We start from the raw sequence: 137,447 nt of genomic DNA, 5'->3' as shown, positions 1-137,447 counted from the left end.
CATGTAGTAGAGGGAGAGTCCACCCTCCAAAAGTTGTGCTCTGCCCCTCATGTGTGTGCCATGTCATAACACACGTAAATAAATGGGGTTTCAAAATTACAGTGTGTGGGTGTGGGTGTGTGGAATCATAAAATTATTAAGTCAGCCAGAGAAATCATTGCATATTACCATAATTATTACTGCATCTTTTGATCACAAAAAGATGCTTAGTTATGGCTGAGTCAACCAACTCACTCCTGTAAAGCAAATCAGAATTCCAGTAAAGGGGCTGGAGAGATGGCTCAGCGGTTAAGAGCACCGACTGCTCTTCCAAAGGTCCTGAGTTCAAATCCCAGCAACCACATGGTGGCTCACAACCATCCGTAACAAAAATCTGATTCCCTCTTCTGGAGTGTCTGAAGACAGCTACAGTGTACACACATATAATAAATAAATCTTTAAAAAAAAAAAGAATTCCAGTAAAATGTACAAATCGTCAGATGCAGAAACCTTCAGCCCCCTCTGGTAGGGTTGATTGTTGCCTGAGACTCAGCACAGTAGCTGAGCAGAGTACTCTTGCCCCACCCCCACCCCCGCCCCCATCCCCGCCCCCACCTCCACCCCCAGCGTCTGCTTGGAGTTGTACCTCACTTTGTTACCAGTTTTCATCCAAATCCACTGGGAACTGACACAATGTCCTTTTGTTTCTCTGGCAGGGACGACTTGACTCTGAAATGTGTCTCACACATTTATATATTTATCACAATGGCAGGCAAGAGCCAAAGGACTGGGGTTTGTTCTTTTGTTTTTTTTTTTTTTTTTTTTTAAGGTTTATTTTATGTATGTTAGTACATTGTTGCTGTCTTCAGACACACCAGAAGAGGACCCCATTATGCATCAGATCCCATTAAGGATGGTTGTGAGCAACCATGTGGTTGCTGGGAATTGAACTCAGAAAGAGCAGCCAGTGCTCTTAATCAAGGAGCCATCTCTCCAGCCCAAAGGAAACAGTTGTAACAATTCTGAGAGCTATTTGGAACTAACTTCTTGAGGTCACTGAAGGTTCTCTAAGACCTTAGTTCTATTTAAAAAACAAAACAAAACAAACAAACAAACCTCAATGGCTTATAACAAATAATATGATTGCATTCCACCAATTTTTAAAGTTTGTTTTTTGAAAATATTTTTATTTATATACATGAGTGCACACGTACCCACGGAGACCAGAAGAGGGCATGGTATCTATCCCTTTAAGCTGGAGTTACCTCTGGACATGAATACTGCCACCTTTTCCGCAAGAGTTCTTTTTTGTTTGTTTTGCTTGGTTTTTTGAGATGGTTTCTCCCTGTAGCCCTGGGTGTCCTGGGACTCTCTCTGTAGACCAGACTGGCCTCCAATTCACAGAGATCTGCCTGCCTCTGCTTCCCACATGCTGTGATTAAAGGTGTACATCACCACTGTCAGGAATGTAGCAAGTGTTCTTAACTGCTAAGCCCCCTCTCTAGGACCCTAGGCCCCATCCGTTCCGCTGGGAAGGTGGGGAGGTTTCTACTGAAGGCTGGCTACCCAACATACTCAAGGCCCTGGATTCTACCCCCAACTCTGCCTCTACTCAGAAAAATGTTTGGTACAAAATAACATTACCTGATTTGGAAAGGTTTTATAATCCAGTCATTATATTAGAGATGACTTGTGAGGTACATAGTGGAGTTTGTCAAGATTCTCAAGATAATAATAATTATAACTCTTGACTTAAAGATGGCTTGTACAATCCAATATGCTGTCGATGCTTTGGGAAATGGAAACAATATTCTAGTGCTGGCTGGTCTTCTGTCAACTTGACCCAAGGTCGAGTCCCCAGAAGAGGGGGCTTCAATTGAGAAAATGCTTCTATAAAATCAGGCTGTAGGCAAACTTGTGGACTTTCTTAATTAGTAATTGATGTGGAAGGGCCCAGCCCATTGTGGGTGGTGCTACTCCTGGCCTAGAGATCCTGGCTTAGCAAGTCATGGAGAGCAAGCCAGTAAGCCGCACCCACCCCACCTCCACCTCCATGGCTTCTGCATCAGCTCCTGCCTCCAGGTTTCCACCCTGCTTGAGTTCCTGTCTTGACTTCCTTTTTGACGATAAACTGTGAAGTGGAAGGGTAAGCCAAATAAACCCTTTCCTCCCTGACTTGCTCCGGTCATGGTGTCTCACCACAGCAACAGTAATCCTCACAAAATTATGCATTACATCTTTGAAACTTGATTATGGAAAAATATGAATGTACAAGAAGGAACCATTTAATGAATTCCCACATGTCCACCACCTGGCCTCAAACGCTGTCAGTACCTGGTCACGTCAAACTAGTTTCAGGTAGCCCCTTCCCCATGGTGATTTTGGCAGTCGTGATATATAAATATTTAGGATGTGTCTCTGACACAGATTCTCAACAGGAGCAGTCTTACTTTCCAGCAGATATTTGACAAATCTGGCTGTCTACGAGGAGTGTTCCTGGCATCTCGTGGGCAGAGCCCCAGGGTGCTGCTCACCACCTTGGACTTCATCAGGACAACTCCCCACAGCAAGCTATCAGCAGCTCTTACTGATAAGGAAGAGACTGAACAAAATTAAGCAAGAATCCCTACAGCATCATCAGACCTAGAGTAACGAACACTAGACATGGTCTGAGGAGATGGCCCAGCTGGTAGGGTGCCTGCCAAGCAAGCACGAGCATTGGGTTCAGATCCCTGGACCCAGGCATGGCAGGATGTGCCCGTAAACCCAGACAATTAGCTGAATCAATGAACTGAAAAGTTCAGTGAGAGACTGTCTCAAAGAATAAAAGGTGGAGAGCAAATGAGGGGAGACCACCTTATGTTGACTTCTGGTCTCCATGGGTATGTGCATACACCCACCCTAACAAATACATACACCACACACACACACACACACACACACACACACACACACTAACAAATACATACAATACATACTCACTAACAAATACATACAACATATACATACTAACAAATATATACAACATACAAATACATACAACACACACACAGGGCATATGTACACACCCACACTAACAAATACATGCAACACACACCAATAAATACAGCACACACACACACTAACAAATACATACAACATACACACACACACACACACACACGGTCATATGTACATACCCACACTAACAAATGCATACAACACACACACAGTGTTTAAACTTCCCCGCTCTCATTTATTTTATAATATCTATGTACTTGTATATTTGCCAAAATAGATCCCCCTCACATCTAATTCCATAAGCTTCTGAAGTTCCCCCTCTCTATGAATTCTGTGATTAGGTTCTTTTCTTCACACATATCTGATGGTGGGTGGACCTCGACATAGAATCCCATCATGGGTCTTTTATAGCACCTCTGTGTGCCACTCAGTTTCAACCTTCTGGCAAGAATCTTTGAGAATTCCCCTGGGCACACCAGAGCTTATCTTCTGGTAACAGAAACACTGGGCGTTGGATTCGGGTGTTGCCAGCTTGACTCAGTCGTCATGAAGTTTCCCAGGAGAGTTGCAGCCTTGTGGACGTCAGTGGAAGAGCAGCCACTTACCCCTGTGAGGCCCTGGGTGTGATCCATGGCACAGTGAGAGAAGAGCTCCACAGGAGGACAGAGCAGCCACGAAGACTGAGCAGCCACAAGTCTGAGCAGCCACTAGGACTGGCTCCATTTTTTCACATCATCTCAGCCAAAAGACCAAGAAGTGATTGACTGCATAGATTTCTGTTTAGTTGGGTTTTGTTCTTGTTTTGTTTTAAGACAGGGTCTTACTATGTAGCCCTGCATGTCCTGGCACTCACTTTGTAGACCAGGCTGTCCTTGAACTCACAGAGATCTGCCTGCCTCTGCCTCCTAAGTGCTGGGTTAAAGGTGTGTGCCAAGGGGGCTGGTGAGATGGCTCAGTGGGTAAGAGCACCCAACTGCTCTTCCGAAGGTCCGGAGTTCAAATCCCAGCAACCACATGGTAGCTCACAACCATCCGTAAGGAGATCTGACTCCCCTTCTGGAGTGTCTGAAGACAGCTACAGTGTACTTACATATAATAAATAAATAAATCTAAAAAAAAGGGGGGGGCGGCTGGTGAGATGGCTCAGTGGGTAAGAGCACCCGACTGCTCTTCCAAAGGTGTCCAGAGTTCAAATCCCAGCAACCACATGGTGGCTCACAACCATCTGTAATAAGATCTGACGCCCTCTTCTGGATTGTCTGAAGTCAGCTACAGTGTACTTACATATAATAAATAAATAAATCGTAAAAAAAAAAAAAAAGGTGTGTGCCAAGACACTGGCTAGATTTCTTATTAGGAGTTAACAATATCAGTTAACATTTTTTCCCCTCGTGGTGGTGGTGTTACTGTGCTACCCTGGCTGGCTTGGTCTTGAACTCAGAGATCACCTGCCTCTGCCACCTTGGCCTTCCCTGGCTTTTTATTTTTATTTATGTACCTGTGCCTGTGCCTGTGTGTGTAAGTGTATGCACACATGTGCAAGGCACACACACTGGAGGATGCTTGAGGAGGCCAGGAGAGTCCATTAGCTCTCCTGGAGATGCTGGACTCAGAGATGGTTGTGAGTCACTGATATGGATTACAGGAGCCAAACTCTGGTCCTCTGGAAGAAAAGCAAAGGCTCTTAATCACTGAGCCAACTCTCTAGACCTTCCCCCATCAGCATCTTTTAAAAGTAACTAATGAGAAGATTTGATGCCTCTCTGTCCTCCTCAGGTACCATCACACTTGTACATACACATGTGCGCGCATACACATGTGTGTACAAACACACAGAGTGACTAATGAGCTTTTTTAGTAAAATCAAATCATTATGAACGGGCTGGAATGTATCTCATTTGGTACAGTGCTTCCTAGCATGTGTATAGCCCTCAGAACTGCATAAACCAGACACCATAGCACATATCTGTGATCATAGCATGTGGGAAGAGGAGGCAGGAAAACTGGAAGGTTAAAATAAAGGCTTTCAAGATGGCCAGGTGTGTAAAGGTGCCTGCTACCACCCTGATAATGAGTTTGACACTCGGTACCCACCTGGTAGAAAGAGGGGCCTAACTCCCCTGACTTTCACACATGTGCTATGACACTTGAGTGTTCTCTACACTTGTCTATATGAACAGTTTGAAAAATGTATGTATGAGGGCTAGGGCATGTAAGGCCTTGTCTTAAAAGCAGAACAACAATAAATCATCATGAACATATCTGAATACAGCAGCGCACTATCATAAGCCTGTCCTCAGTTCTAGGAGTCTAGGAGACTGATGCGAGGATCAGGCTAATAAGACCCTGTCTAAATTCCAAAGTATCCTTATAAACTCCTAGAATATCTGGAATATATAAACACACACACACATATATATATTTACACATATATATGTGTATATATATATATATATATTTGGGGCAGGGGCAGGTGGGGGTAAGATGCTCCCTTGTAGCCTTGGCTGGCCAGGGACTCACTACATATTGGGGGATGACCTTGAATTCCTAGTCTTCCTCAGGCTCCAGCAGCAGGATTACAGGCATGAGCCAGCACACCCAGTCCTAAGCTTTTCCAATAGGGGGAACAACTTTAAGAAGAAAAACACTTTGTGAGTTCATCAAAAACATTTTTATATAGATGTAGCTCAAGAAAGAAAAAAAGGGAACCTTGACCAGGAAGCAGCATCTGTAGGTTTGGTCGGGGTGGGGTTGGGGGTGGGGGGTTTACACCTCTGAGAAGTACAGCTCCCGCTGACCTTCATGTCACCTAGCTTTCACCAGCCATCTCTGCCTCCGCAGTCCCATCTCTCCCGAGACTCTCCTGAACCTTCCCTGTAGCTGGTTCCCTTGGGTGGCCAACTCTGTCCGCTGGTGAGCAAATGCAGAGTTGGAAGACAAATCTCTCCAGAGCTAGTGCTGCACACGGAGTCCCTTCTGAGGGTGATGGGGAGCAACGAGGAGTTCAAGGCACAGAAAAAGCTGAGACTGATTTTAGTGGGGGAGGGGGGAGGGGATGCAGGTTGGGAAGTTAGATTGGAGAGCGGTTGTTCCAGGTTATCTGTAGTTCCAGGATCCAGATCCCAACCTCCCCTCTCTTGTGCCTTGGGAAGCCACCCTCGCAGGCTGTACTTGGACACCCACCACTTTCCCCCTGGAGCTTCTGAGCTTGGCCAATGGGACACGTTGCGGAGAGGACAGAATTTGTCCTGACGGGTCACATTGAACTGGCTCCTCTTTCTATCCAGGGCGCCTATCAGGCAGCTTTTCCAATCACTAACTTCTCCCCAGGGCAGTAAACAATCTCTCCCAAGGACCCTTGGGCTCAGCTGCTTGCTGTAACTAGCCCCCGGGGGAGCTATGGTATCTCTGAGCTCCTCCTTGCCTCCTAATTGACTTCTCGTTTGAGTAAGGCACCTGTTTCCTGAAGGATACACAAGTGGACCAATTAAGGTCTCAGTTAGGGAGAGGTTTGATGGCCTGCACTGGGCGCTGGGATGGAAAGAGTTTGGGTGCTAGGCATGTTTGGGAATTAGAACTATTGCTGGCCCTTGTAGGAGGAACAATAGGCCTGGATTCTTGCGCAAGCTAGCATTTCTCCCATCTATTGCAAAGCAGGCTGGGAAGCACAATGCTCCACCACTCTACACAGAAGTTGAATGCATAAGAGGTTCTGATATTTTTAGGAAGACCTTTTTTTTATCCTTAACTATGTGTATGCATGTGCATCTGTGGGCAGGGGCAGGAGGAGTGGTGGCGGGATGTATGTGTGTGTGTTCAGTTGCCTGAGGATGTCAGAAGAGAGCATGGGATCCTCTGGAGCTGGAGTGACAGGCAGGTGTCTGACCTGGGGCCTGCGAACTGAACTATCACCCTCTGCAAGGGCAGAGCACGATCTGGACTGAGCCATCCCTCTAGTTCCCAAACTTTGCTCTCTCTCCCCCCTCCCCCCCCCCGCCCCTCTCTCCCTTTTTCTTCTTTGAATACCTGCCCAAATCCTTACCAATCCTGTTGCACTCTAGGCTTTCTCAGTTTCTCCAAAGACCACCCTATTGCTTCCCAGCAGCTGCTCACTGGCCTCCATTGATAACCTACCTGCTTTCTTTGCCACTAACTCTCTTCCTCTTTTCCACACCCTTCCTCCCAACAGCTGCCCACATTTACAGCACGCAGACCCTACTGGTTTCCCTCCAACTTTAATAAAATTGTCCTCTAGCTAAGGTAACTAAATAAGGAATAAACCCAACAACAATTAAAATGGGAGGGAAGCTGAGCTCAAACTGTCCTGAGGCCCACTGCACCCGTGTAGCTCGGCATTCCTTGGACTTCTCTGTCCCCACAGTTCTAGCTTTCTAACTCTTTCCAAAACCTCATGAGCTGTCAGCAGGATAAATGAGACCCTGTCTCAAATAAACCGTAAAATAGCGTTTGGGAGATTGGAGAGATGGCTTAGTGGTTAGGAACATTTTGCTCTTGTGAAAGAACAGAATTCAGTTTCCTATACTTATATTGGGCAGCTCCACAACCCCCTGTCACTTCAGCCACAGGGATCTGATGCCCTCTTCTGGCCTCCCCAAACACGTACATGCACAAACACATACAGAGATACACATCATCATATCATCATCATTATCATATCATCACCATCATCAAAACAATAAGTATAGCCTTTGTTCTTGAATTTTGTCTTTTGCTTCCTAGAAAATAAGTTTGATATGAAAATATAAAATATATATATTTGTGGTAGAGTGTTGACCTACCACAGACAAGGCCCTAGCCTTGCAATCCCCAGCCCTGGGGGAAAAGAAAGCTTGCTTGATAAACTTACTCAACCGCCCTTTGTTGCAGGAGAAAACCACATTGTTACAGATACACATTGTTACAGATACACACTGTTACAGATACAAATTGTTACAGATATACACATAGCTGGATGGTGGCAGCCAGCTCCAGAGGCAATGGCAGACTCACGGAGAGGGCAGCCTGATGCGAATTAAATAATAGCATCTATAAAAGGCCAACTCTGCATCTGCAGCTCTCAAGAAATCAGAACGTGGCCACACACCTTCACTGCCAGAGACGACATTCTGTTAGTGGGAAGGGGACAGAGGAGGGAGGCAGCTCACTGGTGGCAGCTGTTCTTTTCGGAGGAACAGATGAGGAAGGCAGATGGCACAGCTGGGACTGCTCCCCTCCTGGACTGAGACTTCCAGAGGGAGGTGGGGATTTCTCAGAGAACTGAACTGTGGGAAAGTGACCTTCCCTTAACCTGAAGTTACTTTAATTTTTTTTTTTTTTTTAATTTAGTGTATGTGCAGGATGTGCCTTTGGAGCTAAGAGCTCAACTTGGGAAAGTCAGGTCTCTCCTTCTGCCTTGTGGGTCCCAGGGATTACACTCAGGTTGTCAAGCTCGGTGGCTGTGCCTTTACCCACTGGGCTATCTTGCCTGACTGAAGTCTATGTGTAAGATCTGAGGATCTGGACCAAAAGTAGAGAGATGCAGATGTTAAAGAGACAGCTTGGTCCATTAAGTGCTTGAAGCACAAGCAAGAGGACCTGGCCTCAATCCCCAGTACCCTTGTTCAACAGCATCAGAGCAGCGTGTACCAACCTGTGCTTCTACTACCAGCTCTGGAGCTGGAAGCAGAGACAGCCAGATCCCTGAGCCTAATCAGAAAGTTCCAGGTCTCAGTGGGAGATCCCATCTGAGACAACAAGATTTTTAGATTAAAAGATGGTTGTGTTTTTTTGTTTTTTGCTTTTTTTGGGGGGGGGGTGGTTGAGACAGGGTTTCTCTGTGTAGCCCTGGCTGATCTGGAACTCACTTTGTAGACCAGACTGGCCTCGAACTCAGAAATCCACCTGCCTTTGTCTCCCAAGTGCTGGGATTAAAGGCGTGAGTCACCACCTCCTGGCTAAAAGATGTTTTTAAGTACACAAGCTCCTTAAATTTAAGTTTCTCTAAATACTAAGATCCGAGTCTTGGCAAACAGTAACAAAACTGCAAAGTAACCAAAGGAAGATAAGATCGTTGAAAGAGAAACAACTATCAAAAGCGGAGGTGGGGGGAGGGCAGAGAGGTTGGGCGTGAAGCTCAGTTGATAGTGTTTATCTGGTAAGAAAACACTGGGTGACCTCTGACCTCCACAGGCCCACACACTTGTACACCCACATATACAGGAGCAACCATGCATGTGTACACATGCAAGGAAAAAAAAAAAAGGAAGGGGGCTGGAGAGATGGTTCAGCAGTTGGGAGCACTGGCTACTCTGGATTTGATTCCCAGCACCTAGGAACTGTCTAAATCCAGTCCCAGGAATTCTCTTTTTTTTTTTTTTTTCTGAGACAGGGTTTCTCTGTATAGCCCTGGCTGTCCTGGAACTCACTTTGTAGGCCAGGCTGGCCTCGAATTCAGAAATTCGCCTGCCTCTGCCTCCCAAGTGCTGGGATTAAAGGTGTGTACCACCACCACCCAGCTCAGTCCCAGGAATTCTAAGACCCTCTTCTGGACTCTGCAGGCACAGCATGCTGGCAGTATGATACATAAAAGGAGGGGGAAAATTTACACACATTAAATAAATAAACGAGTAAGTAAGTAAGTGAGCAAAAAAAAAAAAAATCTAAGGTGCAAGCAGGAGGAAAGAGGAAGGAGGGGGAGGGGAGAGGAGGAAGTGGAGACAGGGTATGGTGTTGGGAGTCAGGATAACAAATGTGGTAAGATTAATGACTTATTCCAAAGATGGTTTTGCTAGAGAGAAGACATTTTAAGATTAAACAAAAACCAAAGTATGATTTAGTTGAAAGATATCTGTTATCCCTGTACCAAAGAGAAGATACAGATTATTTACAAAGTAACAACCATCAAAGAAGGAGGAGAAAAGGACCCAGAGCACTGAGGTTGTAGCCCAGTTGGCATTGTGCTTGCCTGGCATACAGAAGGCGCTGGGTTGTGCCCCCAGCACCACAAAAACTGGGTGTGTCTGCTCACCTGTAAACCCAGCATTTGGGAGGCGGGCGGAGGCAGTAACATCAGTTCAGATCATCCTTGGCTACATAATGAGATGAGTTGGGAGGCCAGCCTCAGATACTCGAGTCTCTGCCTCAAAAAGCCAATAATAGGTGTAGAGAAAAATCTCTTCAATGCTGTATGGAAGCATCACCTGTCAATAAAGATGCCTGTGGCCAAAGAGCTGAGGCAGGATTAGAAGACGGGCACATCCAGGGAAAGAGAGGAATTCTGGGAAAGAGTCAGGTGGGAGATCTGCCCCGGAAAGCCGACGATGAAGATGCTCACATGAAGCTGAGGAGAGGTAACCAGCTATGTGGAAGATAAATGTTAACAGCGAGTTGGGGAACAAGCCAAAGTGTGTGGCCTAAGCAGTTATTAATAAACGACTAGTTTCAGAGTCATTATTCTGGGAAGAGAGGCCAGGTGAGAGGCTGTGCAGTTACAAATGGGGCTGTGGGATGATGGCTCAGTGAGTGAAGGGGCTTGCTGCCAAACCTGCCAAGCAGAGTTCAATCCCCGGGACATGCATGGTAGAAGGAGAGAAGTGGCTTCCACAAGGTGTGGGATGACTTCCATACGCGCCTTGGCATTCCCCATACTGGCCCCCAACAATAGTTACATAAACTTAATAATATTAAGGAAAAATAACAATAAACAAGTAAAAAAATACCTAAAGTCCAGCCATGAGAAGGGGGGAGGAATATAGTACGCGATAGACTTGAGAGAACCTGTCTTTCTGAAACCCATCACTAGGTACAGATGCATGCACGATGTGTCAAAAGATGAAGTGCAAGTGTAGTGGTGCACGGCTGTAACACCGGTACCCAGAGGTGGAGGGAGGAGGGTCAGATGCTCGGGGAAATCCTGGGCCACAGAGCCTGGGCTACATTAGACCTTATTTCAAAAAATAAAATGTAGATATCTTAGAAATGTGTAAAGCAGAAGATAAAATTTCCCAGGAGTCTTACACGCACACACACACACACACACACACACACACACACACACACACACCTCTTTAGCTACCAAGCCCTGGTTCAGTACCTGATCTGTTTAACAAAGGTTAGCATTAGAGGGCTTTAGAGTAGTGGTCCTGAAGCTGCCAAGGGTTCACATGTGGTTCCCTGGTGCTAGGAGCCAGGCCTCTCTGCTTGCTGTCTGTTCTCTGTCATCCTCGAATCAACCCTTTCACCCATTGGTCCAAGACAGCTGCCTCCATTCTTATTGGCAAGTCCCCATTCCAGACAGTAAGAAGAGAGGAAGAAGGAGAGAGGAAGAGAGGAGACAGAAGAGTCTCATTTTTCGGCTTGGACAGAACACAGTCTTGTGAGCATGCCTGTTTTTAAGGGAGACTCGGTGTGTGTGTGTGTGTGTGTGTGTGTGTGTGTGTGTGTGTGTTGGTTGAGGTTTGTTTTTTTGTTTGTTTTTTTGTTTTTATTTTTGTTTTTGAGGCAGTGTCTCACTTGTAGCCCTGACTGTCCTAGAACTCCAATGTAGTTGAGGATGTCCTTGAACTTTTGATCTTCTTACATCCTTAGTGCTGGGATTACAGACCTGAGCCACCACAAGCGGTTTTATGCAGTGCTGGGGATTGAACCCAGGGTTTTATGCCTGCCAGTCAAGCACTTTACCTACTGAGCTACACCCTGGCTAAGGGGGCATTTTTTTTTCTTGTGAGATAAAAAGTTAATTAATTAATAATATGTTAATATATTAATAAAATGAGTACAGTTCCTGATTATATGTCTATGTACCACTTGAGGCCAGCAGAGGGTGTCAGATGCCCTGGGATGCCTGGGACTGGCTTACAGATGATTGTAAGCCTCCTGTGGGTGCTGGGAATTGAACCCTGGTCCTCTGAAAGAGCAGCGACTGCTCTTAACCCCTGAGCCGACTCTCCATCCCCCATGTATATTTTCTTACATTTATTTATTTGTGTGTGTGCCTCAGCACTTGTGCAGGGTTAGACTTAGGTTGTAAGGCTCACTGGGAAGCCCCTCAGGAGGCAAATTTTTAGTTCCTTCCCCACCTTTATACCAAAGTAAAACCATAGTATACTCTTTAAACACTTAATACTGATTTATTAAATGTGACAATTCAGTTGCATTGGAAAAATGGAAGCAGAGAAAACCTTTAAAAATTGGGCCTACAGCAGTGAAGCATCTTTTTCAATAAGAAAATGAACAGTTTGTGAGGTCAAGCCTGACATAGACAGCAAGGTTACAGGGTCATCTTCAGCAGAAATGACTTTCTAAAATTATAAACCTCAAGCTGGAGAGATGGCTCAGCGGTTAAGAGCACTGACTGCTCTTCCAGAGGTCCTGAGTTCAATTCCCAGCAACCACATGGTGGCTCACAACCATCTGTAATTGGATCTGATGCCCTCTTCTGGTGTGTATGGATTCAGCTACAGTGTACTCATTCATATATAAAATAAATAATTCTTTAAAAAATGTTAACCTCTATACTTACTCCAAGTAATTTCACACAATTTATTTACTGGATTAAGATTTAAGGTGGCATGGCTGAGTGGTAGAGACTTGGGTCTCACATGCAAGATGCTGCATTCACTAAAGAAAATTATGCAAGTTAACTATGAGAAGACTGGAAATAGAGCGAGTGCACTTTAAGTATTTGACAGCCGCTGGTGCTGTGCTCAGGCTGATGGGGACAGTTCATTTAGGACCTATCCCAGTGCCCTTCAAGATGGCAAAAGCTGAAAAGTTAGAATTATGTTTCCTAGACGAACTTGCAGCTAGGATTCTGGGCACAATTTTGCTTCTTCTCATTATTATTATTATTATTACTTTTTATCGTACAAGATCAGTAAATTGGAGGTTGGAAAGATGACTTAGTGATTAAAAGCACTTGCTGCTCTTCCAGAGGACCAGAGTTCAATTCCCAGCACTTACAGTCAGGCAGCTGAGCTGCCTATAAGTTGAGTTTCCAAGGATCCAATATCCTTTCCTTGTGCTTTGTGCATGGTGGTGGAGTCGGAGTTCTCCCTGGGCTCTCGCCATGACCAGGCAGGAGTTGCTCCCCTATGGCAGGATGGCTGCATGAACTTCAGGCAGAACTGAGTCCTCATCATATGCTCGCCTTTACCATTGATATCTCAGCTCTTAGCAGCTTCAGCAACTCCTCCCCGAGTTTAAGAACTTCTGCCTTTTCACTTTAAAAAGAAAACCCAAAAAGGGCACAGCACTTCGTGACTTGTGTTCAGTGCATCTGATCTGCCAGCATCACAGCGCCTGGGCTTTCTCTTTGTCCCTACCCCCTCCCCAGAGACAGGGTCTCCTGTAGTCCACCTGCTCTCAAGCTGGCCAGGCACTTTAGGCCGGCCTTGGACTTCTGCATCCCACCTCCCAAACGCTGAGATTAAAGATGTGTACCACCTGGGCCGGCCAGGGCTTATTCCCTGTTTTTAAACTATGCATGTGGGTATGAACTTGTGAGTACAGACACCTGGCAGCGCCAGCGGCCTTGATCTCCTTGAGCTGGATATAGCCAGTTTCTAGCCACCTGACTTGGGCGCTGGGAACTAAACTTGGGGTCCTCTACAAGAGCAGAAGTCCTTAACCACTGAGCCATCTCTCGAGTCCTCAGGGTTTTATCCCTAAGTCTCATCATATTTATCGTGCTCACATGGACATTGTCAGAGATCATCTTTTAGGAGCCGGTTAGTTCTGCAGATGTCACGCTTGCACAGTAAAAGTTTCATCCACTGGTTTATGTTGCAGGCACCCAGCTGGCCTTATTTCTTATTATTTGAACACTGTTATTTAGTGTGTGCCTGTGCATGTGTGTGCTTGTGTGTATGTGTACGTAAAGTGCTTGTGTGTGAAGGTCAGAGGACAACTTTTTGTTTTGTTTTGTTTTGGTTTTTCGAGACAGGGTTTCTCTGTATAGCCCTGGCTGTCCTGGAACTCACTTTGTAGACCAGGCTGGCCTCGAACTCAGAGATCCACCTGCCTCTGCCTCCCGAGTACCGAGTGCTGGGATTAAAGGCGTGCACCACCATGCCCGCTCAGAGGACAACTCTTAAGAGTTGGGTCTGTCTTTTTTTTTTTTTTTTAACACTAAAGCAGTTACTCCCTACTTAGCTTAAGGGACCCACTTTTTTTGTGGGGGGGTGGTTAAGATTTATTTATTTATTTATTATATGTAAGTACACTGTAGCTGTCCTCAGACACTCCAGAAGAGGGAGTCAGATCTCGTTACGGATGGTTGTGAGCCACCATGTGGTTGCTGGGATTTGAACTCCTGACCTTCGGAAGAGCAGTCGGGTGCTCTTACCCACTGAGCCATCTCACCAGCCCTTTTTTTGTTTTTTGAGACAGGGTTTCTCTGTGAAGCCCTGGCTGTCCTGGAACTCTCTCTGTAAACCAGGCTGGCCTTGAACTCAGAAATCTGCCTGCCTCTACCTCTCAAGTGCTGTGATTAAAGGCATGCGCCACCACCACTGCCCAACGGGTCTGTCCTTCTTGCATGTGGATCCTGGGGATCAGACTCAGGATGTTAGGCCTGGTGGCAGTGCCTTTACTCACTGAGCCACCTTGCTGGTCCCTGGTTGAGGCTTTTTTTTTTTTTAATTAGGTGAAATAAAGGTGAAGAAAGTACATTATTTTGATAGTTGATCTACTACCAGAGACCTTACTAAGTGACCACACAGGCAGGCGGTCTGTAGGGCACGGTATGCTTGGTTAGTGGATCCCTCCCACCCATTGTGAGACGACACAATGTTTCATCATGCTGCTCAGATTGGCAAGCAATGTAAAAACTCATGAATTATGAATTTTTTGGAAATGTCCCACTTAATATTTTTAGACTACGGTTGATGGAGTATAATTGAAGCCTTGGAAATGAAACTGTGGGTGGGGAACAGTCTCCTCCTGTGTGTTTTCTGAGCCTCTGCTTGGAGCTCAGTGTAGTGACAGCTTTCCCAGCTGGCTTCCAATCTCAAGAGAGGGAATGGTTCCTTTGCTGCCTCTTGTCTGCAGCCTGGCGCTCCATCAGCGTCTGCTCTCAGCCCTCCAAACAGGCATCTCAGCAACCCCTTTATTACCCGAACTAGCCAGAAAGTCCTACTTTATTTGGTTTTGTTTGTTTGTTTGTTAAGGTGGTGGGGAAGGAGGGCTGACTCACTCTGTAGACCAGGCTGGCCTCCAACTCACAGAGACCCAACGGCAGCCTTTGCTTCCTAAGTACTGTTATTAAATGGTGTGTGCCACCATGCCCAGATTTTTCTTTTGTTTTCTTCTTTTTTTAAAGATTTATTTTGATTGCATTTAATCATGTGTCTATGTGCCTCTGTGTGGCATGCATACTTGGGTGCAGGTGCCTGTGGAAGCAAAGTTATCATAGTCCCTGGAGAGAGAGTGACAGGTGGCTGTGAATGCCCAATTTGGGTGTTGGGTACCAACCTCAGGTTCTCTGAAAGAGTAACACATTTGCTTTTTTTTTTTTTTTTTTTTTTTGAGACAGAGTGGCCCAGAATGACCCTTAACTTGCAGTCTTCCTGCCTCCACCCTCCAGGTAGTGAGATCTCAGATGTATGACACCATGTCCAGCCTGGCTCATCTGTGTGAAAATGAACTCAGTATGGCATAAAAGCAGAAGGCAACACGTAAAGAAAAAGCATGGATGGACTGGAGGGATGGCTCAGTGGTTAGGAGTGCCTACTGCTCTTGCAAAGGGTCAAGGTTCAGTTCCCGGCACCCACATGGTACAGATGGTAGCTCACAAGCAACCGTCTGTAACTCCAGCTCCAGGGGACTAAGGCCACCTTCTGGCTACCAAGGATCCCTATACATAGATGCTGCACATAATTGCATGCAAGCATACACACATACATATAAAAATCAAGAAATATAAAATAAGAAAAAAAAGCATGGTGGGTAGGACAATACAACAGACACATAAGCCTAATTATAACAAAACAATCTAGGGACTAGTGAGCTCCCTAAGTCGGTAAATGTGCCTGCCACCAACCTGAGTTATTGGCGGATGTGAGTACACACACACACACACACACACACACACAAAATGAATAATGAATGAATGTAAAAAACCAACACATATAAAAACAGTTGCAGGAAATACAAAAGTTGCACATCATGTCTATAAATTCTTTTTGGTTTTGTTTTTGAGACAAGGTCATCATACAGTCTGGACTGGCTTTCTTCTCATTATGTAGCCAAGGAGGACCTTGAACTACTGATCCTGCTGCCTCTAACTCCTGACTGCTAGGATTACAGGCACTTGCCATAATGCCCAGCCTCATTTTTGTATAAATTTTAAACATAAAACTTCCTATCCCACATAGAGTAACTGGATTAATAAATCATACACAATAAAAGGAAGAACAGAATAATAAGTATATGTTAATTTTGAAAAAATGAACAGTAGTGTTAGACATCACTACCAACATAGTTACTTTTTATGGAGACAAAGAATGAGGTGGGGTTCTTTTTTTTTTTTTTTTAAATAAACTCCAAGCATATGAAGCAAAACGATTTTTAAAAAGTCTTATTGTGTATGTGTGTCTAGGTATGTGCTTGCTACAGCCTGAGTGTGGAGGCCAAAGGACAAGTCTCAGGAGTCAGTTATCTCCTTCCACATGAGTCATTTAGCTGGCCCCAAAATGCCTTTTAAATTTTATTTGCAGTGTTGGAATCAAACCCAAGGCCTAGGGCTTGTCACACAAGCGCTCTACAGCTGAACACCGTCCCCAGGCTCTGCAAAAATGTTTTGATGGTTTAATCATGAGGTGCGTGGGCGTTGTTGTTATTTTCCGTATTTCTCCTCATGTCGCTAATACGTCCTAATTCACAGAACACAGTCATGCTCAACACTCTCCAGGACATCTTGGTGTACAATTATGTTGGAAGCAGCTTCTGGGCTAAAAAGGGGGAAGCCTGACGAGGCCACTTGCTGTTTTACCAGCGAAGTTGAACGGATGGGAGAGATGGCTCAGTTAAGAGTACAAACAGCTCTTACAGAGGCAAAGACCCGTGTTTGGTTCCTAGATTAGTGTGATCTCCGTGGGTGCCTGCATGCACATATACATATGTACACATCCACACTGGGCAGTGGTACCCAGCGGCTCTCACACATTGGTGCAGCTTAACTTTACAGACGTGATATAGGTGTGAGAAGTCCCGAAGCAGGCTGGGGACCGTGGGCTCAGCCCTCGGTCGGCTCGCCGGAGGTCGAGCTCCCCGGCTGGGAGGCCGGGCTTCGGGGCCCGGAGGCCGGGCGGGCCGCGCCGAGGGCGGAGCCGCCGCGCGGGGGCGGACCTCGGCGCGCTCCCGGCCGCTCGCTGGCTCTGGGGCCGCGGCGGCTCCTCTGCCGGGTCGCGCCGGAGGACAGGTTTCGGGCGGCGGCTTGGGCGGCCTGCGGACAGACCGGGTGGGCCGAGCAGCGGAACCCCGCGCCTGCCGTGTGCCTAGCCCGCTAGCGCCGGGCGCGCGCCATGGCCGCCTCGCCCGGTTCGGGCAGCGCCAACCCGCGGAAGTTCAGTGAGAAGATCGCCCTGCACACGCAGCGGCAGGCCGAGGAGACGCGGGCCTTCGAGCAGCTCATGACCGACCTCACCCTGTCCCGGGTGAGCTCCGGGGCCGGCGCGAGCGGTGCGGGCGGGTCCGCGCGGCGGGGAAGAGGTCGCCGGGCCGAGGCGGCGGCGGCGGAGCCGGGCGGGGGCCGCGGGTGGGGAGTGGGGCCGGGGCGGCCGCGGCCTCGGCTCTGGCCGGCCTGGCGACACCGAATGCGGCTTGCTATCTCGGTGGACGGGCCTCGGTGCGTTGAGCTGGAAACGGCCGAGCCCGGGGAGGCGGGCAGCGGGGCCGGGCGGCCTAAGCGGGAGGATGACCCCGAGAGGAAATCGCACGCAGCTGCAGCTCAGAGGCCGGACCGAGGCACGCCTGGTTCGGGCGGTGCGGCTTCTCCGTGGACACCCACGGCCAGCGAGCCCTTGACTGTCGGCGTAGAAGGCCTCGGGGGCCGGAGGGTCGCACATCCTCCCCGAGGGGAAGACTTGGTGCACGCACAAGCGAATCGACGGCTGGCCCCTGAGTGGCAGGGGGCCTTGGTACCACGTTGAGATTCCGTGGCTTTCCCTCCTTCGCCTCTTGGAGGTGCTTTCCGTGGTCCGGTGCATTTGCTCAGCATCAGATATTTAGTGAGAACTGACAGGGTGCCTAGCGCAGATGGTGACTGCGGAGGGACCCAGAGGAATGAGTAAGAGCGAGTCGGAACAAACACCTGGGAGGCTAGACAACTGGAGCGGACGGCAGGGGATGGAGACGGCAGGAGTGTCTGTGTAGACTGCAGAGGGTCAACGTGAGTGGGCAGCCTTGAGGATTCTGAGTGCTGGCCTTGAAGGCACATTGTCAGATGGGGGAGGCTAGGAAGATGCTGGGGGTGGACAGCTGGAAGCAGACGTGTGAGCAGATTGCAAGCTGGTTGTTTCCCTGCTTCCCAAGGTGCAAGCGTATTCTATTTTGGCCACCATAGTGTTTGGGATTGAAAAACAAAAACAAGAAAACTAAAATCTGTTGCTAGGGTTTAAATTGGGAGTTTTTTCTTTTAACATAAATTTAACATAAACTAAACTAACATAAATGTATAGCATAAACTAAACGGACTTACTTTAAAATTAAGAGACTTGGAAACAATCTTGAGTGTTACTTCCCTCAAGTGGAGTGTGAACTCTTTCTTGCTATAATACACTTTACACGGCTCACTGTTACAGCCCCCTACACCGAGACCACTCATCAGTAAGGGCAAAGTGGACTGCTTTCTGAACTTCCATTCTCCATGCACTGAAGGAAGAAGAAGAAAAAAAGGAATATATGAGAGATAAGAGATAGATACAGGATACAGATAGATACAGCCTTCTGTATAGAAGGCTGAAAATTTCAAGGAAAAAAATGTCCTTATGCCCTGAGCAGTTATACTGCTTACAGGTTGGCATCTAAGGCCTTGACATTTTGTGACCTTGATTAGACTGAGCCTGACAAGCTTCGGATGTATTGAAGAGGTGTGGGTAAAAGCCATGGATTAGTGTAAGGCCTGTGTTGATGTTACAAGGCAGACTTTATGCACACATACATGTGCTCTATGTGTCTGTATAGCTAGAGTTGGTCCAGTCGCTCATGCGATTTTGAGGCCCCCTTTAAATCATCCTTTGTGCTGAGGTCATGAGTGATATACAGATTATTTTTAAATGTTTTTTTAAAGATTTATTTATTATTATATGTAAGTACACTGTGGCTGTCTTTAGAAGAGACATACCAGAAGAGGGTGTCAGATCTCTATCACAGATGGTTGTGAGCCATGTGGTTGCTGGGATTTGAACTCAGGACCTCTGGAAGAACAGTCAGTGCTCCTACCCTCTGAGCCATCTCTCCAGCCCCCAGATTATTTTTGTGCTCTGTAGCTCGGCTGGCTTCTAGCTCGACATCCCTTTTCCTTAGTTCATTAATGCTGGGATCACAGACATGCACCATCAGATCTGGGTCAGATTTTTAAAAACAGGTCCTCCTAGATCCTTAGTGTTCATATAGTTTTGATTTTACTCATGTGTGTTTGCACATAATCTTGTGTATATAGTTCACTAGGTAGAGCGTCTATACACTCATAGACCAAAACATTTATGTGTGCAATAACTCAAGGTTACAAATTCATAAATCCAAGTCAAATTTCATGTAGTATGAGAAATGCTATTCTGATGCACTGAACTTGGGGTCTCTATGTGATATGTTGAATTTAATGAACCTGATCAACTGTGGCTTATAGGCTAATCCAGTTGCTATTTCTGCTAATTACTACAAATTACTACAAACTTATGCCATTTTGCCCTGTACCTGGGCCAGGGAGTCATTTGCATGTTAGTTCAGCCTGTGTTTTCTCCTTGACCAATGGGTCCCATTGTGTTTGAACAGACACTTGTGACAGCCCTGAGTGTGCCCAGGGAATTTTTGCTTATTTAGGTTTTTTTTCTTAATTTATTTATGTATATGAGTACACTTTAGCTCTCTTCAGACGCAACAGAAGAGGGCATCGGATCTCATTACAGATGGCTGTGAGCCACCATGTGGTTGCTGGGATTTGAACTCAGGACCTCTGGAAGAGCAGCCAGTGCTCTTAACCGCTGAGCCATCTCTCCAGCCCTGCTCCTTTAGTATTTTAAAGGCTTATTTCCCCACAGAAGTCACAGAATGAAACACTTCTCATAAAGAACTCCTGGGTCCTCAAGTGTTTGTGCACTCTCATTTGGAGAATCGTCCATGTAGTTGGCAGAGGGTGATTGGGTGACCAGTGTACTGACTTTGCTTACTGCTTACAGCAGGCATGTTAACTGATGGGCAGGCACTGCAGTGATCTAGATAACATTTCTTCTTAGCCTGTGTGGAGCTTCAGCTGCTCACGTTATCACGGCCAGTCACTGGGACTGACTTGAACACTACTGAGGGTCTAGATTAGCGGTTCTCAACCTGTGGGTCAGGAGTCCCACAGACGTGGCTGATCAGAGTTTTGCACTACAATTCACAACAGTGGCACAATTACAGTTAGGAAGTAGCAATGAAGTACTCTTACGGTTTGGGGTTACCACAATATAAGGAGTTTTATTAAAAGGTTGCTGTATTAGGAAGGTTGAGAACCACGGCCCTAGATTTTGGAGAATTTTTTTTTCCAGGTTGCTTGCTTCAGCTTCCTCAGAAACAGTGTGAAAGGTTTTGTTTGTTTGGTTTGGCTTGGTTTTTTTCAAGACAGGGTTTCTCTGGCTGTCCTGGAATTTTCTCTGTAGACAAGGCTGGCCTCGAACTCAGAGATTTTCCTACCTCTGCCTCCTGAGTGTTAAGAGTACAGGTGTGCACCACCATGCCCAGCTAGCAGAGAGGCAGTCTGGAGAAGGAGTACCTGCCCATTGTGGTACCTAGCTGGGATCTCCCGGTAAGGAGAGGGAGGAGAGCGGAGGCAGGTCAGCCTGGGAACTGCTGCTGGGTTTTGAATGATTTCTGTGCTGTTGGTAAGTTGGATGCTTCCAGTACAGTTAATGGACTGTTTATGCGAGGTATGTGATGGGGGCTTGACAGTCTTCTTAGTGTGCTCACTAGTACTGTGTCTGTAGTGTGTGCCTGGGGCTCCTGTGGTTGCTTGGGATGTTGTATGAGCAAGCAACAGTGCAGACTGATGGGCGTTAAGATCTAGTGAGGAAGATATTTAAGAAGTAAGGACCCATCTTGGTGAATGTTATAAAAAGGAAGTAGCTGGAGCTCTGGGCGTGGGTAGCTCGAAGTCTTTGCCATTATCTGAATGTCTAAGGGATCTGTGGGAATGGGGAGAGAATTTTGGGATAGATGTGGAAAGGCAATGAGCTTCTGGCAGAGTCTACGGTCCAGCAGGATGACTGGGAGAGAGATTTGAGGTGCTGGGGATGCCACAAGGGTCAGGTTGTAGATGTGGGATTTGGGACCCGATCCTACAGCAATAGTAGGCCATTGGAGAGGTTGATCCCGGGGGGATCTGTATCTTCAAAGGATCCTTCTAGCGAGAATCTAAGAGGAGGCCATGGTGGAGAAGGTGTTCTGAGACTGTACAGCAAGCTCTGGCAGGGCTGGGTGGCATTGATAGTTCGAACAGGTTGATGCTTACAAAGTGTAAGGAGCTTTGGAAACGCCAGCAAGGTGAGAGGGAGAACTGAAAATGATCCCAGGCTTCAGGCATGTCAGGGTCCTGGAGGGGCAACACTCTGAAATAGCAGGGTGGGGCTGTGAAGAGAGGCTGAGTTTGAGGCTTCTAAGCCGTAGGAAGCATGTTCTAGCAGGCTGTTGTCTCTAGGGACTTGCGCCTCAGGAGGGGAGGCTAGGTCTCCCTCCTGTTTGGAGCTCTTTGGAGTTTAGCCACAGGAGATTTGATGCTTAGGGAGAGTTTTGAGACCACATACTACAGGTAGGGGAGTGTAGTTCAGTTGGTAGGGTACCTGAATCGAGTGCTCCAAGTCCTGAGTTTGATCCCCTGCATACGTGTTAGTGGCTCATACCGGCAGTCCTAGCACTTGGGAAGTTGAGGCAGGAGGATGAGAAATGTAAGGTCATTCTCAGCTACACAGGATATTTGAGGTCAGCTACCCTATTTAAAACAAATGACCCTTCAGCCCCACAAACTACAAACTGACTGGTGACCTTCACCCTATTTTTGGCTCTCTGACATATTTTTATTTTGTTTTCCCAAAACATGTGTATGTGTATGTGTGTCTGTGTGTGTCTGTTTTCTATGCCAGTGTGTACCTGTGTCTGTGTGTGTGTGTGTATCAGTGTTTATGTCCCTGTATGTGTGTGTCTGTGTTTATGTCCCTGTATGTGTGTGTCTGTGTCTATGTTTCTGTATGTGTATCTGGGTCTATGTCTATGTGTGTCTGTGTTCTTACATCTGTTTAATAAGGGCCAGTAATGACCATTAGTATTGTACATTAAATGAGATCTTTTAGCAACGTCTGCCTCACATTTCTTTCCTTTTTGATTAAAAAATTTATGTTTTTATTTTATGAGTGCTTTGCCTGCATGTATGAAAGTGTACTACGTGGGTATCTGGCGCTCACACAGGCCAGAAGAGGGTGCTGGAGAACCTGGAACTGGAGTTAGGGCTAGCTTGTGAGCTGCCATGGTGGTGCAGGGAACCAAACCTGGGTCCTCTGCAAACGCAGGAAGGGCTCTTGACTTTTCTCTGTCCGTGTGGTGTGTGTGTGTGTGTATGTGTGTGTGTGTGTGTGTGTGTGTATGTGTGTGTGTGTGTATGTGTGTGTGTGAGTGTGTGTATGTGTGTGAGGCCTGGACTGCAAAGCATCTTTCCTTGCTGAGTCATCATTTGCCACAGATTCCCGCCATCCCTATGTCATGCCTCATGATGCTCCAGATTGCTTTAGTGACTTAGCTCCCCTATATCTACTTGACTTTGTCCCCCTGCTGTAAAGTGAAGTGTGAATAGGGTCCCGGAAGCCAAAGAGCCCCTGCCATTTCAAGGGAAGGTAGTGGGAGGCGAGGTGCAGTCACAGAAGGCTGAAGAGCAATTAGAACAGCAGGAGAGAAGCCAGGAGCCCAGTGAAGAGGAGGGGCGCCCACCACTGAGCCAGCACTGCTAACATCAGTTACCACTGCGTGTGCAGGGTGCTGGGTGCAAGGTGGGCTGTGAGGCCTGGGGAGAGGCCTGGGAAGAGAGGGAGAGTGTGGGAAACTTGAGGGTACTATGCAGTCAACAGTGACCTTGACCCCAGATGCTCCTCCTCCCTCTAGAAAGCTAGGATCACAGGTGTGTCCCCATCACTGGCTTAGACAGCACTGAGGACTGGACTCCAGGCCTCATGTGTGTAGGCAAGCCCTCTCCCAGCTGAGCCACACCCCCAGCCCACACCATTTGCTGATTTTCTGTTAAAACAAACAATGGTGTGCTGTAGATGGGTGAAGCCTTTGAGCCAAGAGTAGAGGGAGGCCTGGGAAGGCCAGGCTCAGGTTAAACCTGACGGCTCTCTGTGCCAGGCATGCTCTCTCTTCTCTTGTTATCTCAGGCAGTCTTCAAAGTGACCTCGTGCTTTATCTGTCTGGATTTTCTAGCATTGGGGGGGGGGGGTGAGTAAACCCAGGCTTAGAGAAGAATCTTTACAAGGCTGCTAAGGGCAGGGCTAGGACTTGACTCCGGGTGTCACATTGGCTATCTGTATAGTCCCTAGTAAAGGTGTGTGTGTATGTGTGTGTGTGTATCTGTTTATTTTTGTTCGTTCGTTCTCTCTATCACACTTACTAATCTTTTCTCCTCCTCCACCTCCTGGGACTGAAGCTAAGAATTCTTACATGCCAGACAATGCCCTACCTCTCAGCCACTCCCTCCCCCTAAGTCCTTCCACAGTAGCACATTGGATGACTATAGCTTTATACAAGATCTTAAAGCTAATAAGTCTTGTAAATTAGTCCTTCTTAAAAATTACTTTGAAGGTCTGATATATTGCATATGCCAGCAAGATTTTGCTGAAGGGACCCTGATATGGCTGTCTCGTATGAGGCTATGCCAGTGCCTGGCAAATACAGAAGTGGATGCTCACAGTCATCTATAGGATAGGATACAGGGCCCCAGATGGAGAAGCTAGAGAAAGTACCCAAGGAGCTGAAGGGGTCTACAACAACCCTATAGGAGGGGCAACAATATGAACTAACCAGTAACCCCAGAGCTCATGTCTCTAGCTGCATATGTAGCAGAAGATGGCCTAGTCGGCCATCACTGGGAAGAGAGGTCCCTTGGTATTGCAAACTTTATATGCCCCAGTACAGGGGAACGCCAGGGCCAAGAAGTGGAAGTGGGTGGGTAGGAGAGCCTGGTGGGTGGGGGGGAGGGTATAGGAAACTTTCGGGATAGCATTTGAAATATAAATAAAGAAAATATCTAATAAAAAAATTACTCCTAGAGAGATGGCTCAGTGGCTAAGTGTGTGTCCTGCTCTTGCAGAGGACCCAACTTTGGTTCCCAGCATCCGTGGCTAATAACTGGCCATCACTCCAGCTCCAGGGGACCCGGGGATCTTTTGGACTTTGTAGGCACCTGCACTCATGGGTATATATTCCCCTAGACAGATATACACATATGTACATATTTCAAAATAAAATAAACATTTAAAAACTTTCTCCTGACAAGTTGGGTCATTTGCACTTACATAAATTTTAGAATTATTTTGCTCTTGTCAATTTATAAAAGCAAGCCTGGGGATTTTTATAGCTGTTGTCTTTTTCTGTTGCTGGAGCTTGAGTCCAGGGCTGTGGAATGCTAAGCTGGACTCGGCCACTGAGCTACACCCCCAGCTCCCTGATGCGGTTTTGATTAGGACTGTGTTGACCACTGTGAGACTTTTCCAGAAAGGAATTAGTGTGGCTTCTATCCCATTTATACAGTCATTAGAAGAAATTTTACTGAAGTATGTGACCTTATGTCAAATTTTGCTACTGACTACTTCAGGGTGAGGTAAATAAGGAAGATGAATACTGGAAGGGCCAGCAATAGATGGCAAATGGTAGCTAGTTCTTACCATAGTGGTGGATAGCAGGGTGTAGCGAGGCCTGGGGCAAGCAGGACAATTTAGGCCGACGGTATGGTCATGCAGGAATATGAATTTAGGGCTAATAAAATGGCTCTGCCGTTAAAGGTGCTGTGAGCCTCCTGTCTGGAATCCATTCCTCAGGACTCATGTGGGAGGGAGATAAGCAACTTTCATAAATCGCTTTCTGACTTCTTTTCACACACACACACACACACACACACACACACACACACATACACACACACATACATACACACATACATACATACACACACACACACACACACACACACATACATACATACACACACACACATACACACACACACACACACACACACACACGAATGGGTTTAATGTGGTTTGCTCTTTCAGATAAGAAAGTTAGAAATCTGGATTTTACGTAGTCTCTCAAGTTCTAAAGTTGAAATTGAAAACACTGCCCGAGTGAGAGATCCCTGAGGGCTGTCAGCCTGTGACCTCTGCCTTAACCTGCTTGTATTTTAGTCTTCATTTTCATCATGTGTAAACATGGAGGTGTTAAATTCAGGCTCAAGTTTCTTTCTAGTTTAATGATTCAGATTTTCAAAAGAGGAAAGTGTCAAAATAACCGAGAGGTTTTAGAGGCAGCAGAGAAATCGTAGCCAGGCTCGTGCAGGTCTCCGTGCTTCACAGAACACCACCCAGTCTTTCTCTTCATCCTTCTATCTGCTGTGACTTAGCTAACCACAGGAGAGCTAGCTCTGGGTCACGTGGCGGTCTCTGAGAACTCTGAGGCTAGGCTCCTCCAGAGGGCGGGTGGGCTGCCGTGAGTGGTGGGGTCCTTGGAGAGGGAGGGGCTGGCGTTCAGTTGAAGGCATTTCCCTAGCTAGCTTTATTTTCCCTAGCCAGGCTGATGGGGTCAAGGCTTTTGGTAAGGGTTGAAGCCTGTGTGGGAACTCTCAGAAGAGAGAAACTTTGGCACACGTGTATCTTTGTAAGCTTGTGTCTGGCTGGCATGGTATGTAACTCGCGATTAAGATTTTATAAATGAATAGGTGGGCTGAGAGATTCATTGAAGAAGGAAAGAAAGGCTTTAGATCAAGGACATGTCTGAGCACTTCAAGGACTGCAAGTTCGATGCTTCCTTCTAGTAAGTGCATTTAGAATCTTAAAAGGGAAGCTGACTTGACTCTTAAACTTGGCTCATAGGCAGAAATAGCATACTGAGTCTTCAAGTTTAACTCTGAGGTCTGAGTTTGATGAATATATGATAACATATAATTAATGTGTCTCCCTATACAGCATGCTTGAGAGATCAAGTGTTGTGCTTATAACGACGTTAAAGACGCTCAAGGGCTTTAAAACTTACAAACAAACACGTGCACTTACTTTTCGAATATGCATATTAGATTAAGGAATATTGTCATATCTGAGATTTCTCTCTGGGTGCCAAGGGTGTGGAGGAGGCAGTGAACTAGGCTTAGTCTCAGTTGGTAATCACAGAGGCTGAGAATAGATGGACGATGGGTCTTATCTCAGTCATCTCTAGTTTTTGTGTATCTGAAAGCTTTCATAGTAAATAGTAGCAAATCAGAGACTAATGGGGTCCACAATGTATCTGTCTTTCAGAATGTCAATAGCTTGGTCATTGAATTTTTTCTTGTCATAATTTTATTACCATACTTTCATAGTATTTACGTTGTATTAGATACATTTTAGTAATTACTTTTAAAATTTTATGTGTATGTGTGCCTTTGTGAGTTTATGTACACTATGTGTGGGCAAGTACTCTTGGAGGCCCGAGAACTGAAATCATAGGATGGTTGTGAGCTGCCTGATGTAGGTGCTGGGAACCGAACCTGGATCCTCTGGAAGAGCAATCCACTTTCTTAACTGCTGAGTCTTCACTCTAGCGCCTACATTGTATTAGATATTTTGAACAATAATAGCACTTCCCTGCATGATTGTGGGGAAAGCTAGGGCTGAAGTGAACCAAGTATCTGTGGACAATGCCTGGTCTACCCTAAGGGATCAGGTCTGATATATTTTTTAATTATTACTTTAAATTTATTATTTAATTATTTTTTAATTAGAGAAGGACAGAGTAATGGAAGGGTAAAAGTCTGTCTCAGGGATCTCTATGGCCTTTCTTCCTTGTATGAACTATAAAGTACCCAGTTTATATAAATACACAGTTAACATTATTTTAGAAGGATAACTCAAGAAGGTCAGGCTGGGTTGCTGTATGGCGTTTAAGAACTATAGCCAGCTGACTGGCCTCTGAAGAGTAAAGAACAAAGGCTGTTAATTCTGTGGGATACTGTGGATACCTGGTGGCTTGGCCTCCTTTATTAAATATTTTTATTACAAATTCATGTTTGTGTGTGCGTACGTGCGTGCGTGCGTGTGCATGTGTGTGTGTGTGTGTGTGTGTGTGTGTGTGTGTGTCTGTGGGTGCGTGCATGCTCGCGTGCACTCTTGCACAAGGGCGTGTATGGAGGTCAGAGGACACCTTGCTAGAGTTGGTTCCACCCTGTGATCCTGGGGACCAAACTCAGGTCATCGTGTCTTGGTGGCAAGTTCTCCACTCCATTAAGTCATCTCATCAGCTGGCTGTAGTCTCACTTAATAAGCCCGTATCTAAGATTTAATAATCATTCCTTAGAATAAGTTATAATGATTTCAGGAAAAGAAATGTTTTACAACCATTAAAAACAACCATTCGTGTGTGTGTGTGTGTGTGTGTGTGTGTGTGTGTGTGTGAATATCATGTAAGATAAGGCTCATGATGTGACCCCCTTGTACATAGTTATGACACATAAGTATTCATGGAGATAGTGAAGCCTGTGGAGAAGAAAGGAAAACAGTGACTTTGGTTTTTAGATAGGAGCTTAATTTTCTTTAAGAAAGTCTTTTATTGTTAAAGATTGTGTCTGCATGCCTACATATCATGGTGTACAGGACATTTGGAATATTCATAAATTCTTTCTAAAACTAGTAAATTAAAAAACCAGAAAGAAGATAGGTGGTGCGTGTGTGTCACCTCAGCACTTAGGTGTTAGACAGAAGGATCAGGGTCCCTAGCTACACAGTGAGGTTGGGGCCATCCTGGGTTGTTCAAAACCATATCTCAAAACCAAACCCAAACGAAACAGAACCCAGAAAGCTCTGGAAACCTGAAGGTTGTGGGCACTTAAGTAGAAAAAGAAATCAAAACCAAGAGTTTTGTTTTGTTTTGTTTTGTTTTGTTTTGTTTGGAAAGACAAATGTGAATCATTTTTATCAGTAATGCATACATCAAAGTATATCTGGGGATGTGTTCTGATACCCAGATTGAGAGGATTCGGCAGTTACGCCGTCCTGGCTTACTGTTAACCTATATCATGTTTATTCACAAGACAATATATTTAACTTATACCGAATATACATTCTAGAACTCATGTCTTTTAAAGCAGCACATCTATTAACATACGTTTTCCAGACTTGTTTCACAAAATTCTCCTTCTTTTTCTTATTTAGTTTAATTTTTTTATTTATTCACTTTATATCTCCCTCACTGTCCCTCTCCTGGTCACCCCCTCCCGCAGCCCTCCCCCTGCCCGAGATGTTTGTTTTGCAGCTTTCTGTAAGACACTGTCTGTCTGTACTGGGATGCCTCTTTGAGATGTTGCTGAACATTCTCGACCTCCTTCTGTTTCCAGGTTCAGTTTCAGAAGCTTCAGCAGCTGCGCCTTACCCAGTACCACGGGGGATCCTTACCCAACGTGAGCCAGCTGCGGAACAGCGCGCCAGAGTTCCAGGTACTCCCCTTGCTGGTTTGCGCGATGCTGCATGGGGTGTAAGGTGATAAGCCCTGCACAGATTAGTTAGAAGAATAGCCTGGGTCTGAACGCAGTTCAGACTTCTGGGAAGTCCCTCAGTGGAGTCTTTCATGGTGTCCGCCCATGCAGGTGATGTTACTCCACAAGGAGTCAGAGGCTGAACATCCAGTTGCAATGTGTGGAGAGAACTTGCCTCCCATGTATGAGACTCTGGGCTCCTTCGTCAGATCCCCAGAAATCAAAACACAGAACACCCCAAACTGTAACGTGAACCACATGTTTACGTTAGAGTTTTTTTACTAGTCACACTAAAGAAAAAAAAAAACTGGTGAAATTAAAATGTAATATAATTTAAACAAAAGGAATTTATTTTAAAACATATTATTACTGTATGGAAGCATATGATGTATGTCTGTGGGTATGCTTGTACCTTGGCATGTGTGTGGAGGTCAGAGGACAGCTTTCTACTTCACTCCTGAGACAGGGTTTCTCTGTATAGCCCTGGCTATCCTGGAGCTCACTATGTAGACCAGGCTGGCCTCAAACTCAGAAATCCGCTTGCCTCTGCCTCCTGAACACTGGGATAAAGGGAGAGTGTCACATGCCCAGCTTCAGAGGACATCTTTGAAGAGTCATTTGTCTCCTACTGTGGGTTCTGGCACTGGAACTCAGGCCTCAGGCTTTCACCAGTGCTCCTGCCTGTCAAGGTCCTGCTGGCCCTTGTTTAGCTTGTTGGAGATAGAATCTTGCTAGACAGCCCTGGCTACTCTGGAACTTGCTGTAAAGACCAGAGTGGCTTCAGACTTGGCGAGCTCCCCTGGCTGTACCCCTGCTGGGTGCTGAGACGACACTGTCCACAGTGTCTGGCTTGTTTGCAGACACGGTCTCCCTGTGTCTCAGGCTAGTCTTGAGCAGCTAAGCTACATAGCTGAGGATAGCTTTGAACTTCTTGCCCTCCTGCCTCTGTCTCCAGAGTGCTGGGATTATTTGAGGTTCTGGGGATGGGACCTAGGGCTTTCGTATATGCTATATTAGGCAAACACTACAGCTGAGTTATATCTCCAGCCTCTTCTTAAGATCTTCATTTTTCTCCTGTAGCTCTCTAAATCCTGGGATTACAGGCTTGTGTCAGCGTGCCCAGCTTCATTTAAGTAATTTGAATACTTATTGAACCCAAGATATACCATAATACCATTTCAACATGTATTCAACATAGAAAACATACATCAGTTCCCATGTTGTTTTTGTGCTGAGTCTTTGTAGTCTGTTGTGTATTTTAACTTAAAGCACATCGTAGTCTTAACTCCCCATGTCACTAGATCCATGTGGCTAATGATGGCCTCACCGGGCAGGTGGGTCAGAGGAATAGATAATAGTCTCGCTGCCCCGAGATTAGTGCTGGCTCATAGCTGTAATCATTTACCAGAAAAGCCTTATTTAAAACAATGTGGAATTAGTGTTTCAGACAATAGTGCCGGCTGCTGCAGTTAAGGTCTGAGTTAGACCTACTCTGTTGTCCTAGCCACAGAAAGGGTAGAAGCCTGCTATTTCTTTTTAATTTCTTTTGATTTTATGTGCATTGGTGTTTTGCCTGCATGTATGTCTGTGTGAGGGCATCAGATCTTGTAGTTACAGACAGTTGTAAGTTGCCATGTGGGCACTGGGAATTGAACCTGGGACCTCTGGAAGAGTAGTCAGTGCTCCCAGTCACTGAGCCATCTCTCCAGCCCTGAAGCCTACCATTTCCAATTAAATACGTTAGGATTTGATGTTAGAGCTGAGATGTGGACTTTGTGATAAAGCACCATAACTTATGCTTTTGGATACTCTTCCATTTTATTTTTGGGATGTGACTGTGTGTGTGTGTGTGTGTGTGTGTGTGTGTGTGTGTGTGATGGTCATGGGCACACAGAGGTGTTCTCAGCTCAGGGCTTATGCTTGCTTGCACTGTCTTCTTATCCCCTGGGCTGCCCTTCTAGCCACGCCTCCCCCGAGTTTTAAAGGTAGATCTTCTTTGTTGAGGAAACTGGGGTCACTGTTTTTATAATATCCAAAATATTGTGGAGCATTTTGGACTTCTTTTTGTGGATCTGTGTGTGGAGGTGTGCACCTGTGGTGTCTGTTTGCATTTGGATGTTAGCATGTGCACAGCATGCCACAGCAAGGCACACGTGAGGAAGTCAGAGGGCAGCCTGGGTTGTTAGTCTTCTGACATTTTTGGCAATTCCATGCCAATTATTTTATAGAGTAACCCCAGTTGTTCCAGTTGCCTTTGACACCTTCTGGTGCTTGAGATTGAACCTAGGGCCTCACACACAGCAGGCAAGCATTCTCCAGCAGCCGCTGCTGGCTTTGGTACACCCCCCACCCCGCACCCCAACCTCCAACACTGGGGCTTACGTCTGTCTTTGTGATGAGATTCAGATGATGGATCTGTGGCAGGAATAGCTCAGAAGTGATGGTTGGATCCTATTAGGCATGTGATTTCAGTTTGTCCTGTGACTGTGGGTGTGCCTTTTATCAACTACAATCGGTCTTTCAGCTCTCCTCTCTGAAGTTGCTCTTTTCTTCTCTGTAGTGAACAACTCTTCCATGCATAGCTACCTTAAACGGTCATAAACTTCTTTAAACTTCGCATTATAGACACACACTCATAAATATTTATATTTATCAATATAGAATACACATAATATAATTCATAATATGTGATTTTATGAATTCCCATTTTGTTCAGTGGTTTATGGTCTGTAACTATTATTTCATTTTGATGATGATATAGTCACTTATTAGGCCATTAGGAAGTCCTCTTCCAAATAGAAAGTTTCTTAATAAATTAATATAAAACAGAGAGTCTTGGAGCACAGGTTTTCTTCTGTTACCTTCTTTGTTGAGGTATAGTTGGCTCTTTTGGGCATACAGCTCTATGCCATGGGACTGGGTCATAGTCACTGAGGTATGAAATGGACCCTTCGCTGCAGAGTGGCTGTCCCTGTCATCATCCTCTGTCCTCCCTGCAGAGTACCCTGTGAGTGGGGTCAGAAGGATGTGGTCCTCTGATTTCTTGTTGCCTTTAACCCATCACAGTGGAGCCTCATTCATGGTGTTGTGTGCCCTCGTTCCCTGTGGCTGCTGGTACCAAGTACCATAGCTTGGCTTAAAATAGCAGAAACTCACTTTCTTACAGTTCCCAGCCCAGGAGTCTGAAATCACGGGATTGGCAGAGCCGAGTTCCCCTGAGTGCTCAGGGAAGTCTTTCCTTAACCTCTCTCTGGTGTTTTCGTTAGTAAAACCCTTGGTTTGTAGCTCTGTTGCTGCCGCCTGCACTTCTGTTGTCATGTGACCTTCCCATGTGTCTGTGATTTCCCTCTTTCCTTGGATGCAGGGCCACAGAATTCTAGTACAAGCACCTTCTAAATTAATGAGTGACATGCAAAGGTCCTGATTTTTCTCTTTCCCTTTTCTTCTCCCTCCACCTCCCCGTCTTCTTCTGAGGCAAGGTTTTATTCTGCAATCCAGGTTGACCTGGAACTCACTGTATGACACAGAGCAGCCTCAAACCTGGGACAGTCCTTCTGCCTCAACCCTGGGGTGCTGGAATCCCAGGCACCACGACGTCCAGCTTCTTGTGCAGTTGTGCGCTCCTGTAAATACCTAGCAGTAGAATTGGTGGACGGTGTGGTGAAAGTGACCTTTATCTCTCTCCCTCTCTTGGTCTGTGTCTGTTGCTAATGCTGGAGCCTGGACTTAGTGTTTAATATGCTAACCAAGCCCTTTACCACTAGTCCATATCCCCCGCCCCCTAGCTTTACCTTTATAGGAGGTTGCCGCCTGGTTTGCAAAGTGACTATAGTTTTCCATTCCACCAGGAAGACATAAGAATCCCACAGCCCTTGTCTTCTCCAGCTCTTGATGTTTCAGGCTTAAACACAAAAAGTCATCTGGGTGTGGCAGCATATGCTTTTAATCCCAGCAGCTGGGATGCACAGGCAAGTCTATCTCTCTGAGCCTGAGGTTAGGTCGGATGGGGAGGTATAGAAAGATGTCTCAAAAAATACATAAAAAAAATTTAAAAAGTAAAAAATAAAAATAAAAAAAAACCAGCCACATATACACACGCGCCTTGCCATCTTAATAATTTTTTTAAGTATATAATTCAGCGGCATTAAACATATTTATATGAGGCAGGGGTAGGTGGATATCTGTGAGGCCAGTCTAATCTACAAAGTGACTCTGGGACATCCAGGACTCAAACAAACAAACAAACCCACCAAAAAAACAAAAAAAGCAACAACAAAACCCTCCCCATTATTAGTTACAAGGAAAATGCAAACTGAGCCCTGCGTTATGGACGAAACACAAAGAACAGCTGCTATAGAAACCAGGCAGCTCCTGGGACTCACATATGATCCAGCAAGCACAGCAGGAAAACCCTGTCTTGAAAAACCAAAACAAACAAAAACTCAACCAACCAAACAAAAACATTCATATGATTGTTCAGTCCATCTCCAGGACTTTTTCACCTTCTAAACTGTAAGTCTGTACTTGTTGAAAAACAATTCTGTTTTCCCTTTCCTGGCCTGGCAGCCACCCTCTGCTCTCTGCTCATGGATGGGGCTGTGCTACGTGCCTCATTTAATCAAACACTGCTTGTCTTCTTGTGACTAAGTTGTTTCACCTCACACGATTTCCTCAAGTTTCATGCATATTGTAACAGGATTTCCTTCCCTTTTAAGGGTGAATAATATTCTATTGTATGTGCATACCACATGTGTTTATCTGTTCATCTGGTGGACACTGCCTTGCTCTGCCTCTTGACTGGTGCATAATCCTGTTGTGAATGTGCTGTGGTAGGCAGCTCTCTCAAGTCTCTATTTCCTGTTTTGTGACAGGGCTCAGGTGTCTAGGCTGGCCTCAAACTAGCTAGTAGCTGAAGATAACAGTGGACTTCTAATCCTCCTGCCTCTACCTCCCTCCGGCTGACACTCACTCTCTCTCTTCCCCAGTTAATAGCCATCCTAATAGATTGGATATTTTAGTAGACAAGGCTTGGGTGTCCCATTTGGTCTTCAGTTTACATTTTCCTGACAACTAATAATGTTGAGGGTCTTTTGTGTTTGTCTTTTGAGAGGTAGCCTTTTGACTGGGCTGGAATTCACTGTGTAGCCCAAGCTAACCCCAAGCTCAGAGATCTGCCTGCTTCTGCCTCCTGAGTGCCGGGAGTGCTCGCCCCAGTTGCAGCATCTTTATTGGACTTGTGCTGTCCCTTGTCCCTTGTCCCTCGTCCCTCTCTTTCCTCCTTTTCCTCCTCCTCCCTCCCTCCTGCTACACTCTCCTTCCTTCTCCCCTTCCTCCTTCTGATAACACCAATAGCAACAGCTATCACTGCTGTTGTTTCATAGACAAGGTCTCACTTTGTAGCCCAGGCTGCCCTTGAACTGCTAGTGATCCCCTTGCCTCAGCCTCCCTAGTGCTGGGATTTCAGGCTGGGGACCAGGGACATCTTAATAATATAGAGTCTTTATTTTTGAGTATGGTTCTATTTCCAAACATTACAGAAACACAGATTTTAGTTGTTTCTTATAATCACTTACTTACAGTTCTCTTTTTAAATATGTTTTCCTCTTGTTATATTTTAATTAACAAAGTATATATTTATAATGTACAGCCTTCCTCTTTTCCTTCTGCCGGGATTGACTTTAGGATGTAAGTTGGTCAGGCACTCTCCCACTGAGCTCCATCCATGCTTTGGTACCTGGGACTGGTATCTCAAGCTAATTAGCTACACTGACTCTCATCTCATCACTCTTCCTGAGACTCTGCTCTTAGACGTTTTTGGTTCTACAATATGTAGTTAGTAATTATAGTCACTAAGAAGTCCAGTAGATCCTTTGGACAGTTCCTCCTAGCCATTCATGTTTATGTTTTGTTTGGGAACAGGGTTGGCTGGCCTACCACTCACTGCGTAGCTTCAGGCTGGCTTGGAATTCTGTTCTCCTGCCTCAGTCTCCTGGGTGCTGGATTAAAGATTGTACCACCACCCAAGCACAGCCTGTGACTTTGTTTGTTTTTGCTATACCATTGGATGTTAAGCAGACTACTATTTTAATATGATTAAGGGCCAGTTCTTTATCCCAGCGGCCGATCTGAAAGCTCTTCTCCTCTAGTGCAGAGGCCCTCAAGGGGATGCGGAGTATCAGTCAAGTAAGCCAAAGCCTGCTGTCCAGGCCTCTTCTGACTTCCTTAGCATGGGCTCCACTGTCAGGTCAAAGTTGTCCACAAATGGGACTGGCACATGCGCACTGCACGCAGTGAGGAGGAAAGGGACAATTCCTGTGAGGGCTAGGGCTGTGCTCTCTGGATAGAAAAGAAGTAATCCTTCCACTGTCATCTTCAGTCTGAGTCACAGCTCGGGCACCTGTTGGTTGTGTGTCCTGCTTATTAGGCAATTACAGAGCAGGAGCCTAAAGGCTTCCCTCTATACTGGGCTCTCTGAGTGTGGAATTTTAGCTTTTTGTAGCCTTCATATAACATACATAGTCCTTTCAGATTGCATCACCAAAGCCAGCTGCGAATTGTATCACCTAAGGCTTCTATGCTACATTATAACAAAGGGTAGAGTGTGCATCATCCTGTTTATAAATGTTTACTAAATTCTGAAGAAGTTAAGAACAATCTGGTAAGCCAGGGAGACAGTGCTCATCACAGGAGGGTCTAAAAGGACGACTTTACCTCGGGCAGTTGGTAGGTTCACTACCAATACATATGGATATAATGAAGCCAGAGTTGGCATCACATGTGTTAGAGAGCCAAGGCTTGAAGCCCCAGGCTTTGACCCTAGGTCAGTCTCAGTGGGCTTTGTTTACTAAGTTTCTGTCCACAGTTTCAGGGGGGTTCTAAGGAAAAGGAAAGCAAAGCAAGAAAGTGGACTGGCAGAGCCTGGCTGGCACCCACAGCTGTGGATACAGGGCTTCCTCTGAGGGCCAGGAACTGGGCAGAATTCTCTCCATATACACTTAGTTTCTACAGAATCCCCTGGAGGTTGGTCTATGGATTTGGTAGTTGTCAAACAGCATAGCAACAAATTGTCCAAAGCAAGAACCCCTAATAAATAATAATGGAATGGTAGCACAGTTGTAGACTTTAAATTCACTGTAATGCCTTGACTCACCACACAAAGATAATGAAAAGGGTACCATTAACAAATTAGAGTCTCTGTTTACCAAAGGATGTGCATTTGTGTGTGTGTATGTGTGTGTGTGTGTACTCGAGATTTATTCTCTAAAAGGAAAATACCTTTTTAGATATTCGTAGAAAAATTTTAAACTATCTTCCTGATTTTACATGTGTGACTTGCTTATTATAGGAGTACGTGGCATCCTTTTTGCATTCTGACTTTCTCAATAGCTAGCATGGCTTCAGTAAGTGCCCTTAACACAGAAGCCCCATAGTGCATGCAGTATTTTGTGCCTCCCGTCCTTCTGTCTCGAACAGTGCCCCATGTCTAAGCAGTCTCCTAAGGAAATGTCCAGTTGCTCATAGACTTTACCACACACACATAGCACAGCTCTCCAGGGTTGGACATGGGGCTGCTCTGCTGCCAGTTCAGCCGGCCCGTGCTTGTGCATGTTGCTGTATGCCTGCTTGGGTTATTTTTACAAGACTAGGAACTTCTCAGGAGAAACTGAACCTAAATGGTATAAAATTATAAACCAAAATTAATTTAAAATCCAACCACTTAAAAGAAATGAAATCCTTAAAAAAATTAGATGTGTTGTTAGAGACTAGTCAGACTGTGACAAAAGGACAGCATTTGAGTAGCACACATACACATACCAAGTGTAGCACATGCATAGCTAGCTACTCGAGTTAACAGACTGTGCTCCTACGTCAGGAAGAACTGTCTGACACCTGGTGGCACACACAGTCGTCCTAACACCTGAGAGTCATGGTCAGCCTGAATGATAAGACTCAATAACAGAACAAGCAAACAAACAAAAACTCAGGATTGTGTGAATAAAAAGTAAACTGTGAGGGATGTGTATATCAGAGCTAGAAGAGACATGTGTGCACATGCAACCGTATTCCCTTCTCTGAAATTATACTTAAAAAAAAAAAAAGGTTTTGGCATAAGGTCTTATTGTGTATCCCTGGCTAGCCTGGAACTCCTATAGACCAAGCTGGCCTTGAACTCACAGAGATCTACCTGTCTCTGTCTCCCAAATGTTGGGATTAAAGATATGCACTACCACACCTAACTTTACAATTTTATTACTACTTTAAAATTATGAATATGTGTGTATCTTTGTGTAGATACGTGCATGTGGGTAGGGGTACCTTTGGAAACCAGAAGAAGGTTTGAAGTCCCTGGAGCTGGAGCTATAGGTGGCTGTGAACTGCCTGATGTACGTGCTGGAAACTGGACTTGGTTTCTCTGGAAGAACAGGAAATGCTCTTAACCTGCTGAGCCATCTCTTTAGCTGCTCCCCACAACCCCCTCCACCCCAACAGCCCTATTTTAAAAAGACAGGGTCTGGCCAGATAGCTTAGACTAGCTTGGAACGCTAATTTCTCCTACTTCAGTGTCTGCCCCAAGTGCTGGAATTATGGATATGTAATCCCTTTGCAAAAATATACTTTTTATTAGGTAAAACTTTAATGTATTCTCATTTTTGTCTATGTTTTTATTCCGTGTCAAGAGCTCTTGGCCTAAAATGATTTACTTTGTAAGTTGTATTAAATGGAAAATATTATCAAAAATGGTGGTGTACACCTGTGATCTCAGCATTCAGAAGGTGGAGTCAGAAGATTGTAAAGCTCATGGCCAGCTTGGCCTACAGGAAAAACAACCCCTAACTACCTTCCCCCAAAGAAAATTATTCTGTAGGTTTTCTGTTTGTTTGTTTGTTTGTTTTTAAACCTGGTTTTCTGGGCTATAAAACATGCCTAAAGGAAAATGGCAGAAGATACTGCAGTGATTCGGTGTTGTGACCAGCAGACAGACAAGTAGTCATTTCAAATACCTGCTTCTCCATCGCCCCATTGACCTCTTTAGCAGCTTTTGAAATCCCTCCCATCCTCATCTGGAAAATCCATTCCTCCCTGCGTGTTTGCATGTCAGCTCTTTAAACCTTTGGGTTTTAAACTTTAGGGTCATAGCATAAGTGGCACGAATGTGGCACCAAGCAGCTGTAGAACACCCTTGCTTTCCAGTTTGGAAGCTAACTTCTCAGTTCTCTGGCCCCTTGGCTTCCAACATTTCCTTTTCTTGAGACAAAGTCTCCCTGTGTAAGCCTGGCTGTCCTGATTATTTCCAGGATGTCGACAGGGCTGGCTCAGCCCAGAGATCCACCTGCCTCTGCCTCCAGAGTGCTGCGATTGAAAGCGTGTGCCACCACCATGCCTGGCATAATCTTTGTTGGTTTTTGTTGGTTTGTCTGTTTGGTACTACTAGGGTACAACCTATAGCCTGTACCACTGAGCTGTGGCCTCATCTGGCAAATGTTTCTTGAATACCTATTGTGTGGCAGGCTCAGTATAGGACCTAGGAAACATGGAAATGAGTAAGACAGCTTCCCCCTCCCCCCTCCCCCTAGTCTCAAGTTCCATTATTTTTGGTTTAAAACCCTTGGCTCTGATTCTCCCCATGAAGAAGGCTCTGCTTCCAGCCACAAATGGCCTTAAAATCTCAGAGGAACATCTGTGGGGACCACCTAGAAGATTTGTTGTTGTTGTTGTTGTTTGTTTGTTTTTAACCATCTCAGAAACCCTTTGCATACCTCTGGGGTCAGCTCCTGCTTCCTCACCTCTCCCGGCAGCTCTCGCTGCTAGCCAGACTTCAGTCTTCTGCAGCTGGACCTCGGCCTTTGCTCTCAGCTGCTGCTCGTCTGGGTACTGCCCCAGATGAACTGTTCTGCGAGGCCCTAGACGGCACTGCCATCTGCGAGCCTGTGCTTTGGGCATGTTCTCAACCTCTTTAAGTCGGTTTGTAGGGTATGATACTGATAATTGTATGTAGGGTAAACCACAGGAAGCACAGGCATTGGCAAGGGGGTTGGGAACTGGTGTGTGTCAAGGGAACGCGCATATAGAGATAAGAGGTTCTTTCCAACGCCACTAGTTAGATTCTGTTTATATATGTTCACCGCTCATAGCTTGTGGCTTTTGTGACAGAGTCGTTTGCTCAAAACTTAAAAGCGAGAGGGAATTTTATTTCCAGGGTCATAAGGCTTAGGAGTCAGCCCTGCTCTTGGGCACTGAGTGCTCTCCTCCAGTCCTGAAACAACAGTCATTCATCCAAGCACAGTTTGAGAGAATGAGAAAGGACAGCGACCTTGTGTCCACATGAGACTTAGAAGACCATTTTACAAGTCATTTTAGCATGAATTATTTCCAGGAAAGACTTCCACTGGTCACTAATATTTGTTTTATGTCGTGTCTTACTTTCTTTTGCAGAAATTGACCTTATTTCTAAGTTCTTTGTGGGAGTCTGTCCCTTGCAGACCAAATGCATTTTGCAACTGGGATTCCTCTCTGGGTGCTTTGCTGCTGTTTGCCTGAGTTTTGCTTTCGGCCGTGTGTTCTCTTCTGCTGAAGGGAGGAGCAAGGAGCACAGAAAGTTAGTGGCTTACTTAATGCTTGTGGAATGCGTATCTGTCCCAGCATAGGACTGTGACCAGGGAGATGGCTGTCATATTTTCATATAAATATGAACCGTGCTTTTCTTCTTCTTCTTTCTTTTTATCTAACCATATGTGATAAATAAGAGACTTGGAGAATAAGAGAGAGAAGTTGACAGCTCATGAATCTCCAGTGGTCTGCAATTAGCCTTTGCTTGAAATTATAGAAGGAGTAAGGGAACACTGGCCCCCAGCACTGAATTAGGAACATCTGTGTCTATGAGAACTTGAGCAACAACACTGAACGACTGGAACTGAGCCATCTGCATCCTGCCCTTCCATGTGGTTCCAGGCGTCCCTGCAATGAGGGGTCAGCAATGGCGCAGATGCCTGAGAGGCTGGGGGTGTAGCTCAATTGGTATAGTGCTTGTCTTACATTCTCAAAGCCCGGGGTTCGATTCCTAGAACTGCATAAATAAGGCAAGATGGCACACACTTGTAATCCAAGCATTCAGAAGGTGGAAGCAGGAAGAGCGTAAGTTCAAGGCCATCCTCAGCTACAGAACAAGTTCAAGGCCAGCTGACACATGGGGTTTTGTTTGTTTGTTTGTTTGTTTGTTTGTTTGAATACTCCAATGTTTTAAAAAGGCAACTGCCACAACAATAGCCACCTGTAGTCCTGACTTCTCGTGAGGCTAAGGCAGGGGGTTCTTCGGCTCAGTTTGTCTACCTTTAACCTGCGGATAATCAGTAATGCCAGTGCCATTGGATTGTTGCTTGACTGGGGGGTATAAATGAGTTCTCATATATAACACTGCTTGAACAGTGCTTGGTACAAGGTGAGCCAGGCAGGCGTTGTCTCAGCATTGTTCTGCTGCCCCTGCCATTACCACAGCAGCAGTTACTGCCAGCATCATGCTCCCTGTGGCACGGTGCACACGCGCAGCAGAGTGCTGCCCCTCAGCAGCTCAGAGTCCTGTGCAGGTCTAGACCATATGTCTGCTGCTAAGACCCACGTCCCAGGACTGTGGTGAGGGTGAAGCCTGCAGTCTGCCTAGCGGTGTGGGTGACTGCAGTGGTGGAAGAAATACTTAACCCTGATGTTACCGATGTGACCACAGCAGTTTCTGACAAAGGAGCTGTTCACACCAGGGTTTTATTCTCCATTGTGAATTGTGCCCCTTGTAAGTCATTTGTTCTTACTAATGAAGTTCTGGTACTTGACAATGAACTTTTAAAGAATGACTAGAGGTGATGGACTCAGCAGTTAGGAGTGGGCTCTGCACTTGCAAAGGACCCAAGTTCTGGTCCCAGCACCCAGACTGGACAGCTCACAGCTGCCTGTAACTTCAGCTCCAGGGTCAGTGTTCTCTTCTCCCCTCTTGAACCTGCAGTCACATGCACATATCTACACACACACACACACACACACACACACACACAGAGAGAGAGAGAGAGAGAGAGAGAGAGACAATTAAAATAAAATAATCCTTAAAAAGAAATTAAAAGGCAGGTGTGGTGTATCTGCCTTTTATCCCAACAGAGACTGATGGGCCTCTGACTTCAAGGCCATTCTGATTAAGTCCAGGACAGCTCTGACTACACAGGGAGACCTTGTCTCAAGAAGCCAAACTAGGAATGAGCAGGACTGCGGCTAGTGGAAGCTGTCCCCACCATCACCTCACTACACTTCCATCTTGAAAAGTAGGTAGACGTTTGGAAGAGAGTCATGCAACCCCCAAGATTGCTAACATGCAGCTACACTTGGAACACCTTGGTACAAGGTTCCTACAGCTGTTGCTGAGTTATTTGTGTGGGCAGAAAACAAGTCTGAGAGTTACAGGTCTTGGGGTGCTGTTGGGATGGTGGGACCCCATCCATCTGCTGCTTCCATGTTCACATTCATCTGTGTGGTTGTCAGGCTAAGGCGCTGTAATCCTCCACAACACAGCTGCACTTATCTTGTCCACACATACTCATGTGCCAGCGAAATACTTCTTCCAGTTATTAAAAAATCACTTTTCTATTACATCAACCAGCTATTGTTTCTAGCCCTGAATTTATTTATTAGTATTATTGAGTACCTGTTATGAATAGATATCCTGGTGCTTATGAAGATAATTCAAACAATATCTGTTCAAAAAGTCTTAGCTGGGCATGATGGCTTATGGCCATAGTCTGCACTTGGGAAGCAGAGGGAGAAGGATTTCCAGGCCAGCCTGGGTTACATAGTCACACCCTGGCTCTAAAGCAGCAATAAAGTCACTTACAATCAAGTCTGACAAACTGACTCTTTGCATAACTCTAGCACAAAACCATTGACTTTAATATACTTTCTCTTTTTTATCTGCCAGCCAGCCCGCCTCCTTCTCTTCCTTCCTTTCTTCCTTCCAAGACGAGATGTGATAGGGTTTCATGTAGCCCAGGCTGGCCTCAGACTTACTAGGCAGTCAAGTCTGACCTTAGACTCCTGATCCTCTGACTCTTCTGCTTCTACCTCCTAAGTAACACCTGACATTATTATTTTTTTAAACTTAAACACACACACACACACACACTACTGTCTTAAATTTTTATGTATATGGGTGTTTTGCCTACTTTATGACTATATACCATGCCCATGCCTGGTGCCCATGGAGGCCAGAAGAGGGTATAAGATTTCCTAAAAGTAGAATTACAGATAATTGTGAACCAACATGTGGATACTGGGACTCTATCTAGTCCAGGTCCTCAGAAGAGCAGCCATCTTTCCAGTCCCCTCATTTTTAAACTTTTCTGTTCACTAAGGGTGTGCTGGTACACATGGGTAATCCTGGAACTTGGGAGGGCAAGGCAGGAGAATCAAGAGTTTGGGATCAGTCAGGGCTACATAGTAAGACTGTCTCCAAAAACAAAAAAAAAAAAAAAAATCTTTCACATTCAGGGAAAATGATAAATATATTGCATTTATGTGGAGCTTGGTTCTTAAGTCTAGGTTTTTAACTATAAAAATAATATATGCTCATAAAATTTAAAAGATATTTAAAATTAAAAAGGAATAAGTTGTGTGTGTGTGTGTGGCACCTGGGAGGCAGAAGTAGGTGGATCTCTGTGAGTTCAAGGCCTGCCTCGTCTATGTAATGAGTTCTAGGCAAGCCAGAACTATATAGAGAGACCTTGTCTCAAAAAGTGGGGAGGGACAGAAAAACTAGTCACACTCACACACACACACACACACACACACACACACACACACACACACATATTTTGCTTTTGAGACAAGGTCTTTTGTAGCCCAGAATACCTGCAATTTGCAATGTAGCTAGAGATGACCTTGAACTTCTGCCCCTCCTATCTGCCTCTCCTGACTACTGGGATTGAAGGTGTGTGCCACAATGCCTAGTTTATAGGTGAAACTCAGGGCTTCAAGCACTTCACCAGCAGAACCACATTTCCAGGCCCCAGCCATCCTGTAGGAACTGGGAAATGTCATTTTAATAATTTCATTTTAGTTCTCCTATGTCTTTTATACAGGTGATGTGATTTTCCCTCCCCGTCTCATGGTTTCTGTCTCCCTTCCTGTGACCCTTACCATACCCCGAGTGTGTGTGTGTGTATGAGTGTGTGTGTGAGTGTGTGTGTGAGTGTGTGTGAGTGTGTGTGTGAGTGTGTGTGTGTGTGTGTGTGTAAGTGTGTGTGTGTGTGTGTGTGTGTGTGTGTGTGTGTGCGCGCGCGAGTGTGTGCATGCGTGTGTGCTGTGCACATGTGTTCCTGGACATTCAATTCAGGCTTTCTGCACTGCAGTCAGATAGTTTGTGGCTGATCCTCCTGCTTCAGCCTCTTTAGCCCTAACTTTCCAAGTTTGTATTCTGGCATTACCTTTTGTTTCAGCTATTATATAATAATTATTTTCCCACGTCATTAACATACTTTGTAAATGCAGTTTTCAAAGCCAAACAATATTTCATCATCTTTGACACATAATCCCCACCCATTCCCAAAATGTCAGACACTGATTTTCTTTTATTAGAAATAATATAGTAGTAAGCAAATTTATGTGACCCATCTATATTTGATTATAAATTTCTGCCAGTAAATCAGTCCAAGGGAACTGTCTGCAAGGGTTGGCTGCATGTGGCCTCACTGCTTTTGGCAATGGTGTTTAGTCTCACAAAAGTCTGGTGCTGACTGGTGTAGATATTTATTATTTAGCTGCAGGAGACCCTCAGCTTTTCTGGAACTCACACTTGAAGTGTTTCATGTTTACTACTCAAAATGATTCCAAAGTCTTATGACATAAAGACATTTTCATATTTATTGAAGCTCACGATTACATGGGCTAAGCAGCTGAGGACGACTAGTACTGCCTAGCAAATGTGTCACTGGGGCCTCCTAGTCCTATGCAGAACCTCTTATACATTGGCTTAAATACTTACCTTTTCTGAGTATAGAGGATGTCTGTGGGGACTGGAGAGGTGGCTCAGAAGTAAAGAGCACCAGCTGCTCTTCCAGAGGGCTCGAGCTCAGTCCCCAGCACCCACATGGCTAGCAGCCCTATGCAACTCTAGTTCCAAATGATCTGATCCCCTCTGTTGGGCTCTGCAGGCACCAGGCATGTGGTGCACAGACATACATGCAGGCAGAACACCTTACCTCATAAAACAAAAATAAATCAACCTTTTTTTAAAAAGAGGACTTCTGTGAAAATTGGGAAGGCTATTAGTTTATGGTATACAGACCTGTAGAAGAGAACTGTATCTGCCACAGAAATGTACTCAAGAGAAAGCTCAGAGGACATTGACACTTCCAGCTGAAGACCTACAAATGCCATCTTGTTTCTACTTGTTAGATTGCATATATTAATCTTTTACTCCTAGCAAATAAAGCTGTCTTTCTTTTTTTATATATAAGGTTTTTTTTTTAAAGATTTATTATTTTACATATGTGAGTACACTGTTGCTCTCTTCAGACACACCAGAAGAGGGCATAGGATCCAATTACAGGTGGTTGTGAGCCACCATGCGGTTTCTGGGAATTGAACTCAGGACCTCTGGAAGAGCAGTCAGTGCTTTTAACTGCTGAGCCATCTCTCCAGCCCCATGGCTTTATTCTTAGTACCAACCAAAGTAATTATTTTCTTTATAAAAAGTCATGTGTACATGCATGTAATTAAACATGAGTGCATCTATGAAGCTGCCATTGTGTTGGGCTACTGAGCATGTTCCTACCACTTACATACTTTAGCTTTAAAGGAGGCTCTTTAGGAAAGAAAATATATGGGAAATAGGTTAATCAGTTTCTGAGAAAAACTAAGCAAGAGGGGCACTGCCTCGGCCAACCGCAAGTGTTACTAGCACATATCTGCTTATTGCAGTCTTTTCTGCGCCAGTGTGTGTGTGCACACTTTAAAGAGAACCACCCATCCCAGCAGTCCCTGCCATCACAGACTTAGAGCGGCTTCCTCCCTTCCCTCTGCTGACTGGGAGCTGTGGTAGCTATAGTCACCTCCTGTCTGGTCCCAGGAATGTTCATAGCTTTTAGTTTATAGTCTCTGGCAAACTTGCACCCCAAGTCCTTCCTTTGAGAGATTTTTCCCATTGAAGATTTTAAACTACACAAAGTAATGCCCCCATCTTGTATTGGACAGCCTCACACTTCTTCCTGTCTGGTCCTTTCATACAAGCTCTGTTCCAGGCATGAGCATTACCTATAATGTGCCAACCCCCAGACTGTTATGGACTAAATGGCATAAAAGGGCTCAGGTCTGATTGGCGTTGGTTTCCATTGTTGCCTTATTCCCCAGCCTCTTGGTCTACTCAACTCCCGACTAGCCTTCAGCTAGGCCATCACTAGGTTCCAGCCAGAACTGAGCCAGAGGGACTCAGGGCGCTGCTGCACATTCTGTAATTTGGCCTCCAGTCCCCATTTTTGGCCGTGTGCCTTAGCTCTGGGCTCTTGTCTGGGTCCTCTGTGCCAGAATCCCATGGTAACCTGCCTCATTTCTCTGTTTCTTGTTTTTATCAGCCTCATTCCCAGGGACTGAAACCCAGGGACCATTGCCCTCCCTCCCTTCTGCCTGCTGTTTGGGGTCACACTCTGGAGCAGTTTCTCCTTGTTTTGGTGCTCACACTCAGGAAGTCTCTGTGCTGGACACTTACCTCACCAGAGGGCAGCTGCACCCTTCCAGTTCTTCAGGCCAGAATTCTGGGGTCATCACTTCCCCTCTTATTCACTCTTATCTAAGCCTGCAGCAAAGCACACTCAGTGCTGGACAGGTAGCTCAGTTGGAAGAATGATTATCTAGGTAGGTAGCATGCACCAAACCCTAGCTCCAGACCCTTGTACTGGATGAGCACGGCATGGCGACACATGCTTGCGTTCCCTGTGTTTGGGAGGTAAAAGCAAGAGAATCAGAAGTGCAAGGTGATCTCCAGCCACATAGTGAGTTAGAGGCTATCCTGGAATACTCGAGACTCTGTACCTCCCCAGAGCTCCCTACAATAAAAGTATAACCTTGTAATCCTAGCACGTGGGAAGTGAAGTTGAGAGGATCATGAATGCAGGGCCATCCTTGGCTAAATAGCTGGTTTGAGGCCAGCCTGGGCTCTATGAGATCATTTCTCAAAATGAGTAAATGAATTTGTAAACAATTGTAAAAACCCTTTAGAATCTTGGCTACTCCGTCTGGCCCACTGTCCTCTCCTCCCTGGATTTTTGCAGTGACCTTCCCACTGGCTTCTGACAGGAGAGTCCTGTCTCTTTCATCGTATTTTCAGAACAGCCTCTGAATGAACATGGCAGGGATGCTCCGCTTTCAGCCTTGCAGTGGCTTCGTGGTGTTCAGTGTGTAGCCAAAGGCAAATGAAGCACCCCAGTGCCCCATATCTCCCGTCACCTCTGCTCCTCCCCGCTCACTGCCTCAGCCTGACATCCTTCCTCACCACGAACACTTGGCCACACTTAGATTCTCTGTCCCTCCAGCCTCCTCTAGTTCTCTGAAGGGGCCATTCCTCCAGCCTTCCAAAAGCTCACCTCACTTTCCTCAGTTCTTCATTCCCATCAGTGGGCTGCCATCTTGAAGTTACAATTCCACCTCAGTCATTGCAGGTCGCTTATCTCCTCAGCCTGCCACTCTCCCATACCTGATCGGGTTCTTCCTTCCTTTCCTTTTTCTCTTCTCTTCTCTTCTCTTCTCTTCTCTTCTCTTCTCTTCTCTTCTCTTCTCTTCTCTTCTCTTCTCTTCTCTTCTTTTCTTTTCTTTTCTTTTCTCAAGACAGGGTTTCTCTGTGTAGCCCTGGCTGTCCTGGAACTCACTTTGTAGACCAGGCTGGCCTGGAACTCAGAAATCTGCCTGCCTCTGCTTCCTGAGTGCTGGGATTAAAGGCGTGCACTACTACTGCCTGGCTACCTGATCGGTTTCTTGTCTGCCATTTATCTTTTATCAGGACACAAACTCCAGAAGGCAAAAGTGCCACAGTCTAGCATAGTCTCATCTCATGAGTAGCAAGCAGTTCATAGTTACTGACTGCTGGGAAGAATGGAAAGTTGAAAGGTTTCTTTACCTGTGTGTTAACACATTTTATGTGTATTATAATACATCTTATATGTATGTACAGTCTCGTGGTGACCTTATATGGGGCTGCTCTTGCGATTCCCACTTTATAGGTAGAAAGCTGAGGTTAACAACCTACCCAAGGTTGTCTGAGCCAACAGGTGGGTGTTCAGATGGGGTGGCAGGGCTGCAGGAGTGTAAGCTTTAGATCGTCAACAACTACATGTGTCCAGTCTCAGCCCTGTCGCAACTGCTGAGTTTAAGCCTCCACAGCTTCAGTTCCCTTACATACAAACTGTGGGCAGTTGACTTTCTCTCGGATTGCATGAAGGCTTATGGGAGATCTTGAGTATGTCATTTTCTTTTCTTTTTTTTTTTAAGATTTATTTATTTATCATATGTAAGTACACTGTAGCTGTCTTCAGACACGCCAGAAGAGGGAGTCAGATCTCATTACGGATGGTTGTGAGCCACCATGTGGTTGCTGGGATTTGAACTCCGGACCTTTGAAAGAGCAGTCGGGTGCTCTTACCCACTGAGCCATCTCACCAGCCCCCCCCCCTTTTTTTTATTGGTGGAGTTGAAATTTTTTAAAAAATATTTTTATTGGCCTTTTGGAATTCTTTTAGATACTTTCTGTTTATAACTTTTTCCAGCTTTCTTTTTGGTTTCTTTCTAATTAACTTGGGAGGAATTCTTTGAATAGTAGAGATCTGTGCTGTTTTACAAATAGTCTTTCTCATACTCCCTCACTGTTTAATGATGTTTTTGTTAATATCTTCTCTTCATGTTGTTAAAGGTCCAGTGTTGGTTGATACTCAAGTCAATGAGAATACAGATTCATTCACTCAGCAAATATTTCCTTAAAGCCGGATCATTTGGGGGTGCCTATTCAGCTAGGACAGCCCTAAACCCTGACTTTCAGTCTGTGCCACTGATAATGGCCCTTCACGCTGGCTTGAGCGGATTCCTGAAAAAGAATGTTTTCTCAGAGGCAAGGAGACCCAAACATTTCCCAGATTTTGGCCACATAATCAGAAATTTCAAAAGAGTTCTGGAATTTATGGGCTGGCCTCCAAGTTATCAGGCATCTGTCGTCTTCTCCGAGGGCAGTTTACTCTGAGCTCAGTCCACCCTCCTCCCTCAGCTGTGCAGAGCAAATGGGGCAGATGAGAAATACTTCAGACGTCCCCGTGGGATGAACTCCAAAGACAGCCTCAGCAGCTAGACGCAGAATTCATATGGCCAGGGTTTGGCAGGCTCTTCTGAGGTACCGTGGCTTCCTATCAGACCACCGGCTCTGCAGCCCTGCCAAGGCCTGGGTGCTGCAGACCTGGGGAGTGAGTGTGGTATCCAGATGCTGCCTCCACTGGCTCAGGTTTGCTTTGAATCTGAACTGAAAGTCTTAGGCCTTCGACTGCTGCCCTGAATGGCCAGAGTGGCCTTCCTGGACCAGGTTGGATTTGTGCAGACATCTTACACAGGACTTCGTATCTTGTAGGTTGAGCCACTTGGTGTTCAGTAAAATGGGTCTCTCAGATACCTTGTTTCATCATTTCACTTTTAATTATGTGAGGGTGGGTATGTACACCTGAGTGCAGGTGCTGATGGAAGCCAGTGGTGTCTCTGGAGCTAGGGTTACAGGCAGTTGTGAGCTGCCCAATGTAGGTTCCAGGGGCCAAATTTGAGTCTTCTGCAAGAGTAGTATGTGCTCTTAACTGCTAGCTCTCCAGCTCCTCAGATATCTTTATTACTATACAAGCCCATCTGTCCCCCACCCCCACCCCTGGGTATGCATCTCTCTGCCTCTCTTTTGTTTATGCCATGCTAGAGATCAAACCCAGCCCTTTTGCGTGTGCTCAGCCACTGCTGGCTGAGCTATGTCCCTAGTGTCCCAAGTGTTTTCTTTCTTAGATTTTTATTTTTATTGGTGTGTGTTTTGTGTGTGTGTGTGTGTGTGTGTGTGTGTGTGTGTGTGTGTGTGTGTATTTCTATGCTTGCAGAGGCCAGAAAGAGGGAGCAGAAGTCACAGATGGCTGTGAGATGCCTGCTGTGGCTGCTGGGGACTGAGCACAGGTTAGGCGCACACTTACTGCAGAGCCAGCCACAGACACCATGGCACACGTCTGTAATCCTAGCACTCAAGACGTCGAAGTACAAAGATCACAAGTTTGAGGCCTACCTAGGCTACCTAGTGAGACTCTGCCTCAAACAAAACAATTAATACTTGTCAGCCATCTGATGCATGAAATATATACAATTTTCATGCCCTGATTTGGCATCTTAGGATGGTTGCTGATCAGAGGTGTTGTCCCTGAAGGCCAACTGGATCTCATTACTAGCTGCTCAGTAACTCACATTGGGACCTTAGGCAAGGTTATTAGCCTCTCTGCACCTAACTTATGCATCAGTGAGCTCTGGTGACTAAGAGTACCTAAGGTAGACTGGAAGGATTAAATTAGCTAATAATACATGAACATCCCAGAATAATGCCCAGTATGTACTTATTGCTTAATGAATATTGCAAAATTCCTGTACCAACTTCTGCTGGGTGAAATGCTAGAAACCGGGCCACCTTGTGTGATTTCAGTAAACGCTGATCCCACCTTTCCTGTCTGTGTGGTATGCTGTCTAGGGCTAGAGAACTAAGTTTTGCTATTTATATAAAGCTTCTTTTGTTTTCATTTTTCAGGTGAGGATTCATGTATCCAAAGCTGCATTAGAGCCCAGATGAGAGTGGCCTAGAACTCTGTGTAGGGTGGGGGAGAGGAGGGAACTCACTATGTACCCCTGGCTGGATTGAAACTAATTTTGTAGATAGACCAGGCTGATGTGGACTTCATAGAAATCCACCTGCCTCTACCTCCCAGGTATTTGGACCAAAGGTGGGTGCTACCATGCCTGACAACCTTCAACTTCTAATTTTTCTGTCTTTGCCTCCCAAGTGGTGGGACCACAGGCATGTGCCACTATAGCCAGTTTATACCATGCTGGGGAATTGAACCCAGGGCTTCACAAGTGTTAGGTAAGCACTCTGCTAATTGTGCCACAGTCTTAACCTCTTCTGTCCCCTGCCCCACAGCCCCCTATCCTTTCAACCAGATCTTACTGTGTAGCCTAGACTGGCCTGGAACTTGTAATCCTGTGTCAGCTTTTCAAGTGCTAGAGTTACAGGCGTGTGCTACCACACCGGCCTTACATAAAGCTCCTTAGAATCTGTGCAGGCTGGTTAACATCTGAGTGTTTCCTCATTGGCTGGATAAAAATAACCTTGCTGAAGTCTTAGCTGCCCTGGCTGGGGTCATCCAGACTGTATGTGAAGGCACTGAGTGCAACTCCAGGAGAGGCAGGGACCTAGGCAGTGGCAGAGCAGGGCAAGGGCGGAAGCTGTTTCTCCAGGTGCCCTTACATTTGGACTCTGAAATTCAGTTCTCATTCCTCTCTCTGGAACCAGGCCCTGATTGTTAGGTCGCTAAAGAGTGGCAGGTGGGAGCCACAAGCAGCACACTGCCTGTCTCTAAATTTTTAAGTCACCACATATTTTGGCTGTAGAATCAGCCAAAGTTTTGTTCCAGTTCCTTACAAAATTTCACAACATTTCAGGCGTTAGAATTGGTCCCTGTGTTGTGAAGCAGCTGGGTTTTATACTTTAGACTTGAAGATGAAGGCTTAGTGGTTGATTATTACGTTGGGTGTTTTCCAAGAGTCAATGCCATCTGTGGAAGTTTCTCTGTTGTCCCTAATGCCAGGTTCTGTAGCAGTTTCTCTGTTCAAAAATACAGCCTGTGTTCAGGACACTCCCTGGGTACAGAAATTGGTTTCCTTGGCAACAGATAGCTGGTGTCTTAGCTCTTTTCTTTCTTTACTCTTGGGGATGTAACTTCAGAAAGCTTTCCCCTCCCATTTTCTCCTGAAAACCCGTTGGAGGCAGTCACAGTAGTAGCTGTTCGATACCCATCTCTCAGTACCAGGGACTGAACGCGGCTTTTGCTAAGTAGGCACTCATATCATTGAGCCGTGTCCTCATCCCTGTTTAAATGGTTTATTTTGGGATAGTGTCTCAGTGAGGTGCCTAGGCTGGCCTCCTCCTTGCTCTGTAACTCAGACAGACTGGGAGCTCTCAGCCTTCCAGCCTTAGGCTTGCCCCAGCAGGTCCAGCTCACACTTCCCATTTTTGAGGGGAGTAGGAGGATCCTAGGAATTGAACCCAGGACTTTATAAGTGCTGGCAAATACACTGCCACTAAGCTAGACTTCCAGAGATTCTAGTTTGTTTATTCTTTGTCTATGTGTCTGTGTGTGCGCACATGTGTGTTTGTAGATATTGGAAGCCACAGGGTATGTGTGGAGGTCAGAGAACAGCTTTCAAGGAGAGTTGGTTCCCTGCTTTCACCATCTGGGTTCTGAGGGTGTCATCGTGTTTTTAACACATGTATTTTTTATTATTGTGTGTGATGTGTGGATGTGTGTGCGTGCGTGCCCGATCCCCACCTAGCGTGTGTTAGTGTATGTTAGAGTTTCTTCTTCTTTCATGGGCTCCAGGGCTGACCTCAGTCTTGGGCAGCAAACACTTAATGCACTGAGTCACCTCACCAGCCCTGGTGTAATTTCCGAGTGCAGAGGGAAACACTTCCCCACAGTGTTAGCCAGGAGGGGCTCATTTGATTGAGACAGCCTACTATCTCGTCCCAACTAGCCTGAAACTCTCAACATAGACCAGGCTGGCCTTGAGCTTGTACTGATTCTCCTGCCTCTGCCTCCTGGATTCCAGGACTCCTGCACCTGCTGGTCTCAGGTTGGCTCTGGTACTGCGGGTTGAACCCACTTCCCTAAGCTACACTCCAGTCTCTAGGCAGGAGTCCGGTGGTGCTCGGAGGACAGAAGTGTTGAGTGTCTGAGCTCTGTCTGTGTGCTCTGCCACTTCATTCTCCTGCTGGAGTGCAGGTTGGCATCTTCATCCCCATTATACTGATGCTTTCACAGTGACATACCAAAGGTCGCACAGTGGCAAGTGACGGTGTCATGACTCTGACCCAGTTTATCTTTCCCAGGCCTTTGCTCTTATTTAGCAAATAAAATAGAATACCCAGAATCAATCATGTGTTTTATTCTTTTCCAGTCTGTATAATTGCTTTACCTTTTTTTTTTTTCCCCTCCTGGACCCTTCAGCTAGTCACGGTGGCGTCACTTTTGCTTGGCTCTTCTCTTAGATTATGTGTTGGTTTTTCATTCCCTCGGCCACCTGAGCAATCTTTTTATTAATCTAAGCCTACCTTCACCCCTCAGCCAACTTTCCCTCCCTCCCTCAGCTTCTAAGGAAGTGTGTCTCTGTGGCGGTCCCACGCTCGTGCACTGAGCATTTCACGCTGGAACCTGGTCAGGAAAGGCCAGAGCTAGCAGTCTGCTCCCTGAAGTGGTCTCTCCACTGGGAGGGGGCAGCCAGGCCAGGGGTATGAGCTACCCAGCAAGAGCAGACATGGCCACTCTGAGCATGGTCTTCCCTCCCCTGAAGTGTCCATGCCCGAACTTATCTCTTCAGTATCTCACCGACATCTTGGCATTCATGAAGTTGCTCAACAGATACATTGGACCAGTCTGTGCCTGTTTAGCTTCTGAGTAGTTTTTGACAGTTGTTTAAAGTTAATTAATCAGGGTAGTCATCTAAAAGTTTTAATACATGCAGTTATTATATGATAATTAAAAAGAAAAAAAAATAAGAGCTTAGAAAAGCTCCAGAGTTAAATGTAACTTAAAACAGAGTGGCGAGCCTGCTAAACAAAGGGCCTGGGAGCGCTTGTGTAGCCTTGACTGGGTTCTGGCAGCAGCAGCGGCCCTCTTTGTCACAGTCCTCTGTCCATTTTGATTACTTGCCCTTGAGGAATAACAAAATTGTAGCGGCAGAGCAGACTGCACTCTTTCAGTACATAGGTGGAAAACTGGAAGCGAGAGAGATCTAGCCGTCAGCCGCAGCTGCTGTTGTCTAGCCGCAGTTGTGCAGCCCAGTCTGAAGCTTTGCAGCCCGGTGCAATTTGCCACGGTATTTGCCTTTGTTTCTCAAGTAGAGAGGAAATTCACTTCTTTCTTCTTTTCTCTTTTTCATTTTTCTTTTTATGTTTTGTGCCTTTGAGACAGTACCTTGCTGTGTAGCTTTGGCTAGTCTGGAACTCACTATGTAGACCAGGCTGGTCTTGAACTCACAGTGATCCTCCTGCCTCTGTTTCTCTGACAGGTGAGCTTCATAATACCTGACTTCCTTCCCTTCTTTCAATCAGGTTTCTACCAGGAATAGTTTGTGCTTCTGCTACATCTGTCTCTACCAATACTGGGCGCATAGAAACGACCACGTAGCATACACGGTGGCTAGGGCTTTGCATATGTTATTTATTTCTTCCAGGAACCCCAGAGTAGGTGCTATTACTGTCCCCAGCTAATGTATGTGGGCAAAGATGGAGGCTAACAAGGCTCAAGGACCTTCCTAGCCCACAGAGCTGTGTACCGGCAGATTAAAGCCAGGCTCTTTTGTTCTAGAGTTTATGCTTGTAACCATAGAGGTCCTGGCAATGGCTTTTCTTCTTTTGTTGGTTTTCTGAAACAGAACTATTTTCTCTGAATGCAGAAGTTGAAACCTGTTAAGGAAATTCAACCAGAGTATTTCTTGAAGAAAAAAAAGGAAACCGTTTCCTGCTTTCTTCATTTGTTAACCCCATGACATCATTGGGGCCGAGGCACTCTGGTCTCCCAGCTTCACACCGAGGAATGAAGTGGACATAATGCCTCAGGAGCTCCAGGAGCTGTGAGGGGCGACACTTGGCACTCTCTGACTGTTTGGTACCCTTTGTTTGATTTTTCTCTGCCTACATTTGGTTCTTGACACTTATAGAACTGTGCATCCAAGTCACGGAGAAAAGGCAAACGAGCCCCTGCCAGGACTGCAGCTTCCCAGCTGTGCTGGGCAAGGGCTCCCCTCGCTGTGCCCCTAGCTGGGCAAGGGCTCCCCTCGCTGTGTCCCTAGCTGGGCAAGGGCTCCCCTTCGCTGTGCCCCTAGTCTCATGATCTTTGGATTCAGCAACCTCTGGCACTTTGAGTTTGTTGTGTTTTCCCATAGGTAGACCATCAGGACGTAGGAAACTAAAGCCATGTAGACATTTGGAAGTGTTTGTTGTCACTGTAATCAGTGAAATGTTGCACCTCCGGTGGGGTGGCAGTTAGGAGTTCCAGAGCCCGGGCCAGACCCTGCCTCTTCTCTTCCTGAGCTTTGCAGCACATGGAGTGCTTGAGCCTCAGTTTCCTCATCTGTTTATTGGGGTAGTACTAGTCCCTCTTCACAGAGTTGCTGTGGGGATTAAATAAGACATTTGTGAAACATTAGCATTGTGTCATGTGCACTCTAAGTGCCAGTTCAGGCTAATTATTATTAGGCTAACAGTTCAGACTTTTTAACCCATTCAGTTAGGAAACAATTTGAGTTAACTCTTTGTTGTTGGTGAGAATACTGAAATTTGTGCCTAGTATAAAGACATTGAAATTTGGTACATGTCTTTTAAAAGCAGTTTAAGATCATGTTTCTCATTAATATAGAGAATATTAAGATTTCAGCTGGGCCGTAGTGGTGCACGCCTTTAATCCCAGCACTTGAGAGGCAGAGGCAGGCTGATTTCTGAGTTTGAAGCCAGCCTGGTCTACATAGAGAGTTCTAGGACATCCAGGACTACACAGAGAAACTGTACCATGAAAAACCAAAACAAAAGATTTCTTCGATTGATTATATAAAGGGAGACTATCATAAGAGAGTAAACCATTATACTCTTATGGAGGGGTTCTCTGTAAACATGAGTAGAGAAGTGGAACAGGCCATGTGGGATCTCCTGTGCTTGTGTGTGCAGCAGGAATGAATGCCCAGGCCCTCTGCATGCTAGACAGATGCTGCACTCCAGCTCTTGATCTCACACTCTGGGCTGCAAGCATATGCAAGGAAACTTGTAATAGTTTCTTAAGTAATACGTATATTATGCTACTGTCCTAATGACACCAAGTAATGACTACTCTAGCTAACCCAGAAGGCTATAATTTAAATCATTATTTTTTAAGTTGTTATTAGGCTAGAGATAGTAGGACATAGCTGTTATTTCAGCTTTTGGGAGACTGAGACAGGAGAATTGTGGCAAGGTTGAGACCAGCCTTGACTACATAGTGAGTTCTAGGCCAGCCAGGGCTATGTAGTGAAACTCTGCTTTAAGCAAGCAAGCAAGTAAACAAACAACTGGGAAGGTTAAGAAACAAGCCAAGTAGGCATGTTTTAAACCCAGAACTTTGGAGGCAGAGACAAAACAATCAGAAGTTCAAGACTGTCCTTGGCTACATGGCAGATCTGAGGCTAGTCCGGACTCCATAAGACCCTGTCTGATAAAACAAACCAAAAAAAAGAAGTGATTTGAAGAAGAACTCAAACTGTGGTTATCATTCTAGCACACCCACCTGAGGTCTCAGCAACACGGTCATTACTGAGGGCAGCATTAGCATCTCCAGCGGTGAGCAAGGCAGCATGTCTACTCTGCATGTACACTGCTCAAAAATAAAACAAAAGTTTTGGTGCAGCAAAGCACTCCCGAACCAGAATGGCCCTGTCACATGCCCAGCTTCGGGGACACTAAGAAAGAACACAGGGAACAAAACCACTGGACACAGCAGCAGCTGTATCTGGATGGAAAGAGCATCATCTGCCTCCCTGTCCTGTGTCCCTAACCTATGTGTAATGTGCTCATGCCACCTGGTAGTTTTGTTCAGTTCATTGTAATTCAGCACTTGGGAGGCTGAGGCAGGAGGATTGTTAAAGTTTGAGGCCTGCCTGGGCAACAAAGTAAACCCTTTCTCAAACACAACAAGCTGTGGAAATGAGAAACCTTCACATATTTTTTGAATACAGTTTATGGTCTAGACACCCTGCTTGATGCTAGAGATATGGTCATGACCCAGACGTGCCAGGTCATTGCTAGGTGGAACTTTAGCCCAGTGGGACAGGAAGATGATCTTACAATTTTTAATACTATGTGATAAACCTGCAATTGAGGAATGCAGAGCTGGAACACCTCAGAGTGCTGCCTAATCCAGACTGCAGCCAAGGAAGCCTTCCTGGAGGAGGAGGAGGAGGAGGAGGTGTTGTACTGTGACCCACAAGAAGTTGGAGCAGAATGTTCTATCGAGAAAAGCTGTGTTTGGCAAATAAATCCAGGAGGTAGAAGAAAGCACGTGCTGTCTGAGCAGCCGAATGTTTGCTAAGTCTGAACCTGCCATCCCTGTGAGGAGGGTCGGGAAGAGCCTAGAGTGAGAAGCAGAACACAGACTTTATTCTTGTCTTCAGGATGTCAAGTCTGTCTTAGGACAGTGCAGGACGACTTTAAGAATGTCTACTTGCAAGCCGGGTGTGGTGGCGCACGCCTTTAATCCAGCACTCGGGAGGCAGAGGTAGGCGGATTTCTGAGTTCGAGGACAGCCAAGGCTACACAAAGAAACCCTGTCTCAAAAAAAAAAACAAAAAAACAAAAAACAAAAAAACAAAAAAACCAACCACAACAAAAAACCAAACCAACCAAACAAACAAGAATGTGTACTTGCTCTCTGCTCGTTTGTTGGCTCCTCCACTTTGTTTAAATACAAAGATAATCTATACTTAAATATAAACAGGACAGCCCGGCCTACATACTGAGACCCTGTCTCAAAGCAAACAGACAGAAAAACAAATAAGAAACCCCAAAAAAGCAAAAGCACCCCAAACTCTCAAATAATATTGAAGCATTGTAAAATGGAAAGCAGAAGCCCGTTCTCTCACTCACTTCATACCCAACTCCAGTCCCCAGCAGGGCTCCTACTGCCAAGTACTGTTCTCCTCTTTCTAGAGGTGTCTGTACACATGCAAGCCTGTCAGCTCGCATAGATGTACTCTCCTTTTACACAACCGTCACTGTGTTACCTAACACACATGCGTGCACACACAGACACACACACATCACACACAGAGACACACATAAACACAGATTGCATGCTTTTCCCCTGAGTTCTCTCCCCAACCCCTTTATATTCATTTTCCATATCCAGTGCCAGGGTCGGCTCCAGGTCCTAGAACATTTTAGGTACGTTGTCGACCACACTAGCTCTCATGTTCAGTTAGTGCAGCACTTAATAGGCTCTGTAGTATGCACCTGTATTCCCACACACTCAGTAGGATGAGGTAGGATGGCTCACCTGAGCCCAAGTTCAAGTCTAACCTAGGCAACATAGTGAGTCTCTCTCTCTCTCTCTCTCTCACACACACACACACACAGAGAGAGAGAGAGAGAGAGAGAGAGAGCAGTATAGTACACTTTTCTATAGTGTTTCATTTGCTAGACCTGCCTCATAAGAGATAAATCTAAATAGCTTGTATTCTTTCATTATTACAAGGCAAAACTGGGGCACTTTCTGTAAACTCAGCATTTGGAAGATGGAGGTAGGTGAATCAAAAATGCAAGGCCTTTCTTAGTTACACAGCAAGTTTGAAGCCAACCTTAGTTACAGGAGACCTTGTCTCAAAAACCAAAACAAGAACCCTAAAGCAAAACTGCGCTGACCATCCTTGATATCATTCACTTTGGATATTTATCTGACTGTGTCTGTAGCACAGGTTCCTGGAGGGAAAGCAATGAGGTAAGGGCTATACAGGCAGGTGCGCCATTTGTCATCCAGTGTGTGGTAGGCTGAGGTACAGGTTAGCCAGTTTGAGACTAGTTGACTTGACAGTGAGCTCTGGCCCTTGGAAAAGGTGTGAGTGTGAGTGTGTGTGTGTGTGTGTGTGTGTGTGTGTGTGTACAGTTTAGTGATGTTATGTGTACTCAATTGTTGGGCAAAATTGATCCCCAGAACCTCTTCATCTTAGAGAATAGGAGGTCTGTACTGATCAAATAACAGCTCCCGTTCCCCCTCCCCGCCTGCTTTCTTCCCCCCTCCTCCTTTCTTCCCCTCCTCCCTCTTCCCCCTCCTCCCTTCTTCCCTCCTCCCTCCTTCCCTTCCTCCCTTCTTCCTCCCCCAGAAGCCATCATTCTTCTCTCTGCATCTGTGATTCTGACTAAGCTTGACCTCATAAATGAAATCATACAAACTTTGCCTTTGTGTGACAGTCTCTCTCATTTAGCATGATGCCCTCAAGGCTCATCTATGCTGTATTGACAGGATTCCCTTCCTTTTAAAGGCTTAGTAATATTACCTTATGTGCATATATCATCCAATTACCTGTTCATCTTATGATGGAGGCTTGAGTTGTTTTCACCCTTTGGCTATTGTACGTCAAGCAGCTATGAGAATGGTTATAAATATGCTCTTGGATGTGTCCCCAGAAGTGGGATTGCTAGACCATAAGGTAGGTCACATGCACATGCTGGCCTGGAACTCCTTGGGGGCTGGGAGCGTAGGAGTGCAAACTGCATCCCCCTTCTCTGGTGTTTCACGCGTTTCTGTGGCACTAGGGATTACACCCAGAGCTTGTGCGTGCTGTGCTCTGCTGCTGAGCAGCCACAGCCGGATCCTAGCCTTACTTTCAGTTTCTGGGCGCTTGCTCTCTAGGCACTTACACCATGTTATAGTTCCTTCCTGCCAACAGTGTCTGCCCTGGTTTCATTCCTCTTGCTGTGATAGGACACTCCAGCTAAAGCAGCCTAAGGAGAGAGGGTTTGACTTAGCCTACTTCTCTGTTTTCTGTTTGGAAGCTTTGAGGTCTTTTATGGTCTATGGCAGTCACTGTAACAGGTGTAAAGTGGTAACTCATGACTTCGTGCTTCCCAGATCGATCGCTAGAGAGGCAGCGTCTGTCTCTTCATGCCATCCCCAGCCATTTAGGTGTCTTCTATGGGGAAAGGCTTATTTAAGTCATATCTGTCATTGTCTTTGCCAAGGGTGTAACAGGCAAAAGCTGGAGAAGGTTTCTCTTTGTTGAAGTCAGCAAGTCTCTTACTATGAGTGAAATTAATTCATTCAACAAATAAAATTGAGTGAGCCTCATGTGTACAGCATTCTGAGATCCTGGGGAGGTGTCACACCTAAGTCAGGCTGATGCCCATTCTATTATTTATTTATTTATTTATTTATTTATTTAGGTTTTTTCGAGACAGGGTTTCTCTCTACAGCCCTGGCTGTTCTGGAACTCACTTTGTAGACCAGGCTGGCCTCGAACTCAGAAATCCACCTGCCTCTGCCTCCCAAGTGCTGGGATTAAAGGCGTGCGCCACCACTGCCCGGCCAGGCTGATGCTGTTTTATGTTTCTGTGGCCAGTAGCAGTTCTGAGTACCTTATCTTTTGGTAGCATATAAAAACACTTTATCTGTGTTGAGCAAATTGGCTTTTTGTGTATTGGTTGTCTGTTGTTACATTTCAGATTGCCTTAAGTGTGGTGGTTAAAGCAGCACACATCTTATCATCTGGAGTTTCTGTGGTGAAGGCCCAGACAAGGCTTACCTGGGTTGTCAGTTTCAGGGGCTCACCAGGTTCAAATCCAATTATGGGCAGAGGCATGGCCTCATCGGGGACTCAACTGGGGATTATCTTCTGTGTTTCCCCAGGGTGGTCAGATTTACTTTGTGCTTAAAGCACTGTGGTAACTGCTTGGGGCAGCAGCTACTCTGAGCTCCTACAGGCCATTTCACACCATGTGGTCTTGTCTAGCATGTCCATCAGCCACACGGCAGCTGACTCCTGTAAGCCGGGAAGGCTTTCCAGTGCTTCTGCTAGTAAAGCAGGAGCGTCATTTTGGGAGTGCTGTCCATCACCGTGACTGTATCCTGTCAGTAGAGCTGTGTGCAGGCCCTGTCCATCACTGTGACTGTATCCTGTCAGTAGAGCTGTGTGCAGGCCCTGTCCATCACCGTGACTGTATCCTGTCAGTAGAGCTGTGTGCAGGCCCTGTCCACAGTTGGGCTGAGGATTGTGCCAAGCAGTAAAGAGGAGGAGAGAGGTGGGGACTGTTGGGGGCCCCTTGCTTTGTTTATTACAGTCTTCTGTATAATCCAAACACTCTCTCCATTCAGAATGTGTCTGGGGGTTTTCTGCTCTGTATATTGAAGACATTGGTATTTGTAATGTTGAGTTTCAACTTTCAGTATGTTTAGAATAGTCTTCACTTTAAGATTTCTCATTCACTCTTTTTAAAAATTCATCTTCTATCCTAATACTATTACTATTTTGGAATTTATTTTCTCCTCCCTCACCCCAGTTTTGAGACAGGGTCTTGCTTTGAAGCTCAGGCTAGCTTCAAAATAAAATATCCACTGAATATTTAATTTTATTATTATATGTGTGTATATAACATGTATTTGTGAGTGTGGACATGCATTTACTACAGTGATATGTGTGGAGGTCAAAGGATAACTTTCAGTAACTAATAGCTTTCACTTAGCATGGCTAACACTTTCACCAGCTGAGCAACAATGTTAGTACATAGCTAATTTATTTTATTTTTAACTATGTGTACTTGTATGTGCCTATGTGTGGTGGCATTGAATGCTAGAAGATGTTATTGGATCTGCTAGAACTGAAGTTACAGGTGATTGTAAGCTGTCTGATGTGAATGCTGGAACCAAACTCAGGTCCTCTGAGAAAAATATGTGATCTTAATTGCTGAGCCATCTTTCTAGCAACCCCTCCCCCCATTTATTTCTTATATAGTTCTTTCTAAGTTTTCTTTTTGTTTTGGTCCATTTCGTAGTTTGCTTTGTATCTGTGTGCTACTGTGGGTTTAAAGTATAGCCTTTGAGTTTAATTTTAGTTTTATGTTTTTAAGTTAAATGAATATATGTCCATATGGTCTGGAGTTAAGGGCATGTGAAAGCAGGTCCAGTCCAGAGTTTCCCTTGAGTCTCTGCTGCAGCTCCTAGGTCCCTTCCCATGGGCAATGAGTGTTTTCACATTTCCTTATTCCTTTAGAGGCATTTTATATATAATGACCAATGGTCCCCTGACTCTGACTCTTTTATCGTCTTTCTTTCGTTTGTTTTTTCTTTCTTTCTCTTTTTGTTTTTTCAAGACACAGTTTCTTTTTGTAGCCTTGGCTGTCCTGGAATTCCTCTGCAGACAACACTGACCCTGAACTCACAGAGGTCCACTTGCCTCTGCCTCCTGAGTACTAGGCTTAAAGGTGTGCACTGCCACTACCACCTGGATTATCTCTAGTTCTTAACCTGACTTTTTTCCACTCAATGTATTAAGTATCATTTTTTTCTAAAGTGTGTTTGATGTGTGAGTCTGTATACATGTGTGTACATGCATGTGTGCATGGATTACGTGTGTGTGTGTGTGTGTGTGTGTGTGTGTGTGTGCGTGCATGTGTGAGTGTGTTCGTGTCTGGATGTGTAGGATGTGCAACCACGTGTATATGGAGATCAGAGGTCACACTCAGGAGTCAGTCTCCACCTTTCTCTTTGAGACAGGGCCTCCTGTTCATGGCTGCATATGCCAGGCTAGCTGGCTCATGGCCCCTAGGGATCCTCTTGTGCCCCACCCTGCCATGTTGCTGTAGGAACACTGGGCTCACAGATGCTTGATACCATGTCCAGTTTCATGGAGGTTCTGGGGCTTTGAACTCAGTTCTTCATACTTGTGCAGCCTGGTGAGCCACCTCCACAGCTCAGCCTACGTTATTTTTTAAGGCAGAGTCTCTCACTGGGGATCCAAATCAGGTTCTTATGCTCAAGTGGCAAACACTTTACCCACTGAGCCATCTCCACAGCCCCTCTTTAAAACAAATCAAATCAAAACAAACCAAAACACAGTCTTCTATTACATGAACATCGCACAATTTATTTTATTATACACATACAGTTTTATACAGACAGGTATAGCTGCAAGAACACTTTCTAGAAGCGAGTTTCTGGAACAGTTGTAATTTTACGTTGTATTTTGTCAGGTCATCCTCTCTAGAATGTCTACCAGTTTATACCCATGTCTGTTCTGTCAGAGAGCCTGGCTACCCAAATCAGGCCCAAGGTTTCGCCAAAATTTGTGATCTTTGCTAATCTTTCTTAAGCTTGTAAAATGCCTGTATGTAGGATGTGTGTCCATGAGAGAGAGAGAGAGAGAGAGAGAGAGAGAGAGAGAGAGAGAGAGAGAGAGATGCTTGTGTGTAGCGATGCTAAGTGTGTGCAGGTGCACAGTTGCATGGAAGCCTAAGGTCACCCGTAGGTGTGGTTTCTCAGGAGCCATCAACCTTGTGTTTTTTAAAAATCTTTTTTTTTTTGAAACATGCACTTGTATGTGTGTGTATTGTGTACGTGCATATGTGTTCAAGTATGTGAGTACAGGTACACCAGTGTGTACTGTATAACAGGGTGAGGTCGGAGACAGCCTTGGAGATCAGTCCTTACCGTGTTTGAGGCAGGGTCTTTGGTTATTTGCAGCTGCGTATACCAGGCCCCCTAGCCCACTGAGCCACCTTGCCAGCCCCTCTGGTTTTGTTCATTTGCCTGTGTGTGTGTGTGTGTGTGTGTGTGTGTGTGTGTGTGTGTGTGTGTGTGTGTGTTTTGAGGCAGGCTCTTTCTCTCTAGAGTGCTAGGCTGGCTAGCCAGCAGATGTCAGGGATCCCCCTGTGTGATTTCCTGAGAGTTGGGGCTGCAGATGCCTACATCATGCCAGCATTGCACGTAGGCGCTGGGGATCTGATCTCTTGTGCTTTGCCCTCTGAGCCATCTCTCCAGATCTTCTGTGTAGTTTTCATTCGCTTTTCTTTTATAAATGCACCTCCCCCCCAACCCCCGCCTGTGGTTTTGTACTATCTTTAGCTGCACGACACATCTTTTACCCTTAATTTTGGTGGTTGAGTTGTTATGTTTTAGAAAATGTGGCCAGTTTTCTGTGATTTGAGTTGCAAGTATTTTCACAGTTTGCTATTTATTAGATTTTTATGATGGGATTTTTTTTCATGCAAATTTAAAAACATGTGGGGTGTGGGACTGTCGCACAGTGGTGCAGTGCTTGAGTTGCAGGCATGGGCCACCCCTGGCTTCCTCTTCGTTGATGTGTCTACCCCTGTACCAGTGCCACACTGTTTGACTAATTACTATAGGTTTATATTACACTTATACATATTGATTTATTTTCATGTGGCTTTTCAGTCCCTAGCTCCCACCCCCAGGCTATTGAATGTTTATTTCCACGATGGTTTTTAAGTTTATCTTATTTTTATTTTAGGCTCATTTGGGGTTTTAGAGGTTTGAATGAGAATGGCCCCCATAGGCTGATGTATTTGAATCCTGGGTCCCCAGTTATTGGAGCAGTTGGAGAGAAGGATTAGATGGCATGGTTTTGTTTAAGGACATTTGCCAATAGGGGCAGACTTGGAGGTTCCAAGAGCCCAGACAATTTACACTTAACTCTCTGCCTCCTACTGTGGCTCTAAATATACTCTTAGTTACTGATCTAGCACCAGGCCTGTCTGCCTGCTGCCGTGCTCCTGGCCAAGATGGGCGTGGAACCGAGCCCTCTGAAACTGAACCACCAGTAAACGCTGTCTTCTTAAGTTGCCTTGGTCTTGGTGTCTTATCACAGCAAGAGAAAAGTAACCAAGACAAAAGTATTTTTAAAAGCAGTGTTGTTAATAACGTTTGCACTGCTAAGCAGTGCCATTAGACTCATGTTTCAGGGGCTTCTTCTGACTGCAGTGTGGAAGCAATGTAGAGGTGACAAGAATAAAGACCAAAAGTCTGTTATAGCTCACCATGGTGTCACACCATGTGGATCCGGTAAGTTTCAGACCAGCCTGGGCTACACAAGTGGGACTTTGACTCAAAACAATCAAAAATAAAACAGCAAATCCCAAGGCTTTTTCAGATACGGAGGGGAAAGTGGATGGAGTTAAGGAGGAAGGGTGTGGGAGACACGGGGTCATCGGGGACACCATAACCAGCATCGCGTATGGCCCAGGGGGAGAGGGGAAAGGGAAAGTGCTCAAGGGGGGCCCCAAACACTGGGCTTAGGCAGCCCCATGGGGCCAGTGCCTGAGGAAGTGCAAAGTGACAAGTTAGTGCCAGGTGAGAGGGTGGCGCACAGTGACCTCCACTGAAGTGCCAGGCACCCAGCCCTTGGGGCGTTGACTGCAGTCGGCAGCTCTGGAGAGATCTGGGCTGTTGGTAGAGTGTGTGACTGACCACTTCCTGGAGAAGTTAGCATTTGAAGGATGGCTCTTGTGTTCAGAAGTCTGCAGAGACAGGAATCATGGAATCATGGAACAGGTTCTAAAATATTACACATAATCCCAGTTTCAGATACTTGAGATATCAGTGACTTAGGTACTGAAAAGTCCATTTGTATTTAGTGACAAGGAAAGGCTGTGGTGCCCTGGGAGTTTCAGTGGAGTGGACAGGGCTGGGAGTTGAGAGCTGAGCAGGGTACTGAGGAGGTGTGGCTGCTCAGACTGCTTGGAGGGAGAATGGTGAATCCTTCTGTCCTGCCCCTCCCCCAGCTTCACGCGTGAGAGCCTTCCTTGGCTGGGCTCATGTGCTCATGGGAAGAGCCAATAGAGGAGAAAGAGGAAGAAGTGTGTGTGTGGGGGGGTGGGGGGTGAGATCCTGGCCCTGTCAAGGGCTTAGAGAAACCGTGGTCTGTGGGGGAAACTACCCCACTGAGGATATGGACAAGTGAAAGATAGCAAAGAAACAGTGTCGCAGTCCCAGCTCTCCAGAGGCTGGAGCAGAAGGATTACTGAAGAAAAAAGAAGACAGGAGGAGGAGCAGCTGTAAACAAAACTGAAGGTGGAATCAGCCCAGGGATTTAGTGAAAGAGTGAGAATGTTTAAAGAGCAAGACCAACAAGGTAGCCCAGCTGTTAAAGGATTGCTGCCATGCCTGATGATTGAGTTCAGTCAGCAGAACACGCATGGTGGAAGGAGAGACCTGAGTCCTGAAAGTGCTCTGACCACTACACGTGGGCTGTGGCATGTGTGCTGCCCTCCACACTACCCTGTCCTACCTTCACATAAAAGTAAATACCTATTTTTAAAAAAGTAACATTAAAAAGCAATTGCTGAGGACATGGACTCAGCTCAGTAGCAGGACCCTGAGTTTAATCCCTAGTATTGAAAAAAAAATTAAAAAATAAAAAGTGGGTTGGAGTAATTCAGTAAACCCAGGAAGACGTGGGTTCAATCCCCGGAACACTCATAAAAGCCAGGTGTGCTGTGCTTGTAATCTGGGCCCTGAAGAGCTGGAGTCACTGGCCAGTCTGCTTAGCAAGTTCCAGAGCAGTGAGAAAGTCTTTCAGAAAAGAGCGGTAATGGACCAGAGGTGCCTCCTCACATGCACACACAGCTGCATCAGTCCATATACATTATAGCCAGCTGTAATGTATACCATGTTACTATCCGTGCTAAAAGAGAAGAGTAGAAGTAAGGTCCGCTCCCACTTGCTGTGCTTACACAGTCGTTCATTGAAGGGCTCATGCAGCCATTACCCTGGCTGTCTATCAGGAAGCAAGAAGGGGAAATGGGATCAGCGGTGTCTCACACTCTCAATCTTTATATTTTTCATTTGTTGAGAGTGTGAATAAATACTTATTTTCTTTTTGAAACAGTGTCTCGTGTAGCTCAGACTGCCTTCAGTTTGCTGTGCAATTGAGGATGACCTTGAACTGTTTTGGGGTCCACCTCCTACCTCTGTGTGCTGGGAGTACAGCTGTGTGACCACCATGCCCTGTTACGGGGTGCTGAGATGGAACCAAGCTTTGTACATGCCAGGCCTGCACTTTACCGCCTGAGCTGTCTTCCCAGCTGTGGACCAGGATTTTCCCAGTTACTCTTGACCCTAAGTGCCCCTGACTTGTCTGTTCAGCAGCTAAGAAACAAACCCTTGCTTTTAGTCTGAGAGAACTTTGCCTTTATTTGACTCTGCCTACTGGGACCAGCATCCTCCGGGAAGCATTTCTGCATCCCTGGGTCAGGGAGGAGGTGTGCATGCCATCTGCTGCACCTGGTCCTCTGCTTCAGCTTCAGCTTCAGCGAATGGGCTTTAAGGTTGGCTTATAGCCCCAGAAAGAAGAGCAAGCCAAGGTTAGCATCCTCATTAAGCTGACACTCACCCTGGCTCTCTCCACAGCCCAGCTATGACACAAACCAGTGACAGTCAGTGCGTCAGCTTGTCACCCCATCACTATTACAAATGATTCCCAGAAACTATAAAACCTCAAATATTCCCCCAAGTAAGCAGAAGTAAGAAACACAGAAAGTCAAAGTGGGGGACAGGGTTCTAGCTTCCTCATTTCATTCCAGTGTTGGAACAAATGGTGAAATGGTTGCACGGATTAGCGCACTTTATATATGTCACACAGGTTAGCACACTTTATATATGTCACACAGGTTAGCACACTTTATATAAGTCACAAGGGTTATAGCACACTTTATATATGTCACAAGGGTTAGCATACTTTATATACGTTACAAGGGTTAGCACACATCATGTTCTTCGTTCCATGCTGATTGTGACTTTCACTTGAAGCATCAGATGAAATAATAATAATAAAATCACCTCAGAGCATTCAGATCCTGGATGAGGGAATAAAGTTCAGGGGCAGAGTCCTTGCCTAAAACTTGTACTGAGACCCTGGTGTCCCCACTGTCACAAAGAAGAGAAAGGAAAACAGCTCATTATATAAACAAAGACATTGAAGTTCCACAAATATACCAGCTCCACTCTCCGCCATTTCTCTGTACCCATTTTCAGTGTAGCAAGCAAAGTAGATGGTCTGCCCCCCGAGGGCTGTGTTAGGGAGGACACCGCGTCAGCACTCAGCTTTCCCTCATGAAAATCCCTGGGTGCTAGATGTTTCAACCCAGACTGGGGGCCTTATACACCACTGTTCTGTGGTCTGGACGGTCACTGCTAGTGAGCCTGTGAGAAGTCAGTGAAGGGTCACTTGTCAGCTTTCCTTACGGTGGCTCAGGAGCTCCTAAAGTCTGTGGGCTGGACTGTGTGACAAGTGAAGCCAGTTGTACTGGGCTCGGTTCTCCCTTCCACGTGGAGGCAGAAGCCGGGGCTTCAGATAGGAGGCAACTCCGTCCAGGTCCTACACGTTTGCCTATTTGGCAAAGATTTCAAACCAATTTAACTCAGCTATAAGTAAGCAACCAGATCCAGTTTTGGTTAAATGGAGAATTCAGGAAAGAGGGAAGGAGGAAAGAAGGAAGGGGAAAAAAAAATTAAAACAGAAACTTACATTCCCAAAAGAATCTGGTTCTCCAGACCTGTTCTCTCTGGGTAGCTTGGTTCCTCGTGGGGACAACTGACTGTAAATCTTTAGCAGCCTGTCATCTGAGCAGATGCCCTCCGGAGACAGGGACTGCTTTGAGGACACTGCAGCTGGGCTAGAAGCTGTTTAACAGAGGACCGCACTCTGAGGATATAGTATATCCTCATGTCCATGGGCCCTGGAGGAGGCAAGATAGCTGATGGTAAGGGTGCTTTGCGTGTGGGTTGGCTGCCCTAAACAGTCATCACAAGTTGTAGTGACTTGTGTGTCTCACGAATCACAAGCAAGCAGCCGGGCGAGGACAGTATCCGATGCTCTTAAACCAAAACAGGATGCGAGGGTTACAGGGTTTTATTTAGCCCAATATCTGTATTTAGAATGATCATGTGCTACATTAGCTGACTGTTCCAGACTGTATTCTTTCCCGACACACGTTTTCTTGGACTTTACTACTTCCTTTGTGAAAGTAAAGACTTGTTTGTTCTTTGTTCATTGTTTTCCCAGTGATGGGATCAAACCCACCGTGCTCGGCGACTGCCCTGCCCATCAGCTGCATATCCTTATTTTGAGTCAGTACTGGGCCAGGGAGGTGGCTCAGTGAGTAAAGGGGCTTCCTGCCAGATCTGACGACCTGAGTTCCATCCCACGAGCCCACGGGGCAGGAGAGAACCTGTTCCCACAAGTTGTCCTCTGCCCTCCACACTCATACTGCAGTGGTGTCCATAGACAAATAAACAGGTTATCTATCGATAGTAAAATAAGGTGGCAATAGATAAAGAAGAAAGGAAACAAAGCATAACAATATACATACTGGTGAGGGCAAGGCAAGTGTTCTTTGTGTAGCCAACTGTATATACTGATAACTAGTTTCAGTATCTTCCAAGGTTTAATTTTTGTTTTTTTCCCCCTTTGCTTGGCATTGAACTTAGGACCTTGTGCATTCTGGGCCAACGGTCTACCACTGAATTGTATCTCCATCCATTTTGTACTTTTAAATTTGAGACAAGGTTTCACTAAGTTGCCCAGGCTGGCTTTGAACTTACTCTGTAGTCCAGGCAGGCCCTGAACTTTTGATCCTCTCTCTTCAGCCTCTTGAGGAGCTGGCATCCCAGGCCTGTGCCACCAGGCCTGTGCCACAGACCTGAGATGGGATCGTCCACATTACTGTCTTCTACAGTTTGCTACTCTTGTTTCATCTATTCACCTATTAGAGGGTTTTTTTTCCTCATTGTAATCTAAATTCTAAATCTCTGTGAAACTCAGTGAAGTGTCTCACCAAGTGTAATCACAGCAGTGAATCTGGTGTGAGTCAGAATGCAGTAGGGCTTAGGAACAGGAGCAGGCCAGCAATGGCTGTCTCCACTACCATCTTCTGTGGTGGGTGCTTTGGTTCTCTTCCTGAAAGCTGGCCTAAAGTATCGGCCTGTTTCTTACACTTAGAGGATCCTTTGGCTGTCCTTAGGCATTTGTCTCATACTGACCCAGCCTCTGGGTCTGGCTCCCTCCCACCCATGGCAGCACCGTGTGGGTGCTGAAGAGAGGAGTTAGAATCCTGAGTGCCTGAGTCCCCTCCTCAGGATGGAAGCCGGGAGCCAGGCCAGAGATGCTGCCTCCCCCTCTTCCTCCTGTCGGTTCGGCTTTGCTGGAGACTGCTTTGGGTGTTGTTCTTCATTGTGCCTTTGTAACTTCTTTCTTTTTTGAGACGGTCTTGCTTTGTATCCTGACTGGCCTGGCACTTAGCTGCTGCCTTGGCTGCCTGAGGGTTAAGGTGACAAACACGTGCCACCATGCCCAGCCTTTCTTGTTTGGACAGATTATTTGGCCTGGCCCTGTGTAATCATACCAGTTGTCTTGATTTTGACCTTAGCTGCCAAAACAAATAACCAAACAATCAAAAACATGTTTCATTTTATATTTTGTAAAGTACTCTTTTAGCTTGGTTTATCTAATTAAGCTTACACATCCCTTTTACGTGGCATTTAAGAGGAAGGACAAGGAAGAGGTAACTCTGGGAGCAAAGCACGGCTCTGAAACAGTTAAGAGCGTGTAAGCGTGTGTGAAATGAGAGCCAGCTCTCTGCTGGGTTACGGTGCTGCAGAGGGCAGAGGCACGCGGGTGCTGCAGTCAGGGAGCCTCGGAGGGCATTGGCACATCTGGCTGTGGGCAGATGGTTTGTCATCACGTGTCCTGCTTGATTTTTGTCAACAGAAACCTAAACATACCTGGGAAGAGGGAGGCTTAATTGAGAAAATGCTTCTGTCTGAGTGACCTGAAGCCGTAAACAGCTTTCCTCCATGGTCTCTGCTTCAGTTCCTTCTTGGCTTCTCCAAGTGACCCAGGATATGCAAGCCAAGTAAACCCTTCCTCCCCAGCTCCTTTGGTCATGGTGTTTATCACAGGAAGATGAGCGCTAAGGCGTCACGAGAACCAAAGGAGTTTCTGTGGGTGGCTGTTATCACGATCTCCTGTTGGGTCCTCAAGAGAGACGCCGTTGATCTTGGTTCCATGTGCCCTTCTAAGAAGGGGCCTGCAGCATCCTTCAGGTTGTAGCCCAAGTATAAACGAAGCCTGCTCAGAGAACTTACCTTCACTCAACCTTTTCTCTTCCTCAGCTGAAGTAGGTTCAATATCAGGAGTCGGTCTTTACAGATTTACCAAAATCTAGAGAAACAAGGTAAAGAACTTCACCATGACAGGCTAAGGGGTCATTCTGTAGGGCTCAGTGATCCACTTAAGTGTGACCTCTGGCCGAGCATTAGCTCACCCTGTCTAGCGTCTTACCTTCTAGCCAGACTTGCCGGCAGACTCCTCACTTACCCTTATCAGGGAAGTAGGGGACAGCTGTGCTGGGCGCAGAGGAATGCAGGGCTGTCCAAGGAGCTCTGTCAGCCTGCAGCAGGAAGTGTGGCCTGACCAGCAAGCAGCTCTAGGGCTTTTAGCCAGCTGATCATTTTGAAATGTTAAGTTGGTTACCTACCTCAAGTGAGGTCATAGATGACTGTCAAGCCATTAGGAATGTTGCATGCACTATAGCATAATCGGGTATCTTATAGCCATTAGGAATGATATGTGCACTGTAGCAAAATCGGGGATCTTACACCAGGCTACTATTGTCACTTGAATTGTAGCTCTGCAGTAGATTTACAAACACAGTAACAGATAAGCGTGTGCGTGTGTGTTGCTGAGGCTTGAATTAATGAACTAAGGGCTTTCTGTAAGTGTGTTCTACTACTGAGCTACAGCCTAAGGGATACAGATCTCCATCTGCCCATCCCCTGGAAACAGAATCTTACTGCACAGACCACGCTGACTTTGAACTCGTGAGCCTTCTGCCTCAGCTCCCCAGTGCTGGGATTTTAGGCAAGTACACCTGGGCAGACGGAGTCTAAATAAAGACTGTATACATCAACTAGAAGTCTCCCAAAATCTCAAAAGCAGGTGATTGTTTACAGAGCATTTGGCAAAGGTGGCCAAGTGATAAGACCAGGAGTAGAGCTCGGGGACTCAGAGGTCAGGGTTACAGACTGCGAGCGTGCTCTCCTGTAATCTCAGCATAGGGAGGCAGAGGTAGGAACCTTGACAACATAGCTTAGGGCCAGCGTGGGCTGTGCGAGAGGCAGTCTCAAAAACAAAAACATATTTTAGCTTTCCTGAGAAAAATCACTCTATCTGTCTGGACCTGGTCTCCATCTCTAGAAGGAAGATCAGCCTCTTGCCCTCTGGGGGAATTCCCTGGTGTCATTTGTCTAGCGCACACTGATGGACCAGCAGCCCCGCTCCCTTTGCTTCCGCTGTTGCAAGCTGAAGAGAAGAGGGCCTCTGTGCGGATGAAGAGAGAATCCCAGGAGCTCTCTTCTTAATGTTCTTTGGCTCCCATCTGCTTCTGTCATTGTCCATTGCTGAGATGGTTGAAGCAGCCACGTAAATGATACTGCATCGTGATATAATGAAGTTTCCGGCCAGCATGGATCACTGGCACAGACGGTGGCTTTCTGTGGCTTTTGCAGTTTTATCTGTTCTTTAATCTGTACTCATCGCTGTGACTATACAGACAGTGAGAGCTGCCTATGGAGATTGGTTCTGCTTGACAGTATCAATTGAGCAATGCTCTGTAAAGATCTGATGTTTTGGCATTATAAGCCAGAATTTTCAAAAGATTCGTTTATGAGCTAAACTCGGTCTTCTGTCACTTTTAAAACAGCGGACTTTAAAGTTCTGTGCTTAAGCAGTTCCCCTGCCTCAGCCTCTGGAGTAGCTAGAGTTATAGGTACATTCCACCAAGGCTAGGTTAATATAAACACCTAGATGTGTATGCATGCTTGCTTGTGTTCTCTCTCTCTCTCTCTCTCTCTCTCTCTCTCTAGGTAGCATTAATTATCAGATTTGGGGTTTCATACATTCTAGACAACCACAGTATATTTTTAAAATGTCAATAGAACTCCTTACATTCGAGAATGTTATTTTGTCATTTGATTAGTGTTTAGACAAAAACAAACAAACAAACAAAGCCTGGCAGTAGTGGTGCCTGCCTTTAGTCTCAGCAGTTGAGAGGCAGAAGCAGGCGCTCTATGAGTTCAAGGCCTGCCTGGGATACACAGAAACCATGTCTTGAAAATGTCTGCCCCTCAAAAGACTAGTACTTAGAAGATCTTATTTTACTTGAAAATGTAATCATATTTTTCTGTTTTTAATAATTTTATATAAAAGTATAACCTTAAGCTGAATTGATATTTCTATTTTGCTGTAGAAATAAAGTATGTCTTGGTTAATTATAATTATAAATAAGTCATATACTATTACCTATGTGTAATTTAAATTTTATCATTACTACTATTATTATCTTTCTGAGGCAGGGTCTTTCTACTTAGCTCTGGCTGTCCTGGAACTTACTATGTAGACCAGGCTGGCCTTGAACTCATAGAAATCCTCCTGCCTCTGCCTCCCAAGCACTAGGATTAAAGGCATGTGTCACTATACCCAGCCATTTGTTTGTTTGTTTGTAAGATTCCTTTCTTTTTATTTTATGCATTTTGCATAAGGGTGTTTTTTTCCATATAATGCATATATGCAGTGCCCTCTAAGGCCAGAAGAGGGTGTGGATTCTCTGTCAGCTGCCATGAGGTTGCTGGAAACTGATGTAGCCCAGGTTACCCTCAAACTTGCTACTTAGCTGGGTGACCAGGAACTCCTGATCCTCTTGCCTTTACCTCGCAAGTGCTGGATTGCAGAACCCAGGTTCTTGGGAAAAGCAGCCAGTGCTCTTAACCGCTGAGGTATCTCACCAGCCCCACACAGACCTATAATAATGATAACACCCTTAAATTAACATATAGCTCTCTGGCTCTCAGACTTCAGCTCATTGAATGACCAAATGGGGCTTAGTCGGAATCCCTGTATGTTTGCCAATAAAGTTTGAAAGATGTGGGATTTCTAATTAACCACAAATGGAATGATATGCCAGCAGTATTGTCAGTGCAAGTATAAGTCACAGTGGTGAGCAGTAGCATCTATGGTACAGGCCGTGTATTCCTCTAGTCACTGGGGGGTGAGGAAACCAGCTGCAACAGCTGTAGATTTCAGAAGTGATCCGATGAGGATGCCCGTGTGATCATGCATGTATGATCACCTGCACACATAAAGAGCCCTCCCGGGCTGGGGATGGAACTCAGTGGTAGACTGCTTGCCTGGTACCTTGGTGGCATGCATCTGCAATCCAGCACTTGTGAGGTGAAGGCAAGAGCATCAGGAGTTCAAGGTCATCCAGCTAAGAAGCAAGTTTGAGGGCAGCCTGGGCTACATCAGAATCTGCTTAAAAACAACATACAAACAAACAAAAGCTAGGGTATCCCTACCTTGGAACCCTCTCACTCAAATTGTTTCTTACTTTTCCCTAATAAATCTCTCTCTGTGTATATATGCCCATGTGCACATGCGTGCACATATGCACACACATAAAGGGGTGGGAGAGATTGATTCCTACCCAGAGTCTAGGGAGAGTGCTCTAAGATTATAATATAGTGAGCTATTAGCTCTAGATTTCCTCAATGAAATTCACAACTCGCAGAGACCTAGTGCTGTAAGCCTATAATTTGGGCCACTGGGGGAGGCTGAGGCAAGAGAATCACAAGTTCAAAAGCCAACCAGAACAACAGTTTAGCAAGACCATATTGGAAAGTTACAAAATGACAACTACCAACAATCCAACCAGGGCTGGGAATATAACTCATGGTAGAATGCCTGCCTAGTACTGAAGGGATGGACAGGAGAGGGTGGGGTGGGACAAGCACGTGAACAGTCACATTCTGGGATTGAGAAGAGTCATCTCAGAAAGGTTCTGCCCTCAGCCACAGCTGTGTCTCCCATACCTTATCCTTCACTGCAAGGCCAAACTAATTCGCCGCCCTGGTAGATGTATATTTCAGAAACATTCAGTTTGCAATCCTGTATGATAAGGAGCCTGTTTGAACGACTTTGAATATCCAAATATCCCCTTTGCTCATAGCTTACTTACCAAAGCAAAGGGAGAAATGGTCTTAGCCGCCTCCTCGGCCACCTGAGTGTTAGCCTCAGCCTGCCCTCACCCCTGGAGCTCCTTGAAATCTTGTTTCTTTTTGGATCAGGCTCTACTCTCAGTCTGCCCTCCCACAGACTAGTGACTTAGGCCCAGAATCCTTCTCCCTTGGTGGCTACCCAGACATTTCCCTGTGCTCACCCTCAATAATTAGGTCATCCTGTAAGACAGAACCCAGCAGGCCAGCCCTCGACTGCTAAGGTCCTTTCTGGCTCCTGGTGTTAACTTGCACTTGCGGGCTGTTGATGTTTTAGGTTGCCACAGTCAGCGTTGTGTGCTACCCTCCTCTTCTGGTGCTCATCAACCAATTGAAGAGCGGTTCTAGCTCCAGACCCCAGGAGATGACTTGGCTAGCCCCCTTTTATTGTTTCAGAAAAAGCTGCCAAATTACCCCAAACAAACAAAAGCCACGGAAGGACAACTGAGTTTGGATTTCTCCCACAATGAATGCTTGGAATTGTTAGAAATTCTTTCAGACAACTTTGCTCCTGTTGCCCATGCTGTGCTTGCAACATGCTGGGCTGCCCTGAGCGGCCCACACGGCACCCCAGATAACTCTGAAATACTGCGTGAGGTCTCCTGCGTCTCAGGTTCTGAATCTTTACAGTGCTCCTGGGAGCTGAGCTGAGGTCCTCCTAACAGTATATATGAACAGTTTGTGGTCTTTGGGCTTTATGGCCCCCCATACCCCCCTGTTCTCCTCAGTGCAGCCCTCCCTGCCATCACTACCACAGCAGAGGGTTTGCCACAGGAAGTCAGCCTAAACCCTGTGGGGCTCTCAGCACACATCCGCTTTTCTCTGGGATTACACAGGTCAATGGCTTCAGGGCAGCCAGGGAAGCTCTCCTGTGTCTTCCTGCAGTCCAGGCAGAAGGAACATCCATCCCAGCTTGGGACTTAGCATTCTCACAGCAGAAAGAAAAGAGTGTGAGAGTTTGTTTGCATCACACATACATCTGTTTGCTCCTAAGTCATTGACCACGGCCACAGCAAGCCGTGTGGTCCACTTACCTCTCTCCAATCCTTCACCCAGACGGTCACTGAAGGCTACAGCTAGCTCTCAGAGAGGTGGTACAGCATGCGCAGCAGGCGGGGCCTCGCAGAGCCTCACAGAGGTCTGGTCTGTTGAGGGGGATGTAGGATGCATATGGTGACCTCTCATGTGCTTCCCAGCATGCCAGATAATATGCACACCTAAACTCGCCTCTAATGCCCACACTCAGATGGGACAGAGCAGTCCACACATAAGGGATCTCATGCTATTGTACTTTGTCTTATTTTTATTACATTTATTTACTTACTCATATTATACCCGTGGAGTTCAGAGAACAATTTATGGGAGTCACTTTTCTCTCTCCACCATGTGGGTTCTGGGGATTAAACTGAAGCATGGGTGGCAAACTAAAACCACTGAGCCATCTTGCTGGTCCTTTATTTCATGTCCTTAACAAGCCTGAGTGGAAGTTATCATCCCCATCTTATACACCAGGAGGACAGAGGAGCTTGTTAGCAAGTGGAAGATGTTGAGGGATTTCATACATTTTTGAACTACAATATAGATTGCTGGTTTTTTGAATACTAGAGATGAAGTACTGTGTGATTTCTGAACTAATAAATAGGTTTTATAACATATTTATGAAATAATGTCACGCATAAAAGCTATATATCAGAAATGTTCACTCTGAGGTGCAACAATATAAAAGTTAATATAAAGTTATATACAGTTATATAATGTAAAGGTTATATACAGTTATATAATGTAAAGGTTATATACAGGTAGGCTTGTTAATATAAAGTTACATACAGTTATATACAGTTATATACAGTTATATAATGTAAAGGTTATATACAGTTATATAATGTAAAGGTTATATACAGGTAGGCTTGAAGAGCAAAAGGAGCATTAAGTACTGTAGGGCAACAGGGTTTGATTTCTTTTTGATATTTATTTTTGGTTTTGTTTATTTGTTTGTTTCACCCTGTGGCCTAGGTTGGCTTTGAAATTGTGATTATTCTGCCTCTACCCTTCAAATTCTGGGATTACTGGTGTGTGGCACCCAGCTCGATATTGCAGTTTTAAACGTGTGTGTGCGTGTGTGTGTGTGTGTCTGTGTGTGTGTGTGTGTGTGTGTGTGTGTCTGTGTATGGGGGCGAGTGCGTCTGGCATTTGTGTAGAGATCCGAGAATAACTTCATAGAGTTGGTTCTTTCCTTCCTTCTGTTTGTGGGATCAGGGGTTGAACTCAGACTCGGGGTTGGTGAGGCAGGCACCTTTACCCACTGACCTATCTTGCTGGCCCAATAAACACATCTTAGAGGAGAATTTTAGAAGAGCAAGAAGAGCTTGAAGTCGTAGTCCCCCGGATTCTCCATTTCCTAATTGTGACAATTTTTGTATAGAATCTGCCTGCTTCCATATTAACACATTAAAGGCTATTTTTGATATATTCTGTAATTATATAGAAACAGAGCCATGTGTGACATTTTATTTACTTTGACGCAAAGCACCAACATGCAATAGTAAAGTTAGAAGCTCCGGCTTTTGTCTGTTACCAGTTGCTCCTGAGGGTGAGTGGCAGTTCATGGTTGAGGCTAACTGTTCTTCTTTCTCTCTGCAGCCATCACTTCATCAAGCCGATAATGTTCGTGGAACCCGCCACCATGGGCTGGTGGAGAGGCCAGCCCGGAACCGCTTCCACCCCCTTCACCGAAGGTCTGGGGACAAGCCAGGGAGACAGATATCCTTTTTCCCTGTCTGAGGAGAGTGTGTTTTGAAATGATTGAGAAATGGCCGGGATTTATCTCCCTGTGGTTCCCCTGTGGCCTCAGAGCTTCATCTGATCTGCAGAGAGGAAGCAATAAAAGTAACAGAGTTTAAAACTGTAAACATCCCTACAGCCAGACTGGGAAGAGCTCGGTCGTTGGTTATGAGAGCGTCGGTAAAGTTCCGTTGACTAGAACAGAACATAAGCATTCAGTTCTGGTGGACAAGGCATCTTTGACGTTTTCTTCAGAAATCAGCAGTATTAAGCTTGACTTTGAATCAACTAGAGAGATGTAGGCTGTCTAGCCAAACCCAGGCAGATCCATGTGTTTGTGTTTTGTTGACCTGATGACCTGCTTTTGGAACTGAAAGAGGAAATCTTACAAGACTGTCTGTCTGTCTAGTCTCAGACTCAGTAAATGACAGGTAAGATGTAAAGTGGGCGTTTAGGAAGCCTCCTAAACAGAGATGTACCAGCGCACTCTGTGTGGCTGAGTAATGAAGAAAGGAGCTGTGAGCCCGACCGGCTGAGCTCAGCACTGTCTGTTGGGAGTCGGACAGGGGCCAGGCTAGGGTGGCTTTCTGAGTGGGGCCAGCACAGTACTGAGGGTTGGGGCAGACAAACCTGAGCCTGCTGGTTAGGACAAGGAGAGGCAGAAGTGAGGAAGCTTCTCTCACTTCACTGAGCTCAGGACAAGCCTGGCGGAGGAAGGAGCAGATGGGCGGGGCGAGTCTCCCTGCAGAGAGCTGATTCCTGGCAGTGATGGCAGAGTTGGCTTCATAAGCTTAGAAACCAGGAAGTGGGGGAGGGCACTCATGTTTACTGAGCACCTACCCATGCCAGACACTGTGCTAGGCAATTTATATGTCATTTAGTCCTCAGAATTCAATGAGTCGTTTGTTTTTTAACCCTCAGTTTTCCCACGAGAAAACTAAGATATCAGAGTAAGTTGCCCAAGAGTCCACTGCTGCGACTCATGTAGCCCAGGCTCGTCCACTCAGTGGCCATGCTAACATATGCAGGAGAATACTCCTGTGAGGAACAGCAGGGATGTAGAGAGGAAGCCCAGCTTTCCTGGCCATCATGGCCTCTAGGTCTCTCTCTGCTGAGAGGTGAGGACAGTGGTTCTGGGGAGTGTTGACTTCTCCCAGCTCTCCCCACTGGACAGATCCAGCCCACAGGGCTGCAGTGACTTCTAGTTCTCTCTGTTACATGGTGTCCGTCAGGGCACATAAGAATGATGTAGGATCGTGGGAATTCCTTCCCACACTTCATGTAGAATGTAGAGGGTAAAGGGAAGCAGTTTATCTAACGAGCACATCTGATGTGGAGTGGCACACCGAGCGATTGTCCAAATGGCTTGGAATCCTCTAGCAAACAACCAGATGTTTCTCTGCCTGATTGAACTGTGCAGGGGCTGGAGTGTGCAGCTCAGTGGTAGGTGCTTGCCTAGCATTCTTGAGGGTTTGGGTTCAAGAAAAAAAATTTCCCTGGTAGCGTGGCTCAGTGGCAGAGCCTTATGGCTTGTGCACAGCCTAGGGTTCATTCTCAGCATGAAGAAGGAAAAGACTGGAAGGAGGGGGAAGGGAAAGAGAGAAAAGGGAAGAAAAGGGGTAGGGGGAGAGAGAGATGGAGAGAGAGAGAGAGAGAGAGAGAGAGAGAGAGAGAGACACGGACGGGAGAGAGAAGGGGATTGAGGCTTAAAGGTTAAGAAAGAAGTAGGGTGTGATGTGTCCACTCACTAAACACACATGGAGACCCTTTCCTGGACCAGGCAATGTCTTAGGCACAGAGCTCAAAGTGATGAAGGGGATATCAACCCTGTATTTTTGAGTTTTACAGTCCTTTGGGAGACGGTGGACAGCTAAGAGGCAAATAGTAATAATTAATTAATTAAGGAAAATAACTTCAGATAGTATCTTAGTTACTTTTCTAGTTCTGTGATAAGACACCATGTCCAAGGAAAATTATAGAAGAAAGAGTTTATTAGGGGCTTAGAGTCCATGACATCATTGTGGGGAGCATGGCAGAAAGCATGCTGGCAGGCATGGCACTGGAGCGATAGCTGGGCACTCACATCCTGAGACACAACCTCAAAGCAGAGACAGCTAACTGGGAATGTCTTCTGAAACCTCAAAGTCCACCCCTACCCAGTGACACCTCCTACAACAAGGCCACGCCTCCTAATCTTTCCTAACTAGTTCTACCAACTAGAGACCAAGTATTCAAACATGAGAGGCTATGAGGGCTGTTCTCATTCAAGTCACCATAGATAGTATATTCAAGAACTTAGCAGTTCCCAGGAAATGTTCTGACATTGGGAATGGAACAGGTAAAGTCCTAGGAAGGACTGTACTGCGTGTTCAGGGAACCTGTCTCATTCTGGGCAATACATCCTAGAGGATGGCCTGGCTCTGAATCAGTTTGTAAGAGCATTAGCAAAGCTTGCCAGCTCCCAGGGAAAGGAAAAACCAAACAGATATGCAGAGAAAGTTGTTGAGCGCAGAGTGTGATCTGATTCACTGATCATGAGCTGTCTCTCTGCGATTGTTTCCTAAGCCCCTAGTTGGGATTCTGGGCCTGGACCTGTGCTGATATACAGAAGTTCGCTAGCCTAGGGGCGTCACTAATGAACTAATAAGTCCTGTGTGAGGAGTCAAAAGGCTGGGCAGCAAGTGACAAGTGACAGGAAGGACAGTTTGACACCTCAGCTGGTGACTTACTCAGAGTTTGCAGGGAGACAGAGGCCTTCTTGGCTTTTCTGGTGTGTATGCTGTTAGCTATGAAACAGCTCACTTTAAACTCCTGCCTTTCATATTTGTCTATGGTACCAGTCTAATTTTTAAGAATTATCTTTTTTTAAGATTTATTTATTTATTATATGTAAGTACACTGTAGCTGTCTTCAGACACTCCAGAGGAGGGCTTCAGATCTCATTACGGAGGGTTGTGAGCCACCATGTGGTTGCTGGGATTTGAACTCAAGACCTTCGGAAGAGCATTCAGTGCTCTTACCTGCTGAGCCATCTCACTAGTCCCAAGAATTATCTTTTATGCATATTGTATTTTGCCTGCATGTTTGTCTGTGCACATATATGTATCTGGTCCCTATAGAAGTTAGAAGATGTGAGATTTCCTGAAACTGTAGTCACAGACAGTTGTGAGCCACCATGTGAAACCAAATTAGGTTCTCTGGAAGACCAGCCAGTGCTCTTAGCCTCTGAGCCATCTCTCCAGCTCACAAGTTTTACCATTTTAAAAGCCAGAAAACTGGTTTGAATCTTTGTTGGTATAAATAGAAGAAAAAAAGATGTATTCAGGATTTTCTTCTTGTGGGTATTGTTTTGGGGTCGGCAGACTTGCTAAGATAAGAGATTGGTCCCAAATAAAATGAGCATTGTCAACAAATACTCCAGCTTCCTGCCAGAGTGGGCAGCCCCGTCCCGCAGGAGATTCCTTCTGCAGTAGGCCGAGTTCTTGGCACGTACGGCTACCACAAAGCCAGGGCTTGCCACAAGGGGACCCTGGTTGACCCCTGCCACATGCAGGCACAGCAGAGGCACCACAAAGGCTATTCCTGGCCTGGGAGCTTAGTCCAGAAGTTAGACCTTTAGGCAGCAGTCCATGCCCTTAGCAGCCACCCTACCCCCACCCCACCTCTACTCCACGCCCTTCTTCTTTGATGGTAGCAAACTTGCTCCAACTCAAACACCATTTTATCGAGTTTCTGAACTATTTCCATACATTGACAGCACGTGACTATTCTCTGGTCTGTAAGTGATGTATTAAAAGAGGACACACTAGCAATGCCATCTTTTAAGAGGTGTGCTGTTTGAAAGGGAGAAACACGTGTTAGGAAAGTTCTCAACAGAGTTGGGCACCCTGGCCTGAGTAGTCTAGAGAATCCTGCCTGTGGCCCTGGGAGTTGGGAGCTGCTCTGCTCTGCAGCGGGCCTTGCTTTGACTGATCTTGTCACACAGGATGGACATTTTACAACATGGGACATTGTTCTTTGAGATCATAACCTGTTAAATCCCCTACCTGCTGTTAGCGTCTTATGGTATATAGGAAGGCTCTGAGAAGCTCTGGAGTTAATAAATGTCTATCTTCATCAGGATTGCAAAACTTGTGCTGCCTTAAAACCCAATTCTTATGTAACATTCCTATCAGAGGCAGAGACACTGGCCCCAACAGGCCTGACGTCATGGTGCCACATGCAGCCTGTGTCCCTTCCACCTGTGTGAAGACTTAGGAAGATGTTGTGCATTTCTTTTAAATTTTGGCTTGAGGGCTGGCAAGGTGATGCAGCTAAAGGGGCTTGTCATGCAAGCTTAGTAGCATGACTTCCACCCCCTCGAACCTACGCCAAGACAGATAGAACTTACTCCAGTAAACTGGCCAGTATGCCTTGGCATTCATGCCCCGCCCCCACACCATGCACACACACACACACATACAATAATATGTTAAAATTTTTGACTTGATATATTCTTTTTATAGGAGCATGTTTGGGCCCAACATGGTGGCTCGCCAGTGCAGTTTCAGCACTCAGAAAGCCAACATAGGAGGATGATTGCAGTTCAAGGCTAACCTGGGCTACACAGCAAATTCAAAGTTGCAGTTCAAGGCTAACCTGGGCTACACAGCAAATTCAAAGCCACTGTAGTGTAGAATGAGATCCTGTCTTAGGAAGAGAAAAGAGAAAAGGAAAGGAAAGGAAACAGAAATCAGAGGACACAGCATAGCCAATGGGAAGGACCCACATAGCATCTTCTCGTAGACAGGGAGGCCTAGCCCCTCCCTCAGTCAGTAAGGATAAACCTAACTAGATGAGATAGAATTAAGAAGAGAGCCCATAAGCCACAGCCTAGCTACTTTGACCCTGAACTTCACAGACATTAAGCCTAATCAGATCGAAGAAAGGTGTCTCTGGAAAATATCTCTGTCTCATCATGTCGGCTCAGAGTCAGATTAAGAAATAAGATAGAGACGTGACAAAGAAAATAAGTATTATCGGAAGACACACTTGCAGCCATAGTGATTTTCTTGGCACAGGAAGTCATTAAGATCCCATTAGTGCCGGGCGGTGGTGGCGCACGCCCTTAATCCCAGCACTCGGGAGACAGAGGCAGGCGGATTTCTGAGTTCGAGGCCAGCCTGGTCTACAGAGTGAGTTCCAGGACAGCCAGGGCTATATAGAGAAACCCTGTCTCGGAAAGAAAAAAAAAAAAAAAGATCCCATTAGTGCCCACATTTCTCTAGTTCCATATTTTGTATTCACATGATGCCCAGCCTGTGCCTCCACAGCAGGCCCCCATTCCATTAAGACCCATTTCTCCTGAGCCCAAGCCTTTCTAGGCTCCATCTTCTTTTGAGGACACCCCAAAGTACATGCTCTCTCTTCTCTGGGGCCCATGGTGCCAGTTCACCACCTCACCAGAGGCGGGAGGGCTTGCTGTAGTCTGAAGCCTTGGAGTGAGTAAATGGTAGGTTTGACCCCAGCCCACCATGCCAGCCGTGGAGGGCAGAGCCTCCGTTTTCTTCAGCTGTGAAGTGGTGATGATGTCATCTGCCGCCTAAGATTTTTAAGATTAAAGGGATGCTGTCAGGTGGTGGTGCACGCTTTAATCCCGGCACTCGGGAGGCAGAGGCAGGCAGACCTCTGTATTTGAGGCCAGCCTGGTCTCCAGAGTTAAATTGCAGGACAGCTATAACTATACCATGAAACCCCATCTCAAAAAAAAATGTTTATTGGGGTAACATGAACTTATTTAACACAAGGGAGACACATAGTAGGGGGTAACATGAACTTATTTAACACAAGGGAGACACATAGTAGGTGCTTATTATCTCCATTTTCCTATTTCTGGTGTCTTCATGTATACTTGCATTTCCTATATTATTATTTCTCCCTTAAAAAAGAAATAAATATTCTTTTTTATTTATTTCTTCAAATATAATACTTCATAAATAATACTTCAGAGCAGTATTGGTGATTGTAAAGTGTGTATTTGATCAGGTCAGTGACAGAAGAGACAAAAAGAGTGGGTGTGGTGATGGTAGGGAGGAGAGAGCCAAGTCATAAGGAGGCCGCATCCACCAGATGGCCCAGGAGAGGAGCCTGGCGGTGCTACTGAAGGCAGAGCCAGGAGAGGCCGGCATGGGGAGTGGGCTGAGAGGAGCCACACTGGGGAGGGATACAGGTATAAGGTCAGCCTTTCAGCAAGAAGAGAATGCTCAACGACCGTTTGGGCTTTGCTTTTGTTTGCTGCTTGTTAGTTTGGTTTAATTTGAGTTTTTTTTAGATTTTATTTACTATCTATTTATTTATTTTTGTGATTTAAGACAGGGTTTCTCTGTGTAGCTTTGGCTGTCCTGGGACTCACTCTGTAGACCAATCTGACCTTGAACTCACACAGACCTGCCTACCTCTACCTCCCCAGTACTGGAACTAAAGGTGTGAGCCACCGCTTCACATCTAAGATGAATTTTTGTTATATTTATTGTAATTTTTGTTTTTTTGGGTTTTTTTTTTTTTTTTTTTTTTTTTTGGTTTTTTGAGACAGGGTTTCTCTGTGTAGCCCTGGCTGTCCTGGAACTCACTCTGTAGACCAGGCTGGCCTCGAACTCAGAGATCTGCCTGCCTCTGCCTCCTGAGTGCTGGGATTAAAGGCGTGCTCCACCATGCCCAGCTTATATTTATTGTAATTTTAATAACTATAATTGTTATCTTTATTGTATTTAACTATGTGAGTGGGGGAAGGGTGTGTGCACATAAGGATAGATTCCTGACTGGCTCCCTTGGAGCTGGCATTACAGGTGGTTGTGAGCTGCCTATTCTTAACTATTCAGCTGTTTCTCTAGTCCCCTTTTTATTTTTTTATTTTTAGTATAGACTAGAGTTTATTCAGGGCATGGGGAGAGGAGTTGAGAGTCTAGTAGAGGCAGAGAAAGGCAGAGAGAGAGAGAGAGAGAGAGAGAGAGAGGGAGAACCAGCCATGAGCATGTAGAGAGAGGGGGAGGAGTGGGGAGGGGAATGGGGAGAGAGGGGGAGAGGGACAAGAAGACAGAGTAAGAGCAAGAAGGCAAGAGAGCTAGTCCCCTTTTAAAATTAATTAGTTGTTCAATTGATTTCTTTCTGAGACAAAGTCTCACTGTGCAGCCCCGGATGGCCTGGAACTTACTATGTAGACCTGGCTGGTCTTGAACAAACAGAAGTAAGCCTTTCGCTGGCTCTCAGTGTTAGGGTCAAAGGCATGTGCTACCATGGCCAGCTTTTAAATGTTTTTTAAAGCAGAATGAGATGATTTTAAATGTTTTGAGACAGTCCGCCCACTGAGTGCAGTTCTCTAAAGCTGTACTGACAGCTCTGCTTCACTCTGTGGAGGCGACGTCCCGTTTGTCTCCATGTATTTGGAGTGGATCTTCAGGTTTGCCCACCCAATAAGCAACCCAGAACCTAGAAAACAAAGCCTTTATACTAGGATTCACATCCTCTTCAGACCTAGTACAGCTCGAGTTTGACTCAGAAGGAACAGGTCCTCACCTGAATTTGGGGAAAGAATTGTCTTTAGACAGATATGGTTGTGCGGTCTGATAATCTCAGCACTCATGAGGCTGAAGTGGAAGGATTGCTGAGTGAGGCCAGCCCAGGCTGCTTAGCAGGAGAGCTCCAAAGCTTCCCCCAAACAAACTCAAACAAGAAGTGTCTCCCCTGGGACTGAGGATTGACCCAGGACCTTACACATACTAGACAAGTGCTCTGCCATTGAGCTGTATGCCCACCACTTCTGGTTTTTACTTTCTTTGAGAGAGATTCTAAGTTGCCAACTCTGCTCTCAAACTTTCCATTTCCCTGCCTCTGCCTCCTGAGGAAAAAAGAACTGGATTGGCTTATGTCACTGGAAACCCAAGGGCAATGGCCAGGAGACCATATGATAACATTAAGACTACGTCTGTGGTGTTGAGTTCTTTCATAGACAAGCATTCTCTAAGGGGAGCCGCCTGACCTCAAACACCTCGCTCCCGCCTGGAAAGTACTCTCCATGGTCCAGTCTTAAACGTATCCCTAAGCCAGTCACGGTTGGCGGGAGAGTGAGATGGGAGATACCGTGACTGAAACTAACTGGGCCTGAGTCCATCCATCCCATGAGAAAGGAGGCCTGCATAGCACGACAGCCTCGCCACTGTCTGTGATGCAAGTCGACAAAGTTCTTGAAAACAGATATTGGACAGGAGACACACGCACACGCATGCACGCAAGCACGCAAGCACTTGCAGAGGGGGAGAGAGGGGGGGAGGGGAAGGGAGGGAAGCTGCAGCAGTAGCTTAGTGGGCAAAGTGCCTACCATGCAAACTCAGAGACCTGAGTTTGACCCCAGAACCCATGTGACAAAACGAGACAGGATGGCACACACCTATAATCCCAGCGCTGGGAAGGCAGAGGCAGGCAGTGCCCCAGGGTTTGCTGGCTACTCAGCCTCCTCTGCTCGCCAAGCTGCAGGCCAAGGAGAAGCTCCATCTCCACAAACAATGAGCCAGCATGTGGCACAAGCCTTTAATCCCAGCGCTCGGATGGCAGGTAGAGCTCCAGTTCGAGAGGCCAGCCTGGCCTACATAGTGAGCTCCTAGATAGCCAGGGCTACATAGGGAGATGCTGTCTTGAAAAAACAAAATCAAGCAACAACTGAAAAAGCAGATGGCTTCTGAGAGTGGCATCCATGAATGACTTCTGACCTCCACAGACAGACACACCTGCAAACACACGTTTACTCACTCACATACACACACACACACACACACACACACACCACAAAAAGCAGAGGAGCCTGCTACAGGAGTGTGGTGAAGGCTCTGGTTAGAAGGTGGAAGCCTGGAACTGACCAGGAGTGAAGAGCCTGTGCCATCAGGTGTGGGATCAGCAGCCGCAGGCTCTCGCTCAGACTCCACTTAGCTTCATAATTCTGCTTCAACACCCATACAGTTTGTTTTCCTTTATTAAAATTTCTACTTTGATGGGAATGCTTTCGCAGCCAGTTATTCTTCACAGCACCTGGATGAGAGCTGGCCACGGTAAGTGAGCTGTATACATGTGATGTGTGTGTTCTGTAGAACTATTTTCACAGATAGGGAGAGCCTCTTTTTAAGATGGTTTTACTTTATTTTAACCATCTTCAATGCTGGTTTAGACTTATTTGTTATTTTAGTTGTTTTTTTTAATAATCAAGACAAAGTCTCTTCTAGCCCAGGCTGGCCTCTAATTTGTGATGTAGCCAAGGATGACCTTGGACTCCAGATTCTCCTGCCTCTACCTCTCTAATGCTGGAATTAGAGACATGTTCTACTATGAATTTTTTGGGGGGGGAGGGGCTGTGTCTCTATGTAGTATAGGCTGTCCTGGAGCTTGCTATGTAGATCAGGCTAGCCTTGAACTCACAGCAATCCTCTCATTTCTATCTCCTAAGACTCTAGCCTAGTTAGATATTTTTAACATCAATTTTGTTTTATCTTCAAATTTTAAATCTTGAGCTGGGGGTGATGGTACATGCCTGCAATCCCAACACTTCAGAAGTAGGAGAGTCACAAGCTTGAGGTTAGCTTGAGTGACATAGTAAACTCCAGGTAGCCTAAGCTAAGAAAGGAATCTCTGTCTCAAATCACAACATCAAAACCCCCTCAACCTTTCTGTGTATAATTCTGAGCTTGTAAGAAAATATAGAACAAAAATTACTTAAGCAAATCTAGATTCAAATAGAAACATATTATGAAACATTTACCAACAAAATGTCTGATTTGGTAGTCTTACAGTAGACATGAAAAAATAAACCCCTTCTCTGGCATTTCTTAGTCAGTTCAGAAAAGAATGGAAGACTCCTGAGCGGACCCTGTGTGCCATGAATTTCGTTTAGTCTCGAGCACGTTGTATCCATATAACGGTGGCCACCGTGGCATTAATGCAGCACTTGCTATGGGCGTGGCATTGTTTTACAGCACCACATCTGACAGAAGAGATTCTTAAAATGTATATATCACCAGGAGTGTGGTCCACACCTGTAATCCCAGAAATTGGGATGCTGAAACAGGAGGATTGCCATGAATTCAAGGTTAGCCTAAGATACAGTATGAGATACTGTCTCAAAATGAATAAATAAATAAATAAATAAATAAATAAATAAATGAAAGACATTTAAAAAAATAAACTATCTGAGTCTCAACTCTGAATTTCCTTATCAATTCTTTGGACAAATACTGGCTGAGCCCTTATCGGGAATAATGTAGTCTGGATCCAAGAAAGGGGATCAAAATGGCCGACAGCAGCCCCACCTCACATAGGCCCTCAGCCTCCTCAGGAGTCCTGAGTTTCAAGTCTGTAAGATAAAAGAATAATATGTTTTAAGTCAGAAAAAGCACATCTCTAGCAGATGAATTTCATCTCTGTAGCCAAGAAAATGACTTTACTTCTCAGAGGCCTGGGATTGGCCAGGTGAATATTTTCATAGGATGGCTAGCAAGTACATTGCATTTCGTGGGCTTCCTCATGAGAAAGCAAAGTGTTTGCATCCAGGATTACCAAAGCGCCTCTGCACACAGACTCAAGGCACATGACGAGGGGTCACTTTTTTGTACCTAGAATAAGACCCACAGTCCCTCTGAGAGGGGTCAGCCTTTCCTTGACCAGTTCCAGTCAGCATTCAAGTGTGCCCAGCTAGCTGATGTTGTGGGATGGATTCCCTTAGTTATCCTGGGAATCAGAGCTGCGGGTCCTGAGAGATCATTCAGTCAGGCCTCCTCTGCACAGTGATGAGAAAAGGGGGCCTGTAGAACTCTTGGCTTATACACTAGGCTAGAGGAGCCAACTGTCAAGCGCTGGCCTAAAGCACTCCGTTGGTCCCATAGCTTAAGTTTCTTTCCTTTTTATGTTGTTCTGGTTTCTAAAGGCAACAGCCTCCTTGGAAAGAAGAGAAGCATCCTGGATTCAGGCTAACATCTGCACTTAACAGGTATGTGAGCTGATTCATGATGGAAGTACATTTTCCAGGAGACAGATTTGATTAGCCAGGTAATCTTTACATATTATTTTGCTCCCCAATCTGTTTATATCACTTGTGTTTATATGAAACAATTAAAAAGAAAAAATTGACTATGTAGGAGATAGTGTAGTCAGTAAGGATATGAGGTCTAGAGGGGACCACAAAAGTTTGCCTCTTAGCATGTGATCCTGGGCAAAGTGATTTCTTTCTCCCTTAGTTTGCACATATGAACGTGGAGGTACTTGTACCCATTATGGGGTGGCTGTAGGGACTATGCATGAAGACACAGAGCACAATAAATATCAACTCTTCTTGAGGTTACTTTGGGCCATACTTTAGGAAGGACCTGGGTCACTTTTCAATCCCAATATGACAAGAATGAGTGTCCTTTTCTGCTTTAAGAGGATAGATGGCTTGCCCCAGAGCCCTTTAGCTAGTATTCAAGGAGGCTGGAATTTGAAAAAAAAAAACAAAACAAAACTAAACCCTTGAATCAGGCAATAATCCCAGTACTCCAGAAGCTGAGGCAGGAGAACTGCAAGTTGAAAATCAGAATGGGCTATAGAGTTGAACCTTGGGGAAAAATTAAAAAATTAAAAATGTTTTAGTGGTGTGCAGGAAAGGTAGAGTTGTGAGCAATCCCTGTGCCCACTGGACGTGGTTCTGTCTTGACCGGCATTCTGCCAGTCTGATTCCTCTCTTCCTCGTATGTCATTCCATGACCAGCTAGATAAAGCCTGTCTCACCTGTAAGTACCCTACAGTCAGACGCCAAGAGGCTTGAAAAATGATAACCAGTGCAATTAACAAAATTAACCATCATTTTCTCCACATGGTCCCATAGCCAGTCCACATCCCCATTTTCAGTCATCTCTGTTTGACTGATGCCTCCTGGGTCTCTGTGACTCTGAAGGAGCCTGGAGCCCCCAGGGCTCACAACTGTTTCTGCTGGATCCCAGGGTCTTCCCCTTTCACCTCTTCCCTCCTCTGAAGCCATGTGGTTTAAGTCACATGAAGCTGTTGCCTGGAGCAGACCATGAAGAACCATTTTAGGCTAACGAAGTTGCTCATGTGCCCCCTTTATGATAGACAGTCTGATTTGACCTTGAGTAGAGTAAATAAGTAGTTGCCATCTTTTGGAGCTGAAGTTGTGCACACACTAGAGCTCTCTGGGAGTATTTGAGATTCTTGATATTGATCAGCAGTTCCCAAACTTTTCTCTAGGAGTATTTACACTCTGAAAATCCACCAAAACACCCAAAGAGCATCTCTCCCTGTGAGAATACCTATTGATCCTCAGCTGCTGCTAAGAGAAGGCTAATGTAGAGCCATGAAAAAATATACCTACTGGTGCGTTTCAGCATACAACAATCAACCCACTACATGCCAGTGTGTGTGTATATATATATATTTCTTTTTTTAAAAAAGAAACACAATATCATTTTCTAAAACAAACAAGAATAGCTGCATTGTTATACCTCTGGCACGCAGAGTCGTTGTCTGCATTCAGTCTGTTGTGTTGACGTCACACAACTGCTAGACCATCCCACTGTGCCATCAGAGGGCAGGAGTGAAGATAGGGTGTGGTAGTATTTTGATCTCACATTCTCCCTGAAAAGGCTTGGGAACCACTGTTTCAGACACAAGAATTCTCAGCAAGCCTAGTATGGACACAGACTAGCCTGGCCTGAGGCTGAGTTCTGAGTTACAGAGAGGAAAAGGGTGGTCTTAGGGAAGCTGTGAATCTGAGGCTGGCCTTGTACAGTTAGCATCAGAGTGTAGGCTATCCAAATACAAATTAAACTCCTTTTGGACATATGGTGGTCCTCAAATGCCTTTTTGATGTAAAGGACTGCAGGTAGGTCCTAACCCTCAAGGTATGGATATTTGTAAGTCTATTATTCTCATCTTTTCTCCTGTTGATAATATTTAGAAAAAAAAATGCATTTCACTAAGGAAGAAATGGATTTTCAGCCAGACTCTCTCCTCACCTCCTTAGGACCAATTCTGATTCTGCTCTTCACACGAGTGCTCTGAGCACCAAACCCCAGGACCCCTATGGAGGAGGAGGCCAGTCAGCCTGGCCTGCCCCATACATGGGTAAGACACACAGGCCTCTGCTAGCTGTACCCGTGCTTCCTGCTTCTGCGCTGTATGCAGTGCATGCTCTTCCTGGGTTTGGTGGTCTTCCGAGCAGAGCTCGCCTCAGGGGAAGTGTGCGTTCACAGCAGCGTTAAGATTGCTCCTTCCATGGCTCCTGCTCCCCTGCTGCCATCTCCTGGCTCTGGCTTCCTCTTCCCTGTGCCACCCGCGCTTCTCTAGGCATTCCAGTCTTTTGCACAGCTCCTGCAGTAGCACCCCAGCTGCTCTTGTCCTATGCACCGCCTTGCAGCCTAATCTTATATTGGGTTCTCTAAGGCCTCCTTTTGTCACTGGTAAGACCAGGTTAGAAGGGGCTCCACTTTGTGGGTTCATGGACTTTGTATGGCTGACCTTCCAGATGAGGCAAATCCTCCCAGCGGCTAGCAGTACTGGTACAGGCAATTCCTCTGGAAAGAATAACCAAGACCAGGGGCCAGGGGCGAGTCAAGGGGACCTTTCTACAGGAAGACATGTCCCAGAGAACAAGGCAAGAGAGAGGGGACAGAGGGCGAGCTGAGTATCATCACCTGCTCCTTGTCCCCCACTTCTGTTCAGAACATGTTTCTGTGGTCCAGAGAAAGTCTGAAAGAGAAAGGCCAGGAACCGTGAAAGGGCAGACTTGTGCCACCTCATGCTCTGCTTCCATTGTTAACCCTCTCTGCTCCTCATCCTCTCCAGCCAGAACCTTCACTACACCCCACCTCAAGCTAGTTTGGAATGACATGAACCATAGCATTACACACACACACACACACACACACACACACACACACACACTGCCCCCCACCCCACCCCCGCACTCACAGCTATGTGGACTCGCCGGTGTTCTGCAGTTTCATCCTGTTCCCATGGCTTCCTCTCCTGCCTCAATGTAAAAGCCTGTATCTATACTTCAGTTGGACCTTTCATGACCTTCCTCCCTCACTGGTCCTGAGCTACCCATGCCCTCCCCTGTTCCAACCTCCTACAAGCAGGTGCTGTGATGACTCTTCTTCAAGTAGATGCACATCTATCTCTGCTTAGGGTGAATTATCTGAAGGCAGTATCTTAAGTCTTGTCCTCCCTGACACAGTGCCCAGTACAGAGAGGCACGCTGACTGCTGAAGTGCCAAGAAGTCACATAGTACTGAGCACACCCTGAAACCCACCGTAGGTGTTTACATCTAGCCTGCACCCAAAGTAAGGATGCTTCACTCAGATACTTCCCAGCCTGTCTGGCCATTCTAATCTAGAACGAGCATGGGCTGGAGCGATGTCCCGTACATAGATTGACCTTGAGTCTGAGGGCTGGCCTGCGTACTAGCTTTTCCAGTTTTCCTTACAGTTATGGGCTATTTAAAGCCTAAAATATTTGTTTCTTTTGAGGAGAGCCATTCATGGCCTTTCTTCCTGGCATATAGTATGGGTGGGATTTGATAGTAATTGTCATTTGTTCCCTTTATACAATTCATTTATCGAAATGACTCTTTGCTTGTAAAGTCTGAGAGCTTTGGAATTGGACAGGGACGTCTGCTATATTTCCACACATGGGAATATGAGAGGGAAGTTGGCAGAAGTTGGAATTGGATATGGGTCACTGAACAGTGTTAGAGAAGTGGGGTGTGTGGGAGGTTAGAGATTGGCTCTGGGATAGGTAGAGATGGATATGTATAAACAAAGCCTTAAAAAGCAGAGTCTGTAACCAGTGGGGTGCCCATGCGCACAGCAAGGTTGTGCCATGCTGACTGGGACCCAGCTAGCCTAGCAGGGTCGTCCCTGGAACCCCTGGATTTCTGCCTCAGCTTTGCCTTCTGTGCTGAGATTCTCCTTTTCTAGAAGGGACTAAAGACCTAGAGAGGACAAGGGAGTCATGGGTAATTTAAGGAACATTTGAGCTCCTGTGTAAAGAGAAAGTAACTGAAGAAACAGAATTTCTTCTAAGAGTTCCTGGGTATCTGAGGGAAGAGGTGAGAGCTGTCAGCAGGTGTGGGACTGCGTGGAGAGGTGGAGCAACCCACATGCCCACCCAATCCCTGAGCAATGGGAAACCAGGAGGAGAGGAAGGGGCAGGGCTTGGACAGCTCTTTGAGTGCCTTGGGAACTTTGGTGGTCTCTCCTTTTCATGCCAGTGTTAGATATTGCGGGTCACAGTATCTGCCAGCTACAGAAGGTGGCCCACCCCACCATGGATGCCTGCACTGGGTGCCCGCTCTGCAGTCGCCTTCAAGTACCACAGAACTCAGAAACACATCCAAATATGGGTGTGTTTACATGGGAAAGCCAGTGTGTTTAAAATATTATTCAAGTCTCCAAGGATGAGAATTATTTCTGGAGAATTATATTTGTTGGTGGGAGCTATTTTAAATGGTTTTTATGTATTTTCCCCCTGTAATTCATTAAAGTTTTTCATTTTCTTTCCTTTTGGATTTTAAAAATATCAACTAGCTTCACAAAAAGTATTTCTTTTTATAGGACCCACCAAATAAAGTAAAGATTTAAAAAGTGATGGGAAAATATAATCAAAGCCCAGAACTAGGTTCTGTACTGAGGACAATAATAATGGCCCTTTCTGGGAATCTGCTGGCACAGTGGTGGAAGCCCTTCGCCGTTGTCGGTACCGGGAGCAGATCTTGAGGGAGCATCAGCTTGGAGTATAGCTACAGGAGCCGTCAAGTGTACAATACGTTTGCCAGCTCAGTTTGCATCCCCAGGAAGCAAAGCCATTAGCCTGCTATTGGTAGTGTTCATGATGGTTATTGAGTCACATGACAATTACACAAGTGATATGAAGCCATAAATGACAGAAATAAACTTTTATACAACCAAACAGGGTTTTTATAGTTTTTCTCTTGTTTAATTGCCCATTTCCCTGGTAGCATGTGCAGTTTAATTACTGTTTGGTATACACATCTGGATGGATCAACACAGTAGCTCTCTGTGACATTTGCCCTGTCTCACAGCCTAGCTTTATCCCCAAACTGTCCCCCTGTCATAGTAATTGAAGAGGGGGCTAGAGTGGCCCTTATTAGCAGCCTAGGAGTTAAGAGCAAAAGAGTGCAGACTGTGGTTGCCGACGGCCATCCCTGAGGACTGTAGACCCTTCAGTCTCGGCTGAGGGGCAGAGATGTAATCTGTATCTCAGAGGCCCTTCAACCAGCAGTGAGCTCTGACCCACAGCAGTAAGGAGCGAGCTAAGCCCGTTACTGACGCTTGTCTACCTGACACAAGACCCTCAGGTCTAAAGAGTCACCAAGGGCTGGGGAGAAGGCTCAGCAGGTAGAATACTGGCCATGCAAACATGAGTCTGTGTTTGTGTCCCCAGAAGCCATAAAAAAGTCAGATGCTGCAGGATGCACCTGAAATCCGAGTACTCCCATGGGCAGGTGGGGAGTAGAGACAGGAGAACCCCTAAAGTTCATGGGCCAGGAAGCAGGGTGGGTGCAGCAGCAAAGGAGAAGAGCGCCTGTCTCAGAGAAGGTGGGAGGTGAGGACCAACACCCAAGGTTGTCCTCTGGACTCCATGTGCACGTGGATCATGGATCATATCACACACACACACACACACACACACACAGAGAGAGAGAGAGAGAGAGAGAGAGAGAGAGAGAGAGAGAGAGAGAATAAAATATAAAATGAACGTGTCATCAGTGTGGTAGGAAAGTCTAGATGGGAGAAACTATGGATGCACTGTGGCAACCATATCTGCACCCCGTCTTTCTATTTCACATTAAGTCTGTGAGGAGCTATTTAGGCTTGCCAGACATGAGAGCACATTAAAGGAATTAAATTAAACTCAGAGGTACTTTGTTAGGTCAGCCCTCTAAGGCTCCAAGGTTTCCTGCAACACATGTGACCTTGGTCACTGCTGTCCTGTCCCCTGTGGGACTGCTTTGAATTAATGTCCTCTATTTCCAGATAACTAGTCAGAACTCTGCCTTTAGTTTTTTAACCCTTTTGTTACCGTTGCGCTCGTCGGTATTTGTGTGTTGGTGGTAGTAGTAGCAGTAATAGAAATCTAAATCTGGCTATTTTATTACTGAAATAAACCTGTCAATCATTACTGCCGCTGTCCTTTGGCTACTTAAGTGGGCTGCCTGAGAGCGATACGTAATACTCCCTCACTCTTCACCCCTGCACTGCAGTTAAGCCCCGCTCTTTCTCTCCCTGCAGTGTGCTCTACTGCTTTTTGTCCAGTCGTTTGGTTTTCTGTCTGGCTTCCTGGCCTCGAGGCTGTCCCAAAGCCTCATGCTCTACCACAAAAACAGTCTCTAACTGGGTTAGTTCTAACCCAGGCCTCTGTTCTCCACTTCATCTGAATGACTAGCAGACTCCTTCACCCACGTCTCCCATTCCTCTAGTCCATCGCTAGACTTTGCCGCTCCCTGCCTCTGCTCCTGTTTCCTTACTCCTGCTCTCTGCCTGTTTTCACTGAGGCAGCCCTTTAACCTTACTTCCTCTTGCCTGACTCCTCCCGGCCCAGCACAGCTGCTAGGGACATGGTCTTTCTGAAGGCACCCTGCCCAGAAAGCCAGCCCCAGAACTAACAGTGTGACCTTGCGTGGGATAATAGTTCATAGCTCATAAATTGCTCCAAAGATCCCATGAGGTCATTGTGTAAGGTGCCAGGTACACAGCAACTGTCACCATCTTACCTCCCTGTTCTTCGCTGCCTACCCAGGAATGAATTCTGCCTCCCGCTCCAGTCTGGGGAAGAGGGCGGCACCAGCAGGATGCCACCCCAGGAATTGGCTCGCCTCTGAGATGCACATGCTGTCGTAGCTCTGTGTGTCACAGGGAATCGTCAGCCTTAGTACTTAAACTTGGTGTCTGGAAGATGAAGAGACTCTTAGCATACCATAATAAACCATTGCATAAAATGTCATTTATCATTTTTAATATAATAATCCCATTTTAGTGATTGGAATGGGCAAGTTCCCTACCCTTTCTTAAGAGCCAGACCTAAAAAGCCATAAGTACAAATGTCGCTGGGCTGCTCCTCCCCTCCTTCTGTTGGGGCCGACTCTGAGCATCGCCTCTGCCTCTGCCTCTGTGTCCTGCGTCCTGGCGGCCTGTGCAGGCAGCCCGTCTTTGCAATACTCAATCACAGACTGAATAAGCAGTGGCTTAGTCCAGCTCTGGGGCAGCTTGGCTGCTTTGCATTGCTTTTTTAATTTTCCTTTTCAAAACAAGGTTTCTCAGTGTATCCCTGGCTCTCCTGGACTTGTTCTGTAGACCAGGGTGGCCTCTCACTCAGAGAACCGCCTCCCTCTTCCTCTCAAGTGCAGGGACTGAAGGTGCGCACCACCACCTTACACCATCTTACTTTCTTACTTTGTTTGTTTGTGGCGCTGGGCTCAAATCCATGCCTTAGCATGCTAGGCAAGCACTCTTCTGTTGAGTGACATGCAGTTCGCACACATGCATCAACATCTCTAAAGGCTGTGTCCAGGAATCCTGTCTTAACAGACTTACCCTAATGATCTGATACAGTCACTCAAAGCAAAGTTTTAGTCACTTACTTAGATTCTGTTTTCTGGTGGCCTGGGAGAGTCCTGTGTTTTGTGAGTATGCTTAATTGATAAGCTCTTGGCACCTTGGGAGCTCTTAGTGTCCATCCTGCTCCTGGGCTCCAGGACGACGCTACAGCTTCTGCCACTTACAAAATCTGCTGCCACACTGTCTTCCTGTCTGCACCTGCACCTCGTCACCTGCCCCAACCCTCTGTTGTACACTGCAGAGATTGAGCAAGTATCTGCTGAATGGATGGTTATTATGTGTTTAAGTTTCATAGACTAATTGGGTTATTTATAGTTTAACCATTTCATCTAGAAACTTACCTAAGCTGAGCTATGTTTAAAGGTTTAGACTTTAAACCTTTAGACCCAGTCCGTGTGGGGATGGCTCCTCAGTTTTCGCTTAGAGGCGCAGAAGGGGCTCTATGTAGTCAGCTGCAGTATGCTTCCTGAGCCAGCTGTTATTCAGTCAGTCAAGACTGATACCAAATCAGCTTTTTAGAATATTTGTGACTAGCTATCACATAAGTATATCACATATACTTAGGCTTCAGGTATGTATTTTTTAAAACAACTTGTGTAAGAGTCCAGAATGTGTCATAGCATCCATCGACCCATGGTCAGTGGCAGGTCAGTGACAAGACTCAGAGTTCACCTGCCCTCCCCTGGAATCCCACGTTTGGGAGTGTGACAAGACAAACTTTTTGCTTTGTGTTTTGAAGACAGGTTCTCAGACTTTGTCAGCCACTGCTCCTTGAGTCAGCAGGAACGTTTAGGACTAAGACACTTCAAAGGAGAGAGCTTGGGCACCAGCTCGAGCCTTGGAGTAACTTCGTCTCCTTGTAGTGTGAGTGCTACAGCACTTTGATGAGCTCTGACATGTCAGAACTACTGTTGAGTGTTAAAACATCCAATTGCAAATCAAAAAGCCACTCTAATGCATGAGTCAACGCGAGCAGCACATATAAAAGTGTGTGTTTGTTTCTCTTCCCTACCAGGTTTCTGTGATGGTGAAAACGATGGCCATGCGGAAGGTATGAACAGGTGCTGGGTGGGATGCTGATATACACGTATATACACATGTGTATACACACATATATCCATATATGTACATATAGACATATGTATATAAAACCTCCTTTCAGTGCCTTGACCGTCACATTTACGTAAAGGCTGGCAACTGTTACTTGGATTATGTATCTGAGATGCTCTAAGTAGCTGGAAATGATCAAAGCCCTGAGAAAGGAAATGTGGGACTAGATTACAATGGTCCCCTGTTACCCAAGTCCATTCAATACCACAGTCACAAGGTTGTGCGGAAAAGCAAGAGTTGTAGCCACATGAAGATGCGAATTAGTCAGGCACTTAAGCAGTTGTTCCACGACCTTCTCTCAGCACTGCCTTGGCCCATTTAGAAAGTCACTGTGAGAGTGGCTGAGAGATTTAAGCAGTTCAGGGGAAAGGCAAGCTTGGGCTAAGGATGCAGCTCAGATGCTGGACTGTCTGCCATGCCTGCGTGAAGCCCAAGCTTCACCAAATGAGCCCAGAAATACTGGTGCACTCCTGTAATCCTCCACTTGGGAGATCAGACATTCAGAGATAGCCTTAGCTACACATAGAACTTGAGACTAGCCTGGGATACATGAGATTCTGTCTCAAAGAAAATTAAGTGCAAATTTATTTTAAGGTAAAATTACACATTTTACTGACATTGAGCTTCGTCAAGCCAGTGAGACCCATGTTAGAGATACGCTGGTATCACTGAATGCCATCCACAGATGGGACCCAGCCATGCTTACTCAGCCATTCAGTCCCAGGCACTGTTAAATCTTTATAAGCTGATACTCAATTTTCATAATCTGAAGCTGAACAGCTAAGTTAGTGTGAGTGTCAGAGACCAAGCTTGTGGAAGACATAAGCAAGGATGTCCCACAGGAGAGGCAGAGCCCTCTGACATCACCTTGTGCACTCCTTTTCTGCGCAAATCATTTTAGGTGTTGAGTAAAATCATAAAAACATGAAACTGATCTGTCTGATCTCTCGGGAGAAATGAAGAAGACATGGTCTCAGGGCTTTCCCCAGTTAATTCTTCAAAGACTCTCCAACAGACCTGCATATGGGAAGAAACTACAGCGAATTCCTCAAAGGAAACAACCAGTTAAGGCAGGCAGCCTGTCTCTGCCACATTCCTGTAGTGGTCTCTTAGGAGCCTTTAAGTCATGGGGCCACCTTAGCCTCCCACCAAGCCTTCTCTGTATGCCTGTCCTTGTTCTCCTGCTGTCTTGAACTACAGCGGCTCAAAGCCCGTTGTTCTCGTCTCCAGTTGTGGAGAGTCCCAGTGGGTCTGCGTGCCCCAGGCACTGTTTATTACACTTTACCCAGAAGCAGACCAGTCTTAGGACCTCACAGGGCTCACAGCTCTGAAGCATTTATTTAGTGATTAGAAAAAGAAAACCGCCGGGCAGTGGTGGCACACACTTTAATCCCAGCACTTGGGAGGCAGAAGCAGGTGGATTTCTGAGTTCGAGGCCAGCCTGGTCTACAGAGTGAGTTCCAGGACAGCCAGGGCTATACAGAGAAACCCTGTCTCAAAAAACAAACAAACAAACAAACAAACAAAAAAACAAAAGAAAAAGAAAACCAATAAGATTGTAGACAAAATATACACTTCAGAGAGGAGTAACCCAGTTGGAGTGGCCCAGAGGGAGTGCAGGACGCCGTGTACACAGAACAACACACAGAGAGAAACAGAGAAAAGAAGGACAAGGGGCAAGGGCTTTGAAGTCAGGACTGACGGACACCAAGGCACACTCACAAAGCCTGCCTGCTTGTCTCAGCAGAGGCAGCCTTTGTCGCACTGGTACTGGGAGGTTAGCCATGATGAGGACTGTATCGAGCTGTGCCAGTGACTCTAATTATTTCCTAACCTTTACTGACTTACAAATAAAAGAAACTTAATTTTTTTTAAATGCTTTTCTTAGAGTTCATTCTGAAATTTGGCCCCCATTTTGTTGTTGGTTGTTCTTTAAGCTATGGTATCACATAGCCCAGGCTGGCCTTGAACTCCTGGTCCTGCTGTTTATGCTTTCTCCATGCTGGGATTACAGGCTTGTACCAATGTACCTAACTTTGATCTCAGTTTTAAGTGACTTCCTGGGATCTGTTAGGCCTCTTGTGAGGGCCAAGGGCAGGACAGTCAAGACAGTCACAGGGGAGCCCTACAGTCCCTGGAACCCTGAAGCCTTCCTCCCTCATGCTGAGCAGTCTCCAGGGTCTGCTGTGGAGTATCTTCCTGACATTAGATCACATAGTTTCTCAGAACTCGCCTTTAACCTCTGGTCTGTGTCTGAGAACAAAAGGCCTTTACTTGACTTGTGGCTCAGCCTTCTTGCTGTCGTTGGTATGGCTCAGAGCATTAAAGCAGTCAGGGAACAGTCCCTTGCTGTAGAGCCATGAGACGTATGCGGATGTGTGTGGACATGGGGGAGGGGCACCTACACTGCACCATTTATGTGGAAGCCCAAAGTTGGGTATTCTCCCGGATTACGCTCCACTTTATTTATTGAGGTAGGAAGTCCTGCTGAATCCACCACTTGCCTGTCTAAACGAGGGTAGCTAGCTTGCTCCGGGGAACCCCTGTCCCTGCCCCTGTTGCTCTGGGATTGCAGGCACCTGCCATGCCTACCTGGCTTTTCCATGGGTCCTGGGAATCAAACTCTGTTCCTCACTCTTACAGGGCAAGTGCTCTATCCACTGGGCCATCTGCCCAGGCCACCTCATCTCCATTTGTTACCTTCTTTATGTAGTCTTTTCTTGATTAGTGTGTACTTCACCACACCCCCTTCCCCACACCTGCAGGGCCCTGGCCAGGTCTCAGACTTGTACATTATTTCCTACTGTTTACCTAACCCATAGTCAGATAACAAGAGCATCCTGGCTGGTGCTTGCCACCGTTTCTTCTTTTATTTATCCCTCACTCTTGTGCTTGACTGTCCTTTGCTGAGTCTAAAGGGATCCCAGGGCACTCAACTCCGAAGCCTCGATGCTTGTCTGCTCCGAAGCAAGGATGTTTGTCTCTTCTGGGCTTCCTTCAATGCTAATACGAGCCATAGATGTGCTGCCTTTGTCCCCTGGCTGTTGATACTGTCCTCACATTTGAATCCATTTCTTAACCATTCCTTCAGCCTCTACACTGACACACAAAGGGCTGGAAAGATGGCTCAGTGGGTAAGAGCACCGGCTGCTCTTCCAAAGGACCCGGTTCAATTCCTAGCATGCACATGGTGGCTCACAACTATCTATGACTAGTTCCAGGAGATCTGATGCCCTCTTCTGGTCTCCACAGGCACTAGTGTTCATATAGTATACAGACACACATAGGCAAATCGCCCATACACACAAAATAATACAATAATTAAAGAAAAAAGTATGTTAAAAAATAGTGTTTGCTAAGGAAATCATGTTCACTAGTCAGTGTGGCACATGCTTATAATCCCACCACTTGAGAGGACAGCTGAGAGCCTGAGGCCAGCCTGAGCTACGTGGCAGGTTCCTTGACAGCCAACCCTAAATGCTAACTAAGAGACATTTAAATTTTTTCTTTTCTCTTCTTTTCTCTCCTCTCCTCCCCTCTCCTCTCCTCTCCTCCCCTCTCCTCTCCTCTCCTCCCCTCTCCTCTCCTCTCCTCCCCTCCCCTCTCCTCCCGTCCCCTCCCCTCCCCTCCCCTCTCATCCCCTCTCCTCCCCTCCCCTCCCCTCCCCTCCCCTCCCCTCCCCTCCCCTCCCCTCCCCTCCCCTCCCCTCCCCTCCCCTCCCCTCTTTTCTTTTCTTTTGAGACAGGGTCTCTTTATGTAGCTCTAGCTGTCCTGGAACTTCCTATGTAGAGTAGGCTGGCCTCAAATTCACAGAGATCCATCTGCCTCTGTCCCTGCCTCCCTGGTATGGGATTAAAGGTTTGCCGCCACCCCCTCCCACTCCCCGCCCTGCCCCCGCCCTGCCCCCGCCCCCACCCCCAGCAGTTTTAAACAAGCTAATTGATTTGGCCCAGGTTGGCCGCCCTCTTCTCTAATTCAATGAATATGCTTCTTCTCCCTTTTAGTAGCCGCCTTCCCGGGTCCGCTGAAAGAAGAGAATCTGTTAAATGTCCCGAAGCCACTGCCTAAACACCTGTGGGAGAGCAAGGAGGTGGGTGAGCCGTCCTGGGTTGTGCTTGTCAGTCCTGGCAGCCTGCCCCGCAGAGGTGGAAACCAGAACTGGGGAAAAGGAAGAGAGGATTTGTCTGGACACAGACACTGGAAAGACAGTGGGGAGATCTGTCCCCCACGGGTCACCGTGATCTGTGGGCGATTAGTGCAGTGCCCCTGGGGTTTCCAAGCTTTTCTGTGGATTTGCTGATTCTCGAATGGAAATTGTTAAGCTGCTCACCTTACATGGTCAGAAGCCCGGAGATTTGGGCATGAAAGGGCAGATGTCTCTGCTTTGGAGCCATCTCCAGCTCCTGTCGAGAACTGCTATCATGCCAGATGATCATTCCTAAAATCAAAGGCCTTTGACCCAAGCAGCAATGAGTCATCTGTTTACTACTGATTTCTCTGAGCTTTGAATGTTAGCGTCTGAAATCCTAGTCACTGGCCTCCCTCCACGACCCCTTTGTAAACCTCACCCACTGCGGAGCTTAGCTTAGCCTCTTTCTGTAGAGAGCTGTCTTGTGAGAAAGTCCTCCATCCACCCCTAGTGATGGCCAGATGCAGTTGGCTGTTTGGTCTCTGTGCTTAACTACCCCCGCACCCCCCCTCCGGTTTCCCCCCCTCGGGATCCCATTGGTCTCCACGTCCCTCCCCCTTCCCCCTCAGGATCCCATTGGACCTGCTTCCCTCCCAGCGGGATCACATTGGCCCTTTTCCACCCTACCCTCCCATTGGTCCTACTCCTTTCCTCCATCAAACTTATTGGAAGTCTCTGCATCAGTGTGGTCTTGAAAGCTTTTTATAAATATGTAGTTGATGTTTTAACTTTAGGGGCCTAAAAGAAGACAGATAATGGCGTGCAGGTGCATTCACAAATACCATGAGCTGCTCTCTCTGAGAGACAGTTGTCTCCCTTGGTTAATGCACACTCTAGTTCCAGGGTCCTTTTCCCTCTCTCCTCCCTCTCCCCATTGCCCCGTTTTGCTTTTTGTTTTGTTTTGATTTTGCTTTTTTATTTCCTTCTTTTTCTCCCATGCTAATTGAAAAAAAATTTTTTTAATCTAAATATGCAAAACATTTGCCTTTTTGAAGGAAGTAACATTTAACTAGAAGGTAAGTTAATAAGGCATCGAGCTAAGAAAAGGTGCTAATGGTATATATACTTCTTTTGTCTGGAAATTTAAGAAATTTAAAATTCCTCAAAACTTAAATGGCTGCTCTGTGCAGATGCCCTTGGTTTGCTCCGTCTCTCTTGGCCTCTGACTAGGGTGGCCAGATCCCTACTTTTCAAACACTTGAATTTGGCTGTGCACTGAGTAAGCCCAACTTTCTTTGTTCTTCCCAGATCCAGTCCCTGTCTGGGCGCCCTCGATCCTGTGATGTTGGGGGCGGCAAGTAAGTCATACTCCTTCTGCTGAAGGTTTCCAGTCTTTCCTGCTCTGTCACAGATCTGTTTATAAGTCAAAGTCAACTGCATTTGCATAAAATGACTGTTCTCTTTGGTCCTCATAGTTAATGTTTTTGAGACAGTTCATTATACAGCTGACATAAGCCAGTAAATTACCCTGCATGTGCAGAGGGATTGTGAGGCCGAGGTGTTGACACATCAAAGGAGGCCGAGTTGGGGGACTCGGCTGAGGACCCCAACAAGCTATTGTTAGCGGAACCTTTGAAACAGCCGGAAGGATGGTCTCTAGTCTTTGGACATGTACCCACACATGCATTTAATTAATTGATTAACTCATCAATTAATTGAAAGCACACCTTGGTTGACACCTCAAACCAACCAACACTTAGGCTATCTGTTAACCCTGGGGAGCTCTGGAGCTAGCATCTGCTAGGTGAAGGGGCTGCCTTGCTGCTCTTACCTGTAGCATTCCATCAGTTCATACAGATGGGTTTTGACTCCTAATTTTCAGGACCAGATCCAGAAATAAACAGAACAAGTCAGTCCCCGCTTGTAGCGTGCCAGTGTTCTTAGTGAAACAGAGAGGGAAAGGGAGGCAAAGCCAAGGAAGACGTGGATGAGCAGTGGGGGGATAGATGCTGACGAAAGCCGTCTGATAGGGTAGTGGTGACAGAACCCAGCCTGAGGAAAGGAGATGAGGGACGCAGGCAGAGAGAGCAGCGAGTGCAGAGCACCATGAGCATGGAAGCGGTATAGTTGGAGCCCACTGAGACAGGACTCACTGGAAGGATCTGAACCATGAAGAACATTGCTTGCCTTACAGTAGATCTAGCAGGGACTGGAGCGATCGTAGCAACATCCGAGAAGTGACCGTTCGTATTTCTCCCAACTACAGAATCATTTTGATGTCACTAATTGTTCACATCACAGTCTTCCTTAACCCACCTGGCCATTGCTCTTGTCCCAACCTTCCTTCCTACCTGCCAACACAGGAAGCTCTTGCAATGAGCTACCCACTGTCCCGGTTTTCTAGTGCTTGAACTTGGCCTCTGTAGCTAGTTCTGAAAGACAGAATCCAGCCATCTAAAAGATAAGAAAACATGCGTGTTTCACGGCCTCCCTCCTCACTTGTCCACATGGCCCCATCTACGCCAGGTTCTCCCCAGCCTTCAGGTAGCCTCACTCTGGCCCTTTTACATGGAGAAGAGGCTGTTACAGAGCGGATTCCGCTGACACCTCTCCCCAGCCTCTTCTGCTATCAGGTGTGAAGGCCCCTTGCTGTCAAAGTGGATTACTTCCATTTCCTGGCCCTCCCCTGAACTGGCTTTTCTGAGACCTCTCTCCACTACCTAGCATTCCCTCTGCTTCCCAGAATTCTCAGCTATAAGTATATATATATAATTTATGTGTAAGGGTGTTTTGCCTGCATGTATATCTGTGAACCATGTGTATGCCATGTGTTGTAGGCCAAAAGAGAGTATCATATCCTCTGGAACTAGAGCCACAGATGGCTCTGAGCCACCATGGATGCTGGTGAACCTGCGTCTCCTAGGCAACCAGTTCTCTTAGCTCCTAAGGCCTCTTTCTAGCTAGCCACACTTTTTGAAAGTGACCCAGCTTCTGCTTCCACTGTTACAGTTAAAGTGTCCCCCAGACTGTGAGTCACCTCCTCCAGTGCTTCCCTCCATGAGGGACATCCCAGCTGCATGTCAGACTCTGCAGCCAAGCTAAGGACCTAGATAGGAGTTCTGTTCTTACTTGTCTCCATGCCCATCCCCTAGTCTGTCATGGGCTCCAGGGAGTGGCTTCCCCAGGCCAGGAGCCAGAAATGTTCCTGAGTCCTGCCACAGATGTCTCCAGCATCCATCCCCACTTCTTCATCCCTGTGTTCCTACAACACTGCACTCTTCAGTTTGGTAACTCAGCAAGGTCACTTGTCCCTTTACCTACAGCCTCTGCTCATTGCCCCTCAGGTCTGACCACCATACCGTCCTAAGGAAACTGGGTATAACTTGTTATCTTAGCTCCTCCCCTCCCCGAGTCCCCCCCCCCCACCATATCGTTGTTCTCAGCCCTCTATCCAGCCTCGGGTGTTCTGTGCCTGCTTCCCCTGCCCCACCTCCAGTAGTCCCCACCCTCCTAACCTTAACCTTCAGTGGTTTTCAGTCATCACAGTCTCTAGATATACCATGTGTTTTCCTGCCTCCCTTTGCCCCTGCTTTGGCCTCTGCCTAAAATGGCTTTCCTGCCTGGCTCACCTGAATTCCTCAGCTTTCAAATTTAGCTTCCGCAGGGAGGTGGTGGCACACGCCTTTAATCCCAGCACTCCGGAGGCAGAGGCAGGCAGATTTCTAAGTTCGAGGCCAGCCTGGTCTACAAAGTGAGTGCCAGGACAGCCAGGGCTACACAGAGAAACCCTGTCTTAAAAAAAAAAAAAAAAAGCTTCCAATGGCCTCCAGGAAGCCTCCTCCCATCTGCTGGTCACTCCCTCCGTTCTAGATACCGTCAGGCTCTGTGATTGCAGGGGTAAGCTGATCATTTCACACATTGCACTCTTTATGACTGTCTCCTGCTTTATCGGAGTCTCCTATAGGCTCTGATGCCAAGAGTTGTGGCTGGTCACTCTCCACAAGATGTGCTGGGTTGAGTGACCCATTTCTTCTCTGGTTTTCTCCAGCCCGTCCTCTCTCATCAGCCACACTGCTCTATCGTGGATTGAGCTGGGACCCTGCAAGAGCTCCTGACCTGGCCTGCTGCCCCTCTCTGTTCCCTTAAGCCATCTCTCATGCTACAGCCACAGTAACATCTCTAGCTAACACTTGGTTCCCCCTCTCCTATAGTTCAAGACTTAGTCTTCCCAACAACATCTTCCCTTCTGTTTCCTCCACATTTGCCTCTCCCTCTTCACCTCTCAACACCTGCACTGCCTGCACTGCCTCGGCCACACCAGGCATCTCGAGGTTCTATGAGCACCATGTCATGTCCCACGAGTAGCCTTCCTGGACATGACTTTCCTGTCTTCAGCATCTCTTGCTTTTGTGCTCAGTGTTCCTTGTACCTCTTGATTATACTCTAACCACTCCTAGCACAGCATGCTTCCTACCGCATTACAGCTGCCTGCTTGATTGTTCTGTTGCTCCTTCTCTGGACTCTAAGAACACAATTCCTTCATGAGTACCAAGAAGCCTTGTCCTTGAGAGGGCTCACTCCCAAGCTGCCAGAGTTCTAGAAACTGCAGGGACCCACAGCACACATGTACGTGTGACAGTCACATACCCACCTTCCAGTGCAGAACAGGACTGGGTATTGGAAGGAAATATGAACTAAGGAAACTGGGTATATCTGCCAGTCCCAGTGTATGCTAATATAAGGCCCCAAGAATTCTGGGATGTCTATATTTGAATCGATCTATTATAAATAAAGGTATGATTTGCCAAGACAGGAGGATTTATTCCTTTGATTTATAACTTTGGAAGATTACGGCAGGAGCCAGGGTGAGGGCTCACTGGTCAGAGCTTTTGCTGTGAAAGCTTGAGAACCCAAGTTTAAAATCCAGCACCTTTGTGAAAAGCTGGGGGTGGCTGCACACATGGCTGTAACCCTATTGCTATAGAGAGTGGAGACGGGAGGATTACTGGGGCCTGCTGCTTCCAGCCTAGTTCCAGCTCCAGTGAGGCCCAGTGTCACGAGAACAAAACAGAGAGTAACAGAACAGGATCCCTGCCACCCTCCCCTGGCACTGGCATATGTGCACCCCTCCTCCAGCGCACATAGACTAAAACAGATGCAGTGCTAACTTCCATTGCACTCTTGCCCTAGGTGTGCAAATACCAAGGACAGACCCAGCCATGAGCATATACCTTGCTTGCTCATCACTTCTTGGGCTTGCCCTTGTACCTGGTGCACAACGATCAGTCAATGGTTTTAATCAATGAATGGCAATGTTTTCCTTATTTTCATGATTATGGAAACTTGCCTGGAGAGATGGCTCAGTGAGAAAGAGCACTTGTTGCTTGCTCTTACAGAGGAACCAATGGATGACCTACACCACTTGTCACTCCAGCTCCAGGGGTCCAACACCCTTCTTAGTTAGGGTTACTATTGCTGTGATGAAACACCATGACCAAAAACAACTTGGGGAGAAAAGAGTCTTTATGCTTACAGTTTCATATAACGGTTTATCATCAAAAGCAGTGAGGACGGAAACTCACATAGGACATGAACCTGGAGGCAGGAGCTGATGCAGGAGCCATCGAGGAGTGCTGCTTACTGGCTTGCTCCCATGGCTTGCTAAGCCTCCTTTCTTATAGAACTCAGGACTACCAGCCCCTGGGTGACACCATCATAATGATCTGGGGCCTCCCTCATCAATCACTAATTAAGAAAATACCCTACAGGCTTGCCTACAGCCCAATCTTATGGAGGCATTTTATCAATTCAGGTCATCACCTTTCACAGGACTTTAGCTTGTGTCAAGTTGCCATAAAACTATCCAGCATAACTCTCTTCTGCCCTCCAAGGCCACCTGCAGTCCCATGAACACACACACACACACAAATGCGTGCGTCTAATACAAATATAAAGTAAATCTTTAAAAAGTAAAAATTGTTATGTTTTTTTAAATTTATTTATTTTATTTTTATATGAATACACTGTAGGTGTCTTCAGACACACCAGAAGAGGGCATTTGGATCCCATTACAGATGCTTGTGAGCCACGATGTCCTTGCTGGGAATTGAACTCAGGACCTCTAGAAGAGCAGTCAAAACTCTTAACCAATGAGTCATCTCTCCAACCCCAAATTGCTACGTTTTAAAAGTTTTTGAAATTTTAATTGAAACAATATATCCTGGAAGGTATCTAGTTGCCCCAAAGATACTTTTTGTGTATGTGGTTTGGGTAGCAAAAATAATTTAGAGAGCTAGCAAAAGGGACTCTAAATATGATGTAGTATTTTACATTTTATATAGTGACTTACAGTTTGCAAAGTAATCTGTCTCATTTAACATGTAAGGAAATTTCAGGCTGGAGAGATGGCTCAGCGGGTAAGAGCACTGAATGCTCTCCCAGAGGTCCTGAGTTCAATTCCCAGCAACCACATGGTGGCTCACAGCCATCTGCAAATGTATATATCTGATGCCCTCTTCTGGTGTGTCTGAAGACACCTACAGTGTACTTACATATAATAAATAAATAAATCCTTTTTTTAAAAATGTAAGGAAATTGCATTCCAGAGAGGGTAAGCTGACAGACTGCGTTCTCATGAGAGGCACCCCTCATGGGTCTCAGTCATCAGCAAGGCAGAGGCAGCATTTGCATCCCATTTTCCCACAGCCAAATGCATTGTACAAGTAATGCTTTCTCTTCTTTCAGTGCTTTCCCACATAATGGCCAGAACACAGGCCTCTCACCGTTCCTGGGCACCCTGAACACCGGAGGGTCGTTACCAGATCTAACCAACCTCCACTACTCAGCACCCCTGCCAGCCTCCCTGGACACCAGCGACCACCTCTTTGGTAGCATGAGTGTGGGGAACAGCGTGGGCAACCTTCCAGCTGCCATGACTCACCTGGGGATAAGAACCTCCTCTGGTGAGTAAGGGCCTCAGCTGTGTCCCCTGCTGTGTGTGTTTGGTGCACCACTGAATGAGAGCCACCACATCCTTGTACTGGCTGGCTTCTGCTCTAGGGGCCCCATTTCTGCTTGTTTGATAAGCTCTGGAGCAGCTCTGTCGCGCCTCCTTCTTCACTGTCGTCACGAGCCCATGTGTGCAGAGAACTTGGGGAGGAACGTTTGGGAGTGGAGAAATAGGTGCCACCCCAGAGCGACGTGCAGTTCGTATCAGCATATGGTGATCTCTGATCATTTCATCCTTCCTGAGCTCTCCCCAGTTCCCCACTGGACTTCAAAAGGACAGTATCTTAAATTTTAGAAAATGTACAGTGGGTATGATGGAAATATTTATACTTAACATGTAGATGAAGTAGAAATCTACAAAAGTTCAAAACTATTCAGGTGTTCAGAAGTGCTTAGGGATGTGGTACTGTCTGTAGTCAGGTTCCTTGTAATATGATGTAGTGTTACTGTGCAGGCTTGATTGTCCCCAGCCCAGACCCTGTGTTTCCGGAAAGATGACTTGAGGTTGAGCCAACGCTCCTCTTGTCAGCACCCAGAGCAGGTGGTACCCCATCCTCCATCCACCCCAGTTCATGGTGCCTGCCAGAGATGGTGCTGAGGAAAGTTCCATCTAGAAAGGCCCCTCAGTGGCCGGACGTCAGTGGGGGAAGTGGTTGCTGGTTTCCACTCTGTTTCACTGAGGCTCACCAGGCAGAGCAGAGCCTGCCCACCTGGGAATGGCCCCACAGGGTTCCCTGCCTTGGCTGCAGTGGGGCTGCAGTGGGGCTGCAGTGGGGCCGTGGGCTCCTGCTGAGCAGCATGGCTTCAGCTCTGCACAGCTGGTTGCAGAGCCCACTCTTACTTTTATTTCAGGAGGGCATTTCTTGAAGGAGGTGCCGTTTAATAATAAACTGTCTTGTATCTCTTAAGGTGAGTTCTGATACTTTAGAAATCAAGTCATGTGTGTGCAAATTCACTGTCAAGAGTGAGTTCTGAAGCCACATGGCACTGTCTTTGATACAAGATATTTCAGAGTGTTCCGAGGGGCCTGGGTTGCACTTTAAGAAGACATCGGTCTCATGATTCTGAGTTTCTTTGATTTATTTCACAACAGAAACTCAAACCCATTAAGAGTTCTAGATTCAGAATTACCCTTTTAGATGAATTCTCTCTCAGTGAACAGTGATACCCAGCGTCACTGAAACAAAACACCATCGCCATAGCTCCCTCGGACCTTGAAGAAGCTGGCACTGTAGGCTTTGTTTCTAGCTGAGAACCTCGTGTTCAGTCATTGACAGTTACCCTCTTCCACACACATCATTTTATGTAGAACACCACTTAGCTTTATAGTGTCTCCACCTTAAAAAATGTATGGTACAGAGGCTACAGAGATGGCCCATTGGTTAACCCTTGCCTCTCCTTGCAGAGGACCCAGGTTCAGGTCTCAGCACCTACACGATGGCTCAGTATTCCCTGTAACTCCAGTCCCAGGAGATCTGTTGCCCTCTGTTGGCTTCTGTTAGCACCGGGCATATATGCAGTGCACATGCATACATGTAGGCAGGCACTCATACACATAAAATAAAATTATGTATATATCATAAAAATATAGAAAGCTATGGCAGGTCCATCACAAATTTCCTGCCAGCCTAAGTGTCTCTTCTTCCCTCCCCTCCCCTCCCCTCCCCTCCCCTCCCCTCCCCTCCCCTCCCCTCCCCTCCCCTCCCCTCCCCTCCGTTCCCCTCCGTTCCCCTTCCCTTTTTCTTTTCTTAAGCCTGGAATACATGCTTTTGAAATATATTTAGACTTTCTTTTTGAATGAGACTTCTTTTATAATTGAATTCAGATCTCTAGCTCTCCTTACAGTTTAAGCTACCGACATCTCACCTTTTCTTAGACTAGCTGTTGTTGCTGCTGTTGCTGTTGCTGTTGCTGTTGTTGTTATTGCTATTGTTGTTGTTTTGTTTGTGGTTCAAGAGATTGAGCCCAGGACCTTAGGAATTCTAAGCAAGTTCTCAGCCACTGAGCTATCTATCCTGACCCCACAGACAATTTTTTAAAAAAATCAACACTAACACACATTTCTGCTTCTTAACTTTTAGCACAGAGCAGTGGACTGAACTAACTGCGGGTGTGACCTGTCAAAGCAGCAGCAGCAGCTATCTTGTTCACTAAGAGGTGCTGTTTGTGGGTGGCTTGAGCCAAGCACCAAGGATCCAGCAGGGCACAGGACAGGGTCTCTAGCTTCCTGGACTATGGAGACACCACTGCAGATGGTCTTGCTAATACTAAGATTCATCCCCCTTCACCTCAGAGAAACAAGAGACTAGCAGAAATGTCCTTCCCCCTGAGTTGGGAAACACTTTTAACAGTTTATAAGGAAGCCAAAATCAAAGAGTGGACTTTAAGGCTGAGAGGTCTAGGGGAAGTATGTTCTCCGACGTTCATAGAGGATCCAGATGCTCATAGAGGCTCTGAGTAGGCTGTTGTCCAGCCTGAGGTTCTGTTCCCTGAGGTGAGCCTGAGCTCACTCCACCCAAGCCTCCCCAGGGACGGTTGTGTCAATCTTCTTCCGCTTTGGGCACACAGATTCTTTTCTCATTCAAGCTGGCTGCTTGGCGGCAGCTCTCTAAATATGGTTTCTTTTCCTTGTCACTGGTCCACCTGAGACATTTTCAGTAAGAGAGCTGCCCAGAAGCTCTCGCACATAGAGAGTGACTGTGCAGCTAGTAGGAACTTTGCTTGACTTTTTGGAAAACCAAAGCTTTGATCCAAAGTCACCAAAAGATCCTTGTGACTCCGTTATCTTTCAGGTCTCCAAAGTTCTCGAAGTAACCCTTCCATCCAAGCCACACTCAGTAAGATGGCACTCTCCTCGTCCCTCAAGTGCCACCCGCAGCCGTCTGTGGCCAACGCCTCTGCTCTGCACCCCTCCCTCCGGCTCTTCTCCCTTAGCAACCCGTCTCTTTCCACCACAAACCTGAGTGGCCCCTCTCGGCGCAGGCAGCCTCCAGTCAGCCCTCTCACGCTCTCTCCTGGCCCTGAAGCACATCAAGGCTTCAGCAGACAGCTCTCTGCGACCAGCCCACTGAACCCGTATCCTGCCTCCCAGGTGAGAAAGATGCTTCTGCAGTATCTCCAGTCAGCAGGCTGGGCAGTCGACGACCTAACTTCTCTGGGCTGGTCAGGATCTGGTCAGCGTTGTCACACTGCGCATCCCTGAGATGCATGCAGTCCCTTGCAAGTGCATGCTTCTCTTTTTCCCAGAATAAGAGAGAAGGGGTGTGCATTTCTGATTTTATAATAGCAGGTTTGTGATGTTTATGCCTGAAGTGAATATTAAACTATTTTTAGTCATTAACTCATAAACTTGGGCCTGGGGAAAGGGCTGGGGTTTACAGAATGAAAGGCAGTTCAGGCTAAAGTTGCAAACTTTATTTAAAAAAAAAAATCAATCACTAACCTAATAACTACAGCAAATCACAGAGAAAAACCCCCAAGACACTTGGTGCTCTGACACTTCAATAGTGGATTAACCTCTTCCCTCAGTCCACTAGATACGTGAAAACCAGTACTCTTATTATATAAAAGCCTAGCTGTAATGAGGCTGACAGCTCTCCAGAAGGAGTCTGCTTAGAAAGAGGCACATCTGGAAGCCTCAGCCCATTGTGGACGTGGAGGGATGTGACATTGGGCTCGCTGGCTTTGTTTTTATTCTAAACTCTCAGGGTGGGGCCTTCTTGTCATAACAACTGGTAAATATATTTTTGACCCATTTGCCATACACTAGATCCATTATAACTTCAGTAACTAGTCCCTGCTTCGTGTAAATGAGTAATGGTTTACCAAAAGGACTTGTTAGAACACAAGGGAAGAAGTCTAGATGATCTGGTTAGTCATCACTCTACTAGTTACTGGCCAAGGGATTTCTTCTGGAGAAGATGAGAGGGCATTTAGTAAGTTTTAAATTTTTTTGCTTTTAAAAATTATTGGATTTGTTTTAGTTTTTCTTTGTAAGATTATTTCATGAGCTACAAAAGTATTCTTGCTTTCTAGATACATTTTAAAGTGGAGAACATTAGCTCTCTAATATTATTACTTGTTTAATGTTTAAGTTTAGAAACTGCACATGGTTTCAAATGGCAAATGGTTCTGAAGGGTGTGTTTTGAAATAATAGTTGTCTCCCCTAACCCATTAACCACATTTTTCACTGCCTGGAGTTGGCCATTTCCAACCATTTAGCTAATCTCTTTGGTATAAACATGTTATTTCATGCTTATTTTGTTTTGGATTTTTGCTGATCCACATTGGCTAATGACATCCTGCCATCCAAGATTGGGCTTCAGTTTTCTTTCAGCATTCCCAAGCTCCCACCCCCCATACCTTGCTCAGTCTGCTCATATTGTCATTTCAGTGAGAACAATATGTGGGTGTTTGTGTCCCTGTGGCTGCAGTGATGTGGTCGGACTCTTGACCCCACAGCACAGCACAGGAGGAAATTACAAAGTGAGCATTTGGTTTGCTCCAGATGTTAATGCACGCTCCTTTGAGTTGGTCAGCTGGTTGAGCTAGCTGAGCACCTCTAGTTCAGGCCCAGACTCTTGGCATTGGAGCAAGCTTAACCCGTGTCAAACAGATCCTCTGTGAGCCTTGGGGTGCAGTACAGGTGCCTTGGCATGACTGTAAACTGCTTTTATTCCACCTTCCATTTAGTAACTAGCTGAGCTAGAGAGGGGACTCCACCGAGGCCTTCCCATCAGGTGTCCATCGACTTACTCCAGGGGTCGGCCTCCGACTGAGTGACGTCTCCTCCCTCTCTGGAGGCTTCTGGATGTTCTCTCTTGTCTCCAGCATGTGAGACTTGGAGATAATGGGCCTTGGGATGAGTCTGGAGGGTTTCTTCCCGCTGCTCTCACTGTGCCCTCTCATTTCTCCTCTGCCTGTCTGTCTGTCTGTCTGATGTGTGGGACCTGGCGCAACACACAGATCAGAGGACAACTTTTGGGAGTTGATTCTTTCCCTTGACCATGTGACTCTGGGCAGTCACTCCAGGGTTGTGAGGGTTGGTGACACTCTAGGGTTGGTCACTCCAGGGTTGTGAGGGTTGGCAACAGGCTTTCCCTGCTGAGCCATCTTGCTGGACCCTCTTTTTTGTCTTTCTGGAAGATTTTTGCACTATTTTTCAAAAGTTCTTTTCTTGTTTTGTTAATGTTCACCATGCCTCTGCTTTCTGGGCCAGCATCAAGGAGGGAGGCTGGTTGCCCTCACAGAAACTCTGACCAGACCTTCAGGGGTTGATTTCAACCATTGCTCATCCTGGTCCTGCCCCTCACACCTAGAGTTAAGTAGGTACTCAGTCACGTGACTTGTGACTCCGGTTACCTCTGGCCTTCCTTGTTGGTGGCCTTCTTTGTTTCTGCTGTTTTACAGATGTGGCGCCATCTTTTTTTCCTCCCATGGTCTTCTCTCATTAGTGTTGGTCATGATTTTGGTTTTGTCTGGTAGTGTTCACTGCTGTTAGCGTTTTGTTAGTGTCTTGTTTTAGTATAGGATGGTTGCGCCAGCTACCTTTTCCAGTCTTCTGTCTCTCACCAGCCGTCGTGACTTTAGAAATAAAACATTATTTGCGCTGAGAAAGCAGAGGAAATTGGCTGTATTCTTGTTTGATTCAACAATAGAAATGATGCTGATAGGAAATGCTTTCCGGGGCACGAGGTGGAGATGTGCTATGAAGGGCTTCTCTAGGCATCACGGGGAGAGCCCAGCTTCTCCTCTCACCAGGCCTTCCTAACCCTGAATCTTAATTCTTGGAAGCTAACAGGTCATGTGGTTTGTTCCACAGATGGTGACCTCAGAGCAGAGCCCACTTTCCTTCCTGCCCACAGACGCTCAAGCCCAAGTGTCCCCACCACCCCCTTACCCCACACCCCAGGAGCTGCCTCAGCCACTCCTACAGCAGCCCCATGCCCAGGAGCCCCCAACTCAGCAGCCCCAGGCAGCCCCCTCCCTGCCACAGTCAGACTTCCAGCTCCTCACTGCCCAGGTAAGCCACTGGGAGCGTGGGGGTGGGGCTTATTTCAGTCTGAACTCCAGCTCTAAACCATTACCTCCTTACTTCCCAAAGGGCTCAGCTTTGACCAGCTTCTTCCCGGATGTGCGCTTTGACCAACAGCCCATGAGGCCCAGCCCTGCCTTTCCTCAGCAGGTAAGTGGCCGCTGCTGTCCCATCTCCTTTATGTATAAAAGGCACCCCTCCTCTCTTTCAGTTGTGTTCTGCAGCCCGGAGGGAGCGCCTTGCATCTTCCCTCCCTCAGTACTGATGTGGCGCCCCATGCCAATGCCTTGTGCAGGGTCAGGTCTCAGTAGAGGGTCTGTTTGAACAGTGAGTGGTGGATTTTCATAGCACTCTAGTCATAGAGTTAGACAGTTTAGTCAATAGAGCCCAAAGACTAAAGTTCCAGCCCCAAAACCTGCATTTAAAAAAAGAAGTAGGTGTCAGATCAGGTGTATCAATGCACACCTTTAATCCCAGCACTTGGGACATAAAGACAGATAGATTTCTGTGAGTTTATGGCCAGTTTGGGTACCAGTTCCAGACTAACCAGGGATACATAATAAGACCCCTTTCAAAAATGGGGAGGGGTGACAGGGGAGATGGCTCAACAGATATGAACACTGGCTGTTCTTCCAAAGGACCCAGTTGTGGTTCCCAGCACCCACATGACAGCTTACAACCTCCGGGAACTCCAGTTCCAGAGGATCTGACACCCTCTTTTGGCCTTCTCAGACACTGGGCATACGCATATGGTGTACATACATATATGTAGGAAAACACTTATGCACATAAAAATAAACCTTTTAAAAACAAAAGATAAAAGAAAGAAATTCCTGATGTGGTTGTGCAATACCCATAACCCTATCACTGGGAAGCCAAGGACAGACGGTCCCTAGGGCTTCCTGGCCCGCTAGCCAGGCCTAGTTGGTAAATTCTAGGCCAATGAGAGACCCTGCCTTAAGTTTAAATGGTAGATAGCATCTGAGGAATAACACCCAAGGTTGCCTTCTGGACTCTAGAACACACACAGTACATGCACACACACACACACACACACACACACACACACACTCACACACACACTGATGTATATATGCACATCCATTCACAGTGACCATAGCAGCTAGCTTATCAGTCTCCTATGTTGGGACTCTGAAGGACGAGGAGACATACCTGGCCCCTGGAGCAGAGTTAGAAAGCAGTGTAGCCTTGTGCCAGCAAGCCTGGTGCTGCACCCAGCTCAGGCCGTGGCTCTCTAAGAGAGCTGAGCCCAGGACCAGGGTAGGGGAAGTTCCCATCACAGTGTTTTCAGTCAGTCACCTTCTTTTGCTTTTATATTTTTACACCTCGAGATTTTAGTGTTTGGTAAGGATAGTCAGGCTCTAGAATGAATTAAAAAGCGAAGGAAGGACAGGCCCAGCTCCAGAACGTAATAACAGAAAATAGTAAAACAGATAAAGATGCTGGTGCCAAGTGGGCTCTGGCAGGGCCTTGTGGCGAGAGCAGGTAGTTCTCACCTCTCTGCCATTCCCTTCTGTTATTTTTGTAATTTGTGGTACTGGGTGGCAGACCCAGGGTCTAACACGTGCCAGGTAAGCACTCTACCCCTGAGCTACCCGCAGCCCTACCTCGCTGTTTCATAAAGATGTAGCCCTAGCAAGCTAGGCGAAGATCAGCACTCTCCTCAAAAGTGTCAGAGACATTTTTGAGGAGACATTTTTTTAATGGTTTTAAAAATTAGTTTCAGCATAGATTCCTCAATGAGACCCCAGTTGTAAGCTGCCCTCACATACCTTGTCCTAGAGAGACAAGGATGGCGGGAAGGGAAGGGAAGGCGTTCTCTCTCTCTTATCCCCAGAGCCAGAGAGCCTACTGTTTCCTTGACCACAGAGGGACCTCTGAGGGGCTCGCACAGGCCTTGGTGAGGCTGAGGAGCGGGGATATCTGAGACTCAGAGTCTGAACTGTGCCCACTGTGTCTCTTGGGGCTGTGTAGCAGGCAGAGTATAGGCAGAGAAAAGTCACCCAGTGTGGTCCTCACAGACCCACCTGAGTACCAGGGGATGTTGTGCCTATGATAGCGCACCGCAGAGCCCTCCAGGATCCTAGATGGGACTGTGGGACAGTAGGGACAGTCTGCCCTTGCTCACACACCTCAGAGACAGAGCCCCTTGACCACAATGTGGCTTTCGATGCTTCCAGGTGCCTTTGGTACAGCAGAGCCACCGAGAACCACAGGACTCATTCCACTTGAGACCAAACCCATATTCCAGCTGTGGCAGCTTCCCAGGCACCATCCTGACAGGTGAGCATGGGCCCCGCCCCAGCTTCATTGCTGGTCTCCTCTCTGTGTGTTTACCGCTGTGCGGCAGGTTAAATCACGCAGCATTAGGTAAATGAAACCCCCGGGTGATTAAAAACCATTGTGGGGAGACCTACAAAACGTCAAAGAGTTAGCTGGGCATGGCAGTACACATCTGTCATTCGAGCACTTGGGAAGCTGAGATAGGAGGGACCCTTGAGGTTGAGGCCAGCCTAGGCTACATACAGAGTGAGGCCCTATCTAAGAAAAAAGGTTGATCCAGGGGTAAGAGCCATGGGTCTGGGAGTGGTCAGTAGCTGGGTGCTCACTGTCCTGTCTGGGCATGTTGGGGACTGTCACTCTTTAAAAGCCTTGGTCCTCCTGTCTCCAAATTTCCTCTCTGCTCCTTTCAGAAGATACAAACAGCAACCTGTTCAAAGGCCTTAGCGGGGGGCTGTCGGGCATGCCAGAGGTCAGCCTGGACATGGACACCCCGTTCCCTCTGGAAGAGGAGCTGCAGATCGAACCCTTGAGCCTCGATGGACTCAACATGCTAAGTGACTCCAGCATGGGCCTGCTGGACCCCTCTGTGGAGGAGACGTTTCGAGCTGACCGGCTATGAGCACAGTGCAGTGGAACTGGGGAACTGAAATGGCCAGAGAAAGCTGGGGTGGAGCCAGCAAACACCCTGCCGGTGGTCACAGCCAGCAAACACCCTGACAGTGGTCACAGCCAGCAAACACCTTGACGGTGGTTACAGCATAGAGGGAGCCGCTGCCCCGGGCTCTCCACTGAGCTCAGCCAAGGCTTTGCTAGACACAGCTGCACTCTTCGGCCCATGGCACCAGTTGTACTGCTGCAGGCCAGCTGCTTTGGAGCTTCCGGTGACCAGGAAGCTGACCATGTCACCCTTAATTCTCTTTATTGGCCATCCAGTCAGTCAGTGTGTAAATGTAGAAAATGCTGTGTAACACGTCAGTGCTCCAAACCTCAGATTCCCATCAGCACTGAAGATGGAACGCTATAGGAGGCAGTTGGGGGCCTCGGGCCCGTGTAGTTGGCTCAGTGTCACACAACGGTACCAGAGCACCATGATGCCTTTCTGTCTGACCGCCAAGGCCAGGCAGCCCTCCAGCTGGCGGGTATTCTGGGCCCAGCCATCACTCTGTCCAATGGCTCACTTAAAATGAAGAAGCTTACCCAGCCGTCCCAGGGCAGGCTTAAGTTAGGCAAACTGAAGGCAGTTTGCTTCCTCCCGGTTTATGATCTCTTTGCTGCTGCTTCCTGTATGCGCACCTTTCCCTCACAGACAGGAGGAGAGGGAGACCTGTTTGCTCACTGAAAAAAATGTCCTTGGAAACAGGATGAGCCTAAGGAGGACAGCGCTCCTAGGAGAATGGAGGAGGAAAGGGAGGCTACAGGTGTGTCACCTGCACAAGATGCCCTCCCTCTTAGGCCTGCCACCCTCCAGCCCACTGGAAGGAGCTGCTGGGACTCGTATTAGTGCAGGGCAGCTGAACTGCCCTTCTCCCCAGCTGCCCTGCAGACCTCAAGTTTAATGCAATGCCCACTAGACTGTAAGCTCCCAGAGGGCAGGAACTGTGCCTTGTTCTGTATTGACCCCTAGTGCCCACCAAGTGCCTGGTAGGAGTGCATGTACCCAGGATGGAGGAGAGAGGGACTGTGCCTCGTGGTGGGGCGGTCTAACCTGCAGCTCTCTCTGTCCCCTGCCTTAGCTCAGAGCTTCACCTTTCAGACTCACTTGAGTGTGCCTTAACACTAGGTGACCAGACCTGCCACTAGGCTCAGCGCCACTCCTCCTAGGGAATATGTCCCTCAGCAGCTAGGTGGACATCATCCAGTGCATCCAGCATGGCTGATCACACCAAGCCCCAGGAGTGTGGGGCACCTGGCATCCAGACTGGGCCCCCACAGCAAATTCTTCCTCTCGGACCTTTTCCTTTTTTTTTTTTTCTAAATTGCTTAAAATAGAGGTGCAAACTTTGAGGTTAAGAAATAAGGCCTGGCTGGGCGTGGTGGCACCCGCCTTTAATCCCAGCACTTGGGAGACAGAGGCAGTATGATTTCTGAGTTTGAGGCCAGCCTGGTCTGCAGAGTGAGTTCCAGGATAGCCAGGGCTACACAGAGAAACCCTGTCTCGAAAAAACAAAACAAAACAAAACAAACAAAAAAGAAAGAAAGAAGGCCTGGTTCATGGGACTCTTTTATTCATTAACGCCTTCTCACACAGTAAGTAATCTGAGCAGATTCTACCAGCACCTGCCTCCTAGCCCCACATGAGGAAAGTGATGTCCACCCAGCACAAGGGAGGAGCCGGGGTGGGTGAGGAGGGCCCTGGAGGAGAACTTTTGCCTGACGCCTGCTCCCCTTCCTGCGACATGGGCTGAAGCTGAGGCTCAGTGGCTGTCCCCACCCAGGAGAGCAAGGGTGGAGTAGAAGGAAGCTGACCCATCTGTGCCTGAGGCGAGGAAGCCTGGGAATCAGAGGCTGCTCCAGCTCCCCACACCGCGGCTCTTCAGACAGCCGGGTGGAGCTGTGCGGCCACGTGCCCCAGTCTCTGCTGTTTAATTGGAAACTAAATTAGAATCCTCTTCCCCTGACCATGCCACTGGCCTGGTCCTGAGATCCCAGAGCACCCGGGGTGACTTTAGTTAAAGTGGAAGCTTTTCACTCCTCTGAGCTGCCCAGCGCCCCAGCATACACACTCAAGCCAGCTCCCGTGTCCGTCTTCAGGCAGAGATCGATGCTGATGTAAAAGTTGAGAGGAAGGGGTTTCCAGCACAATCTGCTCTCTGCGTTGAGCCTGATCCGTGGGATCATCGTGTCGGTGACGCCCACACACCGGGGAAGAGGCAGGTGTGAGGTGACAGGGTCAGGAGGGGGAGGACCCTGAAGGAGAATCCCTGCTTGCACAGCTGCTGTCCTCTGGTGAAGGCGTAACGGGAGATCTCACCCCATACCCTACGCTGCCCTGTTCCTGAGGCTTTCTCCAGCCAATGGGAAAGCGCTGGCTGCAGGGGCGGGGGGGGGGGGGGGGGGGGAGTTGAAAAAAAAGAAAACCCAAAAACCAAAAGAGACAATGTAGCACTGAATTAAATCTGCCCATAGGCCTATCAGCCTGATCTTTTCATGTGTGTAGCTTTAAGCCACTAGAGAGCCTACCGGTCTACATGGTGTTGAGTACAGCAGGAGACTGCGTTGCCCTGCTGCAGTCGTGTGAGCCTGCACTCGATGCTGCCTTTGTGACTAGCCTGTCTTAGGCGGCAGCATTGAAGTGGCTACCGGCTTCCCCAGACCTCTCTTCAGTGTCTTCTCTCTGTCCCACCAGCTGCCCTTCCCCAGCACTGCAGGGTGGTGGGTTTTAGCACACGAGTGTGGGGAGAAGTGAGGATGAGCTCTCCTTTGCCCTGCTCCCTTCCCCCAAGTCTACTGTATATTCTCTGGGCCGAGAGGTCGTGTATTCATGCTCGTGCACATATCTGAAGACATTTCCTGTTGGGCTCTTCTGATTTATGCACAGATGGTTCCCAGTGTTCCCACTGCTCCAGAACGGGGCCATCCCAGCAGCTAGTCAGACTTCCGGCCAGTGTCCTAACTCCCGGCCTTTTGTTAAGCAATATTGAAAGATCGGACTTTGTATAAAGTAGCTTCCAAGTTTTATAATGCATCATTTTACATCTTTCATAATTAAAAGCAGCACAATATGGTTGTATCTGCTCTCGGTGTTTCTCTTCAGCCTTGGGGGCAACGAAGGGCTGGGTGGGCAGCTTCTCCAACCATCTCTGCCTCCTTGGCTGGCAGTCACTGATCTGCAACCATGGCTGAGTCCTGAGCCAGCCCTTCCTGAGCCTCCTCGTTATATATCAAAGGCGCACAGTCCTGTTAAAACTGGGTAACAAGGACAGGGCTCCCTGGATGGCTCAGTCTCCTGCCTCACCCTGGCAGTTGCCCCACCCCTTAACCCAGTTGTTCTGTCCCAGTCCAGCGCTGACACCTCTTCCCATGCCTCTCTTCAGAGGCATGCCCCCTCAGCCACACTGAGTGCTTGGATTAGGGGTGACTCCTGAAATCTCCCTCAGACATCCCACTTCTGACCAGCGTCTTCAGAGTCCACCTCAGCCCTGGTCTCTCAGCATGTGTGACCTCATCCAGGCCCTTCTCCCTGACTCCTGGCTTGGTCCCTGGGATTAGCAGCCTCCAGGAAGCCTGCAGACAGCTCTCTTTGCTCTGACTGCCCATACCTGGCCTTTTCTATTCAGAAACTCAGCCAGCCCACCTTGCCCACCAACCCGTCCTCTGCTCTCTCTGGGTCCCTCTGGAAACCTTGTGAAGCACTCTCTCCCCTCCAGCCACCCCCAGATCTTTTCCTCCTCTGTTCTCTGTCTCATCCCCCTCCCCTAAGCTTGTCCAAATCTCTCACTACCTTATTCCCCCTCCCCTATGGTGCATCGGTCTAACCTGGGTTCATCTTTCCTGTGTCATTACTCTGTTCTTCCTCCAAGAACTACCTGAGTTCCCACCCCAAGGCCCTCTACCTCAGCCTTTGCATCTGCCTCAGTCTCCTCCCTAAGACAGAAAGCAAGCCGCTTCTCCTCAAGTTCCCTCAGACTACAGGCTATCTCCTGCCTTCCCCAGAGCGCAGACCCATCACCTCCCACACCCAGCTGTGAACTCCCTTGGCCTGTGCACACTGAACACTTGGAGCCTTTCTCGGGTCCTGCCTTGTTAGTTCCTATCCTGCTGACCCTCCCCCAACCCAGAAGCCCTCCCTTGGACTACACCCTTTCCCTCAGGCCCACACACTCCCCTATAGTCCTTCATCATCTGCTTCCGCCAAGCGTGTACCCCTCACCCTCGGTCTCATCCACGTGCCACCCCACCTACCTTCTACTTACAAATCTGTGCGTGAGGACTGCACAGATGGCTCAGTGGTTATGAGTACCGATTGCTTTTTCAGAGGACCTGGGTTCAACTCCCAGCACCCACCTAGCAGCTCACACCTATCTGTAATTCTGGTTCCTGAGAATCTGGCACCCTCACATGTAGGCAAAACACCAAAGCACAGAAGAAGAATAAACCTTGTTAAAAGTGAAAAAATCTGTGGGTGAGAAACCATCCCTCAGTATTGGCCTTCCATGCCCACAGTTCTCAAGGGTTCAGGTGGGCGCGTGGCTGTTGCCCTTATGCCGAATCCCTGTGCCTGGCATAGAGTCGGAGCTCAGTCACTACCTCCCTGCTGCTAAGCTCTTTCTGTGGTCACAGTTGTCACCCCAGTGCTCCAGCTGCTGAGTAAGCCATTCTCTCCACACTCAATCCAGCCTGAGCCCCAGTGGGACACTCAGAAGCCCCCACTCTGGCTCCCTCCTCACCCCTGCTCACCCAGCAGCCCCGTCTACACTCAACAGAGTGGTGCTTTTTTTCCATATTTTCTGCTCATTCTTTGAGAATTTCATACATCTCTGCAGTGGATACTGGTTAAACAACACACCCCATGCCCCCTTCACCTCCTAGACCTCACCGCCACCTCCCTCCCCCCACACCAATTCATCCTTTTATAGCCCATGGGGTTCAGTGAGCACTGTCCTTAGCCACTGGGACACGGGCATCCTAAAGGATCACGTCCACTCAGAGGGACAGATTTTACTTCATCTTTCTGCACCTCTGAAATGAAACAAACACCTTCCATGTCATGATACTGGGTTGTGGGAAGTGAACTTGCACAATTCAAGAATTTAGAATTGTTCCTGGCACCAAGAATTCCATCAGCCGATGTCAGTTTTTTTAAGACCCTGGCTGGCCTGGAGTTCACAGGGATCCTCCTTTGCCTCTGACTCCAGCGCTGGAACTGAAGCCATGCCACACCTGGCAGTCAACATCATTTTTTACAACTATTTGTTACATGAATCTGTCCCTTTGAGGACAATATGTACTGATGCTTAGAGTACTGGGCTTGTACAACACTTGATTTGAAATGCCAAATATTAGCACTGGAGGGTTACTCTAAATGGGCTTCACTGTGCAGCTCTGGAAAGTAAGATTTGCAGTAAGATCTTGGGGCTGTGTCCCCATGTGAACACTAGATGGAGCTGAGGCTGTACGAGTGGTTCTAAGGACAGGGGAAACAACCAAAGAAAGAGAGCCACTTGATCCCCTGGGTCTCTGAAGATTGGCATCAGGAAGGACTGACGCCCACAGTGACAGAAGGCCATCAGCATCCTTAGTGACCACTACCAACGATCAGACACTGCACACCCACGTTCCTTCCAGCAACCTAAAAGAACTGCAGAGAGGCTCAGGGTCACCTATCTGCCAGTGGGCACGCAAGGCCCTGACCCTAAGGAGACTGACTCCACGACCTCCTGCTTTCTGTCTCTGTCCTTGCCATGGCACAGGATTCCCAAGGCTTCAAGCTACATCCTGAAGCCGGGCAAGCTGCTATACACATGGAAGCCGAATGCTTGGGAGGTGGGACAGATGTCCACGGCCAGCCTCAGCTATATGACAAGACTGAAGCCAGCCTGGGCTACATGATACCCTGTCTTAGAAATACATACATATATATACACGTATACATACATACATATATATGGAGAGAGAGAGAGAGAGAGAGAGGTGCTGGAGAGGGAACTCAGTGGTTAAGATCACTGACTGCTCTTCAGAGAACCCAGACTCAATTCCCAGCACCTGCACGGCAGCTCACAACCATTCAAGACTCCAGTTCCAGGGAGCCTATGCCCTTTTCTGGCCTCTGTAGGCACTGGATGCATTTTTTTTAATGTAAAATTTAAAAAAAAAAAAAAGGTGTTTTAAAGGGCTTTACTGGCCTGGGGAAGAAAGTGAAACCCTGAATTGATCTCTACCACTGTCCAGAAAGAAAGAGCCTTGTTTTTATAAATGTGCACATTCATGATCACAGATGCAAAACAGCGCCGAGCCACACCCCTGAGGCTAGGCTTTCAAGTGGTTGGAACCTGGAACTCCTAGAAATCACTGGGGCTGGCTGGTACCCAGGCAGCTTTGGTAGAGAGGTGTGCACCGTGGATGATAGAGAAAGGATCAGCGGTAGGGGAATGCGCCCCAGTAATAGTGTGCTTTTAAGAAAAAAAAATTCTGTTTAACAGAACAAAAGGAAATCTAGATGTGATGGGGAAAGTTACCAAGCCACAAAGAGTCACATGCTTTTTACGTCGCTAATACGTTTTTTCAAAGAACAATACTAAGTGCTTGACTTGTGCTTTTGACAGACTGGGACTGCGGACAGACAGACGGACAGACGGCATCTCCCGAGGACCCGAGTTTAGGAGAGGAAATGAGCTCGTCACCACTTCCGGGCTCCTTCCCCTCCCACATTTTATGAGTTTGAGTTTTCTCATTGTCAAGGCTTGCACTATTTACATCCTGTCCGGTAACCTTCGCTCCCACCATTGTTTGGCCGCTGTTCCGGGTGTGGACTCCGTGCTCTGGCCTGTCCTTGCAGAATGGGCTTCCCACTCCTCATCCCCCACCCATTCCTCCTAAGCCTTTGTCATCAGGGAATCTTTGCCAGAAGGGCTGAGCTAGTCCCAGCCACAGGTGTCTGGATTCTCTGCTGCCAACCTTGAAGGTTTTACAACAGCCTGATTTATGCCTGATGCCTGGGGGAAATTGATAGGGAAAAACAAACAAACAAACAAACAAGAAAAAAAACTACTGTGCTGCTATGCCTCCCAATATAAGTACGGGAGTCCTGACTCGGAGTTGGTGATGGATGGTTGAAGTGTTAGAATTTGGAACTAAAGAAAATAACCGGGCAGTCCTGACTCTGTGTGTGTGTGTGTGTGTGTGTGTGTGTGTGTGTGTGTGTGTGAGAGAGAGAGAGAGAGAGAGAGAGAGAGAGAGAGAGAGAGAGAGAGAGAGAGAGAGATGGTGCTGGAGGCTACTGAGCTGGGAACTGGGAAGTCAGAATTGATTTAGACAGTCCTTGCCTCTGGTTCACATATACCCGTGGGGAAGCAAGACTTCCCCATTGTGATGCACATGCCTGTAGCCTGAGCGCGTTGGAGGTGGAGGCAGGAGGATAGTGAATCTGAGGCTATCCTGGGCTACCTGAGGCTCTGACTCAAAAACAAAAAGGCCAAGAGAAAGAGAAAAATGCATCTCTGGAACTTTCCATTTTCTATTTCTGGGCTGTGATTGCCCACCCCTAACTACAATGGCAACACCATGGATAAAGACAGACTAACTGCTGACAACATGGGTAAGGACAGACTGCTTTTCCCTTGGGAGGGAGCAGGGAGAAAGTTGAATGGTTTTCTGAGTATCAACACGAGCCCCTGAAGTAGGAAATCTTAGCTGCTTCATGAAGCATCTCACAGGAGGGGCCCAAGAGAAGGAGACCCAGGGGCCAGAATCCATGGACACAGCAGCTGTAGGCTAGGCTTTGCAAACTGTCCACCAGTGTCTTCCTGTGATAGCAAAGGACATGCATTGCCCAAACCAGATCCTTCTGGGAGTGAAAAGAAACATCCCGACATCAGCCAGGACCATAGAAGCAAACAGGGTCCCCATTCAGGAGCAGACATGGGGCCTAAGCATATGGACTCTCTAGTGAGACACTGGGGTTAATGTCTGCCCTCCACCCTTTACTGTGAAAAAGAGGCAAGCTGGTGGTTGCTCTCTGCCTCAGTTTCTTTATCAGATAAAGAGAGGGACGCCCCACCTCCCCTCCCCATCACTACAGGATGAGCATCCTCCATTTCTGCTGTTAGTCTTTGGATTCTGTTGCTATTGTTATTTATTGTTAGCTATTGTTCTATAGTCCATACCAGTCTCCAACTGCTGCATTTTGAGAACAACTTCTGAACTCCCCACTTTTTGTTTTCCACCTCCCCAGTGCTGGAATTACAGGCCTATCCCACCACCTCTGGTTATTCTTTATATTAAAGTGAGTCCTTTATTACAAAGACCTCAAACCATGAGAAAATGATTTCTGAGAAGCAATGGGCCCACGACTTCTGAAGTGAACACCTTAGTGTTTGGGACTACTCAGAAAGGTCTCATGGCTGCCTCTGCAGCTGTGCTGGCTCCAGAGCAGCTGGGAGCCGGCAGCTCTGCTCTACCTTCTCAAGATACCAATGCCTACGTAGCCTCAGGAGCCTCCAGACCAACCTCTAACAATGTTTGCTTGTTACTTGTTCCAACCCTTTAAAATCAGGCTTTTCCTCTGGTGGTTTCTTCAGGGGCTTTGATTCTCTCCAAAAAACAAACAAACAAACAAACCTCTGCAAACATCTACAGGTCTTTTATTGGGCCCAGGACGGAGTTCTGCAAGCTGGAGGCTACCTGGGCCCTCACCTCCCGGAACTGGGCCATGAAATTCCACAATGCTGGCCCATCCACGCAGCCCATTAGATGCACTCTCTCAGGAGTCTGAAGCACTAGTAAGAGAGACAGAGAGTCTGGGAGTTAAACCAAATTAATGGCCATGCTCCAGAGAGAAGGTTCTGGGAGGCCTGATCGTTGAGCGATTCCTCAGTCCATGCAAGGGGCTCTGCCGACATTCTCCTTGGAGCCCTGGTGTCGGCACATCAGCTGGCTAGCTTGCCAACGCACACTCCCTAAGGACAGCCTGTGGCGTCCAAACTCTGCCTCTCCACGACCTACATGGCTGATTCTGCCCTCCCTTTGCAATCAGGCAGGGCAGTGGGGGCTGATGATATGTGACTTCCAGTTCAGGCTTTCTGAAGCTGCTTGGCTTGGCTCTGAGGAACTTCCTGTGTGACCCCACAGGGTGGCAGCAGCCACTTGCTGCTAACCACTCCTCCCCTGGGGGGCCTGAACGTCGGCATTCCTGGGACAAGCACTGGTCCTTCTGGGTGCTGAGGACAGGGTGCACAGATGGGGACCTGTGTAGGGTTAGGGTGGTAGCTGCATAGTGAAGAGGGGTTTGTGCTAAAAGACTTCTCAGCATCTTTAGAGTGCCAGTCCATCTCCACGTGCTTGGTGTGGCTACCAGCAGCTTTCAGACTGAGCCCCGAGTCCTTTCAGGCTCCAACATCTTGTGGAGCCGCATGAGAAGTTATGTTCAGAGGTAGATGGAGAGACTGGAAGGCGTTCAAACCCCAAGGGAAAGGGAAGGAGGAGACCAAAGCCAAGAAAAAGACAGGATGCCACGGAACTTCAATATGGAGGACCACAGGAGGCTCAGGGACCAATCCATCAGTGTTTTGTTTTGTTTTGTTTTAAGTTTTACTGTTTTTAATTACGTGTAGGTGTTATGTGTCTGAGCATGGATATGAACATGGAATCACAAGTGCCCTCTGAGGCTCTAATCCCCTGGAGCTGGTGTTACAGGTGATTGTAAGCCACCTGATACTGGTGCTGGGAACCAAACCCAGGTCCTCTGGGAAAGCAGCCAGTGCTCTTAACTACTGAGCTGTCTGTCCAGCCTCTCCGTTAATGTTCTTATCGTAACATCAATATGAGTGCATAGCCAAGAACTCGTGTTTGAGGGACTAAAGCAGTGGCTCAGTGGCTAAGAGCACTGGTTGCTGTTCCAGAGGCCTGGAAGTCATTCCAACACCCATATGGTGGCTCACAACTGCAGACCCACAAGGTATATGAAACCTTCTGGCCCTGTGGGGAGGGGAGGGATTCTCATGTGGTACACAGATACATGTAAAGGTTGAACACCCAGATACATATACACTTTTTTTTTCCTTAAGGAAAAAAGAATTTTGGATCCCAGTACTGCTCGAAAAGGGCCCCATCACCAGTGGAAAACACCCACTGATGATTCCATAGCCATGTGGCAACCATCTCTAGGCTTCTAGTCCTCCAGAGCCCACGAGCAGCCTCTGGGCTAGGTTTTTATTTTATTTTATTTTTAAAGATTTATTTATTTTATGTATATGAGTACAATGTTTCTGTCTTCAGACACACCAGAAAAGGGCATCAAATACCATTACAGATGGTTGTGAGCCACCATGTGGTTGCTGAGAATTGAACTTAGGACCTCTGGAAGAGCAGTCAGTGCTCTTAACTGCTGAGCTATCTCTCCAGCCCGGTTTTTATTTTTGAAATTAAAAAAAAAATGTATCCCTGGTCATCTCATTTGTGAGGATGACAATGTGGCTCTCAAATGCACACTTGTTAAAAATGCAGGTGCCGGGCTGGCGAGATGGCTCAACGGGTAAGAGCACTGACTGCTCTTCTGAAGGTCCTGAGTTCAAATCCCAGCAACCACATGGTGGCTCACAACCATTCGTAATGAGATCTGATGCCCTCTTCTGGTGTGTCTGAAGACAGCTACAGGGTACTTACATATTAAAAAAAAATGCAGGTGCCTGCTAAAGACCCTTATTTGCATACGAATCCAGACCTGACAGGTTAGGGAAGGTTGAGTTTAAAACCACAAGAAAGGCGGGTGCAGTTTTACACACATGTCACAGCAGCCATTCAAGAGAACTAATCAGGAAGTTCATTGTGCTACCCAGAGTGCCAGGCCAGGGGCTGGGGAGGTGACTCACTTGGTAATCACCTGCCATGTAAGTCTGATCTTCTGTAGCCTGCTGCAGAGGTGCATGCCTGCAAGAACACGCTGGAGAAGGCAGAGACAGGCAGGTCCCTGAGACTCACTGACCAGCCAACCTAGCAAAATCGATGAGCTCTAGGTTCAGTGAGAGACCCTGTTCAAAGAATAAAGTAGAGAAAGATTGAGATAGATACTTGAATACACACACATGCATTTGATACCATACACACATGTGCACAAACTCACATTAGCACATACTTACACCACCCGCACCCACATATACACACACAAACTAAGTCCCAGGCGAGGCCAGACTATAGTGTCTCAAAAGCCCTAAACAACAACAAACAAGCTCCCAACAAGGAACAAGAAGGAAAATGCTCTACAGGTCTACAAGTGGCTTCCTGCCTCTGTACAGCATGCACATGTGGTCCAAATCTTATTTAATCCCTCAAGCCCACCTCAGTGGATCAAATAAAGGATTCCCTTGGAAAAGAGAAGACCCCTTTTCAACTTTAAAAAAAAAATAGTAGGGAGGGAGGCAGGAATTGGGAAAGAGAAATGACGTCAACCTCTGGCCCCCATATGTACACCAATACATGCATATATCTTGCTCATCAGTAACAAAGACTTTGAAATTCTGCCTGTGCTCAGAGCTGTAGCATGGGTGGACCGTCAGCCTCTCTGAAGGACAGTCTGGTCCCCACTATCAGCCAAACTGCTGAGGTCTTGGAAGGAAACATGATAAAGATATTTTTATATTGAAATAGAGAAAAACCCTCTAAGCAAAAATCTTTAGAAGGCCTAAGGTTTGACCTTATTTTTAAAAAGCAGTCTCCTAGAGCTGGAGCCCACAGCAAAGGAAAAGAACAAACGATACACACTTCATGCAACAGAAGCATGCACAATCACCCCCAAATACAAAGGCCCCTTTACATCAGAGGGCGCATCGTCAGAGCCTAATGCAGACATGGCCCAAGGATAAAGAGCAGTCAGTCATAAGGGGAGAAACTCAAACAGCCAGCTGTGGAGAAATGACACGGCCGCTCGAGGCAGATCAGAGGAACGCGAATCTCACTGCATCTGCAGGAGGAGAGGAGCGTGCCTGTAGACGCTTCTGTTTAGCCTTCTGAGGAGCATTTAGAAAAACCTGTCAACATGTCGAATGTGCAGATAAACTTCTAGCAATTTAGCTTTTGGCAATCCCGACTCTACACTTGGCAAGGAATGTCTGGATCTGAGAGAATGGCAGCATCGCAACAGCAGGAGTGGGAAGAGAGGGGATGGCTCACTTTTGCAGTTGTGTGTGTGTGTGTGTGTGTGTTATTATTTAAATATTTTGTTTATCTGTGTGTGCGTGTGTGTAGTGTATAAATACACAGGTAGGTGCACATGGGGTTGTGTGCATCTCAGAGGACAGTTTTCCTACCTCACCTGACTGTCTTTTTTCTTTGCTTGTTTTGGTTTTTATTTTGCTCAGAGACAATCTTATTGAGTTTAAAAGAAAAACTCCAGGGCAGGCAGGCTCCAAGGCTCCTGACAGAGGAAGATGGAGAAGAGGAAGGAAGGAGGCCGTAGCATCATTGAGCAGTCACCTGGCAGATGCAGGGAGAGAAGATCAATCGGAAAGAGCTAGAAAAGAGCAAAAGGCAAAGTTGGACTTTAAGTTTTTCCCAGACCTAACTGGGCAGTGGGAAGGCCTGAGCAAAGCCCTACAGGGCTGGGCTGGCTCCATCAGCCACACCCTCCTTCCCCGTGCTTCTTAAACAGGTCTTTTCAATTTCCCGATGTCCTGCGAGCTTCCAGACTGTTCTGATGATCAAATTCAGGTTGTCAGCCACAGGCTTACGTGTCAAGCCCTTTTACCCACTAAGCCATCTCTCTGGTTCTTGTTTGTTTTAAAACAAGAGCTTCAGATACCCCAGACTGACCCAGGGGTCACAAGGTAGCTGCGGATGACCTTGAACTTCTAATCTGCCTGCTTCTACACCCCTGAGGTCTGCAGACTGCACCAGCTTGCCTAGTTTCCGCAGTCCTGGGGGTGGAGCCAAGGGCTTCATTCATGCTAAGCCAGCACTCTGACAACAGAGTTACATCCCAGCCCTGTTTAATACTGTATTTGTTTTATAATGAACACTAAAAAGCAAAATTGATTTTTATAAAATAAAAATTTAAAAATGTTCAATATCTGCTTCCAGGACATTGGAAGACTAAGCAGAAATTCTGGCACCTTCTGCACAGATACCTTAGCCATCCACCCAGACCAGATGACAGTCAGAGCCAGCGCAGGTGAGCAAGGTGTAGCATGCTGAGTCTGCGCAATCCTGCCTCTCCCAATAGAAAAAGCAGAGGAAACCGCCCAGCCCCACCCAGCTGGAGGCTGACACAGGGCTGAGTGTAGCCACCGGGTGGGTACCATCATAATGGAGAGACAGCTCACCCATGGCATCCCAAGCTGCAGAGCATTTACAGGGAAGACATAGAAACTTAGGAGCCCAGGAGAAAAGCGGAGTGCTGAGGACCAGGACCGTGGTGAAGCTGGGCTCTCTCTCATGCTGTCTTTCCAATGATGCTAGTGACTCATTTATGCGTCCTTTCTTTTTACCTCCGTCAGACATCTTCCTCTCACAGTCTTGTCTTTCTCTAAACCAACCCCTACTAGAAATGATGGTCAAAACAGCTACCACGCATTGAGCATGGGTACTGTGCTGGTGTGAGAATGCCTTCCACACCTTTGTATATTTGACTACTTGATCCCAAGTGGATGGCCTGTTTGAGTAACTTTCAGAGGTGTGGTCTTGCCGGAGGAAGTGAGTGACTGAGAGCAGGCTCTGAGAGTTTGAAAGACTCTCTTGGTTTCTAATTCTCTCTCTCTGCTTCCTGTTTGTGCCTTTAGTTCTGTTTCCAGATCTAGACGTCGTGTCCGTCTGATACCATACTTCCTGTCTGTGATGGTGATGACCGTTAACCCTCTAGAAACATAAACCCCAAGGAAGCGGTTCCTTCTAGGAGTTGCGGTGGTCATGGTGTCTTATCACAGCAACAGAAAAGTTAGCAACTCGGGTGCTCACCAGTCAGATGCCATAGCCACTGTGGTGCACAAGGGAGGACAGAAGGGACAAATCACCCAGACTTAATTTGTCTCACGAACTTGCCAGTCAGGAACTTGGTATGTTGCTCTGGGTTCTGACTCTAGATGTGAGTTGCAGCCATGATGTGGGTTGGAAGCTGGTGTGCATGATATAAGTGCTGGCATTTGAGAAGCTGAGGCAGGAGGATTGAGTTTAAGGCCAACCTGGACTACATAGCAAGATCTTGTCATTAAAAAGCCAAAAGTGTGATGGTTCACACCTGTAGTCCCCTGGCCTGGAAGGCTTCACCTCTCTCCAGTCTAATGTCCCTCTTTACCCAACTCTACTTAGCCCACCATGCCAACCCCCCTCTGCCACAATACCCTTGTATTCTCTGCTCACTTGCCCAGCAGTCTCCGTAGTGCTCATCTTGTGGGGCTGGTTCCTTGTACATTCCAGACTCCCCTCCAGGGTTCACCCTAGCATGGCCCTCTCCCATCACTGTATAAACCTGCTGACACTGGGCTCTCTGGGAAACTCTCTTAACTTGACTTATCACCTTCCTCCTCTGTGTATCAGGAAAGTCCTGTGGCTACAAGCAACGACCTCCTCTCCAGCTGTCTCACGCTGAACAGAACCTTATTAAAGGATGCTAAATGCCACACAAACTCTCAAGGGCATTCAACAATGAGGCTTAGAAGTCATCCTGCTGGGAACATCACAGATTGACACCCGTGAGGTCTCCTTCTACCACTGGGAGCCAAGTGGGTACTCCACGGTGGTGTCCCAGATGGTTATAATGGAGCCCAGTAAACACACAGCTAAACAAGAGGCAAGAGAGGGCTCGAGAGAGGGCTCAGCATTTAGGAGTGCTCATTGACCTTGCAGAGGGCATGGGTTCAGTTCTCAGCACCCACATGGCAGCTCAACCCACCATAACCCCACATGCATATATACATAATTAAAAATAAAGAAGATATTTTAAGAGGCAAGAAAAAAGAGGAAAAGGAGGAGGAAGAGGAGGAAATGGACAGAGTTAAGAGTTTCAGCAGCCTTTGCAGACTCCAAAACTGGCTCCTAAAAAAAAAAAAATCAGAGGATGGCTTGATACAAGTTTGGGTTATTAGTAGAGGAACTTCAGTTGAGAAAATATCCCCCCCCCCATCAGATTATCATGTAAGCAAATCTGTGGGACATTTTCTCGATTAATGATTGATGTGGGAGGGCCTAGCCCACTGTGAGCCCACTGTGAGCCCACTGTCATTCCTGGGCAAGTGATCCTGGGAAAAATTACAAACACAGACTGAGCAAGCCATTCCTTAGTTTGCATTCCTCCATGGCCTCTGCTTCAGTTCCTGCCTACAGGCTCCTGCCTTGAGTCCTTGCCTGGCTCCCTCAGTGACAGACTGTGACATGGAAACAGGAAAAGGAAATACACCTTCTCCAGGCAGAGTTGCTTTGGTCAGTATTCTATCACAGCAGCAGAAAGTAAGCCAAGACTCTTTCATTAACAAGAATGTTCATAGTCAGCAAATGTTCATAACAAATCTCTAATGAAGAAAAGAATCAAATTAGTGAGACCCATTTCTGAGAACGCCCTCAAGGAAGGGTTCCAGAAGACACCACCATCACCACAGGAGGTGACAGCCCCATGATGTCTCCCTGATAGGACACACAGTAGGTAGGATAAGCATTGGAGGGGGTACAGTGATAGCACCAGCTCTGGCCAGGCACAGGCTGATGAGTATGCTTGGATAGAAAGATGGGTGTGTGTGTGTGTGTGTGTGTGTGAGAGAGAGAGAGAGAGAGAGAGAGAGAGATGCAGAGATGCAGAGATGCAGTGTTCTCATGGGCCAGAAGATTGCATGAGATTCTCTGGATATGGGTGATGGGAATCAAAGCACGGGTCCTTGGTAAGAGTAACACGCACTTAAAGCAATACTTTATGTGTATGAATATTTTGTCTACATGTATGTCTCTGTACCATGTGTGTGCCTGGTGTCTAGGCCAGTAGAAAGCATCAGATCCCCTCAGAGTGCTATTACAGACAGTTGTGAGTGGCTATGTGGGTTCCTGGGAGTGGAACCCGCATCCTCTAGAAGAGTAGCCAGTGCTTTTAACCACCGGGTGATCTCTCCAGCCTGATAGGTCTTGCTGTTTCATAAAAATATTTAAAGGGTTTTTAAAGAACAAAAAAATAGAAGTTTCTGAAATAAATATCTTGTCTGATTGTACAAAGATGTGCTGTGAGTTATTAAGCTCAGGGAGAGTGTCTGTCGGGAGTCTGCCCCACCCCTGGGATGCTGTGGTTAACAAGCCTAATTCAAAGCAGTGGCATCTTATTTGAGGATTGATCCTAACGTCTCCTTGAAAGACTACCCCAGATGGTCACAGTCACTCATGAAAATTCTTTAACTTACCCATGAATTTCTGTGTTATATAGTACTACCTATCAGCCAGTCTTCCTTCCAGAAAAGGAACAGATGGCTGTCTCTCTGGGTGACACCAGATGAAGTAGAAGGCTTGCCTTATGGGTCATGTTGTTTGAAAAATAGAGCTCTGTCGACAGAAGAGTCCCACTTCTCAGGAAGAGATGCTCCCAGTTTGAGCAGCGTGTGAGACCCACATGGACCCTCTGGGAGAAGCAGCACCTTCCATACATCTGGTTCTGCCCTGTCTGGGGCTCTCTTTCCTTGTAGAGCTATAAGCAGGGAGTGGGCTCCATCTCAACCGTACCTTACTCTTCTCTATTTCCCTCGACTCTGTTCTGAACACAGAATTAAAAAGAAACATCCACTTCCGTTGGGTTTACACACAGCAGAGGGAGGGCTGGGTACAGGGAGGAAAATTGATCTCTTCAAGGGCCCAGCTCCAAGGAAAAGAGGGGAGCGATGTGGTGGTCTGCAAAGGACTGACCTCCGGTGGAATGTAAGAACATCTGAGAACGTGGCGCTGCCTATGCGGCGAACAGGCAAGGATGATGCGGAGAAGGCTGCTCATCATGTTAGATGGACCCCTGAGCCGGGATGAACAGTACGGGAGGAAGAACAAGGTGGACAAGGCTAGCCTGCATGGCAAGAGAGGGGTGTTAAAGAAGAGCTTAAAAGGAAACAGAAATATCAGACTTTTAGGATAAAGTGTGAAGATAGAGTATGCAAGGAAAAGCAGACCTTAAATTTCTTAATAAAATGAGAAAGAGCACTGCTTTTAAAGATGTTCTCTCTCTCTTTGTCTCTCTCTCTGTCTCTCTGTCTCTCTCTCTCTGTCTTCCCCCACCCCTTCTCACTCTCCTGTAGTTTGTATCGCAAGTGGGTTCCAAATGTGCATGTGCTTCAAGCTTCATCCCAGTGGTTTAGCCTTTGGGAGTCGAACCTTGGGAAAAGCTTCAGGTAACTGGAGCGGGTCTTTGAAGAGGACCTTGGGATGACATCCTAGTCCCCTCCTTTTGCTTCCCTGCCGTGAGGTCATTGAATTTTTTGCTCAGCCACAGGCTTCCCACCTTGATGTACTGCCTCCTCTCGGTCCAAAGCTATAAGGCCTTTATGACAGTGAGCAGAAATATCCCTTTTCTTTTTATAACACGATTGCCTTGGGTGTGGGCTCTAGGGACAGCAAGTGCACACATGCACAGTTGCAAATCGTACAAGGACTGAGTTTTGTGTGTTTCCTTCACCAAATTTGTGCACTAACTTATTCTGGATCCCACTTCCAAACCCCCAGGTAGAGGCCATTGGATTAACCTTGGGGGGGGGGTTCCCTCTGTGTCACCTCCCCTTTGTCCTGTGGCAGCTGTGGGTGGGAGCAGGAGTGTCTGGGATGGGGACAGCGCCCAGGCTCAGGGTGGCAATGGGTATAGAAATTCTCCAATAAAAGGGTAAAATCTGGAACATACTTCAAAAGCATCTATTTAGGGCTGTTTGTGTCACTGTATATTGTTCCAGACCCATAGAGCACACACCAAGAGTGACTGTAATGTCATAGAAACTGAACCTGGATGCAGTGGTGTGGGCTGCGAGTATAACAAACTGCCATTTCTGGGGTGGAGGTTTATAAAGTAGAGATGGGGTGGGGGTGGGCATGTGCACGTGTGTACACTTGTGCGTGTGCATATGTGTGTGCATGTGTGTGTAAGCATGCCGAGGGCAGGAGTTTAGGACTCTGTGCCTTCCCCTCTATTTTTCTATAAAATCATTGAAAAGGGTTCTAAGTCTCCAAAAAGAGTGTACCAGGAAGTCCCTGGGAAGCACCTGTGTGTAGTCTGATACCCTGCACTTCCTCTGAGGGATTCTATAATTATATGCAAATTCCTAAGGCTGGACAGAGACCACATCGCCCGGTGCCTGCAAATGAGATGGTAGGCGTCCCCATGGTCCCAGACTCTGGCTGTAAGCTTTGCTTGGCTCCGCGTGCTGCAGCAGCATCTTCACACAGCTTCCTCCTCGTCATTTGAAGATGCTATAATTATATGTCATGTCTGACATTGCTGAGAGCCTATGTTAAAAACTTGGCCCACAAAGAATTGAATCAAGATATGCAGTTTCCATGATTTAATGTAGCCAAGATTTGTCTAACTAATAATAATAATAATAAGAAGAAGAAGAAGAAGAAATAATAAACTGCGTGTTGTCAGAGACCAGAGCTGTCTGGGAGGGTGCCCTCCCTGAACCCCAGTGAGGAAACAACAAGGAAGACTCGTGGCAGCCAGCAGAAGGCAATTCCCAAAGACAGCGGTAATGGGGAGGTAGGTGAGGGTTCAGAGACTTCAGGTTCCACTGCGGAAAGGAGGCTGCAGCCTCTAGAATCTACTGTTAAACTAACAGGGAAGACAGGGGCGCCTGTTTCAGCCCCTTCATAAGAACAAAACGCAGCGGAGTCCCTTGATGGGGGCCCAGATGGGGAGTTTGCCAATGCCTCCAGCCAGCCTGGCCCTTCCTCGGAGGCTTGCGTGGCTTCTCTGTTTTCAAGCTGCGCTCTGAAAGGCAGGTGCTGGCATCCAGGGCCTGCTCTCTGACCCTAAGCAAAGCAGCTCTAATTGGCTCTGGTGGACTCATTTCCCTAATTTAATTGTTATTTGATTTGTTGTATTTTAAATATCAGTTAAATAGCTGTGGTCTCCTAACCCAGCCCTTCAAAGGTCGAACTCAAGTGATCTACATTTGGCTATTTATTTCTGTAAAGTCTAAACACTATACTTCTATATCTTTCGGAGTCTTGGGGGTTTTCTTAGCCTGAGGTAGGGAGCACATAGTATGATGTTTGTGTGGAGGTCAGAGATGGCCTGTATCTGAGAGTCAGTTTTCTCCTACTAACAGGTATCCCAGGTATAGAACCCAGATAGCCAGACTTGGCAACAAGCACCTATACCCACTGGGCCATCCTGCCAGTTCGTATGTTTATTTTTGAGACAGGGTCTTATGTAGCTCAGGCGAACCTGAACTCACTATGTAGCTGAGGATTACCCTGAGTTCCTGATTCTCTTGCTTTCACATCCCAAGTGCTACAATTACAGGCTGGCACTGCTATTCCTGCTAGACTATGGTATTTGTAATGTTTGTTTGAACTAACATCTTATTTCTGACTTTGTTTTCTAAAATCATATATCCTGTCCCCTTCTACACTCCCACACTGACATTCAAGGACTTGATTTCCCCCTCCTTATTGATAGGAATATTATCTCCCTTGGTGATACAGATATAAACCAGATTAGACTAGATTAAAAGTAGATAACAGGTTTATTAGGAGGCAGCTCTTGGGTGAGTTTACCCATCTCACAGGTAGAGAGGCCAGTGAAGTCACACATCCAGGCTAAAGCAAGGGGCTTTTATAGCGTTTAGTTGAGGAGTGATAACATGACAGCTAGGATCTGGGATGTGGTTCCACACATGGTCAAAAACTGAGCCCCTGGTCAGGCACTCTTGGGTGGGTTGCTGGAAAAAAGAGGGAGCAGAGGAGTTTTGTTAGCCTGGGGTTTTCTCTGTGAGGGCAGGGTTGGGAGACGGAGGGCAGATGGGATTCTCAGCTTGGGCAGGGCATGGGCAGGGGTTCCAGCCTAACACCATCCCCAGAGAGAAACTAGCACAGTGCTTAATTAAGTCAGTCGTGTTTACATTATTATGACCATAGAAAATGTAATTAGACTCTGTCCATCATGGAACAAGGAAGAGATTGGGGACAGATTTCCAGAAGAGGTAACCAAGAAAATGACAAGCCTGTGATAGCAGGCCAAGGGCAGAGGGGCAAAAGAAGAGACATCTGGGGTGAGGTGGTGTGAACAAGAACGGTCTCCATAGGCTCAGACATTTGAATATTTGGTCCTCAGTTGGTGGGACCAAAGGGCACCTTTGGGTAAGTTTAGGAGGTGTGTCCCTGGGAGCAGGCTTTGCAGTTTTAAAGCCACGTGTCATTCTCAGTTTGGTCTCTCTGTTTCCTGCTTGCAGTTTGAAACCGTGAACATACCTCACAGCGGCCATCATGGACTCTTCATCCCTCTAGCGCCGTAAACCCAAATAAACCCTTCCTTCTATAGGCTGGTGGTGTTTTATCACAGCAACAGAGAAGTAACTAGTACTCAGGGCAAAGGCCTAGGGAGTGACAGAGAGTTTGGCCCATCAGAGACACCATGAGGAACTAGGCACGGTCCAAGGCTGGGAGCGGTGGGAACATCAGCATGGACACGGCTGCAGCATCCCCTGGTGATGAAGACAGAGTTATGGGTAGAGCTGTGAGAATGCAGGGAGGCAGTTCTTCAGTAAGAGGTGAAGCAGTCCGAAGGTGGCAGTCAGGCACAACCCAAGAGCCCATTCCAAGGGTTAGTCAGGAGTAAGGAGATGATAGTGGGAGGGGTGGGGGCTGTGGCTCAGATACCCAGGGGTTTGAGCACCTGTGTAGTATGTGGGCCGGAAGAGAGGAGTCAAAAAATGGGCCTGGAACAAGGTGGGGAGATACACACACACACACACACACACACA

At 46.8% G+C, this 137,447-nt stretch overlaps 1 protein-coding gene and 2 long non-coding RNA genes across 5 annotated transcripts; 1 reads left to right on the top strand and 2 right to left on the bottom strand.

Moving 5' to 3' along the window:
* Positions 1–17,291: 17,291 nt before the first annotated feature.
* Positions 17,292–119,613, top strand: Crtc3 (CREB regulated transcription coactivator 3). 3 transcript variants are annotated; one of them, XM_006541195.3, is made up of 15 exons: positions 17,292–17,633; positions 28,796–28,894; positions 76,501–76,620; positions 85,657–85,718; positions 87,584–87,646; positions 89,675–89,775; positions 96,308–96,343; positions 100,410–100,492; positions 101,840–101,889; positions 107,276–107,493; positions 110,332–110,630; positions 113,362–113,562; positions 113,644–113,724; positions 115,776–115,878; positions 116,289–119,613. In XM_006541195.3, the coding sequence occupies exons 1-15, from the start codon at positions 17,502–17,504 to the stop codon at positions 116,495–116,497; spliced, it is 1,857 nt and encodes a 618-aa protein (XP_006541258.1). In that variant the 5' UTR covers positions 17,292–17,501; the 3' UTR covers positions 116,498–119,613. The 3 variants fall into 3 exon arrangements, with proteins under 3 accessions (XP_006541258.1, XP_030098841.1, NP_776288.2); NM_173863.2 differs by having other exon boundaries at positions 17,363–17,633; positions 100,407–100,492; positions 116,289–119,608; XM_030242981.1 differs by lacking the exon at positions 89,675–89,775 and having other exon boundaries at positions 17,300–17,633; positions 100,407–100,492.
* On the bottom strand, positions 28,890–58,371 carry Gm51450. Its single transcript, XR_003946653.1, has 3 exons — positions 58,324–58,371; positions 55,537–55,623; positions 28,890–54,394 (listed from the first exon to the last, which is right to left on the bottom strand). It is a non-coding gene; the product is annotated as a predicted gene, 51450 (long non-coding RNA).
* Gm15880 (predicted gene 15880) lies at positions 61,856–70,223 on the bottom strand. The gene is made up of 5 exons (NR_040343.1): positions 70,130–70,223; positions 69,898–69,973; positions 67,280–67,490; positions 66,592–66,678; positions 61,856–64,271 (listed from the first exon to the last, which is right to left on the bottom strand). It is a non-coding gene; the product is annotated as a predicted gene 15880 (long non-coding RNA).
* Positions 119,614–137,447: the final 17,834 nt, after the last annotated feature.

This window comes from Mus musculus, chromosome 7, assembly GCF_000001635.26.
Source record: "Mus musculus strain C57BL/6J chromosome 7, GRCm38.p6 C57BL/6J".
Lineage (NCBI taxonomy): Eukaryota > Metazoa > Chordata > Mammalia > Rodentia > Muridae > Mus > Mus musculus.
Note: the sequence above shows the minus strand (reverse complement) of the source record. Positions and strands in the feature narration are given on the sequence as shown.

Excerpts from the sequence above, each read along its gene's own strand:
- Crtc3 (NM_173863.2), top strand. The coding sequence starts at position 17,502 with ATGGCCGCCTCGCCCGGTTCGGGCAGCGCCAACCCGCGGAAGTTCAGT. Across the intron at positions 76,621-85,656 it reads GGGACAAGCCAGGGAGACAG|TTTGATGGGAATGCTTTCGC; the intron begins ATATCCTTTTTC and ends TAAAATTTCTAC. Across the intron at positions 113,563-113,643 it reads TCCAGCTCCTCACTGCCCAG|GGCTCAGCTTTGACCAGCTT; the intron begins GTAAGCCACTGG and ends TACTTCCCAAAG.